This window comes from Gallinula chloropus (genome assembly GCF_964237585.1).
Source record: "Gallinula chloropus genome assembly, chromosome: 5".
NCBI lineage: Eukaryota > Metazoa > Chordata > Aves > Gruiformes > Rallidae > Gallinula > Gallinula chloropus.
In genome coordinates, this window is record NC_140090.1 from 29,951,797 (window position 1) to 30,094,889 (window position 143,093).

General features: G+C 40.7%; 6 protein-coding genes and 1 long non-coding RNA gene across 8 annotated transcripts in view; 4 read left to right on the plus strand and 3 right to left on the minus strand.

Moving 5' to 3' along the window:
- Positions 1-3,872: 3,872 nt before the first annotated feature.
- Positions 3,873-85,789, plus strand: AOX1 (aldehyde oxidase 1; the record flags this gene model as incomplete). Its single annotated transcript, XM_084264559.1, is given in 70 exon segments — positions 3,873-3,932; positions 5,027-5,084; positions 5,822-5,918; positions 7,026-7,134; positions 7,661-7,787; positions 8,677-8,738; positions 9,330-9,410; positions 10,223-10,303; positions 11,414-11,558; positions 11,734-11,826; positions 13,554-13,705; positions 13,948-14,041; positions 15,674-15,783; positions 16,644-16,828; positions 17,935-18,097; positions 18,647-18,739; positions 19,581-19,750; positions 21,124-21,250; positions 21,751-21,873; positions 22,993-23,089; positions 23,979-24,103; positions 25,458-25,591; positions 26,842-26,929; positions 28,547-28,633; positions 29,441-29,632; positions 31,121-31,216; positions 31,872-32,000; positions 32,456-32,530; positions 34,269-34,321; positions 35,755-35,869; positions 36,496-36,561; positions 37,149-37,337; positions 37,846-38,024; positions 39,061-39,108; positions 42,752-42,806; positions 44,336-44,393; positions 45,851-45,947; positions 46,782-46,890; positions 47,824-47,950; positions 48,902-48,963; positions 49,425-49,511; positions 51,535-51,615; positions 55,020-55,164; positions 56,362-56,454; positions 57,714-57,865; positions 58,530-58,623; positions 59,650-59,759; positions 61,726-61,910; positions 62,166-62,340; positions 62,344-62,376; positions 62,519-62,611; positions 64,016-64,185; positions 64,646-64,757; positions 65,654-65,797; positions 67,086-67,182; positions 69,760-69,884; positions 71,067-71,200; positions 71,763-71,850; positions 72,436-72,522; positions 73,067-73,258; positions 74,278-74,505; positions 76,473-76,568; positions 77,390-77,518; positions 78,759-78,833; positions 79,185-79,237; positions 79,773-79,887; positions 80,916-80,981; positions 82,278-82,466; positions 83,248-83,415; positions 85,690-85,789. Coding segments are annotated over 70 exon segments (7,881 nt in total). The 3' UTR covers positions 85,744-85,789.
- A 6,019-nt stretch (positions 85,790-91,808) lies between these two features.
- Positions 91,809-102,064, plus strand: BZW1 (basic leucine zipper and W2 domains 1). Its single transcript, XM_084265491.1, has 12 exons — positions 91,809-91,896; positions 92,449-92,522; positions 94,187-94,363; positions 96,326-96,420; positions 96,626-96,691; positions 97,960-98,095; positions 98,656-98,765; positions 98,873-99,043; positions 99,377-99,523; positions 99,911-100,049; positions 100,904-101,026; positions 101,711-102,064. Exons 2-12 carry the CDS (start codon positions 92,459-92,461, stop codon positions 101,740-101,742), a joined length of 1,260 nt encoding a protein of 419 aa, XP_084121617.1. The 5' UTR covers positions 91,809-91,896; positions 92,449-92,458; the 3' UTR covers positions 101,743-102,064.
- Positions 102,065-102,941: 877 nt separating this feature from the next.
- CLK1 (CDC like kinase 1) lies at positions 102,942-106,231 on the minus strand. The gene is made up of 9 exons (XM_084265492.1): positions 106,162-106,231; positions 105,149-105,265; positions 104,846-105,012; positions 104,674-104,768; positions 104,456-104,585; positions 104,243-104,325; positions 103,658-103,737; positions 103,350-103,440; positions 102,942-103,255 (listed from the first exon to the last, which is right to left on the minus strand). The coding sequence occupies exons 3-9, from the start codon at positions 104,997-104,999 to the stop codon at positions 103,049-103,051; spliced, it is 840 nt and encodes a 279-aa protein (XP_084121618.1). The 5' UTR covers positions 105,000-105,012; positions 105,149-105,265; positions 106,162-106,231; the 3' UTR covers positions 102,942-103,048.
- On the plus strand, positions 103,315-108,401 carry LOC311192872. The gene is made up of 3 exons (XR_014617359.1): positions 103,315-103,877; positions 106,693-106,803; positions 108,036-108,401. It is a non-coding gene; the product is annotated as an uncharacterized lncRNA (long non-coding RNA).
- A 4,642-nt stretch (positions 108,402-113,043) lies between these two features.
- Positions 113,044-117,383, minus strand: PPIL3 (peptidylprolyl isomerase like 3). Of its 2 annotated transcripts, XM_084264966.1 has the most exons (5): positions 117,235-117,383; positions 116,390-116,483; positions 115,667-115,734; positions 115,110-115,228; positions 113,044-113,439 (listed from the first exon to the last, which is right to left on the minus strand). In XM_084264966.1, the coding sequence occupies exons 2-5, from the start codon at positions 116,412-116,414 to the stop codon at positions 113,313-113,315; spliced, it is 339 nt and encodes a 112-aa protein (XP_084121092.1). In that variant the 5' UTR covers positions 116,415-116,483; positions 117,235-117,383; the 3' UTR covers positions 113,044-113,312. The 2 variants fall into 2 exon arrangements, with proteins under 2 accessions (XP_084121092.1, XP_084121093.1); XM_084264967.1 differs by lacking the exon at positions 117,235-117,383 and having other exon boundaries at positions 116,390-116,565.
- Positions 117,384-120,160: 2,777 nt separating this feature from the next.
- NIF3L1 (NGG1 interacting factor 3 like 1) lies at positions 120,161-125,588 on the plus strand. Its single transcript, XM_084264516.1, has 7 exons — positions 120,161-120,291; positions 120,527-120,970; positions 121,437-121,602; positions 122,281-122,407; positions 122,785-122,923; positions 124,221-124,304; positions 125,235-125,588. The coding sequence occupies exons 2-7, from the start codon at positions 120,535-120,537 to the stop codon at positions 125,417-125,419; spliced, it is 1,137 nt and encodes a 378-aa protein (XP_084120642.1). The 5' UTR covers positions 120,161-120,291; positions 120,527-120,534; the 3' UTR covers positions 125,420-125,588.
- Positions 125,589-128,406: 2,818 nt separating this feature from the next.
- The window catches only part of ORC2 (origin recognition complex subunit 2), a gene marked incomplete at its 5' end in the record, with an annotated part of 15,087 nt that continues 400 nt past the window's right edge, over positions 128,407-143,093 (minus strand). The window contains 15 exons of the mRNA XM_084264956.1: positions 128,407-128,762; positions 129,420-129,538; positions 130,264-130,325; positions 130,645-130,816; positions 131,412-131,558; positions 133,132-133,228; positions 133,632-133,764; positions 134,832-134,941; positions 136,535-136,633; positions 137,242-137,426; positions 138,290-138,347; positions 139,372-139,397; positions 140,708-140,797; positions 141,966-142,052; positions 142,327-142,470. Of these exons, the coding sequence (XP_084121082.1) occupies positions 128,676-128,762; positions 129,420-129,538; positions 130,264-130,325; positions 130,645-130,816; positions 131,412-131,558; positions 133,132-133,228; positions 133,632-133,764; positions 134,832-134,941; positions 136,535-136,633; positions 137,242-137,426; positions 138,290-138,347; positions 139,372-139,397; positions 140,708-140,797; positions 141,966-142,052; positions 142,327-142,470 (1,616 nt within the window). The 3' untranslated portion in view covers positions 128,407-128,675. The remainder of the gene's footprint in view (positions 128,763-129,419; positions 129,539-130,263; positions 130,326-130,644; positions 130,817-131,411; positions 131,559-133,131; positions 133,229-133,631; positions 133,765-134,831; positions 134,942-136,534; positions 136,634-137,241; positions 137,427-138,289; positions 138,348-139,371; positions 139,398-140,707; positions 140,798-141,965; positions 142,053-142,326; positions 142,471-143,093) is intronic.

Consider the following 143,093-nt stretch of genomic DNA (forward strand, 5'->3'; position numbering starts at 1 on the left):
TGACACCAAGGACAAATAGGAGCTAAAAGTACTGTAGGAAGTGTCTTTTCACTTTACCACTGGCTTTTCACAAGTAGTTATGCCAGGTAGTTTGTAAAAGAAATGCAAAGTGATTATATAGTTACATTTTTCTTCTACTAAATGAATTGGATGCTAAACAAGTGCAATATTAGGATATTGGCACATTCTCCTCTTTCACCAGTATTAGACAGTAACTAATAACAGGAAAAATGCAGATGTCACTCAAGATTTTAGATTACTGTCTCCTTTTTATATTTCATTTTTAACTATATGGTCCTGGGTAGATGCTGTTAAGTTTATGGTTTAAATATTTTTTTTAGTTAGTCTTACAGGAATGTTATGATAACTCACATGTTAATAAGACACAGGCCACATAAAACGGCTACTACTTTGAGCATTATCTTGGAAAGCAGCATTGATCTGTGCCTTGCTATGTCAGATATATTTATTTTACATAAATTTCTATAGTGTCAAGATTTCATTGAGGGAATTTACTGTTTGGAATTGTTATTTTAATTGCATAGTTAGTATAATTACAGTTACATAGGTGCTTGGTAATACTCACACATGATGTCTTTTATTTCTTGTGTTTACAGCAAATTAAGGCGTGGGGATCAGTTTACAGATACACAATTTCTGGATTCCCCAATCTATAAAGTAAAAAATAAAAGAAGCTTTAAAAGTAAATCAAAATTAATTTGAAGAAAACAAGAGAATTGCCTTTATGAACAATACTTCTAAAATGGGTACAATCTTTTGGGGGTTGTTGTTGTTTTTTTTTTTTAATAGTTACACGTTTAGCAGTATAGAGTGCTTATTGTTCTTTGATTAGTAAAGGTCTTCCAAAGTGGAATTTCCTGGAAAAAAACACCTGTATAAGTGACACAGAATTCTTTACTGAGGAAAGAAAATACAGGATAGGCTCCACTCATGTTTTACATTTCTTGTCAGTAATTTATAATCCATTGAGAGGGTTTGCAGCATTTCTTAATTTGTAAGAAAAGTGTACATTTTCATGAGAATTAAAAAGAAATCATCTTTAGGAATTTTAATGTGAGTTGTTCGTATTTGTTGTGAGTAGAATAATTTCTCAGTGCTGGTTGGAACAGACATAACATCTCAAATTTTAATAAATGTACTGAATTAGATGGAAACAATCTCTCTCTTCTTTTTTTTTTTTTTTTAATAGTTGACTTGGATTTGACAGAATTATCTTGAAATCTGAATGAGGAAGTCTCATTTTGAAGAATAGTATAGAGCAGTCTAGCATCCAGAGTATGTGTCAGAGGCACCCAGAAAGAGAGTAGTGCTGCAATATTGCAATAGAAAATCAATAGTAAATAGGATTCAGAGAAAGCAACACCTCATGTTTCCAGTTGAGGGAGTGCTAGTGTGACAAATAGTACAATTGCATCATATCACTCAACTATCAGGTCTTGGTAGTGCTTCCCCTATGGATTCTTATGAGTTACTGCTGCCCTTCTTAATGCACTGTCAGCTGACAAAGTTTTCTGGCATTATCTGAATCGTAGATGCTACTGGCTGCAGGCTATAGCTCACAGCCCATACATCTTATACAGATTATGCCGGATAAGGTTCAGGTTAATTTTTCAACTCATTGTTAATGGGATACAAATAAGTTAAATTATTTTGGTTATAGCAGGTAGTTCTTCACACAGCATGCTGTTATGCTCACATCAGAAGTAGATATTACTGGTTTACATAGGCTTAACATTTGATCTAATTAATGGAAGAAAAATCTATGAGGAAGTCCTAGAAACACCATTTCTGTCACAGGATGTCGCTGAATTGCAAACTGTTGAAGGCTGGAAGGATGTTCTGGAGAAGCCTTGTTATGAACTTGCCCAAATGGTATACTTTTTCCAAGGGCATTCATTATTGAAACCTTCAGAGACCAGTTCTTTGGTTAGCTGAACCTTTGGTCTGATAATGTTTTTAAGAGATGTAACTGATACTCTTAAATTTGTAATATATTCTTGAAAATACCCAACCAAACTGTTCTCTTTGTACTTCATTGTAGCTTCCATTGTAACTTACATCATAATCTGGAAAGGTGACAGAGAAAATAGTACTGGAAACTGTTTCCATGCATGTGTAAAGACAAGAAGGTGATTGGCAGTAGTCACCATTGATTTACAAAGGGGAAATCACGCTGACATACTTCTGCAGTGAGACAGCTGGCTTGGTGGTGGAAGGAAGAGCATTAGATGTTATCTCTGCTTTAGTACGCTTTTGACATTATCTCTGATAACATCCCACAGATAAGCTGTTATGTTTTAGTTAAGTGACAGTGAAATGGGTTGAAAACTGGCCAGGGGATTGTGATTATTGGCATATATTCCAGTGGGAGGCAGAGTATTAGAACTCCCTAGGGTTTCATACTGGGGCCAGTAATGTGTAACACCATCATCAATGACCTGTATAATGGGACAGAGTGCAGCCTGCACAAGTTTGCAGTTAATGCAAAACTGGGTGGAGTGGCTGATAAACTGGATGGTTATCTGCTGCTCAGAGGACCTCAACAGGCTGGAGAAATGGGCTCTTGAAGTTCAAGAAGGATAACGTACATCCTCATCCTGTGAGTTGACAGTGTCATCTGTGTTTTACTGACAGAAGAATGAGTCATACATATCAAGATGTATAGCTTGACAGGAGCTTTCAAATGTGCTCCTTCTACATGTAAGTAGACCGTAACTGGACTGCTACAGTGAAAAATGAAAGTATAAGGCCTAGGGCTTTATGCCTTAGTTTCTTACATTCCTTTTATTATAGATATCTTTCAAAGTACCAAAGGTTGAAGAAAACAATCTGAAGATGCACATAAATTACTTAAAGTAACTCCGAAATCATATTGTGGTTGTTGCCCTTCTTTTCTAGTTCGTTTCCATCCTTACTATTTTTGTTGTTCAAAATGATATTCTGTGCACTGAGAAAATTTACTTTGTTACTATCTAGGAATGCAGCTTCTGTTCTGCAAAATGATCATGGGTACCTCATAAAAAATGTAACACTTCCTTTTGAATCTTCACTAAATGTGCTCCTTTTACCAGAGCAGTTGATGCATTATTAGCTCTCGCCAGGAAAAAGATGTAAAAACCAGCTAATGGTATTTGAGAGAAAAATTAATTTGTAGCTGTCACAGGGATTAGAGGATTAGGTAATTTGAGTTTCTTTTTATAGCTTCAAAGTTGCTTTTTCTCACGTTGATTCAACTTTTAATATAAATTAAATATTTTAGTTTACCACTAACGAAGATTTTGGTTGGTTTTATATGTGTAGGAAATATAACACTATGTATTTAGATGAAACAGAGGAAAATATTTATGACTATAAACCCTTGCACAACTAGCCTTACAAATGCTTGTAATATCTAGAAGTTACTACAGTTATTTTTAAAGTGCAAATTCTTGCAGAGTTCCCATTGGGCTCATGATCACTGCATGGCTGGCTTTTATCACAGTTTAAATATACCACCGGAGATGTTATTGTTAGAACGTAACAAGGGTTCACATTTGCTAACGTTGCCATTTTGCTCTGCAGGAACATTTACATCCTTTGCGAAGCGTGAGGTATGCCTTAGCGTGTGAATATACCTTTACTGGATCCAGCAACTGAATTGTGGTGTTAGCTCTAAACAGTTAGGAACTTGTAACTTATGGGGGCGCCGCAGCTCAGCTTCTGAAGGCGGATGACCCGACGATCTCCCTGGTCTGCCCTCCCGCTGTGTCCGCCCGTCCGAGGCGGGGCCCCGCCCCTACCGGCCAAGGGTTCTCCAGCTCCTGCAGCTGCCTGGGGTTTCCTGCCGCTGCTGGTTCCCGGCCTGGGGCACGATGTCTTTGCAAGGGGCGGCGGGGGCTGAGGATCTCATTTTCTATGTGAATGGGAGGAAGGTAAGTGTTGCCCGGAAAGAGTGTGGAGACAGAGGGGCTGGTCTTCCAGAAGTAGTCCCAACGACTGTGGGCACAGATTTGTTTTCTCAGACTTCTCCCTCACGAGACAGGATTATCACACAAGCAGCATTCAGTCCCATCCTCTCCTTGCTGGATGAAAAGCAAATCAGCCTTCAAGTATTAATTACTTCAGCTAGCTAACACTTTTTTTTTGCGTACAGCAAGTGCTATTAGAAAGGAGAAGCAGCAGAGGAGGACAAACGTGATTACAGCATCCTGTTTTAGCTAGTTTGGCAGCGTTTGGGGGGCGAGTGGGCGGGGAATGTGTCAGTGAAATGGGCTTTCAGCTGGGTATCAAATTTGGTTGGTAAGCAAGCTAGTTTTTTACTTGTACGTGCCTGGTTTCATGTCTTTGATGGTATCAGAAGAGATGTTCAGGGGCACAACAGAAAGCAAGACTCAGGTGCAAAAATGCAGATTATTTGCCAACATAAAGCTAATACTGCAAGAGGAAAATTAAATTGGTTGGTGATTGAATGCAGCTGTGAGGAACTAGTGATTCTAAGTAACAGAATAAGAAATACTCAAGAACGTAGGCATTTCTGTTGCTCTCTGTTGGTAGTCTACTGAGGCAAGTGTAAGTTTATATAAATAAAGCTGGAAGAAAAGTGACTCCTGCTGATAGTCTTACAGATTTGCTCTACTGTTCATTCCAGTGGGTTAAAGTGCCAGGGAAACTAAAATCTGCAAATGAATTCTTTATGCTGTACTGCCTCTATTGTAGCAAAGTACTGCTGTGTTTTTATTTCTAGTGTCACTGAAAGTAAAGCCTCTCAGAATGACCTTTCACTGAGCAGCAGTTAGTTTTAGGAGTTGCAAGGTGCCCTGCCATTTTTTTTCCTGGAAAAATATCAGAGAAGAAATTTCCAGAGGGAGCCCAAACTCTCCTGAGGTCTTTGGCAATTAGTCTGGTTCTACCAGAGGGAACTGGAGAAAGATTCTTGTCTAGCGTTTTGGGAATGTAGTCTGTGTCCTGAATTCTTAAAAGTTTTTGTTTCTGATTTTTTTTTTTTGTTTTTCATTTCTTACTGCAGATAATAGAGAAAAATGCTGATCCTGAAGAAATGCTGTTGTCTTATCTGCGAAAGAGACGTATCCTTTTCTTGTCTGTTCCCTTTAGTCAGTCATTTGAAAGCTTTATTCAAGCAACATTCTCATAAATTAGCATTACCATTACTTACCAGGTTAAGGAAGTCGGGACTCCCTTAAGGTAAAATAAACATATTAAATGTCTTACTTAAGCCAAATGGTCTCCAGCCAACTGCTGTATTTTTAGATTAGTGTCCTAAACAGTGAGGCATGATGTTTATGTGTACCTCCCCTCTCCCCCAAACATTTCTAAAATCAACCCCCCAGGCCTAGTAGTAAGTAATGAAAGTATGAAAAAGGATGTCTCTAAAACAGGAAAAAAAATTAGATGACAGATATTGGGAGAGCCAGAGCTCTCACCCTGCCAGTTTTGTCTTTGCAAACAAGGCACTTTCCCCCACTTTGTTTTCAGTCTGCCATTCAGTGGCATTTTAGGTTGCTAAAACTGTGCAGCACTTGCTCTGATCTTTTCCTCTCTTTTCACCATTTCAGAAGCCTGACTGTGTGTCTGCTCTCAACTGTTGTTAGCAGTTTTCCAAAATCTGCTGCCCCACAAGCTTATTCCCACTGTTCTCTTTACAATATGAAATAATTGTCTGAGTGAGTGTTGCGAACTTCAGCATCTTCCCGTAACATTGTCATGCAAACCCAATACAGGTGGCCTCAAGCTTTTTGAGCAGAATAAAGATCAAAATGAAACCTTATTTATTTATTTATTTCCCTAACGACAGCATTTTCAGTCCATCTAACAGGAACTAAGTATGGCTGTGGAGGAGGTGGCTGTGGTGCCTGCACGGTGATGATATCAACTTACGAGCCAACTTCAAAGAAGATACAGTATCCTTAAAATTTTGAATACCACACAGAATTTTATGACTGTAGATACCATTTCCAGATATGAAACTGTAAAAACAAAGTTGTAAAATCTCTGCCTAATAGTAAAAGAATCCAAAGGAAGGGTCACTTTAATCCAAAAGAGAATGTTGTAAAAAATAACTGTTCGTTATGTAAATGTGCTGAAATACTATGCTCAAATGTTTATCTTGCTTATATATGCTGACACCTACTGTGAAGAGCTTTCTGTTTAGGAGGCATATATTTACCACTCTTTGTATAGACCACTGGAATGTGGCTTCTACCTGCAGCTCTGTCACATAACTGATGGGAAGATAGGGCAGGCAGGAGTTTGAGTCTTACCAGCTCCTTAATACTGAACTCCTGCCCTACACCCCACCCACAAAAAGGGCTTTGAAACTCAAATCCAGAGTTTCATGTGTCTGAAAACTGGAATAAATTAGTTTTTAAATTGAGAAAACTCTAGTCAAATTGTCAAATGGTCACATGTCTTTGTTAATTGAAAGTTGTTTTAGGTGGGGAAAAAGTCAAAATGTTCCAGGTGTTCCTTTTGACAATTACATTATGTTGGAATGCAATGCAAATTAAAATATTTTAAAGTTGTTATTTTAAGAATTAAAACAGAATGACACTTGAAACATTTGACCTATAATAAAGAAAAACATTCTATTGATAATGATAAAAGGTTTTGAAGAATTATATTTTACTTCAGAATTTTCTTTGGGTCTGAAATTTTATAACAAATTTGCAGCAGTAACTCTTTACTTCCATCACAGGACTACACTGATCTTCTCTTCCCCATCTTCTTCCTCTAAAACACACTTGCCAGGTTGCTTGTGGACAGGAGAGATAAGAGGCCAATTAGAAAAAACTGAAGTATTAAGGAAGATACAATTCTACAGAACTGTCCTCATAGATAACAGTTTTTATACTGGGGACAAGAGGCACAGATACTAAGTGATCCCTTCTATAAAGCTTATTGGCTTTTCATTCCAAATAATGATAGTGACTGCTTTGTAAGTATAAACTATGCCTATGACTGACTGCAAAATAACATTCATGTTCTTTATTCTCCTTTACGTTCCAAAGACATTATTCAGCAAATGCATGTTTGCTTCCCATTTGTTCCTTGTATGGTGCAGCAGTCACCACAGTGGAAGGTGTTGGAAGTACAAAGACCAGGGTTCATCCAGTGCAGGTAAGAGCATAGTATCACTGTGTAAGGGGATGACTGATTCCTTCCTTTGTGTGGGCTGGCCTGAGTGGTGGTGCTTTCAGGGCATGGGAATTTCATATGATGATTATTCGCCTTGCTAAAGGATAACAGCAGGCAGCACAAGTTTCTGGTGTCTGGATGATCAAGGCTTGTGAGATGGATTTAATGCTGACAGACTGATCAAAGAGGTGGTTTGTAAGAATTGTAGGGGTGGATCAGGCTGTGCTCTGTTTGGGCTAATGGCACATCTTGGACAATGCCCCTTTAGTTAATGTTTTAGTACGGATGCAAACAAACCAGAAGTCCAATGAAGATTAATTAGCTTCCTTATTAATATGTGCCTGGACATCAAATCTAAAATAATTATTTGAGATTGATTAAATTGTTTTACTTTAAAAGTCTGATTTACTAGGAAGACGGCATTTGGTATGGTGCCTCCTCTATTTAGGAGTTTCTTGGAATGGCGATACACACTGGAGGCAATGCTGTTTGTGGTGTTTAATTTCAGGAAAGGCTGGCCAAGTGCCATGGCTCTCAGTGTGGTTTCTGCACCCCTGGAATGGTGATGTCCATATACACTTTGCTAAGAAACCACCCAGAACCAACTTCAGAGCAGATGATGGCAGCTCTGGCTGGTAAATATTGATACTTTTTAATTTGTGAGTGTGTTCCTTGAACCATTTTCCTCAGATAATTTGTGTACGTGAGTGCATGTCTGTGTGAGTACACATGCGTGCATGTTCATCCTCTATACAAACTGTGCTTCCCAGCAGAGTTGCTGCTGGATACAGACCTTGTATTCGCTGTCATTCTTTTCTCCTGGAAAGTGAAGCACGGAGCTGTGGATTGCTTCAGGCATGGGTGTTCAAAACATGCACACACATACATATATGTGATATATATATATCTCTTTAGAAGTGCTTTAAATCATATGTGCAAAAATTATGTCATATTGGAGAAGTAGCTACATCTGAAGGTCTCTGAAACCGTATTACATCTGGAGTTGACATTGTCATAAGTCTCACAGGAGACCCCTTTGTGGTAGAAAAAACTAGGTAAGATAGAGAGATACAGACCATCTTCACTAAGGGAAAGTGTGAGCATTTATTGTAGCTAAAATAGCCTTCTGTTGTGCTCTAGAGTCCCAGTGGAGCCAGAGGCATTTCCTGTTACTATGGGATGAACTTGGAGGTGTAATGCTAACCTCCTTTGCTGCCAGAAGTAAGTCAGGGGAAGGAGAAAAACATTCTGAATGCGTGAAGAGTGTTGTACAATCCATTATTCTCCTGCATACTAAGTTGTAGTCAGCATTCCCTGTAGAGCAGCTCGCAAGTATTTCATACTGCCCTTGAAACAATAGCCTTTTTCCTCAGGAGCTACAGGGTCCTAAGTCTTGTGATGTGGACTTTTTTGTCTTTGGGAGAGCTAACACTTCTTATCTTCAAAACCATAAGATTATAAATCATAGAAAGACATTATGGTTTTGAGCCACATGCTTTAGAAGAAAGCTTTTTCTTTTTTCAGGGAACTTGTGCCGCTGTACTGGATATAGGCCAATTCTAGACGCATGTAAAACCTTCTGTAAGGTAAGTAGTGATGATAGGAATACTAGATTGTGCCCGTTAGCATGTATGTACATATGAACACAAACTATCACAATTTTTGTTAAGATCACTTCCTTCCTCTGTTAAGAGATGTAGGTCAAAGTAAGGAGTATAGTGACCTAACCCATTGCAAAAATTAACACAAATCAAGTTGGTGTCTAGCTTGGATTATGCAAAGTAATCTGAAGTAACTCCAGTGTTTTTCTGTTAGTCAGTATTGATACAAACACAAGCAGAATTTGGGTCAATGTTCTTAGCAATTATCATGTAATGCAACATGTCAAAAACCTACAGTGAAAGAAATGGGGGATTGAACAATGGGGAAAAAAAATAATACAGACCACCTATGTATAGTCTCACAAGGCCAACTGAATTTCACATAGTATGAATTATTTTGTATTACGGATTTGAACAATGATTTTATTTTGGTTTTGAATATCACTTCTTGAACACATAATCCTTCCAATTTAACTTATTACTAGACTTGAATAGATGCTTTCATCACCTTAAACAGGCTTTAATTCGCTGCCATTCCAGGCAATATTTCACTAATGGAATATATTCCTCCTTTAGGAATCTCTTTGTTGTCAAAGGAAAGCAAATGGAGTGTGTTGTTTGGATCAGGAAGATAATTTGTGTGACAAGGAAGAAAAGGTAGGTTTTTAAGTATTTTACCTGTCCTACTTTAATATAAAGCTTGTAGAAAGAATATTGCAAATTTATTTTCTTGTAATTAGAAAACAGTATACTGTTGGTATACTGCAGTATACTCTGCCATTTTCATCCTCCATTTATGTATGTTTGTATGATGAGGCAAAGATGGGGCTGATAGTTCAGATCTCCAGAGCTCAGATTTGAGCAGTTCTTTCAAGTTCAGGAATATTAATAGCCTCAGCTCTACTCATACAGTGATCATCATACAAGAAGTCAGGCATGTGAAGCTGTCTTAAATCAATGATCAGTGATGATTTGAATGTAACCACTGATGTCTTGGGAATCTAAGGTTTGAATCCAAAGAACTGATACACTCTTAAAAATCGGAGTTATGATTGTAATCTTATATGAAACCTCTTATCCATATGACGATTAGACTTCGTTCTCAATTTCTTTCAATAGCTGATGTTCTGCTTTCGCTTTTTGAGAACTGTAGGTTGGCATGAAACCAGGTACTTTCTTGTAGTAGGACTGCAGGAAGCCTTTATTTAGTCTTTCAGTTGCATGCCTCTGCATTGTCATTTGTGTTAGCAGTGAACTTTGAGAAACCATTATGAGCTCTTCCTTCACCTCAGCAATTTGGTGTGATGCGTGGTAATTTAGAATCATACCCAGATGATAACAGAATTACTAATATTTTCTACTGACTTCAGTGGGACCCTCATGGTTTGTTTTTTATTTTGCCTTTTTTTAAATGGAATTTATTATGAAAGAGAATTCTTGGTCTTCACTTATTTTCTTTTTTTATTAAGGTTTCCACCAGTCTATTTTCAACCGATGAATTCCAGCCCTTAGATCCTACCCAGGAGCTTATATTTCCTCCAGAACTAATGGTAATTTTTGCTGCTTATAGACTATTCTTTAGCCCTGTCTTATGCTCAGGAGTCCATAGTATAGAACTCATCCTGATGCCCCACTTTGCAGTGATTCATTAGAAGAAATTTCTTCACATTTAAATATAAATCCACAATTATATTACTTTTTTTTTCCCAGTGAGTTTTATCAAATATTCACATACCAAATAAAATTCTTATTGGGAAAATGAATTTGCAGGGTTATGTATTAGGTGAGACAACAAAGTAGTAACCTAAACATTGTTTTCAGTGCAGCACCTGAAGATAGAAATGCTTCTCAGCAAACTGGGTGCCACTCTTTAGTGCTGGCAATGCCCCATTTTGTGGCTTAATAATTTTGTCTTTTCTGTCAAAATGTCAGCCTCACATAGCCACCGAGACTGGGGAGTGTTTAGTCCCAGTGATTCAAGGGTGGCAAAGATACAAGCAGCTGGAGTAAGGGTACTGGAACAGAAGATGTCAAGCACCTTTTATTATTGATAGAAGTGTTTGCCCTACAAAAAACAAAAGCTCTTTGCTTTATGTTATTGTTGATCTATAGATTCAAAGCCAAATTCTCTGTAACTAGCTGGTTTCTTATGGAGAAAGGTTGATAATTGTGGGGCAGGGGTTCTTTAACATGTATTTGTACCACCAGTAGTTTACAAGCTGTTTCCCAGTGAACAGTGCTAGAACACAGAAAGACATCCGCATGCATGCTTAATCTAGAAAGGGATGCTGTAGACAGTGTCATCAGTGACCTCCTAACAAGCTAAGTGTGTGAACACCTTCCTAAGTATTTTTTTATTACTTTTCTAATAATTTCCAGCAATGGCAGGATCTATTCCTGCGTTCCTTGCTTGGGGGAAATTTATTATCAGTCTTGTTTATTAGTCCATTGGAATTAATTAACGAGGTTTCAATCATGAAGTCTAGAAATTCACCACTGTGCAGAGAGCCAGCATAACAGTCCTGTATCTGCCCAATTTTGAAAGATCAAGTAGAACTGCCATTGTTTAAGAATGTTTTTTGACTCTCAGTTTAGTGTCTGTCAGACCTTGCAACTGTCTGGATATCAAAATATTTAAATCTGCTATATTTCCATATCAGAGAATGGCTGAAAATCAACCAAAAAGAACTCTGGTTTTTCATGGAGAGCGAATGACATGGATTTCGCCAGCAAGCTTAGATGAATTACTGGATCTGAAAGCTGCCCACCCCAAAGCTCCTCTTGTGGTTGGGAACACCTGTGTTGGTATGTGTGCAATCAGAACAGTTCCTGTTGCTGTAGTGTCTGTGTGCATGGGAGAGGTGGGGCTATGTTTATCATTATTTCTGTATTTTTCATCCTTAAACTCACTCTTCACTATGTTGAAGTTTTTTTTTTTTATGGAAGATGTCTTTTATCTATGTCTATTCCTGTCTGGTAGGACCTGAGATGAAATTTAAAGGTGTGTTCCATCCAATTGTTATTGCTCCTGCAAAGATCCGGGATCTGAATGTGGTGAAATACGCAGATGACGGTCAGTATACTTTACTTTCCTCAGCATTAAGGGAAGCTCTTACATTCCATAGTGCTGAAGGTGTGAAGTGCTCTGTAACTCATTCCTGAGCATGCTTTGTTCTTCTCAGGTCAAGGTGGCTGTGGCCACCATCCCAGTGCATGATACAGAGTTTTGTCTTTGTGATGCAGTATTATCTTGGGCCCCATTAGTCACAGTAGTGCAAGGGTAGATAGTCCAGTAGTACTGGTTCTGGTGCTAAGTCATGCAGCATTGGCTTTGTGATCTCTGTACTGTGCTGTGCTGTATAGCGGAGAGACACCCATACAGAACCACAGAGCTAGCAACACTGCGTGCTTGTCTACATTGGAAAATTGTGATTAAGCTGGCATAGATAAAATGTGTTATATAATCTTCTTCTCAATCATTGCAGCATTAATTATTGTAGCTTATAAATTTTGTATCTCAATTTTTGTGTTTAAGGTAAGCATGGATAGTTTTTATTCAAAGTTAGAATAGGCTTTAGTTTTTAATTAAATGCTACTGAAGTTAGAAATAACAACTAGAAATAGATTTAAACTTACAATAATAGCCTAAATTAAATATAAATTACATTCTGCAAGTTTGCTGCCAAAGTCGCAAAGTTACAGGAAAATCAAACCCTTTATGTGATGAAAGTAATTTGTGCTGTGCCTGATGCACTTTTTTGAAGAGGTGAACTGGATTTGACAGTTCTGTCACTGCAATTAGAGTATTTTTTTATTTCAGATCAGGCATCCAGTTCTAGTCAATGACTAGTTTGTTCTTAGCTGAAAGGTGGTTGGGAATTGAAAATATTTACTGCTTCTTTTAATCTATAAATAAAATCTACCTAGGAGAAAGTGAGACTTACTAGTTCTCAGACAAGAGATAGGCAGTTGAGTTTGTCGGTCAGAAGTAGTATTTCCTCTCCTTAATCAGATTTAAATGCAAACACATGCTTTGATTTTAGTATTCCTGTACTTGATTAATAAAGTCATTTAATTTTTTTAATTTCTAATTTTATATGAAACTTTTTATATCTTTTATTGAATTCCACTGTTCATTCAAAATATTCATACATAAATAAAGCCTATGAATAAGTTTGAATAGAAAGGGATTATTTACCATTTTTTAATATTCAAATTATTATCAAGTATAATCTGTAAAAACGCCAAAACAAATGTGTAACTACTCAAATAAATGCATATAGTTATAGGTTGTCCTTATAGTGGGGGGAAAAATAACATATTCAGTATTAGGACTGTTTAGTTTTTTGTGAATACTACATACCCATACCTCAGGAGAATAACTAGAATATACATATACAAAGCAAGATCAAATTATGATGAAAGCAATATTTAAAGATTGGAAGAGACTGTTGAAAGCAATTTGAAGCTGACTGACCGTTGACTGAAACATCACTTAAACATTTACTCAGTACAAATTAGTGCAAGGGAAGCAGTTGGAATGGGCAGCTGGAAGCAGAGAAGGGATTTTTCCCTTTTAGTAGAGGTGGTGAGCTATTAGCTCAGTTTCAGCCCTTCATGAAATTTTAGCCTCAGTCTTATGAGATGAAAGGCCATGGTCCCTTTAATGTGCAAAGGCTCCTGTTGCTACGTATGCCCACATTCCATATGAGCGGTCTTAGGTCTACAGTCTGAACATAGTTTAAACCCCAGGCAATAAAGCAATGCTCATATTATACTTTCATCGTCTTTTGGTTACAGGATTAACTGTGGGAGCTGCCTGCAGCCTCTCTCTATTGAAAGACATCTTGACAAATGCAATCTCAGAGTTCCCTGAAGAGAAGACAAAGGTTTTCCGTGCTGTCTTGCAGCAATTGAGAACTCTGGGTGGAGAACAGATAAGAAATGTTGCTGTATGTTGTGCCTTACTTGCAATAACAGTTCTAAAAAATTGTAACAAATGTGAAATTGCTCCTGGCCATATGTAAAACTTGCATTTTAAATTCTGGTTTTAGCAGTGTATTTTCTATCGATACATCTGCTTTGAGTTTTCAATATGTATAAATTTATGTGTAGTCTGCATGTTATATTGTCACTTAACACAAAAATGCGAAGGTGATGGAGAAAGGTGACATAAATTTCTATTTTTTTCAAGTCATTAGGTGGAAACATCATAAGTAGAAAATCAACCTCTGACTTGAATCCTATTCTGGCAGCCAGCAACTGTATGCTCAGTCTGGCTTCAAGAGGTAAGCAGAGGTAGCCTGTCTCTATAGTAGTGCCAGAGGTGCAGGGTCTTACTGCGAGGGGAGAGGGGAAATAACAGTAGGTGAGCATTTGTTAAGGAACCCTTTCCCCAGTCTCATATATGATCACATCTGAAAGAGAAGCAATGTGCAAAGAAAGAACATGTCAAAGATTTTCATGTCAAGGGTAAGCATTCAGACCCACCAGATCACATGTATTTCTGTGGGCAGTGAATTGTAATTGCTTACAATTTGAGCAGCTGTATGCTACCTCATCTCCCTGATATTTTTTTTCTGTAATTGAATCTTTGCCCTGGTTTCAAAATTACCCTCTGGCCCTGAGAAGAACTATGACTTCTTGTTCCTCACAGGTTCCGATGCAGGAGCCACTAGCCCAGCAGCCTTTTTCATACCCATTTCCTTGGTTTCCTTCCATCACTGTATATGTACTCCCCCCTACCCTTTTTCTTGTACAGTGCCTTACCGTTGGCAGTAAACATGAGCTGTCTGATGGCCTGGGATCGTGTGCTCTCTGTTCTCCCTTCTATACAGCTTATGTCCTTTTTGCCCTTGATCCACACAGAGTGCATGTTGCTATTTCTGGCCATATGCTACTTTACTGAACATCCCAAAATACACTTTTTGTTTTTTTAAGGGATTGTTTCAGATTTCTTAGATTTCAGCATTTCTTGGAACAGAAAAAAAATCTTCTGGTGTGTGATTTCCATGATTTCTTCCTGCATAATTTGATAGTGAGAGGAAAATTACCTGTCAGAGTGCTAAGGATGTTTCTTAGGTAATAATAATAAAAAAATTTAAAAATGCATCGGACCTCTTATGTAGCATGTGCAAAATACAAAAGACAAGTCATCTAGGAGAAAAATACACTTTGACTTCATCTGTCAAACACGTGGTTGAATTCCACACTGCTGAATCACTGGATTTCCATCTGTGCAATGTTTATGCCTCTGTGTTCTTGCAGAACAACAATGCTACTTGACAGTGGTTTTACTGGTACACTTGCAGTCTGACCAACAAGATTTGGAGCTTGTTTAATCAATATAATCAATTATATGTGTTAAAATGTTGCATGTTAAGCTAGGCTTGCTTGCTTAACTGTGTAAGGATATTCGATTATAAACCAGATTATAGCAAAGATGAAGTTTAAGTCTTCATAGGGCTCTTATTTAGGTTCCTTGCAGAATTTTGTCCCCTTCCCTTTTGAAAATCCCATCTGTAATAATGTATGTCATAGAATGGCTTTTGCAGAAGTTCTCTCCTGTTCAGTTTTCTTCCTCGTTCTTTATGTTTTAGAAGGAAAGGTAGTGATGACTAGCTGCAGAGACTTGGAACAGACTGACAGGAATGAGGATGGGATCATTGTGGCAGTATTGGAAGGGAGGATCTTGGAATGGGGGTTGATCTCTGGGCACTTTTTGAGGACTCTGATGTTACGATATTATGGAAGATGGCACAGTCACTTGTGTTTAGAGAGCATACCACTGATATTTTATGTCAACTGCAGTTATTATTTACTCAGGAAAGCTACAGGTATTTATCGCCAATTAAAATATAGTGATGTATGTTAATTGCATAATTCTACATAAGTTTGTGGATTTTGGATTTTTTTTTTAGGAGGAAAGCGACAGATTCCTTTAAGTGATATTTTTGCAGATGGAGTTGGTAACAATACTGTTACACCAGAAGAGATCTTAGTCTCTGTCCATATTCCCCATTCTAGGAAGGTAAGTTAATGGTTTGTTTAGATTTGCTTTATGTAGAGTTGAAGAGCACTGAATAAAAGCAGGAGAGGGCACAATCCCTGTGTTTAAAGTAGAACTATTACAGCTGACTTTCTAAATACCTTATCATTTGATCCCATCAGTACCATACTATCCCCCAGTTTCAGCCAAAAACCACACCTGTGCTGGTAGTCGTGATATATAAGGAGTGATGTTCAGACAAAAGTGTACCCTAAAACAATGAGGGCAATAGCAGTTGTCTTCACCTGCAGAAAGGGGTCTTAGACAAACCGTCACATAGTCGTCGCCAAAAGAGACTGCTCACTTGTGATATGGTTAGCAGCAATCAGACAAAGATTGTCATCTCTTGAGGATTTCTCTTAAAATGTGGTAAGATTGGACGTGTTCGTGGTACTTCTGAAAGTGTTGCTGAACTGAGTAGTTAGTAGTCTTTAACTGGTATTGTGTTTCCAAGACTGGATATGGGATCATATAAAAGGATTGTGGGTCAGATTATCTGAGTACTGAAGTTTGGCAATACTTTGAAACCTCTAAGCTTTTGGTATTGTCATAAATGCAACTTTACTGCACAAGATTCTGGTCTTCCAGCTATCTACCATGAAAATGTCTAGGTCATCTGAACTGTGTAGATGATGGAGGATTGGGTATTGGCTGCTACAAAATCAAAAATGATAAAACTACTGAAAGGTCTGCAGAAGGAAGTGTATTGGTTTTGAAAGCTCAGGAAGTTGAATTTGTGCTCTTTGCTTTTTATTCTCTTGCTTCACATAGTGCAATAATAGGTTCTGCTTTCAGGTACTTACATGTCTGCAGGTTACCCACTTCTGTCTGATTTTGCTCAGGGGGAGTATGTCTCTGCATTTCGACAAGCACCAAGACGGGAAAATGCTCTCCCAATAACCAATGCTGGGATGAGAGTCCTTTTTGAAGAAGGCACAGACATAATAAAGGACTTAAGCATTTTCTATGGAGGTGCTGTCTTGACTACAACCAGTGCAAAACAAACCTGTTGGACACTTATCGGAAGGTACAATTTTTCTGCCTTCTCTGTATGTCTGAGGGCTTGGGTGTATTTCCTTGGAGCATGATAGTACAGAAAGATTTCACTTGCCTGGCTGATGCCACATATGTTCAAGTGAGTGATCTGGTCAAACTTTAATGATGACTTTTCAGGATTGTTACAGTTTGGAGTCCGCATGTGAGTGCTACTCTAGTGTGAAGTATGCATGTGAGATAGGTGAATGACATATACATAATAAATTATGTGCCTGAACTCAAGCATTGATAGATGATGATATATGTGTAGATTTGATAATCCCCTAGTATCAATGTTCTTGAGTTCTTCAGTTTAGCTCTCATACATAGAAAGTTTGAGAACTTAAGATGTACCCAATAAAATTAGGAGCACAAGTCAAGCCTTAACCTTTTCAATATCTCTTCATCTACAAGATTCTGATAATCTCTGAAGTTAATCCCTGACATTCCATCCCACTTGGTAGCATCTTTGCAAGGTGTGGAGGGAAAAAAATTACAAATAGTTGAAGCAGTATAAACCCATTTATCTAAATGGAATCCCATCGAACCATTTAAATGTAACTTTTACTAGTTGAAGTACTCGTTACTTTTTGCTGCTTTACATGATTGAATTTTTTCTAACAGATTAATATTTTGATATCAAAGGCTGTGTAACTATGGAGAATTAACTGTGTTGAGATACCTCAAGGAAACAGCCTTTTCAGAAAATGTAACAACTGTCCAGCACTAACCGGATCCCCTGAAAGGATCTACAGTTTGCATCAGTATCTGCTTTTATTTAAATATAGGACAGTATCTGCAGAACAGTGATCATGCAACTGTTAAACCTGCTGTAAGGCTGTAATAGGTTTTACTCATTAAGTTATTCCTTTTTAAAAGGCTGGCATAGCACTCAGTTCCATTGACTTACAGAACCTCATTTCTGTGAGCAACGTTGACCCATGCTGTTTTCAACATTGCAGACCTTCATTACCATCAATATTTTGGCTCCACTGGGAGCAGGACTATGCCTGTGGTCTGTGGTACAAATGTATTATGGCAATTTGTAGTTATTTTTTTGAGTCCTGGTCTAAGTGTATCTATTATTTTTCCTGACAGACACTGGAATGAACAAATGTTGGATGAAGCTTGCAGGCTAGTTCTTAAAGAAATTGCTCTTCAAGGCTCAGCCAGTGGTGAAAAAGTAGACTATAAGAAAACTTTGCTAGTCAGTTTCTTCTACAGATTTTTCCTGGAAGTATTGCAGTCATTGAAGAAAGCGGTAAATTTGTTCTCCATATCTGCTTTTGTTGGTTTTTCTTTTTTCTGTCTGTTAATGCTTGCAATTTGTACAGTGTGCTAAACATTGGGGTTTAGCTCTATAGAAAAACATAAGCACTTAACTCCCAAAGGGATTGATGGAGAGATGCCCAGTGAACTTCTAGGTGCTCAGGTATCTTTAACTTGGACATTAGGCTATAAAAAAAAATTGAGCGATATTACTGCAACAATATGTCAGTATTGAGCTCCCAAGCTCCCAGTAGGGCATACATGAGGTCTTTGTCTGTGGTTCAAAACATAGATAGAAGAGTTGGAAAGCAACTGAAGGTGTTAAACCAACCCTCCTTATAGGAGTTGTTGGCTGGGAGAGGAGGGCTCTAAAGCTTAACTTCGTAGTGCATTCTAGGTGTAATTTACTTATTTTTGTCTTAACTCTGGTCTTACGAGAAAAAAAGTATTCTTTTTACCTTTGAATTTGATCTTGTTTGTTAGCTTTTTTAATCAGATTGTTCAAAATACAAGTTTTAGTAGTAACTCTCTTTCTTTTCAGGATCCTTGCCACTATCCTGGCATACCTATGGAATATGGGAGTGTCCTACAAGATTTCCAGACCAAAATGCCCTGGAGTATCCAAATATTCCAGGCAAGTGATTTTATTCTAAAATTGTTTTGTACTCTGTAAGAGTGGTTAAAAAGTCCTGGTTCAAGCATGACCCTTGCTGTGAAGCTCAGGTACAGGGCAGCAGCCTCTTAGAGGTGGATTTTAACTGTATCTCAATCAGAAAAACCTTATTTGTAAAAATAGACTCATATAGGTATACTCACTGCTTCTAAACAGTTCTGAAAAGATAGATATGCTGAACAAACTCCATTGCCATACTGCTTAAATGTGGTATGTTGCAGTGTGTAACCCAACTGGAAAAAAATATAAGAAAATAAAAAAAAATTGAAAAGCTGAAGTCTATAGCTACCACTATAGTGTACTTGTCTCAAGGTAACACTTTTCTTAAGATTCGAGAGGGTTCCTAGCTCTTACCTTAGATTTAGAAATCAGGATGGAGTTTGTGATGGCTATCCAATCAAATTAACAACAGTGTTCAAAAAGTCAGTGGTAGAGGGAAGCAAAGAGCTGGGAATAATTCAGAAATTATCAGAGCTTCATGACACCAATCAGTAAGGGAGGAAACGCTCCTACTGAAAAAGCAGTACTGTTTGTATCACTTTGATGTAAATGATTAAGGAAAAAAAATTCAAGTAGACAAACATGTGCAAGGTTCTTGGAAAGCTTCTTTAGAGAAGTAATTAAAAAAATACCCAGGTGCAGCAAGTCAGGTCCTGCATCTGTGTCAGTTTTCAGTACCAAACCTAAGGATGGTAAATATTAACAGTTGTTCCTTCATCTGATTGTTCTGATCACTATAAGAATAATGTGACTATTCTTTTTTAACTGTTTGGGGGTGGGGGCTGTATTGTTGACTGTACAGGACATAGAACCAAATCAGTCTCCCCAGGATCCTGTAGGACGGCCCGTTATGCACCAGTCTGGAATTAAACATGCCACTGGTGAAGCAGTTTATGTCGATGACCTTCCTTCTCTGGATGGGGAGCTCTTCCTGGCTGTCGTCACTAGTTCCAGAGCTCATGCTAAGATTGTGTAAGTGTTCAAAGTGTATCTGAACAAATTGTTATTATGAATTGTTGTCTGAGATTTTGAGAGCAGAGTTATGTGTATATAGAACAGCATGCCTGATAACCACACTGGCTTAGGTGCTGGAAGCAATATTCTTGCTCCAGTAGAAGGTTCTGTTTGGATTTTAAGTATCTCATTCCATATTACTGTACTGTTACATTTGAACTGCTTCTGGTCTGTGAGCCAGCCTGGAGCTAGCTTAGATGCCTCAACTGAGTGCTGAGCTGTGCAGCACAAGTGGGCACCAAAACCCGGCTTTACCAGCATAGCTTTGAAATCTCAACTCCATTATGAAATAAGAAAATTGTTCAAAATGTAGGAAGTAGTTCAGCAACAAGATAGCAACACTCATATGAGGCCTTAGAGAAGAGGAAGATGGGAAGAGGATTTTATTTTTAAAGAAATCTGGTTTCACTTATCACAAAGTCACAGAATCACTAGGCTGGAAAGGACCTTTGAGATCATTGAGTCCAGCTGTACCCATCCTCTCCTAAACCATATCCCTGAGCACCTCATCTTGTGTTTTTATACTGCCAAGATACACCTATTTGTTTAACATTCAGGCACCAAAAGGCACATTTCCAAATTGTCTGCACAATATTCTGATGGCTTATGCAGGTGGCCTGGTCAAGATTAATTGTCATGACAGAGAGGACTGGAGCTACTAGCTATAGAATCCTGGTTACATTTCCCGGGTTATTCTTAAGTTGGTGATAGTGTGCTGGGTTTGGATGTGTTCTTTTTGGAACCATCAAGGAGCTGACATCACCTGCATACCTTGGTGTCCAGAAAAGATACCTGTAGATCTACTGGGATCTTGATGGCTTGTAAACTAGGTGCTGTCAAAACACGTCATTCTCGTAGACCTTGTGCAGTTCTTTCTGATTGTTCTAAACCCAGGTATTCCCATTCATTCTCCATTTATACTGGTCTCGCTGTTTCTATTACAATTCTCTACATGAACTTTCCATTTGTAGATGCTTATTTGTGTCAGTTTGATATCTGTGTAGGCTGTGAGGTCTTAGAAAGTTGCATTGCAACATTACAGTTATGAAGTGATATTTTTATCAGATAACTGCAGTTCATGCAATCTGATGGGTCAATAATTTCCCTGTTGCATCTAGAGCATTTCCTAGAAATGAAGCAGGTTAGTAGACTTTTAAATTGCCTTTGACCTGAATGCCTTCACGTGGCAAAGATAGAAGGAAAAGACATCTGAACCTATGAGCAGATCCTGGCAGTACAGGAAACATACCTCTGTATTCTGTTCTGTTCCTCTGCGCAATGCTCTGTAAAACTTATGAATTAACACTTCTCTCTTCCCATATCCCTCTCAGATCTATAGATGCTTCGGAGGCTCTAAAAGGACCAGGTGTGTTCGATATCATAACAGCTCAGGATGTACCAAATACAAATGAGTTTTACTACTCCAGTGATCCAGAGATTGTATTTGCAAGAAACAAGGTATGATTTAAACTGATTTTCTTAATTTTTACTATTTTTCTTTGGTTTTTTATAATGAAATTTTACTTTTCTTAAATTTCTGGATTTTATGTACATCAGGGAATCATTTTAGGTATATAACAAGGCAAATTCTTACAATTTTTTTCCTTGCTACCTTTTGAATAGCTGATGTGCATTATATTTTACCTAGAGAAAAAATAATATATAAATCAGAAGAACACAGATTAAACCCCACAAAATCATCTGAGTTGTCGGAAGAGTACATTTCCTTGCAAATTAGGGTCCAAAATCACTTATTTTTTCAAATACTTTATTTTCCTTGGTTCCTCAGTTATAATGATATTTCTAATAATGTGTTAGCTTCATGAATGATCTTCAAAAATACTAAGGTATCAAAACAATCAAAACAGAATTCTAAAAAGGTTACATGAAAGAATATTAGCAGCACATGGAGTCCTATTAAGTGATGTGAATTCTGTTAAGTGATGTGTATTTCACAGGTGATTTGTGTGGGTCAGATTGTCTGTGCTGTGGTTGCGGATTCAGATGTTCATGCCAAACAAGCAGCTGCAAAAGTGAAGATAGAGTATGAAATGCTGGAACCAGTGATCTTAACAATTGAGGTACTAATAATTTCTTGCTTTTTTGTTATTTTATCTAAACAATTAATAGAAGAAACAGTTCACATTCTTCACTTGCTTTTAAAACATGTTTTTCTAAGTAAACAAGGTGAATATGAACATCCAGTTAACCCGTGTCTCAGGCTCCCTATAAATAACTTTTGACCACTTGTGGTAGACAGACAAGTCTCAAATGTATTAAGGTCCCACGAGTTTCATGATAATAAACAGAAGACTAGAAAAAGAGCTCTCTTAATGTTCCCAGTGAGGAAAATGCAATGCGCATGCTGGTTGTTTATAATTCTCTTGATGGTTACTAGTTGGTACATCAACATATAAATATATATATATATTGGCTTAATGATTTGCTCCTGATTAACTGTAGCATTTTGTGTGTGTTGTCAGGGTAGTAAGCCAACAAAATTAGGCTGGAGACATAGGAAGCGTTGGGGGAGTGTGAGGGGAAAGATGTCAGGGATATAGAACGTTTTAGAAATGCAATATGGAAGTCATAGGGGAAATGAACTTACACTGGGTTATTGGGATGAGTGGAAGTAAGACACATTTGCAGGGAACCAGCATTAGTCCTAGTAATTACCTTGCACCTTGTTTCCATAATGCATGCAGGGTGTAACAGAACACACTCTTTGTATAAAAATAGAAATACTCCCTTTTTAAAGACTGAACATTTTTACTAATAATTCGTTACAGTTGAAACACCAACGAAGTCTTATTAAAGCAAATCATACATAATAAAGAGATTCTACTTTTACTTGGGTGTTTTGATCTCTTTCCCTCTTAATGGCATCACTCTTTGGATGATGTGATTGCATTCTTATTCTGTGCTAAATGTGTGGAGAGGAAGAGCAGGTTGAATAAACTGAATGCGTTTCCTTCAGAAACTGCTCTCATCAGTAACACAAAGAGTCTCTGGAACTGAGTACACAAACTTCAACAATCACAGTAAAGTGATGAAATACTTTGTGATGAAATTCATTGACTTTGATAGCTGATTGATTAAATCTCTGAAGAGAATGGTATTTCTTCTGAGACCAAAATGCCACAACAAGCCAAGAACCTTTAAAATACTTCAAAAACGAATTCTCTTTTTCTCCACTGCAGGAAGCTATAAAGCACAACTCATTCTTTGAGCCAAAAAGAAAATTAGAACAAGGAAATGTTGATCAAGCGTTTGAAACTGTTGATAATATAATTGAAGGTAAGCTGCAGAACACATTTGGTGAGCAGTTGTTAGCAGTATTTGGGGTTTTCTGTCTGTTTTTCCCAGTTGTACCATATAGCCATAGACCTGAGAAAGCTCTTGGTCACCTGGAAGAAAGTGTGGTTAAACCTAGTGATCTTGTAGCCCAGCTACTACATTCAAGCTTTCTGAATCCTCTGTCTTTGAAACAGAATCACAGAATAATTAGGTTGAAAGGGGGATCATCTAGTCCAACCTCCTGCTTAAAGCAGGTCCAGTTAAAGCAGGTTACTAAGGGCAATATCCAGTCGGATTTTTAATATCTCCAAAGACAGAGATTCCATGGCCTCTATAGGCGCCTCTTGCAATGCTTGACCACTTTCATGGTAACATTTGGTTCTCTTATATCAAGTCGGAATTTTGTGTGTTCATTACCTCTTATCCTTCTACTGCGCATTTCTGAGAACAGTCTGGCTCCCTTTTCTCTACATCCTCCCATTAGGCACTTGTAGACAGCAATAAAATTTCCCCCTAAGCCTTTCTACTTATGGATTGATAAATCCAGTTCTCTCAGTCTCTTTATCATACATCCTCTGTATAGACCTGACCATCGTGGTGACTGTCTTCCTGGCCTGGTCCAATATGTCCGTGCTATGTTTCATATTGTGATTGCTTATAGGCAGTATTGTTCCACTGTTAATCAAGTTCTGCTGGTCCCCCTGGAAGAAGACTAATTTAATCGTACAAGGAGTTTCATATATCTTTTTGTTTTAGATGTTGCTCCTTCATACAAGAAGCATTGGAAGATTTGACATCAATTAGCATAATTTATACAATGATCATGGTTCTTTCCTGGTTCATTTCTTCTGTCCTTTTCCCTCAGTAATACTTTTTCCCTTTGAATCAGGGGAGATTTGCATTGGAGGACAGGAACACTTTTACATGGAGACTCAGAGTGTCCTTGTTGTTCCGAAAGGAGAGGATAAAGAAATGGATGTGTATGTGTCAACGCAGCATCCAGCAATTATTCAGGTAATACATAGCATTCTGAGAGCAACTGATTGAACCTGTGACAACAAGCTTTTTAAGCTTGGTTTTCAATTTCCTCTCAACAGTTTAGAAGCAGTATGAACATGAAATTACACATCTGGATTATCCAACAACAGCTGCTTTGTAGTATTGCTGTGTCCTGATGAACACTGACACCTACACTGTGAGCATAAGGAGGAAGTAAAAGTCTTTTTTGCCCTTTGAAAAGTACCTCATGTCCCCAAGATTACAGGCGTGAAAAACTCCTTGTGGAGTGCTGAGGCTCCTCCATCCCCATATAGCTTTCCACTGTGGTAAGGAGCAGTAGGCACCCTGTGGATTCAGAGTCTCAAGAGTTTGATCAATTCTAATAGCCGTAGGTGAGACTGCTGCTCCACGCCGAAGTCATAATCATACAGTATTTGGGGTTTGAAGGAACCTTTAATGATCATCTAATCCACTCCCCTGCCATGGACAGGGTTATCTTTCACTAAATCAAGCTTCTCAAAGATGTGTTGAACCTGACTTTGGACACTTCCAGTGATGGGGGATGTCCACAACTCCTCTGGGCAATTTGTTGCAGTTCCTCACTACTCTCATTGTAAAAAATTTCTTCCTTAAGTCCAGTCTAAATCTACCCTCTTTCAGTTTAAAACTGTTCCCTCTTCCCCTGACAGTACAGGTCTTGGTAGAAAGCGGGGTTTTGTTTCTTATATGCCCCTTTGATATATCAAAAGGCCACAATAAGGTCTCCCCACAACCTTCTCCAGGCTGAATAACTCCAATTCTTTCAGCCTGTCCTTACAGTAGAGGTATTCCATCGCTCTGATCATTTTCATGATGGTAAATGGCAAAGCAAATGTTGACTTAGCATATGATCTACAAAGAAATAACTGTGGTGCATGAAACTGGTAGTATTTCTGACTCAACTATGGAATTTTGCTTTCAAAGCCCAGTTCAGCTCCTTTCATCAATTCCATTGCTATTATATTGCCAATAGCCAGGAAGCATAAAGAACTTTGTGTTTGAGAAAATGCTTTTAAGCAAGACTATTCCTGACACTAGAGAAACCTTAAAATCAAAGTTATGATCTTAGAAATAAAAATAATAAAAACTGTATTCCAATCCCTTTTTTTCTTATACTTGAAGCTTCTTACTGTTTCAACAGTGAAATCCAAGGGTGTTATTCTTCACTTCTGTCCATTCTGGCCACTTTACAGTCTCCATCATAGAGATTTGAAATGTGCACGCTGCTGAGAAACTTCTGCAGAACCTTTTCTAGAGAAGATTTTTATTTCAGAACCTTACTTTTAGGTTCAGTTTGAGTTGGCATAAAAGATTGAAACTGTTTTTACAGGAGATGGTAGCTGCAAGTTTAGGCGTTCCAGCCAACAGGATCATGTGCCATGTTAAACGAGTTGGTGGAGCTTTTGGTGGGAAAATCCTGAAAGCTGGCTTACTGGCATCAGTTGCTGCAGTGGCAGCAAACAAGTAAGTGAAGTGTGTGTGTATTGGGATATGAAGAGAAAATGGGGTGAACAAATTTTGCAATTTGGCTAAAATGATTTCTCCTTTCCCAAGGTTGCTAGCCAGAGAGACGTAAAATCCCAGTATTCACATTGTGTAAGACTGTTCAGTGTATTTCTTAGGGGTTTTTGTTAGATGATTTACGTTAAGTAGCTCTAGCCTCAACTGGATTAATGTCACTTGAAGAAATTTATATTAATATGTGAGAAATATTCTTCAAATGTTTGAGCATTTCAGAAGGCCCAGTCCTTAACTACTGAGGTTTTATATGTGTATTTAGAACATGACATTAACCATCCTGACGTGAACTTCACTGGCACAGCACAATGCAGAAGTTCATGAGTAGATCTGCTTTTAAGAATAAGTAGTTACACAGTTAAGTCCCAAACCCCTCTCAGTCAAAATTAGATTAAATCTATTAGGCATTATGCTTTTGCTAATGTTATAATTAGTTTGGAAACCTTAACACATATAGCTCTAGCCAAATTTGGCAGGAAAATATTGGCAATCAGCTGTCAGGGGATAGTACCTCTTTTATAAGCGTATTTGCTTATAAAATTTGCAGCAGAATGCACATCAGGCTACATCCTATCTTAGCCAAAGTAATCTTGTAGTCTGAGTGGTTAGCTCAGTACGTGTTTTCTTACTACTGTTGTAGCACACACTGCCCTTGATTATTTTTGTCATGTTGTCTGTGTTTTGGATTGACCAGGGCATGCTAAAACCATTATAGTTTCAATAATCTTTTTTTAATTATTAGAACCATATTTTACATCTTATGTTCATTTTTTCAAAAGTTACAATTTTAAATGGCATATGCATTTGTAGAATAATTTCTGTATTTTTATTATCAGTGTTTTGGTTTTATTCACGGCATTCTATTTCAGTACAGCTCTAGCTAAGAGGCGGCTACTGCTTGCCTAAGGTTGAAAGCTGACTGCTGTTAACTCACTGTTAACACTGAAATAACAATTTCTTCAGAAGAGATTTACACTGAGTTATCTTGTTGGCTTTCAAGAGATTAATATTCTGACATGACTGTAAATGGAAAAATATGTGAACTCTGGACATGGCTTATTGCATATATTTAGGCCTATTAAAGTTAAGTTTAATCTAAATGCATGTTTATATGCATGGCTAGATCTGGATACAAGATGAACAGCATCTTGTTAACAGCTCTTATTTTGACTGAAATTTGACTTTTGTTGATTTAGAACCAACAGAGCAGTCCGTCTTATTCTGAGCCGAGGGGATGATATGTTAATCACTGGTGGCCGACATCCTTTTGTTGGTAAATATAAAGTGAGTGTCACGAGTTCAGTGAAAAAACGCCTGCCTGTATTCTGTGAATAAGTATTTCAGTGTTACTGATTAATATTTGTTCTATTAATAAAAATGAGTATTATCAATTTGATTTTAAAACAAAACTATTAGCCAGGAAACCAAGAGATAAAAACCCTTTCTCTGCTTGTGCCTCTATTTCCTCAGGATTTGGTTTGGTTTTGTATTTCTAGTCTCTTGATGTCCATTTCCTTCTATAGCTCTTTCTGTCTGTTTTTCTGGGAATTGTAAGTATGTAAGCTCAGACTTCTTCTGCAGAGCTTTATTTTAAACAATCCATATGGTTAGGTTGCCACAAAGAGGAGCAGCTAGATTTTCACAGAAACAACATCACACAGGAAAACTTACCCTGTGGAGGAAATTAATCTCGTCCCTGCTCATGCACTTTCATCAGTCATAACTAGTCATTAGGACAGCTTCTGCCTTCTTTTCTGTGTCTACTAAACAGGTAAAGTAGCGATTCTGTGCAAAGCTGAAATCAGAACTCAGTAGTCTTGGTGACTATTAAGCAGATATTCTTTATTGCAATGCTGTGCACACAGGGATCACTCCTCCTAGTGTGTACCAAATAAGTTAGTTGCACAGCTTGTATCAGGTTATGGATACATATTTATGACCTTTCCGGGAAACAATTAACGTAATTACTTTTTCAGGAACTCATTATTATAAATTTCCACCCTTTCACACATGTGTACTATAGTCCTTAGGTGCTCTTCAAGGACCCTGGTGGTCATTTACTTTATCCACTCATGTTCATCACCATGTTTTTGCCATGAACTAGAGCCCTTATCTTTCCCTTTTGTTTACCAGAGCCGCATGACTGGTCTCAGGGCTCCTCGTAGCCTTGAGTTTTCTTGTTCCCGAAGATAGTCCCACTTGAAAGCTTACAATGTGCTAATGCACATGTTCCATGGTACCATTGCTGCAAAATAGGTTACTAATATTTACAAAAGTCTAGACATTACGTCTCCATTAGATTCATTGCTGCATAGTATGTTGTTGATATTTACAAAATCCTAGACAGTAAGTAAGTCTCTATTCGATTCAGCCTTCAGTAAGAGAGGTTTTATGCTTTCCTAAAGTAGGATATGAGCTGTAGCTCATATTGAAAATTTGGGAACTATTAGTGGCAACAGGTGAAGAGAGACATGAACTAAAGATAATATCGCTTTGTTAAGAAAAACAGATTTCATATTCCATCCGCCAGACACTATTCTTACAGTCAGAGTGGGAGCTGACTTTGTCTACAGTGAACATTCCTGATGACACACTTACCAGCCACCTCAGGCAATACACAGGAGACCACTGGGCTTCCCTACTTCTTCCATTCCCAGCAGGCTGTTGTTGCTTATTATATACTGTACCTACAGAGATCACTGATGCCAGGTGGGAAAGCCAATATCTTGGGAGTATGCTTTCTTTTTCTCTTGCCCTTCTATAGTTTCTGTGAATGCTGCTCAGAAATTAATAATTCAGTATGACCCTAGTTATGTGGGATACATTAATTTTCAAATATGCGAGCACTGAAGAAACAAACAAGTGCCAAAAATCTAAATAGGTTATTGTTGATCCTTCTAGGTTGGCTTCATGAATGATGGTAGAATCAGAGCTGTGGATACCAAGTATTACATTAATGGAGGATGCACCCCTGATGAATCTGTCTTGGTAAGGGTTTTATGAGGTGATGAATCTTATAACATGGAGGAATCATTAGCTGGAAAATGATGAAGGCCAAATTCCCTTGTGCATGTATTGTTAATCATACAGTCTTCTGATGTAGGGACTGTGGTTCAGTAAAGAACTATACTACTTTTTCATATTTTACTATGCATTCACTTAATAAACGGTTTCTCAGGCTTATTTTTCCATTATAAACATGTCAACTAACCATTTATTCCTTTTAAAATACACAGAACCTGCATTTGTGCCTGCCGAAAGCTTTATGTCTACAAGACTGCGAAGACCTTTCTTAGACTTCAGAAAATCCATAGTGATAGCTCTCCTGTTGCTATCTCAATTCATTTCTGTACTGTGTCTTCAATTTATTGTGCTGTATGCCTCAGGTCCTCATAGGGCTGCACTGTATGTAATCAACATGCTTTAATATCAGTCACTAGCTCTTCATGCTTGCATAGGCTATTCTAGCTGTAACTGGAATGTTTGTTGAGGTTACTACCCCTCATCTCCTTGTCATTTTCCCCCATGGATGTTTTCTGCACTCTGAAATCTGTCTGTGTAACTTCCCATGCTATTGCTGTCTAATCTGTTTCTGAAAAATACACTGCAGGAGAAACATGAATAACGTATGTATGTGTGCGTAAGAGTTTTCTTACTACCTGTGATGGACAGAAAAACAATTCTAAAGTTAATTGTCTCAAGTTAAGGTGTTTATGAGATGAGGAAGATTTAAATGAGAATTTGAAAGAAGCACTGCTCTGAAATTTAACTATACCTCTTTGTCCCCTACCCCAGGTAGCAGAAGTATCCTTGTTAAAAATGGACAATGCATACAAGATTCCCAACCTGAGATGCTGGGCTTGTGCTTGCAAAACAAACTTGCCATCAAATGTAGCATTCCGAGGGTTTGGCTTTCCCCAGTCAGGACTGGTGACAGAAACCTGGATAACAGGAGTTGCAGATAAAACTGGTTTATCACCGGAAAAGGTGACAATGTGAAGCTGTCTTCTCTCTTCAGCTGAGGTCAATGTATTTGGAAAGTTTAAACCCTTTAGATTAGCTCAACTGTTTGAACAAGTCTTTTCTAATTCAAACATAATTTGTGCTAAAAGTCATAATTTTTTTTACTGGTGTCTGTTTGAATGAATAACATGCTCTTAAAAACTGAACCAAGCTGTCAATTGTTAAAAAAATCATACAATGATCTTGTCTACTAGTGCCTCAAAATAGTCAGTCTTCCTTTAACAGGATTGTGTGATAGCTGTTCATTTTATTATTTCAGATTAGGGAAATAAATATGTATAAGGAGAACGATCAGACGCACTTCAAACAAAAGCTTGATCCACAAAACTTGATACAGTGTTGGAATGAATGTATGAAGAAATCTGCATACTACAGTAGGAAAACAGCTGTCAATGAATTTAACAAACAAAATTACTGGAAGAAAAGAGGGATTGCCATTGTACCAATGAAGTTTCCATTCGGACTAGGCACACGTTATCTTTCTCAGGTTGGTTTCTTTAAAGAGTGAGAGAGCTAAGCTTTTTTTTTTCTGTAGAAGATGACAGTTACTCTGCCTTAGGATACAGGGTTATGCCCTGAGGGCTGCAGTAGCTTCCAGCTCTCTTCTAGCTGAGATCAAAGTTGTTTGGTTTTGAGGACCCAGGCAACTTGGGCCCAGCATACTTGAAGGCCAGTCCCATCTCTTGTGGTGTGGTATTTTGAGTTGAAAACTTTTACGAAAAATTTTCAGAAGGCAAAGTGTTCACTGGATAAGTTATCCTTTCTAGAAATAGCTCTGAGCTTACTCTTTCTAACCAGGGGTTATATGAGATGCTATTCTTAAAGACTTAATGCTTTGATATCATCAAAAATTAAATATAAGGAAGACGAGGACAGCAGTAATTTGGGGGCTTATATTTTGTTTAATGTAGGTGTCCAGTACTTCTGGAATAGCATTTTATCAATTGAAAATTAATTAACTGGCTTATATCAAATGGGCTGTGTCTGTTTCACACTAAAGTCACAGGACCTTTGTAGTCTACGGTGGTACTTCCAACTGTGTCCAGGAGGAAAATCTCAGTCAAAATTTTCCTGCCCAACCCATGTGGTTGAAAAGCCCATGTCCAAAAGCTTTCAAACATTATTGAGAAAATGGAACTTGAAGCAATTTGCAGGTACCATCACTACTGACAGAGGTGTTCCATCTTATTTTGAGCTGTTGAGATAATGTTGCCAGTTGTAGTTTTATTTCAGCAACAGGAAGAACAGTTCTCTAAGAATTTGTATCTTTTCCTTTGAAGTTTATTGTAGAGAAAGAACAGGGACTAGCATTCTGAATTTTGCCTTCTATTCAGAAGCATTGAACAGATGAATTTAAGTACATTTCAAAGCTGTAATTTCTTTGATTCAGCAGTTCATCACTGTATATAACACATTTCTCACTAGTCTAATCTTGTGTGGTTTTTTTTTTAGGCTGCTGCTCTGGTTCATATTTATACTGATGGATCTGTGCTTCTGACACATGGTGGAATTGAAATGGGGCAGGGTATTCATACAAAAATGATCCAGGTAACAAATGATTCCGACAACACCTTGAGTTTTATCTGTCATGCAGATAAACAGCATGAAGGTTTTCTTCTTGGTTAGTTAGTGTACCAGCAGAACAGTTTATTTATCAGCATAGCCACTGCTTATTTGCACTGATAGAGTTAGAAAGCAGAGATCCTTTCATTAAGTTGTAAAGACAGCAGGAAGGAAAACCAGGTTTTATTCTTCCAGTTGTATGAGAAGAGACATAAGATTTTTGGGGGCTGATCCCATAAAATACATGGTAAAAAAAAAAAGACAGTATTCAGATTAATATATATTCCAGACAGTTTTGTTATGATCATAATTGAGAGACAGATATGTAAAGATATTTATCAAGTCAGTGAAAGCTTGGGATCTGGGCCTACCTAATTTGCTCAAGTCATGCAGGATATAACTGCAAGATCAGGAACCCAATGAGATGAGACTCAATCCAGAGTTTGAGTACAACTAAAGCATTGCCTTTCTCTGTCCCTTTGTACTGACAAACTGGGCAGAATTATTTAAGCTGGAGGTTGCAAGAGGACTTGCTAAAACTTCGTCTTTCCTGGTATCACTGACTTCTAGCACATACTGGGAGTGTTTAAAATGTTTCTAAAACAGAGAAGAATATGTTCATATGTTCTTACTGAAACAGGTTGCTAGTCGGGAATTGAACATCCCCATGTCATCTATTCACTTCTGTGAAACGAGCACAACAACTGTTCCTAATGCATGTGCCTCAGTAGGATCTGCAGGGACAGATGTCAATGGCATGGCTGTGAAGGTAAGAAGTAGTATTTAGTTTAACAAAACACCCTATCCCTCCTAGTACTTACTACTTGCCAATCTTTAAGCATTAGTGATCTCACAAGAATAAAGTTTGAGATTACTAATAATATTACTGCAGATTGCCAAGCAGAAACATGACTTGTTGATGGTTAAGAGTTTTCGGAATATTATCTGAGCTTTCTCCAAAAGGCTTTTATTTGATGAAATCCTAGTCCCATACAAATTTCGTTTCCTGTTCTAAATCTACTGATCCATGCACATTCCAGCCCTTATAACTTAACCCTTTATAAGGTTTGTACCTGTGCAGTTAAAATGACACCTGTTACCATACATTTTCAAACAAGGTGACAATAAAGCATGTACTAATTAAGTGCTAGCTAGAGCATATCTTGAATAATACCAAACACGTATGTGTTGTCTTTGTGTTATGTTCTCCTGACATGTCACCAGGATGCTTGCCAAACTCTTCTGAAACGCCTGCAGCCTATCATCGACAAGAACCCAAAAGGGACCTGGAATGATTGGGTAATACATGTAAATCCTAGTAAATGTGTCTGTGCGCTTGCAGAAACTGTAGTATATGCGTTGTAGTCTGTTACCTGTCTGCTCAGCCTAATAATACTACAGTTCAAAACTGCAGAAACAGGTTCTTTCAAGGTGGATTGTAGGTACTTGGTTTAGATATGTGGGAAACAACCCTCAGATCATATCTAGTTCAAAAGGAGGGGAAGCTGTCTGTGAAGTCACATTTGGAGGTGCAAGCATAGAATCAGCTTTATTACACACGCTCGTTACTGCTTAAACACCGTCCTCTAAAGGGAAGCTCCCCAATGACCACTTAGCATGGGTCTCTAAATTGCATTAAAAACACTTAATTAAGTGCTTCTCTTTTCCCAGGCTGGTGTTCAACAGTCTCCTCCAAGTTCCCATTCACTCCCAGGTTCATGCATATTTTGCTGTTCCAGATTCTCACTCTACACACACTCCCATGTTCTTTGTTTAACCATTGCTTCTTGGCACGTTGACTGGACCAGTCTTATCAAATACGCTTCCATTCTCTACAGGCACTGAAGTTTCTATATAGCAAAAAATACCAGTATGTGCAATAAATGACCCACCCCAGCTGTAGACAAGCTGTCTACAAAAGATTGTCTAGGTGTATGTGTACTGTGTCAGTTTTTCTCCATGTCAAGTCTTAATTTTTACCAAATCAATAAAAAGAAGCCTTCTCAACTTCTTTCTTCCATCTCTCACATATGCAGTATATTACAGAACTGCAAGAAAGATAGTGGGAATCCTTGCTCCCATGGCTCTAATATGTAATTAGTTATATTAGTTACATTTGCAGTGGAGTAGTACAGAAGTAGTGCTAAAGCCATTTATAGAAATGGCCCCTGGCTGATGCCCACTTGAAAATGGAATAGAATTTTAGGGCTAGAAACAAGGTTTGTTGGGGTTTATTTAATAGAAAATCTCTGCAATAATATCAACTATTTTATGAATATATCATTAAGAATCTGTCTTTATATATTTAGGTGTTAAAAGGAAACTTGTTATGTCTTCTTACACAGTATTGCTGATTATCTGTGGCTTAATGGAAAGGACAATCCCTGCCTTGGGGCATTTACAGATCCAGTACACATGGGTGTTTCTTCTCAAGTGATTAAATACTATAATAATTGTGAAAATGTAAACACTTCCTTGGCATTAGTAATGTTGGAATACATGTGGTAACTTGATAACTAACAGCCATGTATGCAAAGATAAAATCCAGTTCTGCTGTAGTAGGTGCCAGATAAATTTGATTAATTCAGACACACCCAAAATATTAACAGAAATGGCTGACCTAAGAACGTATGTTAATATATGCAGAGAAGTCATTTTATATCTTGCAGATTCATTAAATTACAATCATTAAAAACAAAATAAAACCCCTAAACCTTCTTGACTTGTAAACTGAGTAAAGCTAACATAAGAATCACTTAAAGGAAATAGATTTAGGACTTCATACTGTCATTTTTTACTGCTGGCAGAAGAACGCTGCACAGAGCATTTCTCTTGTCAGCTGTCATTTTTGTGCAAATAGGTCATACAGGTCTTTTATCTTAGTGACTTACCAACCAGATCTGTTCAGTTGACAGAGGGACCTGTTTCTATTGAACTATTGAATAAGTAAATGTATATAAATTAAGGAAATATATGTATGCTGTGTTCGTAACTGACTCGTCCTTTGGCTTACCACAAACGCTGCTCTATTTTACAGGTTAAAGAAGCTTTTGAACAGAGTGTGAGTCTTTCAGCTACTGGTTACTTTAGGTAATATAAACTAACTTGGGAATCAGATACTAAGTGAAAGCACTAAGTGAAATCTAGAAGGGTACTTGGTGCTTACGTGAGAACTGGGGTTGCTCACTGACCCTAGTTTTGGAGTCACTGTTTTGACCTCTTTGCTTCTGGATGCAGAAAATTCCCATCATATATACTTCTAGATATGGATTTATTTGCAACAGCATGCTATTATAGGGCTCAGTAAACACAATGCCCACTGCTCTCTCTTGTGGTCCTTTTTCTTTTAATTCTTCCATGGTATCTGTAAAGAACCAGAAAGTAAAAATTCCTGTGCTACAACATGGGTGGGATTACAAGCAAAGCTTCTTCCTTAGCCTGCTATGCCTTAGATCTTCTCTCCACCAGTATTTACCTACTTATGAGTAACAACTTTTCACGTACTCAGTCCAGAGTAAGTTGAAGAGGCACTTTGTAAACCCTTACTTAAAACACCCAGAAAAGGCCAGACAAAACCTCACTTCCTGCTGTTAATTCTGTTCAAGTATGTTTTCTGCTTATGCAGCCTTTTAGGAATGATCAACAAAGTAATGATCAACAGTCATACTTTGCTATTGATACTTAATGGAGCCCAAAACCATCTGCAAATCCCTGAACTGATCTAGTTCTTACACAGGTCATACTCTCCATGTCCAAGAATCTCAAAGCCATCTGAGGTAGATGGGTTGTTAGAATCTGAATATGTGGATTTTGTGTATCCCTTTTTTCAATGCACAGTTCAATGCCCTCAACTATACAATAATTCTTTTACAGCACATTATTTAAAATATGTTCAATAAAAACATTTCAGTCATACATGGTCAGAAAATACGCCTTGGTCACATAGCTCACACTGTTGGGAGATACTGGAGGATAGTGAAAAGCAGTGTCTGTTAACTTACTCCATCAATCCTGACTCTTACAGTCTCCTCATTTAGTCCCTCTCCCTTCTAAGTAATTACACTTCTATTTCAATATTTAGGGTTTTATTCCATTCATTCTGTAGCCAGTTTCTGTAATTCTAAGTCTTTCATTTATCTCTTGTAATTTACTCTTTCATGGGTCCCTAACGGTTTTTCTCCCTTTTTCTGAATTCCCTTATGTGCTATTGCCTCGGCAACCATTACCTTAAATTTGTATTCTTTACTTGATTATAATTTCTTTAGTAGTATTTTTATGGGATTATGCTGGTGTTACTCTCATGAACTGAAACAGATTGCGTGTCTGCTAAATTTCGTATAAATACCAGCTCCATCAAACCTAAATTGCTAGTGCCTTCAAGGATTTCATAGAACTTACCTGCTGAGGTTTAAACCTGTTAACATTTTACTTGAAATAGTTTCAAATTTTCATGTGCTCATCTGCTTTGCTACGATGTAAGCATTCATTAATTTTCTTATTGTGAACTTTGTTTCTTCTATCAGAGGTTACAATGAAAACATGGATTGGGAGAAAGGGGAAGGAAAGCCATTCAGCTATTTTCTTTATGGAGCTGCTTGTTCAGAGGTTGAAATTAACTGTCTAACAGGAGATCACAAGGTAATTACTGAGCATCACGGAAGTTTTGTAAATTATGTTAATGAGGTCTGTATCACTGGGTGCTCCAGTAACGATTCAAGTTTTGCATTAGTCACCTGTTTTCACCTGATAGTAAATATATCAATATCAAATTCAAGTCAGAGGCAAAGCAGAATGAAAGCTATGCAATGTTAACCAGCTCTCAGCACATCTGTATTAGTGCCATGTGGGTTCACCTTTTGGGTCATGGCAGACATCCACCGTGTTCTTTGCTTGTTCTCTCCCTGTTTGCCAGCAAACAACTTACAGCAAAGCTGAATAGTGTATTCCCAGGCTTTTGACCATCTAGACAGTTAAATGTCATAGACTCTGGATCATATGCCCTCCATCTGTATTTACTTATGTAGGGATTTCCTTGGACAATGGGAAAAATCTGTCAGGGCTGTCTCTGGCTAAAATTCTGTTAACTTACACGCCCATTTTGCTTGCAATGAGTAATGGGAAATTACTCTGAAATTGTGTACATGGAGGGGCGTCTACCTTAGTATGTATTATTCCACTGAATACCAACTCTAACCCACATTATATTCTAATGCTTCTGCTCAGTGAATCTTTCTCAGTAATTTACATTTGAATTTTATTGACAGAACCTCAGAACAGATATTGTTATGGACGTTGGATGCAGCATAAATCCAGCTGTGGATATAGGACAGGTGTGTACCAAGAATTTCCTGATGCCTTATTTCTATTACACTGACAGGCTTATCTGAAGTGAAGATTATCTCATTACTTCAGCAAAGGTTAATTTTGTACTAGATGGTGTTGTAAGTAATAGATCATATTAGAAGATCCTTTACTTGTAGATTTGCCCCATTTGAATCAGTGTCAGAGCTTTGTAGATAAAAGTGAAGCTTGAATTTTACACCAGTGTTAATCTGTAGCACTTCCTATATATATATGCCCACTGTCTGCTGGACTTAAATCCTGTTTGTGACCTACAGACTACAAATTCTCCAGTTGTTTGACCTGCCTTCTCCACTTGATAGCAGGGAGACACCTTTCCTCATTGAAGGCTAGTTCAAGATCCCTTCACTTCATCATGAAAGCATTCATCTGCCTTGTATAAGAAAGGAGTGTGAAAGCTTTTCACATCATGGTAGCCCAAAAATGTTGAAGAATCCCATTAGACAAAGAGGAAAGAAAATGATCTTCTAACAGCTAGTGATACAAATTGGTTCTCGCCAAAGTTTTACCCATTTCAACAAACATGAGTTCATAAATGCTATTTCTTTTCTTAAAGATTGAAGGTGCCTTTGTTCAAGGCATTGGTCTGTACACAATGGAGGAATTAAAATACTCTCCAGAAGGAGCCCTCTACACTCGGGGTCCAGATCAGTATAAGATCCCTGCTGTTTGTGACATTCCAGAAAAGTTCAGTGTTTCCCTGCTGTCATCCTCCCAAAATCCTTATGCCATCTATGCATCCAAGGTAAGCAAGACATCACAATCCAGATTAAAATGTTCAGTATCACAGCACTGTGTGAGGAGTATGGAATAAGGGTGGATTTGACCTCTTTGTGATAAGGAGCAAATGGGAATCTTACATCAGAACTAGTGAGAGGATGTCAAGCCTGCTGAGATATTTGTCCACAAGGAATTATAATGACTTCAGGATTTGTCTCATAGTAGTATCTCAGTTTTAATTTTGACTGGCAGTTATTCTAAATTTCAGTTTAGCAGTGAGCCAAAAATACTGTAAAATTAATAGCCAATATTTAAAGTCAGTGTTTTTAGCAAACTGGAAGCAGCTACATCAGAAGACTTTGTGTGATCTAAGCCTGCTTCCACTAAATCTAAGATAAACTTCCTTACCAAAGGAAAAACCACTTTTTGAGTCACTGACTTCTAAGATTTTTACTTGATATTTATATGGCATGTGTTCCTCTCATTTGCTCAAAACATACACCTATTTTAACTTTTTTTTTTTTTCCCCCCAGGGGTTAGGTGAGGCAGGACTGTTCTTAGGATGCTCTGTGTTCTTCGCTTTGAGAGATGCAATAACTAGTGTGAGGAGTGAAAGAGGACTGACAGAGACCTTTGCACTGAACAGCCCTCTGACTGCTGAACAAATACGGGCAGGCTGTGCAGATGACTTTACTAAGATGGTAATAAGAAGGTGGGGGAAGGGTCTCTTTGGGCATCTCTGGGTAGAAGTGCATACTGCTTTTGGCACCCTTGAATGGTGGGGTGCCTAATGATGTCTCCGGTTAGTTATGCCTTGTATACAGCAATATCCTATGTCTCCTTTCCTTGAAGGCTGCTTGTAACTGAAGTATCTGGTAACAGATCTCACTCACACAAGTTATTCCAGTAAATGGTATTCAAGCATCATGTTAGAATTTCCATGTTTCTGTATAATCCTTTCTTATCTGTTGAAATTTACATAACTTTTACAATCTCTTCCTTCTGTGAAGCCTCTTCCTTTCTTCATGTCAAGTCCTATAGAGGATTAAATAGCTCCTCTTACCAACATGCAGTGGGTTAGTAGATCAGCCTGCAAGTATCTGCAGTGTCCCTCCAGGTGTTTTCCCCCAGTGACTTGCACTGTGAAGCTGTCACCTCATTCTGGTACTCTTTGCTGTACCCACTGCTCTTTGGCAGATAAAATAACCAACTCTGAGTCAACGAAAGAAAAACAAACAAGGCAATACACTTCTTATACTGTCTATCCTTTATATTCCACATTTTATGTAACAGTACATTGTTGTCATGTTCCCACTGCTATTACAATTCTTTTCCTGTAAGTCTTTATTTAGTTTACAACATCTGTTAAGCAAGGTGCTTGCCAGGGTATAAGTCCATACTGTGTCCTGAGGCTCTGCCCTGTAAATTCTTGAGCTCTCACTCACAGATTGGTCCCACAGTATTTCTGCGGTCATGATGGGGCATCATTGGCCCGATCAATTGATCAATAGATTCATGGGCTTACAGTCATCACAGGAGCCTGCAGGAAGTGAAATCCACCAGTGCAGAGACCATGCTTCTCCATCCCTGTTTGGCCCTGACCCCAGTTATCACTGACCTTCCTTCCAGCCATCTTCCATAGAACACCCTGCTGAGTGATTTGCAGGCACTTGATATGGGCAGTATTGTGAGCTTGTCAGTCAAATAATATTAACAAGTAACTCTTTATTTCTTGCTTGTTCTCATAGGTACACAAATGATGAAACTGCTTCTTCTGCTCCTCGAGCCGCATCTGTGTGAGTGACAAAACAGAGTGCACAAGACCTGAACAGAATGGAACGAAATGAAAAACTGCTTTACTGCCCCAGTCAATACAAATCAACACACAGATAAATACTATTTTCTCATTTAAGAATAGAAGTGGCTATGAAAAATAAGTATGTTACATCTATCCTTATCTTCATTCTCTATCCAGTATATTCATTACAGTGCTTCACTTAAATTACTGCAATTCACGGCTAGAAACACATTTCCTGCATTTGAAGCATACACATTCAACAAGAAAAATGTGCTGAACAGCTCAGCTCAAATGGTTCAGGAGAAGAAAGTTAGGATGAAGTATAAAGGTATGTTAGATACCTTACAGCCACGTATTGCTTAACAACATAGGATAAATGATTTTTAATGCCTTCAGCTGATTTTCTAATTTATGTTTGAGCCTTATGGTGGGGTTTGAGTGCAGAGATCTTTTTCTGTTGAAGAATGGGAACCTTGTTTGTTGGATTCAGTCCCTTTTTGATCAGAAGTGATGCTCTGATTTGTAGTAAAGCTGTTTTAGATTATTTTGGCAGAGGTATCTCTGTGTTAAAAACATGTAAGAAACAAGTTACAATTTTCTTTTGCTATGCCAGGCAAATTGCAATGGCTGGCTTTACATGTACAGATTAATTCTATCCCAAAAGTTGGAAGACTCACTTAGTTGTAATTTCCCTCAGAAGCTTTCTTTTTCTCATGGAGCAAGCCAAAAGCCTCTGAACTTAATGGGAAAACTCACATGGAGTTCACTGTGCTTTGAATAGGAGACTGGATGCACCTGTCTCTGGCAAGGTTTCTTAGGCAGTGCTTGATCCTGTGCTCAGGACTGTATTGAGTCAGGAAAGTACAGTTAAGAGCTTTTATCCACTCTTGAGCACTCCTGTGATAAAGAAGATGGAAGAAACATAATGAGATCAAAGGATGATCTACAAAGATCAGCCATCTGATGCTGCTTAGGATGCAGTGGGATTTCACCACTCCAAAATGGTAACTGCTAGAGAAAACAGGAAAATATAAAGCAGCACTGGTAGCAGGAATTCTGGTGTTAACAAATTTGAAGTATGTAAATATTTGTAGAAATTACATAGAATATATCAAAGTTAATATATTATGAAAGCTTCAGCCACAATATTCAGATTTCAGCATCAGAATCCATGATATTGAACTGGCTGAGAACTTTAGATTTTCCTGATCTGGAAGTGCAAAGCTGAGATTTCAGTTCTGAATATACACACACACAGATACACAAATCTCCATGGTACTTGATTTTGGGGCTTTGATCTGGGACACATCCTAATACAGAAAATACACTTCTTATTGACTGAGTCAACAGAAGTTATCTGAGGTAGCACCTGAAAATTGCAGCAGGTTCTTTGATAAGTAAGTAGTACTGGGAAAATAGGTAGTTTGAGCGTTCAGTGTGTGGTTTCAGTGAACCTCTGAATCAGTTATTCCTTGGTGAGGGTGGTGATTGCTATTCCAGCTACTCATAGGTCGGATTGCTCTAGAGACACGAAGACTGCCATTTGTAATTAAAATAAATGGCTCTAATTTGTTTGACATGTCAGCCTGAAGGCTCTTGATATTTCACTGCCTCTCAGTTTTCCTCAGGCTATTTTCTCTTCTTGCTTTCCATCCCTTTTATGAGTTGATACTGTATCTGTAATAGAAATCAGGTGAGTAGTTTAAACTAGTTTTGCGTTCACTATTAAGATGGGTGATCTTTACTGTTTCAATTTGTTTGTCTCTAAATACTATGAGTAGGTGAAATTCAGCTGTTAAAAACATAGCTGTTTAGGCTATTTTAAGAGGTCATAAGATAGCAGATACATAGGAGATCATAGGGCTGGAAGATACGACATAGCAGCTGGAGGCCAGGCAGGTTGTAGCACATCAGCTAGAAGTATAGTTTAGGCAGCTGAAGCCACAATGGTTTTTACTTCTTTCTCTTCACTTTCTTTGTATTACTTTGGCTTTTATATATTGTACAAAAGTCAATAAAGAAAGTTAAATGTGAATGCTGCTTCCATAATTATTCTCATTTGAAACATCTTAGTTTCACTGCATGGTCTTGTTAATGACAGCTCACAATTCCCTGTGTCCATAACAGCCCTGAAACATGGGAAGATTCTGGGATATGCTGAAGCAGGCAGCATATGGTTGTGTTGAACTGGTGAAAGGTGCATTATCTGTTGTTCTCTTATGTACCTATGCATCAGCACAGGTGCTGGTTAGTTCCAGACAAGTCCAATCTTGTAAAAATCGCTACCCAGCCCTTGCAGGCAATGACATCTCCCCACCTACAATGCTGAGGTAGTTGTACTCCAGGGATTCATCATGTGCTACACCCTCACTTTGCTAGATAAGCAGAAATGTTAGGGCTTTAAGGAGCTGGCACGTTGGATGGTTATTGGCATATTACTGTGTCAATAACTGATAGATACAGTCAATACATGATAGATACTGGACTGCCAAAATCTACTATCAGGTCAGGTTCTCTGTCTTCTTAGGCCATTGAACCTGTGTCATTGTACCTACAACACATGTGGAATCTTGCAGCATTGCTGCAGTTGGCAGGACATAGTAACTGACATGACTTCAGAGCTTGCATTGTTGTAGCTCTCAGGCATACATCAGGAGCTAAAATACAGAAGCAGCAGCATGTCTCTGCTGAGAATCATTTTCTTTCCTTCTAGAGGGGAGTGGTAGAAGACCTGACTAATTTGTGTTGCCAGCCTCACTGACTCTCAAATGAAATACAGCAGCCTTTACTGTAAAATGTAAAAGTAGTAAATGAAGCAAAAGACATGTATGTACACAAATGGAGACTCTTGAAAGACATATATATACAGTCTGCTTTGGGGGAGTTGGGGGGAAAGGCCAGCTGTAATAAAGCATTTAAAGATTACTGACCTTGTTTCTTAGATGCACAACCACAGAAATGCATAAGAATCTAGAAAGCCAAATCAGGATTTGGGATTTCTCTCTCTAGTACCATTGTACATATAGAGTATGGTCATCTTATAACAGCACCCACAGCAGTCAGGGTATAAAGCTGGCATGGCACAGAGATACTGAGAAGGAAATTTTTAAGGCAGTCTTTATTTTGTTAAGAAATGTCACTCTGCAGGAAAAAAAAAAACAGGTCAGTGACAAACTAAAATGAGAAGCATAGCTCCACAGGTTGGCATTTGATGTCCACAGAAGTGGGTAATGTTGCATGCCCTGGATTTTAACTTCAGGCATTTCTACGTATCCTGAATTCATCAGTTACTGGATAATATAAAAAAGTCCAGGCCTGGGAGTTGTACCTCAAACCCAGAAGTCTCTCGCTCACTGTTAAATTCTTTATCCCTTAAATTAAAGGGTTAGAATTAGAGGGGCTGAAGTTCTTTCCAGATTGTTTCAGATCACCAGAGAAGAGTTAAAAGTTTCAAGCAGTAGCATCTGAAGACGCTAGTTGCTGAGAAATGGCATACATTACAGTGGCCCCTCCCCATCTACTTAATTTGATGCTCAGTCTGAAAATAAATTCTGCGGGACAAAGCAAACTCAGGAGCATATAGCATTTTACTAACATCTCTTGATGTGAAAAGCTTTATTTTTCAGACTTTAATGCAACAGTATGGCTTGTCCCCAGCAATCAGATGAGCTTGTCTTTTTTGTGAATGGCAGGAAGGTAAGATTTTGATGCCTTTATTTTTTCTTTTTTTGAACAGCAGTGCTTTAATGTCTACAGTTCCTATCCAGGAAAGCTGTTATTCTGGAGCAGCAGTTTGCTCATTAATAATCATCTCTTGTCTTTGATCTTCCTGATATCATCCTGCTTTCTACCATAGTTTTTATATAGTCTGAATGATTTTGTATCACCCCTCATATCACAGAATTTTTAGAATTATAATTAGATAGCAGTTTACTTAAAACCGTATACTAATATTGTCCTAAAGTGGATGTAGATGGAGTAAGTACATCACTAATAAAAGAATATGCTGCTTACTAACACAGTTTCAATCATTATCAGGAAATAAGTAGGGGTTTTTTTCTGTTCCTGATGCCAAAAATGCACATCTCATTTTCTGAGACATTTTGTCACTTTTTCTTACTTTGTAGATCAACGGAATAAGAACTTCTTCTAACAAACACATTATAAAATGAAATGAACAAGTTTATTTCTTAGTTAAAAAGCAAACAAGCATACCAGCCTTGCTGTGAATTCTTCTAGAGATAATTTTCAGTCCTTTGGAGAATATTTCTATACTCTAGAGAGAGGTTATTGACTTTTTTTTAACCACGTGAATTAAGGAAAAGTAATTATTTTTATTTTCTTTTATTATCTGTCCTTACATGCCAACTGTGCTTACACACATACTCTGAGACCTTACTTCACTCCGCGGTTCCAAATAAATTCCTGAACTAATCATAGAATTGTAGGGGTTGGAAGGGACCTCAAGAGATCATCGGGTCCAACCCCCCTGCCAAAGCAGCTCCCTAGGATCTAGTTCATGTTGTCTTGCACCCGGGAAACTGGAACACGCTGCTGGCATAGCAGAACTGGTGAGGGAAGCCTGAGGCTCAGTCTCTCCTCATTCTGCAGCAATGGGTCCCAAAAAAATGTTTTCAACGTTCGTATTACCTTGTCTCCAACAAGCTGAAGCATGTGGATGATACAGCAACGTTTGTGAGATAAGGCTAAAGCAAGGCCTGCATAAGCCCTACTTGTACACATTAAATTTCATTGCACTGAAAATATACTTAGTTGTGTATCGTCCCTGGTCATCTTATACTAAGATTTTCCTCTGCTTTTATGCTGAGGAGTCCCTGTAAATGAAAGGGTAAAAATACATAAAATTTTCACACTCACAAGTCAATGTCTTTAAAATTAAGGGATTTCTGTTTCATGCTGAGAAGAATCAACGAAGGTTCTAGTTCAAAACCACTTTTGTCTCTACTCTCATCCTTCTAGTGCTTACTCAGACTCTCTTTCCTTTCAGTTGTCTCTTCCTATAAAAAGTTGTGTTTAACCAGTACTGCCTGACCCATTCATTTATTTATCTGCAGATTATGATCAAGTGACAGGATTCTATTTCTGAACAAACACACCACATTAATTAATCCACAATCCCTGTATTTCAACATCATAGTTAATCCTTGTGAGACAATTATGTAAGATCCCTCTGTAACACATGATCTCTTTATTTCATAATGCAGGTAATAGAGAGGCAGGCAGATCCTGAAGAATTGCTGTTGTATTATCTAAGAAAAAAACATATCCTTTTTTTCAACTTTGAGTTCCATAATTTTGGAAATTACTGCAATTGGGGATTAAGATTTTCATTTGGGAACCAATGTAAAGAGAACAATAAGTAGAAACAACATAAGTCACCTTGTATTTGTAGATTTGCAGAGCAATCCAGTGCAGTATGTGCATTATGTGTGTTAGTTACATGAGTATAACATTCTAAAATTTGAGTGTAACTGTTCTAAATATGGCCCAAATCTTCTTTGCAGCTGTCCAAAGTACAGAAAAACTTTCAGTACATTTGTGATGACAATATTAACTAATGAACTACTTTTACTTTTTTTACTTACTAGTAAATTCTTTATTTAAGACACAGTCCTTCAAAGACTTTTGCATAAGCTTATTTCATTATGTTATCTTTATTTTCTGTCATTTGAGACTTTTCAGGTTGTTAACTGCTGTCAGGCCTCTACTGACTTCAGTGGCAGTTATCCCAGCTAAGAAACTGCCATGCAGGTTATAGAGTTAAGCAAGTGTGTTTAGCTTTGCTGTCAAAAGCCGCCTATTCTGGAAGAAAACCAATGTTAATTTAAGGATTATCTGGAGAAGGGCACTAACGGAAAGTAATTCATTAGCTGCAGCTGCAGCTTTTTTATTAGCTTGCATTGTGCCTTGTCCAAGCATTCAGTAGACTAGTTAGCTTCTCTTTAGCAGTCAAGTAGTGTTATATGATTAGTCATGTATTGATTACCAGTGAGAATGAAATGGCACTGGGTTTAAAGAAATGTAGAAACATGGTGAAATCAGATGGAAGACATCATCTAGTACCTAAGCAAAATGGATGCAAATGCACACACCCAGTGGGAAGAGTAAGAGGAGTACATATCATTCTGAAAAGGAGCTAAAATGAAAGGGAATTGCACTGCAGGGCATTGCAACACCAGGAGGAGAAGATCATTATTTGGAGGGGGAACCAGTATATGGTCCCATATAGGTGGTTCCGGTATAGGAGGCACATAACTTAGTGAGTTACAGAATTTAGGTGTGTGTGCTAGGGTATTGTGCTCTGTTTTAAGTTACTATACTCCTTGGATGTTCAGCAAACAGCACTGGAAACATACTGAGATCTGCTGGTACTGTTTTGCAAATAGAAGATATAGATAATGATGGGTCAGGATTAGCAAAGTGTTATAGGTAAGACTAATAAGAGGACTTATTGTGTATTTATTCAACCCATCCTACTTTCAGTCTTTTGGGAATTTACTGAGTATTGATGACTATAGGGACTGAAAAACTCTGCCTCACACTTACTTTTCTCTCTCTGTCCTTACCCTTCTCATCTCTCTCTGTGCTTTATTTTCATCTATCTTGTACACATTTTCCTGTCTCTGGAGCTAGCTGGTCAGAATATCCCTCCAGTTCTGCACATAAAGCAATAACTTGTGAAACTTGTCATTTTTTTTCTTTAACTGTCTCCTTTGCAGTCCGTCTCTCAGGTACAAAATATGGCTGTGGGATAGGAGGCTGTGGTGCCTGTACTGTGATGATATCCACATATGATCCAGTTGCCAAGCGGATACAGTATCCTCACATTGATACTTGGAAATAGTAATTTAGTGTTTTGAGACAACTGGCCTGTACTGGGAAATACTTGATTTCGTTCTATTTCTACAGATGGGTGTTGAGGAGTTCTGGTACATATTTAAAAGCCTTACCTATAACCTTCTACAAAGGTGATTACAGGGTTAGACTTGCTATCATGCAGTAACAGAGATTTAGATGCTCTCTCTTCAGTCTTTTGAGAAAAAAATAATAATAAAAAAATAAAAACCCAACATAAACCTCCCCCAGTTTTCTGGGGAAATGATGCTTTTAAATTGTGTTCTTTATGATTTGAGACTTCAACAGCCCTTTTGTCATCTGCCTCTCCTGACATGATTATTTGAGGATATGTCACTGATTAACAAGTCTTCACTAGATGTTTCATGTAATCATTGATAAAATCTCCAAGGACTTTGGCAATAGACACACTATGTTGTAATTGTACAGTTTTGCCCATAGCAATGTTAGGAGTTCTACTTGAAACTTTGTTTCATTAGAAATGCTGAGCCTGACTTCCTCACTTCTGGCTCTAGACTTTGGATTTCAACAAAAGATATAGGGATGCTTTTTACCCTTTTTTTTTCTTTAGCTTCTTTAATGAGAAAATCACTTAATGCCTAAGTCCCAGCTGTAGGAACAGGATGCATACTCTCAGAGTGAAAGTACAGAATTTTGTAGGCTTCCATATCCTTCTTCCCATGTCTTTCTGCTCAATCTGAGTATTTCTAGATTGACTATATATCCTTTGTTTCTTCCTCCATGGACTATATGACAAAGCTATTTAGCACAACAGTTCTCCTTCACACTTCAAAGACACCATCCTGCCAACTCCTGCCTTCTCCCTATATGCTCACTGCATGGTGCTGCTGTCACTACTGTGGAAGGAGTTGGAAGCATTAAAACCAGAATTCATCCAATTCAGGTGAGCGTGAACTGGACTGTGTTGGGCTTCAAGAGATTATCCTACACTATGTAATGAAGCTGGGATCTGTGAGAAGGTGCTTTGTGTCTATGCAATGTGGAGTCTCTGAAGGGATTCCAGAACCTCTGAAGTTTGGTTATTCTGTTTAGATGAACAGGTATTTTTAGGAATTAATACAGCAGTTGCTGGGTTGGGATTGGGCCTGTATGTAACGTGGAAGGAGCTCCTAATGTGCTAGCATGCAGGGAGCACACCACAATCTCTACACTACAGGGCTATCCAGCTCTATGCCATGCGGGATGCCAGTTTTTAGAAGGGGATAGGCAAGAGCAAAGGCTATCAGTTAGTTTAATTTATTCATGAGCTCGGCACCTGGCCATCTCATTGAGAAACAACATGTTTCATATGTTGTAGTAAGGCATGAGTGACTCCAGGTTGGAACCAGATTGACAGGTATTAAATTAGACACAATCTCCCTGTGAGCCAGCAGTTTCCCTTGGATTAGGTAGCTCTTTACTTCCACCACTTTGGCTTGTCCCTGAAAAGCACTGTCTGATCACACAGATTTACCAGTGTTTTCTAAAAATCCTTTTTTCTCAACATGGTTTTCCAAGGGTCTTGACTCTGGGACTGGTCTGTGCTGAAGCTCTGATTGAGGAGTTGTTCTGTGTTCTGGCCTTCACGGTTAGAAATATTTAACGTATGATTCATGTCTAAACTGAAAGTCTTGGGCCCTGTCCTCATATCAAGGAATTTGGATTATGGGGATATAAACAGGAGTGACTATCATCCTTCAACATTTTCCTCAAGAATGGTCATAGTTGAGTAGTCAAAATGCTGCTACTGGCCTATAGATGACATACCTGAAGATGGCTATTCAGAAAGCCAGTGAAACCATATCCTGGATTCAGGGCCTGTTGTATTTTGTTCCAGGAAAGGCTGGCCAAGTGCCATGGCTCCCAGTGTGGCTTCTGCACCCCTGGAATGGTGATGTCCATATATGCCTTACTGAGAAACCACACGGAACCTTCTGTGGAGCAGATAATTTCTGCTCTGGATGGTAGGTTTCAGACAATAAATTGTAAGAAGTATAATAAAGAGATAAATATTTGATTTCCAAACTCATAAGTATGATTTGACTCAAAGAGCAGCAGATGATGTTCCAAAAGTAGTATTTGACATAGCCATGGTGGTTTAAGGACATACCAAAATCATAAAAAGATGGTTCACGCTGCAGAATTCAAATGGGATACACAGTGGCATTTAGCACTGGCTGGATATTTCTGGACACCCCTACATTTAGAAGAGGGTGGCTTTACAGCCTTCCTACACCAGCAGCCTTAATATAGTGTGATACGAGTACAGTGTTACAATGGATACAGTGAAGAAGGAGGTTGTATTTTCTCTGCAGTGTAAGTACTGACCCCAGTGATGTGAATTCTTTAACAGATTTCCGCAGCTACAGAGGAGATACACGACATGACATGTTAGCCCGCTGAAACCTTTACTGTCCTTCAAGCAATATTTACTGCAATAAGTGAAGCAACTTAATTCACTTTCTAGTCCCAAACTTTCTAACACTCCTATAGCTCCCAAAATAAGTGGCCCCTCCCACTTCACTGCTGCTGTTAATTGTATATGAAAATGGTGATAGTGACGGAGTGACGGATGGCAGTAGATTTTTGATTGGAATATAAAACCCGACTGTAGTGGCCGTAACACTCCTACTATTTACTTTTGGATGCTTTTCATAATTCTATTTTAAGAAAATAGTGAAATTAATTATTATTATACATTACCTTTAGAATAATTAATTTTAATTGTAAGTAATAATCTCTATTAAAATAATATTTCTTATTTTTGCAGATGTGATTTGGCCCATTGGAGAGTAGGGACATAAATTTCAGCATTTTTTATCAACAAGTTTGACTCCATACCATTCCAAATTACATCAGTACTCCTAAATGTTGTTCTGGTTTCTTATGATTGATTATCATATGGTTTATTTCAGGTAATTTGTGCCGTTGCACAGGATACAGGCCCATTATAGACAGCTGCACATCTTTTGCTGGGGTAGGTCAATATTTTCAAATGTATTTCTCATTCTGGCACAGTTGGTGGTATCTGACATCGCTGAGTCTCCTTGAAGTACCTACCTGGAATCTAGCTTCATCTGGAAATCCTTTTTGGTTGAGCCTTTGGAAAATCTGGCACTTTTAGTTTTTAAATATGCTGGCACTTAGGGCTGCTGCTGACTTTAGGTTTACATGTACCCTTGAAAGGCGCTTAAGAATCCTTTGCATCAGTTCCAATAACTTGTTCCAGGTACCACTGGAGTAATACTGATTTTTTTTCCATTTACTTTATGGATACTTGGGTGGGCAGCTCACTCCTAGGGGCCCTATGGTTTAAGAAGTCTCCTGGAGCAAGTTCAAGTGACCAAACAAATCTGCTTTGGAACAGAAGGAATCAAAACATTAATTTAAAAGTAAATCACAAAGCTGCCTCATTGCTTTTGTATATAATTTCTTTAGGAGCCAGCATGCTGCCAACTCAGAGGAACTGGACAGTGTTGCTTGGATCAGGAAGAAAATGTGTATTCATCTTCTACAGGAGGTCAAGTAAGTTACATCACATTTTTTGTCATTATCTCTTGTTTGAATTATAAAATTTGTAGAAAAGGCCATCTTGAACTATGGCAGCAGCTGCTTTTCTGTCCTTGGGCATTTAGCCAATGCTCTGTGTTCTCAGTACTGCAGAAAGGTAGCACAAGCATGTCTACATTGTGGGTAGTCAGAATGCAGACAGGCTTGACCTATGTAATGATGTTTTCCAGTGAGAGTGTAGATCTTGATATTAAACATTTAAGTCTACTTTGTTTTCTGAGGAAGAAAACTGTTGATCAGAGATACCTTCCTTAAAAAAGCTTGTCTTGATATATAGTTGAACCCCTTTACAAAAATTCTGCAGCCATCAGTGTGGCTTGTTTCTGTGTGCTTGAGACACCAGCTCTGAATTCCTAAAGGTGAAGCAAAGCTATTGTTGTGCAATGTCAGTTTGTTCTAGTAAAGCCTTTCATAAGTGTTAATGTTTGTTAGTGACTCCAGGATCTTCAGGAAAGCATCTTATTCTTCTGCATTCTATAGTAATTGATGTATTGGTGTTACTTCAAAACACACATTGTCACTGTACATATGCACGTTGTGAAACCCTAGGCTACCTTATTTGTGTTTCTTCTGGCAAAGGTTCCACAGTTACTATGTACACATGAGAACTCCAGTACATGTAAGGCTTTCAGAAAGGTCCTCTGTTCCCTGTGTGCATCTCAGAACTTGTCTTCATCCACCTACAAGAAGCAGCCACAGTGCCCTAATATCACTCCATCTTGCTTCATGATGAGGAATTTAACTCCTTGGGTAAACTTCCTCTGTCTGAAAAGGTTAAGGACCCCCTAAAGTAAAATGTCTTTGCTGATCAGAGGAGAACTTGTTTTAACTTTGAAAAACCTTAGTGCCCAAGGAGTGCCCAACTGGATTTGTGTGTATATTTGTGCATGTGTGTATCATTTCTGCCCCTTTAAGAACCGAAAATTGTTGGCTGGCTGCTGCCAAGGTTGTCTGAAGCATGAAGCTGGCAGTGCAGCAGTTGTCAGTTACAAAACAGCATTTACTTTGGGTGTTGTCTTAGTTTGCTTTCACTGATTTCCACTCCTCTTAGTTGCATTCATCCAAGCTAAATAGCTGGGGCCTAATTATTGTGAAGATCAAAGGAGAGACAAAATTTTTTGCCATTTCATCAATGGAGTCATTCAGTAGACTAGGTCATCCAGAGCCAGTTCTTAGAGTTACCATGGCTACAATCTGCACAGAGTGCCCAGAGATAATGACTGGGAAGAGATAAGAGACTTCAGACCTGGATACGTCAATTATTTTTGCCTATTCAGTACGCTTGAGAACTGTTGCTATCTGCTCTGATAAGATTTTTGATTCTGCCTCACTGATGTATTTTCAGAAAAAAATAACCAGTACTGGTAGCACAGCATATCCAGAGTCTCCTTTCATGTAAGCTTCTGCATGCTCACAAGATGCATAGCCTCAACAAGGGGCATCAACAGAAAAAAAGACATCTGTAGAGAAGTAGGAAAAGCTAATTTCTATGGTGTGCTGCTGGCATTCAGTTCTTGCAGTGCTTATGGAAGGGTGGAGAGGCTCTCCTTAAGCGGAAACCTTTCTGATCAGATGGGCTGTTACATTATTTATTGTCATCTCAAACTTTGTCAGAAAGCTCTGTAACAGACATGAATTATGACAAGAACATACCTCTACTATCCACCACTATATTTTCCCACAGTGGACATCTTACCCTATGTGTCTGATGCACATTTGCAATGGCCATTGTCAGGAAATATTGCAGGAACTTTCTTGAAGCTTGATATATTTCTAGAAAAGGCTTGGGAGTAATTAGTACAATAGTCTCCTGTCTTTACTGTAGTTTGTAAATAGGTATAACAGAACTAAACATTAAAAGTCAGTTTGAATGCAACTCAAGTGTCAAAACTCAGTATCACCTTGGGAAAGAATCTCATCTGTTGCAACCTACTCTGAAAATAGGTATTTTCCCTTTTTGCCCTCCAATTCTTTGCAGATTTATTCAGGTCTTTGCAATCCTGAAGAATTCCAACCCATGGATCCAACACAGGAATTCATATTTCCTCCTGAACTAATGGTAAGCATTACTGACATTTGTTATCATACTAGCACGACTGAGCTCCTGCAGATCTTGAAAAGGTTAGGTTTCTGATAAGTTGAAAGATCTATCCTCAGATAAACAAAAGGAATCAGTTTTAGTCAAACATAGAATCATAGAATCATAGGAGTTGGAAGGGACCTCGAGAGATCATTGGGTCCAACCCCCCTGCCAAAGCAGCTCCCTAGCTCATATTGCACAGGTCGGTGTCCAGACGGGTCTTGAATATCTCCGGAGAAGGAGACTCCACCACCTCCCTGGGCAGCCTGTCCCAGGGCTCTGTCACCCTCACTGTGTAAAAGTTCTTCCACGTGTTGTTGCAGAACTTCCTGTGCTCCAATTTGCAGCCATTGCCCCTTGTCCTGTCTCCACAGAGCACTGACAAGGGGCTGGCCATTTCCCCCTGCATCCCATACTTAAGATATTTATAAACATTAATAAGGTCCCCCCTTAAGTCTTATTTTCTCAAGTCTGAACAGTCCCAGATCACTCAGCCTTTCCTCATAGGGGAGATGTTCCAGGACCCTAATCATCTTCGTAGCCCTTCTCTGGACTCTCTCCGGGAAATCCCTGGCTTTTTTATACCAGGGAGCCCAGAACTGGACACAACACTCCAGGTGGGGCCTGACAAGGGCAAAGTAGAGGGGGAGGATCACCTCCTTCGACCTGCTGGCCACACTGCTCTTGATGCACCCCAGAATCCCATTGGCTCTCTTAGACACCAGTGCACACTGCTGGCTCATGGCCAACCTGTCATCAACCAGGACTCCCAGGTCCTCTCCACAGAGCTCCTCTCCAGCAGGTCATCCCCCAGCCTGTACTGATACAAGCAGTTATTCCTTCCCAGGTGCAAGACTCTATACTTGCTTTTGTTGAATTTCATTTGGTTTCTTCCTGCCCACCTTTCCAGCCTGTCCAGGTCTCACTGAATGGCACTGCATGGCTGAATGGCATAATGAGGCATTTCAATGTGGATAATCTACATGTTGCCATTATTACAAATAGCTCCTACTTTCACAAAGCCTGTTTCCAGACTTTTCCCAAAAGAACTCCTTACTCAGAACCATTGAATTTTGGACCACCTAGTCTTTTTTTGTGGAATATGCTATTTCCTTTGAAGGTTCCTAGAAGAGCTTCTCCATCTTTTCAGTCTTGGAATCATTGGATTCAAGTGACCATAGGACTCATTGTTTCCTTCCCGCTGGTACATAGCCCACCCTGGCAACCTGAGGCTGAACTTACACATGGGAAATGCTGCAGGTCCACAGGAAAGGCAAAGAACTTGAAATAAGAAGAGGGATCATTGCAGTAGTTGTTGGAAAGTCACAGAAGGACGGGTGGCAGCTTGAAAGAAGCTGTGTCAAGTGTCTGTGATGTGCAGAGAGAGGCAAGAGACCTGTGAAAATGGTAGTGCAGGACTTACCCAGACCAGACTGAGTAGAATCCAAGCGGGTGGGTCCAGGCTGTTTTTTAAATCCTCACTCATGTTTCAACATCTTGTTGTGAAATTCCTTGTTTGCACGCCTTTTGCAAATATTCATTGGCACTTCTTGCTGCTATTACACAGCCACATCAGAGAGACAAAAGTGCATTTGAGTTCTGGGAAAGCATGGCACAATTGCTTGGTTTGTTACTGCATTATAGAATGCCATTTGCTGCAAGGCAGTTAGTTGACTTTGTAACAGTTTATCGTAGAGTAAAACTTCCTTGTTTAATGATTGCCTTTTAGTGCAGAACATGCATAGTAAGGCATAAGTGCCTTTATGAAACCATGATGTGGAAGGCAGATTTGCCTTTCTGCTATTTGACCTGCCTTTGAGAGAATCATGCTTTAAGAATGCAAGTATTAAATGGACACTTTGCAGCTCTGATGCTTGGAATACAGATCTTGGCTAAACTGTTGCTGGCTCATACAGCTGGTTCAACCAGATAGGTGCTCTTGTGAGCTGTTCTACATGTTCAGACTGAGTTGCCAGGAGGAGTGAACTGCTCCTCCAAGCTGCACAAGGTCTTGAACATTACATTGATTATGCTGAGCTTGGTTGAATCCCATTGGAGTCTGTTTGAAGCTCTCAATAGCTTTAAACAGGTTGAGCATTAAGCTCAGTGCTTAGAAATTAAACCTGCTTGGTGAATATGCTTTAGATGTCTGTAGTACTGGAAAAAGCTTGTGAAAGTGGAGCTGTGATGGTATCTAGGCAGTAGTACTTAGTGACAGACTCTCCTATGGCAGGAGGGATGCCCACACCACTAGGATTGTGAATGATTCCACAGACACATAGCTCCTTTTTTGTTTCAGGCATGTCTCTTACCTTGAAGGGTAGTTCATAGTTGCAGCAGTTCTGTTTCATGTCTTCTGGCCTGTTTGTTCATTGTGTTGACTGCAAAGACGTGTTTTCTTAGTGGTTGCTTTTGCATATTTTGAAACCATGATCCTACTTGGCACTTATCAAATATGAAAAGAATATATGGTAATCTCAGAGGGAAAAAGGGATATATTTAGTCTTGTAAGACAGGAAGTGCCTGAAAACCACTTTGATTAAACAAAAATGTAAATAGTGATCAACCATCCCAAGGATGCAATATTTCTGGGGAAAAAAAATAGTCCTTACAGACAAATGGGAAAGTTGACATTTTAATTTTTAAAAATATTTTACATACTGTAGAAACTAGTCTGGGTCTAGTACAGTAGAAACAAGACACTCAACAAATGGGGATGCAGTGATCCTCCCTGATTAAGAGAATACACTTGTATTATGTCACATATGCAGTGAGATTTTGTCATCCTGATTTCCCACAAATCCAATCGCATTGCTTTATTGTTTACATCAGATGCAAAGGGTGTCCTTCAGAAATGTGAGAACAGCAGAAAAGAAAACATAAGGCACAGGAAGTTCCACACCAACATGCAGAAGGACTTTTTCACAGTGAGGGTGATAGAGCCTTGGGACAGGCTGCCCAGGGCGGGTGTGGAGTCTCCTTCTCTGGAGATATTCAAGACCCATCTGGGTGCCTACCTGTGCAACCTGTCCTAGGGAACCTGCCTTGGCAGTGGGGGTGTACCTGATGATCTCTGGAGGTCCCTTCCAACCCCTGTGATTCTGTGATTCTGTGATTCTGTGATCTTCTCGTGCACTCATTTAATAATCTTCTACCACTCATTTAGTGTGGCTTTTACCAAGTCATTTAGTTGGTTCTCATCTCAGCTTCTTGAGCATTAATATAGTTAATGATAAAAGCTCAGCATTGTACAGCACTTCAGGAACCTCAGATTAAAAGTCCCATTAATATCTCACTATCATAACACAGTGTCCTAGTTATCAATATGGTGTTTTATATTAACATTAGTCAAAATTACCAAATTTTTGTAATTTCCACTGCAGAGAATGGCTCAGGAGCAGCAAAGAACAACTCTGGTCTTCTGTGGCAAGAGAACAATGTGGATTTCTCCTACTAGCCTGCATGAGCTTCTGGAGCTGAAAGCCAAGTATCCAAAGGCACCCCTGGTTGTGGGCAACACCAGTGTAGGTATGGAAGGGCAAAAGATTTTGTGAGATGGGGATTACATTATGCAGTGGGCACACAGTCTTGCAATCTTCTGGGGATCCTAACTGCATTCTCTCATCACAATGATTGTGCTTTGATATTTAGGCAAATGTAATTTCCTCTGATTTTTTGCAGCATGTCAATAACTAGATTAGGACTAGTATCACCATCACCTGAGCCCAGGATTTCTCATGCCAAATTTTTCTCAGTACCTTCAGAAAGACAGTTTATGTGAATAAGGAGGAACTCACTCATGCTGATGACAGCCAAATACTTCACATCCACATTAGCTTCAGCATCACAAAGTAAATAATGTCCATGAAAAGGTACAATAACCCCATATAGGCACAGGCTAGTTTCTGCATATTATGGATGTTGGTTTTTTTACGCTTTTATAACTTCTTAGTAAACTTTTTTTTGAGAGACTGAGCAGGCAGGAGGAATTTAGTAAGAATATCTCCTTCACTGTTGGGATAGTAAAAGCACAGATTGAAAGAGAACCTTTGGGTTACTTGTACGTTGCCCAGTAAAGGGCATGACATTTGTTGAGTAACATACTCCCGTGATGCAATACTTGGTAAAATGCCAAATCTTGTCTTAAAAACTTCAAGTCTCTTCCCATCAAGGAAAAGCTCTCTGGTGTAATCAGATCAGGCTCTAAACCAGTTACTGCACAACAAAGAGGACTACCACAGAAAGTCTGAGGTTTACAATAGAGACATGTCATAAGATGATCTAGTTTCTACCTGTATAAACAAGTTTGGGAATTTAGAAGAGAACAATAGAATTATGTAGATCATATAGAAAAGTGGACCAAATAGCTATCAATGTGATGAAACAGGTGTGGAGTTGTATATAGCTCTAAGGTGGGAGTTGAAATTTGAATGTGATATAGGAAAGGACCAGAAACCAGTCCAGAGGAACCAGGAGCAAGAGTCAGGAAACAGAATATTGGACTTTAGGTTTCAGATTAGCCTTTGAGCTGCAGAGAGAAGCAGATGAAGTGGACCTGGTAAAAGCAGTAAAATGTGATATTCAAGGTGCTGCACAAAAAAAAAAAAGTCACTGAGACTTTGAAACTACTTGGTTACAAAGGTTTTGAACTTTTAAGTCTGTGTTAAAGAATGTGGTCTGTTCTTTAAAGATATCTCCACTCAAGTTCTGGATTTTGTCTTTCAGGACTCAAAAAAAATCGCAATGATGCCTATGATCCAGTCATTCTCCATCCTGTTAGGATTCCAGAAATGCATGTTGTGAGTAGCACAAATGATGGTAAGCCTCCAAGTTACCTCTAGTGATGGTACAAACAGCAGCAACTGAATTAATCTGGCTTTTGTAATGTGAAACAAGAACCACCAGCTCTAATTGGTGCAGAGTATTTTGGGTTTTTTCTCTCTGTAGCAGTCATTTCATTAAGCCTTTTAACCAGTATGTCAGCTCCACTATGGTCTGCAGATGATTGATGGCAACAGACAACTTATGAAACTGTTCCGTGAAAAAAATGTTTGTTCAAATCTCAAATTTCCACAGACAGCAAACACAGGAGAAGGCCCTAAGCCAACATTATTTTTTTTATGTTTTCACCAGTCATGAGCCTTTCTATCACCACAATAAAGTCTGCAGAATATTGATTAGGCTAGGGCTAGATTTTCAACACAATATTCAGCCATAAATTTCCAATCCAAAATATCACAAGATTTTCTTTGGAATGGCTGGGCTTGATTCTCAGCTAATAGAAACTGTCACACATATACTGACTTCTAAAGGGTTATGCTAATGTAAGTCAGTCACAAATCAAGTCTAGTGGGCATATCACCTCCATGAGCAGAGGCATTGCACCTGTAGCAAAGGAATTAAATGATACATATTCCCTATGAGAAATCAAGCTATTAAAAAAATAGAGAATTTCATACTTTGTTACAGTTGCCTATTTATCTCCTTATGTTCTTGTAGCACCACGAGTTACTGAATATTAAATATTTTCAAATTATTATGCTAATATCAGTCCAACTCTGCACTTAAGAAGATCCATCAATAAAAAAATTACTTCAGAACACAACCCCTTTGTTCAGAAAAAAAGCTGCACAACACTTGAAGACTTCTCTGCAGGTTTATTGCAGTGTTCACTAAAGCCCATGGTAGTGTTTTCTCTGATACTACTGGAATTGTGATCGAGTGTTTGCATCTTGGTCTTGGAAGATTCCAGTAGTTTGGTCATCTGTTATCCTAATGAGTCAACTGTTTATGTCTTTGGGGATACGCAGCATAAATATGGGATATGCATTGGTGTGTGTGAATATGCAATGTGTGTTTGTCAGGTGTGTGTGTATGCTGGGAACCATCGCTGAATAAGCAAATAGCATCTGCAATTACTGCATGTAATGTGAAAAGCGTCTTACTATCACTTCTCTTTGTCTTCCTGCTGACAAGACCTGTGTACAAAGGCAAATCTCTAGAGGCCTTATCAGCTATATATTGTATTTATATTGTGACTGTATCTGATTTCACTGTTTAAACTCATTTGATCTCAGGGTTAGTAATAGGAGCTGCCTGCTGCTTGGCCCAGCTCAGAGACATCTTGATGGAGGCAGTCCGAAACCTTCCACGGGAGAAAACAAAGATCTATCAAGCTCTCTTGCAACACCTGAGAACTCTTGCTGGAGAACAGATCAGGAGTATGGCAGTATGTGTTCAGCAGTGAACAGTAAATATGCTAGCCCTATAGACATATCTGTGTGAATGTCACCTACAAATGTGTGGGGGAAAGCTGGGTAAGGCTGGGATCATGCCTTGTAATGCACGTAAGTTGTATGAAATAGCTGGAAGTCCTATGCTAGTTAGCAGAGGCAAATTTCCAGAAAACTGTAACCAGAGAAACTCCTGGTATCCCTGCTCACTGGCTGAGCAGAGAACTGAAAGAAACTGAGCAAAGAATAAAAGTGGGGTTGTCTGGTAAGAACCGCATACCCTACAGCAAATCATACTTTTGACTATCAATGCATAGCTGTTTATCCATCATGTATAAGGCATCTCTGATCTTATCCCCACTTTTCCCTTACCTCAATACCTTGTATTTCATCCTTTAGTTGAGTGGCCATCTCTTAGGATGCCAGGGGGTGAAAAGTAAACCTGGTCTCTCACAGCAGAGATGATATGAGACAAAACAAAGGAAACAATAGATCACATTAAAAAGTACAGATGTAGAACTTCAGTTAAGATTGAAGAAAGCAAGATGGAAAAAAGTTCTTCCAATGAGCCTTTTAAGTGTATAAAATGAGGTTATGATACAGATCTCTGTTCCGCTGTAAGAAGAGAAAACCTAAAAATAACTTCCTTGTTTGTTAAAGTCTTTAGGTGGACACATTGTAAGCAGGGGATCAGCCTGGGACTTGAACCCAGTCTTATCAGTTGGCAAATCTGTCCTCAACTTGGCATCAGAAGGTAAGCTTTGAACTCCCTGCCAAATATCTTTGCTGGATGGACAGAACACTGAAACTGAGAATGTGGCTACAGCTGACTGTTTTCACATGAAACAATACTGTGCATCTCCTAGATGAATTAGAATGGTACATGTTGCTGAATGGAGAACACCATTATCTTGGTATTTGCCTGTCAGTTTAACTGGTAAAAGGTCTTTGCCAGTGGAAAACTTCACAAGGCAAAATGAAACATCATTAAGCGATCTCCTAAAAGCAAGGTGGGCAGGCCTAACAGGTAGAAAAGTCTGCTTTCTCCACTGCCTTTGGCTATATTGCTCCATTTATCAGAAAGCTTAGCTTTGTCTTGTAATTCCACCACTGTTTGGTTTTATTGATTGTGTCTGTCTCATTTTAAGGAAAACTTGTGTTCACTGTCCAGGGCCATGCACTTAGAAACTTCTCTTGAAGTCACTGGTACTGTTGTGCATTTGTGTGTGTGTGTGTATACATGTTCATCATGTTTAAGTAACACTTGAAGTAAACCCAATCAAGCCCCACCCTTGTCACACAGCATCTGTGGATACTTTGGAGAATCTTGTTAACAATTTCTACTGTCTTTGAACTAAAGATGTACAGGGCTGATTGTCCATCTCATTGTAACGTTTGATAATTTCCTTAAAGCTTACTGTGCTTTAATGATTTAATGGTCTAAGAGATTTTTTTCAGAAACAGAATAGCCACATTCAAACAAAGCATTCTGAATATTGGCATTTGTAGACATGTATTTTCTACAAAGTATAAAATACTAGTGTTTTATGTATCATGGGGGGACTATAGTATTCAATAGGGAAATATGTTGCATTTAACATGTATTATAAAGACTGGACTTTTGTGGTCTAAGACTAGATCCTGAATGGAGCTGACTACTAAGACTACATTGGCCATAATACATTCTTTTGCACAGATTCAATGAAAATTGAATATGCAATGCAGAAATATTTCCCTCTTGCTCCACATAACAATAACAGACTATGGTTTCCTCTAACAGATGGTAAACGACAGATTCTTTTAAATGATCAGTTTCTTGCTGGCTGTGAGCATGCAGACATAAAGCCCAAGGAGGTCATTGTTTCTGTTCTCATCCCATATTCTGTGAAGGTAAGACCCCAGTGTTTCACAGGTTTCATTTAGGTGCCAGAGCAGCTGTGAGGGATATTTCCATTATCTTCAGCACGCGTGTATGTAGGTTACTGCTGCTTTGGAAGTAGCTAAGAGAAAACTCCAGCATCCCTCTGTCAGCTCTCTCACTTCTTCCAGATGACCATAATCTTCTACTTCTTTGGGCCTCTTAGTGTACAGGACAAGAAGACCCAACTACAAGCTAATATATTGTGACTGAAGTCAATGATAGAGTGATCACAGGAGTGTCTGCCAACCTTGGCACCAGAGGGTCAATCCCTAGAGAAGCTGCCCACTTGTCCTGGTTTCAGTCAGGATGGAGTTAACTTCTTTTGTAGCAGCAGATGGAATGCTGTGTTTGAGAGTTAAAATGCAAGCAGTGCTGATAACACCCTGATGTTTTTAGTTGCTGTCAGACAGTCAAGGACTTTCTCAGTTCTTCATATTTCTCTATTCATGAAAAAGGAGGGGCGAAGCCAGGACACCACTGCAGCATATCATACTAAACATATGTGGCCTCACGCTGAAGGAGTACTTCTGCACATGAGAGGCAGGTTTCCTGTGAAAAACGAGACCCCTATGACGTTAAACTCTGCAAAAGCATAATGTATTGGCAGCAGCAACAGAGCTTCTACTGCCCAGAAACTTTAAGCCTTAGTAGTAATTTGAGAGAGAAACAGCTTGAAAGATAAAATTAGGGAGGAATTCCTTAGTTCCCTCCACAAAGTAAAAGGGAAAAAATCCCAACTTGCTTTGTCCCATGCCAAGTTGTGAGGGTAATTCAGAGTCTTGCCTTCAGAGAAAGAGAGTTGCCTTTAATAAAAGCAGAGGTGGAGAAAGGAAAATGAACAAAAGACAACAGCACTTCTGGCAGACTCAAAAGGTCACTTCAAAGAGCAGGAAAATTATCTGTCAGCCATCACATCAATAATATGTGAGATTAAACAGCCTCACCACAGGAAATTAACACCATGCTGAATTAACAATTTCAAGATTAATTACCTTTTTTCTTAACTCTGCTAACACAACTAAAAGGCACACATTTTTGGTAAGACTTGTCAATACAAAGTGTAGATGGAAATCTGGCTGTTGGTTCTCCGTCTTGTTCCTGTCAGCTGATGGCTTTTGGTTTTGGGTAGCCTGCTGTGAATGTTGCCTCAGTGAAGCAATGTAAATCCTGTTGAGATTATTTTCCACCTCTGACAAGACTCATTGTTCAACATGTAATCCTGAGTTTTGCATTTGTCATGAGGGTATCACATACTCATAGTGATAGATCCAACCTGCCAATCCCAACTTTAAAAATTCAGTTGCTGTCCGAATCTGGGGCTGCAGAAAGGGCATTTTATACCCTTTCTTCAAAGGACTCATCTGTGTCTGATCACAAACAAAATTGGTATTACATTTTCTTTTAAAATATGTGGATTTGTTTCCAGAACAAATATTTCTGACAATACAAAACCCAGCTATTTCTAGTGCTTTCCTCTATCACTGCCATTACTGTAGCATAAAATGTAGAATCTCTAAATGTAAAATCTTCACAGGATCAGGTTCTTTAGCACAGTGCAGCCTCCCTGTCCTGAGGAAGAAACAACAATTTTCTAAGCTGTAATTCAATTTAAAGAACATACCAACCGTACATCAAGTGGCTTATACCTGGTCTGCTTTTCCAGCACTCTGAAGTCATTAAACCACTGATAAAATTTAAGATTTGTCATGTTTTCTTAGGTATAGATAACCTCAAATAATGGTCCCCTCTTAATACATTTGTCTGTGATTAGCTTTGTACTTCAAGAAAAATAAAAGTTTAACTGAAATAGTAATTCTAGTAAATGTTCTTTTAAAACAATGGTAATACCTAAAATACAAGGAAGAGTATATTTGTTTTCTTCCAATCAATTTCTGCCATTGATGGAATTTTTCTTCTCTTTTTGTTTCCCATTAGGATGACTTTATTTCAGCCTTCAGACAGGCTGCAAGTCAGAAAAATGCTTTTTCCATAGTGAATTCTGGAATGCGAGTCCTCTTCAGACCAGGCACGGACACCATTGTAGATCTGAATATTTTATATGGAGGCATTGGCTCAACGACACTCAGTGCAAGAAGGTCCTGTGATAAACTCATAGGAAGGTACTGAATATCTTAATGTACTTAAGCCAAATGCTGGCATCATAGTATAATGCATTGGGTCTGCTTGATTCTGCCAGTTCAGATCCCATCATCAGCCCCTTGCAATCTGTATTTGACCTGTCCTCCCCAGCAAGAGGTTATTTCTTGATATAACTTATGCTGATTCACTTAGTACTTCCCACATGCTTCGCATTAGCTTTAGCTGCCTGATTTTTTATAAAGAAGTGTGTGTTCATGTTTCTGTTTTTCTGCCAGGCAATGGAATGATCAGATGCTGAATGAAGCTTGCAGACTGGTGCTGGAGGAAATTCTTCTCCCCCCATCAGCTGCGGGTGGAAAAGTAGAATATAGAAGAACTCTGCTTGTCAGCTTTCTTTTCAGATTTTACCTGGAAGTGTTGTATGGTTTACATCAGATGGTAAGGACTGGATAAGAATTGCATACCCACATGAGCATACAGGCTGCAGGAAGACTGCTTTTTTAAAGATTTGGGAATTTGAGAGGAATGGGTAAAGGTGCTAGGCTTTACCTCAAAATATATGAGAGGAAAGGTTTTGGGTTAGAAATAAGGGTCTGACAATATTGCTCTGACATCACTATCCTTTTAGTATCCCTTCAGGTATGCTGAGCTGTCATCGCAGAAGATGAGTGCTTTGGGAATGCTACAAAGTGGTATTCCCCATGGTGTCCAAGTCTATCAGGTGAGGTGCATTTGTAGCTAGAACTACCACAGACCCACTATTTTAATGAGTATTTCACCATTCTAACTTTTCATTCCTAACTGTATTGTGAAGCTGCTGAAACAGTTGACTCAGTGGGAAATTTATTATTGTTTTATACATTTCCTGGTGTCTCAGGGTGCAGACACACTCACTCCTTGCCTTCAAAGTGTTGTGCAACATCAGGCTATTGTGACACAGCTGAAACAGAGGCACAGCTTTCAGCTATGCAGAACTCAGCACAATTAAAGTATCCAGTGGGCCGCAGTACAAATAAAGGACATAAAATAGTGCAGCATCTCTGTGACTGTTCAAACCTTAAAGATTTATCTGCAAAGATAAAGATTAAGAGGGAGGTAGCTGCCATATGAAGAAGTTCGTTCAGTAGATTTAAATTTTTTAAATATTGAAGTTGAATCAATATTTTTTGCGTTGTTGCAAAATTTTAAAACATTTAAAATCAGACTTTTGCTGTTTATCAGTTTTCCATCAAAACTTTCAGCATCAGCCAAGAATTTGTTTTAGTCTTCTTTAAGAGACAAAGATCTGTTTTACAGAGAACTCTTTACTCAGTAAAAGCCCAAGTAAAACATAAATAATGGAAGATTTTCACTGTCCCTGGTAATAGTTTCAGTTAATGTGAATTAGCAGCAGTTCAATAGCAAAGAACACCAAAGCTGTATTTTCGTTATTTCTGAAATGCTTTCAATTGCAGACTGTCTCTGAACTAATAGAGTAATAGAGGTGATTGTCGATGGGAATTTAATTAGCAAAAACCCGGATGAAACCATTTCTTAGTCTAGTCATCACGGACCAGAGTAGTAATTTACCTATCTTATTAGGAAGATGGGAAGAAGGAATTAAAAAATTTCAGATGTGTTTTCTCTGCAGTAAACAATATGAAATATGATTGTTTGAAGCAGTGGTGATGCTGAAGTCTATAAAAGTGTCTTGCACAAAGATGCTGTCAGAAGCAACATGAACCCAATAGACAGGCTAGCTATAGCATCCAGAAGGCTTTAGCTCTCCTTTGTCTACTATGGTTCCACTGTCTCATTTTGTCCCTTTTACTTCTCCCTTTCTTCATTTTTTTTCCTATTTATTTAATGCAATTTTTCTGCAGAAGAGTCTGCCATTTACTAGAGGTGTGAATGGTGTCTAACATAGTACATTTCTCAGACCTCTGTCAGGGCAACTTGGTGCCAATATAGCACAAATTCTAAAAGAGGAATTAGCCCTTTATAAGGTGTCCCATAAATACTGTCATAAAATCTAAATGGTTTCCACGTAGATTTAATGATTATAAAATACCTCAGAAAACGTTTTTAAGTAAAGCTTTCTATAATTACTCTTCTGGCTTGAAGATAACATGTTCCTATTTTGCAGGATGTTGACCCAGGACAGTCTTCACAAGATCCTGTGGGCCGTCCCATCATGCACCAGTCTGGTATTAAGCATGCCACTGGTGAAGCAGTTTACATTGATGACATCCGTCCAGTGGATGGAGAACTTTCACTGGCTGTGGTCACCAGTGTTAAAGCCCATGCAAAGATTATGTAAGTAAGAAAAATGATATGCACATAAGTATGTTAGTGGGTATTTCCTATTCTTACTGTCTGATTTGGCCTTATTATCAGGTATGCATTACAAATGAGGTAAGAATTTGTTTACTGTGTTCTTTAAGTAGTGTCAGGTATGGACAGAAGAGTCCATATTAATGCTTGCACCCCTTTTAGTACAAAAAATATAGAAAGAAAATGTATTCATAGATTTTGTATGTACTGGAACTAGAATTTAAAGAGCTGTTCATTGTGATGCACACATAGATGCTCATGCTGTCCCTGTATTTTTTTTTGTCTCATTATAATAATCAACATTTTTTGCCTTTTTTCTCTATGTGGGTGTCTGTGGTGTGGTTAGCAAGTGCATTATGTTTCTGTCCTGAAGTTCACTAAATTATTTGTACAAGAAATATTTGTACCATGTACTCATTTATGTGCATGCTTTACTTTCCAGATCAATTGATGCATCAGAAGCCCTTCAGGTGCCGGGAGTGGTTGATGTAGTGACAGCAAGAGATGTTCCAGGGAAAAATGGCAAGGATGAACAAGCATACGCAGAAGATAAGGTATTTGTTGCTTCTGGAGGACTGTCTGGACTTTTAGTTTCAGTTATTAAAAGAAAAGGAAGATGAGTTTGCAAGTATCATCTTGCTGCAATGAAGTTAAAATAAGTGCAAGAGCTGTTAATGCAGTGCCATGCAGGCTGGGCTGAACAGAAGTACCATTTCCCAGTGTGAGAGAAAGGAAAAGCTCATTTAAATTGTGGGATTTAAATGCATCAGCCATGTCTCTTAAGGCCTGATAAAGATTTGATTGTCATGGATTCTGAGAAAGGATGAAACAGCCATGGGATTTGAGATATTTGAAGATGAGACAATGTAAGAATTACCCAGTTGGAACTGATATGAATTAATTGCCAGATTATATACTAGGCTGACAATTGGATACAACATTGTTTCTTTTGTTGAGCATCAACAGAGCTAAGAATTTTATAGGATCCATGTAGCCAGCATGACCACACAGAATGTCCCCAGCCTCAGGCTGTCTCAGTCACAATTGACACTGTTGTGTGGTATTTGCAATGGAGCAGAAATAATTCTTAATGTGTTGCTTTTACTTCTCTGTTCCTTCATGGCTGATTTTCCTTCCTTTCTGAGCACACACAAGGAAAGCAGTCTGTGCCAGATTGGATTTTACTTGGCACAGCAGCTGGTCACCTCAGGATGAACATGGGGAAAATGCTCATGATGACTGATGTCAGCAGCATTTCTAATGCCAGAAACGTTGCAGCAGATGAAAGAAGCTAGTAGACTTACCATCTAATGAAGATAAGTCTGCACTGGGAGAGTATTCTTAGAGAAACAATATACAAATAGCATTTTAGCAGAATTTATTTCCACAAAATGCTCTCTGTACAGGAATTTAACCACTTTTTTCTTCGGTTATGTATGTTGTGTTACAGGTGATTTGTGTTGGTCAGATAATCTGTGCTGTGGTTGCAGAGTCACTGACTCAGGCAAAGTGTGGGGCTGAAAAAGTGAAGATAGTGTACGAAGATCTGGAGCCAGTTCTGACCATTGAGGTAACAATCTGTTTTTTCTTTCTTGTCTGACAGAGCTCTTACATCAACCCACTCACTATTTACCTCCTTGTTTAAAGCTTAGCCATGGTTTGAAATTTTTTTTTTTTTTTGGTATGAGATCTGATGATGAAGTGTAAAAAGCTTTTAAATGGCTTCCAAAATTTTGCTTTTAGAAACAGGAAAAAAAAATCTTATTAGGTACCTGTTCACACAGCATGTAGTATGTCAGAGATAGATATTGTAGATCTAGGACAAAATTGCTAAAGAATAATCAGAAAGTTTAAGTGAGCAATTCCATGCCTCCAGGAGCCAAATTCCTCACAGGGTTAGGTGAGTACAGAATTAAATTTGAGAGCTTAGTGTTCATGTTCTGAAAATTTTCAAGTCTGGCAGGTTTTCAGTAGCAAGAAATCTGTTTCTGAAATATTTTCAACAGCTCTGAATGCCATAAACAGATTATTAGTGTTTCTGATCTAGGGGAAGAAGAGAACAATATGAACTACAAAAAATGAAAAAAAAAAAAAGAAAAAGCTGCTCTCTGTGGTGGAAGGGGAATGACTATCCATGACTACCCTGGTCTTTCTAACACTTAGCTACAACCATCTCTATCTGTGCTGGCTTTGACTGGGGTATAATTATTTTCTTCACAGTACCTGGTATGGAGCAACATTTTAGATTTGTGCTGAAAACAGTGTTGATAATAACACAGAGATGTTTTTGTTACTGCTGAGGAGCGCTTACACAGAGACAAAGGCCATTTCTGCTTCTCCCACCACCCCACCAGCAAGTGAGCTGGGAGTGCACAAGGAGTTGGGAGGGCACACAGCTGAGATGGTCGACCCCAATTGACCAAAGGGATATCCCATACCATATGGCATCATGCCTAGCAATAAAGCTGTGGGAGAAAGAAGGAAGGAAGGAGGGGACATTCAAAGTTTTGGTGTTTGTCTTTCCAGGTAACCATTGCAGGTGATGGAGCCCTGCTTTCCCAGAGATGGCTGAACACCTGCCCCCTGATGGGAGGCAGTGAATTAATTCCTTGGTTTGCTTTGCTTGCATGTGTGCAGCTTCTGTTTTACTTAACCTGTCTTTATCTCAACCCACAAGTTTGTTCATTTTTACTCTTCTGATTCTCTCCCCCATCCCACCAGGGAAGAGTTAGTGAGTGGCTGCACGGTACTTAGCTGCTGGTTGGGGCTAAACCATGACACCATCTGAAGAAGGATCATATGGATGATGAAAGATTTTACTCTATGAAAATTATCTGCTTTTCTGAATTACAATTAACATGTTTATTTTGTTCTTGCTGCAGGATGCAATAAAGCATCATTCATACATTACTGAAGAAAGGAAAATAGAAAAAGGAGACATTGAGAAAGGATTCAAGTCTGCTGATGAAATCGTAGAAGGTAGTTCATACATGCAGTACATCAGGCAAAGAAGGAGAGTTATGCTAATCCAGAATCTATTTTTACCCTAATTTAGCTGAATTAAAATTTCTATTCTCTTCTCAAAAACTCCTACTCTGTTACTGATTTTTAACCTGTCATTAGGAATGGAGATGAAATAGTCATGTTTAAATGAAGCTTAGCTAATATCTGCTAACTCATGTTGACTAAACGCTACCATTTCCTTGTTTGATAACTCAGCTATCTAAAATGAAGTACCCTAATTCTAGGACAAAAATACAGTTAAATAAGGCTTTCTTTATGGGTTCTAGCTGGCTTCACTTCCTCCATTTTAAGTTGAACTGCTTGACTAATTCCAGAAACAAAATCAGAGTAAACTGATCTGGAATACTGCTCCTGCAGTCACCAAATTCACTCTCTTCAGATAGTAAGCATGATCCAGTAGTCCCAGAGCATATTCTGTGAGTAAGTATCAGACCTGCGTTTGAGAAATATCAGTAAAAAATATTGCAGAAGCTCCTATTACAGTTTAGTTTAAACTAAACTAGGGGTTAGTCGTTCTTAAAAATAGAATGCTTTCTTTTTCTAATACCCAATCTAAGTCTCCCTTCCTGCAAACTTTAAAGGTTCACCCTCTAAACAGAATCCTCTCATCTTTTCTCCATAAATCATGTCTGCTAACCTTTAGCATTGTCACTGGTCACTTCTCCATTATCTCCAATTTTACTACATCCAACTGCACTGTGCTAATATTTCAGATTTAGTTTCACCAATGCCAAATGAAGTCTCAAAAAAATTCTATATAACACAAGTATCACAGAATGCAATTTGGGTCATTGTGGTGGTGTCAGTTGTTGATACCCAGTCAAGTTATGCTGCTCTGAATCCCTGCTTAGAACTTATTCAGTAGCATTATCAAAAGCACTTACCCATACTGAACTTCATGCTGTTCACTTTAGACCATTTCTCCAACGTAGAAAACTCATTTTCAATTCTGAACCTGTCCTTGCAGCCCTTTATAGTTTGATCTAATTTGTAGTTTGCGCATTAGTTATATAGAAGAGTCTTCTCTGGGGCTAACGTTACCCCATGATTGCTTTAGTAACTAATGCATCCACTCTGCAGCTTCACAGTCAATCCTGTGAACTTCTTTGAGTGCAGTTTTCAAGCAGCGGTATCCCTGATTTTATCTGGATTGTGCATCTCAACTTGCTTGTAAAAGTAATTTGTGGGAGAGTGTAAAAAGGCTTGTTAAAATTAAGGTACCAAGATATGCTTTCAACACTGGCTTGGCCAGTTTTAATACTTTCCCTAATTCCGTGTGTCTGACACTTGAATGTGGCTCTAAAACTTCTTAGTTAGCACCTTATAGACGCTTGGACAACTCATGTCCTGCTCATGTGCCTTTCTGATTGTCCTCTCACATCATACATCATCACACTTACCTTCTGCTGTTATCACTCCCACATTTGTGCAGCTTGAGTCTTTCTCCTCACTGAACATTAACTAACATGAATTAACACCAGCTTGATCACAGGAGGGAATGTAGCAGGCCATCAGCCCCTTTTCCTTTTTCCACCATCAATTCTATCAGTATCATGTTTTAAAGAATGGGTTAATTTATCTAAGTTTTTCTTGGAGACCTCCAAGCATGAAGACTGCATTTTCCCCAGGCAATTTTTTCCCAATGCTTCACTGCTCCTATAATTAGAAGGATTATCCACAATTTCCTGCAATTAAAGTACTACTGTGCTTCTTGTTCTCTCTAATATGAGCACATAGCACAGACTATTCTCTTCCTCTTTGCAGCAGCCTTCTATAGATGTAAAGATCCGTGTCTGTCTTCACTTTCCTGGGCTGAGCCCGCTCATTCTGTCAATCTGCTCCATGTATGTTCATGACATCTGATGATTATTTTTCTGCTCTCCTTTGTACTTTTTCCAACTGTTTCCTGTGAAATGTCATGTCACCCTCTAGTGGCTTCCATTCTGATTCCTGCTACTTCTGCATGAACATGTGTTTCAGGAATAACAGCTAAGAAGTATTGTCAGACTCAAGGATGGTATAAAGTTAAGGTTACATAGAGAATTTACAGAATTAGCTTATATATTGTGCTGAGAGACTTCCCTCTCTGTAAGAAAAATGGTACAAAAGTAAGGTGTTGAGTAGAAATGGACAGAAAAAGTGTAATTGGAGAAGGACATACTGATGGAAAGGAGGTAAGAAAGGAAGAGGAAAAGGAAAGCAGTATTTGCCCTCACAGGATGATTCAGAAGAAGACATTATAATCCTGTTATAGCAGAAGAACTGTAACCTCCTAAAGAAGATACTAAACTGGTACTAATCTTATCCTGGAAAGGAGAGGGAAAAAAAAAACAACTATACAAGGATTAGGTGATTGAATAATTTCCTCTTAATAAACACAGGTCCCAAAAGGTGTAAACTTGAAAGAAATAAATAATAAACAAAGAACTAAAAAAACCCTTTCCCCCTGTCACATATATATAGGCAATATAAATTTCCTTGCAGTTCATTTGAAACCTAGCTTAGATTTTCCTATAATTATATACATAACAGGTGAATTGCACATGGGAGGACAGGAACATTTTTACTTGGAAACAAATAGTGTGCTTGTTATTCCAAGAGTGGAGGATAAAGAAATGGATGTGTATGTGTCAACTCAGCATGCAACAGATGTACAGGTAAAGCAAAGTATGAGTGATACTTGTTTCTTGCCTTAAAGAACCTTAAAGCTGACCTTGAAGCTGAATTACATGGCCAGGAGTTGCTTTCAGTTTTCTGTGCTTCCCTTGAAACTCCCTAATGGTGTTCCTAACTCAGATTAATTGATACTAATGTTTTTATGAAAATAAGTGGCCTGACTGCTAATGATGAAGCTGAATGTAACACTAGGTCTTGTGCTATTTGTATTACCCAACAAGATGCAGAAACAAACAGCCATATTACTATCGGATGAACAAAGGGTATCTTGGATAGATAATGTGGCTGTAATCTTGTTGAGAAAAGACTAACTCTGTTTTAGATATATTGGCCAAACACTCCTAAAATCAGCGAGTGTCCTCAGTACAATCCTGGCCAACCACTTTTTGCAGCCATGAGTGTCCTCAGCTTTAGAAAGCGTATTGAGACAAGTTGCATTGATCATATGAGTAGTTACACTGATGATGATGGGGTTACAATCTTGTGGAAATAATGATAAATGAATATGTAAATTACAACAACACACAAATCATGAGAAATTATGTGAAAAAAAAAAAGGTTAACGGGTCCTATCTAACATCAAAATTGGATAGTGGGCCTATAGAAAATGACACTTTCAAAGAATAGATGTTAATTTCTACATGTTTAGGATTAGCTTTTGCAGTTCATCACTAGCTTGCTTTTTTTTAAGCTTTCCCTGTCAGCGTAGAAGTTAAATTCTACTTGCATCCCTGGAAGCACTGTCAGAGGAGATATTTTCAGAATGCAATGATTTTTCAGTATTTTGGCTTACAGTCTAGTGTGCTGTAAACAATCTCTCTGTTCCATTCACTTTGATATTTTAGAGGATGCTTTATCTCCAGCCGCAGGTGAAACTTGCAATTCTATATAAAGATTATCATATCTGGCATCAGATAATCAAACTAGTTTATGGAGCTACTTTTACAGTTCCACTATTCTTTAAAAACTAGATTGTTCTTTCATTAACGTCTTTACTTGTTTGAAATCTTTTTTTGTTTGTTTCCATAGCAACTCTAGTTTTTCTGCTCAGGATTCTTAAACCTGTTAGCTTTTAATATATGGTTAGCCATGAAAAATAGGCATTTTTAATGTACTTTGGTGGGTAAATTTCTCAGTAAAATCCTGGATGTTCACTTTTGCAGGAATTAGTCGCTTCAGCTTTAAATCTCCAGTCCAATAAAATTATGTGCCATGTGAAACGTGTTGGTGGAGCATTTGGTGGGAAGATTACTAAACCTTCACTCTTTGCTGTAATTGCAGCAGTGGCAGCCAACAAGTAAGTTGATTTGACTGAGTTCATCATCCAGGCACTTCTTTAGTGCAGCCAAGCTCGGTGCTGTGACCACTTCCCTGGGGAGCCTGTTCCAGTGCCTGACCACCCTCTCAGTAAAGAACCTCTTCCTAAATATCCCCTGGCTCATCTTCGTACAGTTCCCTCAGGTTCTATCAGTGGTCTCTAAAGAGATGAGATTGGGGCCTGCCCCTTTGTTTCCCCTTGTCAGGAAGCCACAGAGCACAATGAGGTCTCCCCTTAGTTCCTTGAAGAATAACTCATCTGAAGCATGTCCTGTGAATGCTTCACAGAACTTGCATCTCCCATCTGTGGCTGAGAAGCTAAAGAGAAAAAGCTGAAAAGCTCATTTCCTCTACTTTGTTTCTGGAGAAAAAAAAAGAAAAAAGAATTACTGAATCAGTCTAAACTCAGGCATGGTATATTAACTAAAATATAGAATGGACTGATTTGTTGCAACCACTAGGAGTTTGGCCATGTAAATGTCATTTGCAATCTGCATGAATATGCCATAGTAAAGTGGATTTTTTTTTTATGTTCACTTTAGGACTGGGCGCCCAGTTCGCTTTACCCTCGAAAGAAATACAGATATGTTAATCACTGGTGGACGGCACCCTTTCTTTGGAAAATATAAAGTAAGAAGATATTTTGCAGCAAGAAATCAAACTCCTCTGCTGAAATCTTAACCTGGCACCATCCTAGGATTTACATTGCAGATATAAGTAAAGATATGGAAAAGAAGGAATGGAAAGTGATTCTTGCTGCATCATCTATGAACTTAAAAATTCTTATGAGCCTTGCGTTTAGAAAAGGAAAAGGCTTATATTTAGTTTACATGCAGCTACTTATTAACTGGATATCACCAACAGTAGTGTTAGGGTTAAAGTGAAGAAAACAACCCAAGATGTTTGTTTTCTCCCTGAAGTATTCCACAGGCACCTGGGAAGGGTGAAAAGAATGAAGGAAAGTCTCCTTCTTAATTTTGCTGAAGACACTGGCAATGTTTTCAGGCACTATTAGCATTACAGTCAAGTTTAGAAAAAGATATTCCTGATGTTTACTTTTGTTGGAAGAATAAAGGGCCACAGAATTTCTAAGGCCAAGGTTAGGATCAGAGTTTGAATAAAAAGTATTATTTCATGGTATGTTTATTTTGGTTTATTTGAAGTTTGAAATACATGACAGAAAAGACCAGTAATGCCTCCGTTGCTGTATTACAGGTTGGATTCATGAATGATGGTAGAATTGTAGCTGCAGATTTTCAGTGCTATATAAATGGTGGCTGTACAAAAGATGAATCTGAGTTGGTAAGCCCTTCTACACTGATACTGCTTACACAGACTGAACTGGTCACCAAAAGAAAATAACAGCTCTCTCACAATTTATTTTTAAGAATATATATGTTCTTGCTAAGTACAAGTCTCACCTGCCTAAAGTAAAAATGTATCTGTGACCCGATGTTGATTACAGAATATCATTAAGGAGGCAAAATATTTCTTGTCAGGTGACATTGGACATAGAAAATGCAGATTTAAAAGTTCAGTGAAGACAGAGACATGAAGTTTTAATAGGTGGTGTATTATCTTAAAGTTATTCCTTCATTCCCAAAACTGAAGCTCTCATTTTTCCCTCAGTAATGCTTCTTTATGCTATTGTAATTCCTTTGAGTTAAATGCCATTTCTGTGATTTAAATGCAGTTTTAAGAGCAGCAAAACACCAGGCCTCCTGCATATAGTTCTACTCCTCCTTAAAACAGTTACATCTCATTGATCTTGAGTGTCTTTCCCAAGTTTCACTACCCTTTTTAAAGGGAATGGAGCCATTTGAACAACTATAATCTCTTCTTACAGGTGATTGAGTACCTTGTGTTGAAAGTGGACAATGCATATAATATCCCCAATCTCCGAGTCAGGGGCCATGCCTGCAAGACTCACTTGCCTTCTAATACTGCCTTCCGAGGGTTTGGGTTTCCCCAAGCAGGTCTGTTTATGGAGACCTGTATTGTGGCTGTGGCGACCCGAACTGGCCTACCGCATGAGAAGGTAAGATAACTAAGGCTGGGATCACAGAAAACATGGGATAACAGAATTCTAGGACCTAGATTCTCAGAAGCATCTTATGCTTAAGCCAGTTCTTGTAGAATCAAATCTAGCAACTTTATCTGTGCTGAATGGTTCTTTATTCAGCACCTATGCTTCCATAGAATAATTCTTGAAATAATACAAATAATAGTGGAGAAAACTGGCCCAGGACCTGTTGCAAAATGTTTGATGACTGACATGACCAGCTACAGTCAAAACAACATAATCTCTTGTACTGTGGGACAGGTTTATATCACTTTCTGTATGCTCAGCTGTCACCTGCATCTCAGCCTCTTAGAACCAGTCTTCCTGACTTTTCTATCCATCCATCTATCAACAGTTTAGTTAGCTGGCTCCTGTCATTCCAGTTACCAGCTTGACACTTTTAGCTTCTCTCCAGTCTTCAGAGACAGTGTGCCAGCCATTTCCTCTCCAGTCTTCAAGATCTGTTCTTTCCTTACACACTGCTTAGCCCACTGTATGCTTTTCCTCTTTTGTATGTGCCCACCTCTCACATATTCACACTGTGGTTTATGAATAACTTTACTTTCCTATGATGTCAACTGCGTCTTTTCCCCATTTCTTTGAATCTCCTCCCTCTCCCATTTACCTGCTGTCTTTTACCCCATTTCAGGAAGACTTTCAACCCATATCTAAAGGGCAAACATTTCCTTAGCTTTAACTTCTGTTACCTATCTAATTTACAATTTGAGTTTACCATCCTTCTTTGCATTGAGTAGTCCTTGTGAAGAATCCCACTGACACCACTTAAATTCACAGGCATTTGATGTGAGAAAAAAAATCAGGTCATTCCAGCAGTGATTGTCTTAGGAAAAAAAGATATGACATTATGTTTAATGTCAATGAGTATTACTTATATTTGCATACTATTATATGGCATGTCGTATTTTTTATATTATGTCAATGTATTATAAGGTGACGTTTGTTTTCAGCACTGTGTAGATTTGCTTTCTGTTTAGGTTAGGGAAATAAACATGTACAAAGGAGTTAACCTAACAACCTTCAAAGAAGAGTTTGATGCAGAGAATCTGTGGAAATGTTGGAAAGAATGTTTGGACAAGTCTGACTACTACAGCCGAAAAGTAATGGTGGAAGATTTTAACATGAAAAATTATTGGAAGAAGAAAGGCATTGCCATCATTCCCATGAAATTTTCTGTTGGATTTAATGCAACTTACTTTCATCAGGTAACCTCTTCAAAATAGTGCTTTTATAATCTTCAAAACAGTGCTTTTATGATCTAAGACCTCTACTTTTCTCTCCAAAAATAAAATACATTCTCTACAGACAGGAAAGAAAGAGAAAAGAATTCCAACATGCTGGACTAGCATGAAGTATCATCCACTGAGATACATTTTGTCTCAGAAAGTGTATCACTCTCTTTGACTGATCTCTTTGAGATTTGACTGATCTCTTTGCTTACTCAGTATGAGGGGGGCTTTGAGCAAGCTGATCTGGTGAAAGATGAATCTTGCCAAGGCAGAGGGCTTGAACTAAATGGTCTTCCCTTGGGTTGAAGGTCTCTTCCAACCCAAACCGTTCTATGATTATTCACTTCACAGAAATGTGAATTTCTAATTCCCAACATGCTACCTTTATCCAGCAAAAGGCTAAGACCCTTCCATAATATGATCCATTGTAAGAAAAAATTTCACCCCTATAGTTCAGGTAATACCACTTACATGTGAGGTTAAGCTCTGCTGCTGAATTTTTTTTATGGCTCAGGATATTTCTGGGGAAAATTTCCAGTTCTGATTTATTTTACTTAATTCACACCTTTAATCACATTTTTAAATTAGTTTCAGGGTAAGTCAGCTGGCTTTGTTATTTGTTTACAAGAGTACAATGCATGAAAAAGAAAATCCAGAGAGTTCATATGTTAGTTGTTTATTCCATCACAATTGTTTCTGCACAACTTTGTAAATAAGAGATTAATCTTTTTCATCCCAAAATGTTCCCATAGTAAAGAAACATTGAATCTAGGGATCACAATTCATCTGATACAAAAGGTCAAAACAAGGCATGAATTTCACCAAAACCTTCAGAATAAAGCTCAGGCATTACACTGAATTTCCAGAAATCTAGATCTAAGTCTTAGAGAATAGATTTATTGTTTAATCAGCTAACTGACAGCAAAATGTACCCTGGTTGTAAATGTCACAAGTTGACACTGAAGAGATCAAATGAGCATAATTTCGCAGTGTAGAATTAATAACAAATAAAAAGATATCCCAGAGGTGCTGTATTTCACCTCTCAGGCTCTACTGTTTGCTCTCTAAGTGCTAGTAGCTGATTGCATACTACAATGATACATGTCTACAGAATTTCTAGTCCTCTTTCTTGTCCACTTGTTCCTTCATGGGAGTGGATGTCTTGTACTGAATTGATTTCTTTCATCACCATTCCTTGGGAAGCTATTTGTTCCTGATTTTACTATGAATGAAAGTTCATTACTCCCATTCCAAACGGCTTCTTGTATGTCCTGGGTTAAGATAGATATGTGTTGGCACAAGGCTGCACCAAAATACGAATAGAAAGTGAATCAGGTTCTAAGACATTGTCTTGACAGCCTATGAGAGAGAATGGGAGAGCAGTTGCATCATTGCTCCATCAGAATTATATACCATGAACATCATTTTTTTATTATCCTGTATGGATACATGTAAACAAAAAAGGCCAGGACTAATCCCTCAGTTTCAGAAAAATAAAAGTACAACTCAGGTATTGTTCCTTCTAAAATAAAAGTTCTATAGTTATTCATAGTAAGAAATACTCTGCCATCTGTCCAAAATGACACCTGATTCCCTTTTATTGGGGATGAGGAGGGAATAGTATCTGGGGCTGCACATACATTATAGGTAGAGCCAGCATGTTCCTAATTCACCCAGGCTCACAAGAAGAAAACCACACTTTTCTATTATTCAAACTAATGACTATGATCCCCGCAGAACTCCCTTGAATAACTTACTAACTCATGTAGAGTCTACCCTGTTTTAGAGCAGTGAAATTTGTTATTGTCAAACTGCTAGAGAATTTCCATGGCCTTTTTAATTTACTGAATCTTGAAAAATAAATCCACCTTTGCCTCATTCTTTTTCTTCACCTTCCTTCAATCAAGTAAGAAAATTACCAAGTTTCTATGGCTTTTCTTTAGGCTGGAGCTCTCGTCCACATCTATATAGATGGGTCTGTGCTAGTCACTCATGGTGGAATTGAACTGGGCCAGGGAATTCACACTAAGATGCTACAGGTGAGTTAGCATCTGAGGGTAAACAAAATACAAGACACATAACTGCATCAAAGGGGTGAACAGCACTAAGAAGTGTAATAGGCAAATTCTGCTGACGTAACAAGCTAAGTTCTATATCGGCTTGTTATTGAAGACAAAAATTAGGAAAGCTATAATAAAAGCAATCTTTCAAGACCTGGAAAGGAGGTGAACATCTTTGTGGTAATATTAATGTTACCAGAGTAGCTAAGGCATACAAAGCACATGAAAAATGACCCAATGTTTGGGGTGTTTTTGCAGATGGGTTAAAGTGCTGAAAATTTAACTTCGTAGTGTATCTAAAACCAGTGATAGTAGTTAATGTGTTTTTCTGGTGTAAACAGTGCTAAAAAATTCATGTGCCAAATAGGTAATTTTGGAGCTAAAATGAAACCACTCCTTCAAAATTAGCTGAACGAACATCTGAATGTTAGAACATTGTAAAAAACAATACAGTGGAAACACAAATTAACCAAGCCATGGCAAATGAGATAGAAAGTATATAAATATGAGATTTGAAGCTAAATAAGAGAGAAAGTTAAATTGTTTTATAAAAAATTGACTTTTTCATATGTAACCAAAACCTGATTAGAGAGAGCAGTAATTAGTTGCTCAATTAATAATCTTTTATTACTTGAATGACTTGAATTTATTAGCATTTTCCTAACCATAATATTGCTGTTTAATTAGACCATTTCTCTGTGTATGTGTATATAGAGGGAGATGAATGGCATGATGAATTCCTGACTTGAGATTGCATCTTCAAGTGGGACTGGATATCTTTTTGTTTGCTTTCATTACAGATTGCCAGTCGTGAACTGAAGATACCGTTGTCATATATACACTTCTGTGAAACGAGCACAACAACTGTACCTAATGGGAAATACACAGCAGGATCAGTTGGAACAGAAATCAATGCAAGAGCAGTCCAGGTAAGAGTTATTCCCATTTTTTTTTCGACATAATTAGTGGTTCTGTTGTCCCAGAAGCGGGGTAGTTACCCGGTGTGCAGTACGCCAATATACACACAGAGCAGAGGTATTCCCTGTCTGCACAGAGATGGGTGCTAGGTGGTAATTCCACCACACACAGAATTTACAACATATTTATCTTGTCACAGTATTAGAAAAACCCGCCTAAATTTACACTAATTGGTTAGAAATTACAGCATCATCTACTATTGGTCAAGCATATTCAAATTAGCAGGCATGCTCCTTGAAGGTGGGGGGCAGGTCATTTACATAGTTCTTTAACTGGCTGTGTGGTTGCCATCTCCCCCTGCCACCTTTACCTTTCCCCCAGTTTTTGTTGACTTCAGGCCTCTCTGGCAATGCCCCAGTTCTTGCACCTCCTGGGACAGGATGGTTCCTCTTTATCAGCCTTTCACCTCCTATCCAAGGATACTTTTTAGCAAAACATGCTTCTTGTCAGATCTTCAGCCCTTCTTCAAAAGTAGAGTTGTTAATGAAGCAAGTTAGTACATTTAATCCTAAATTACACACTAGCAAAGCACTAACCCAAACACATTTTTGTCCCTGTGAAAATTCTACTTTATAGATATCAGTTCTGTTGAATACTGAATGTCCCTCTGAGGATTCATAACTTAGTTATGGGTTTGAGCAGCTTGCAGTTCTTTTTTCTGAAAATCTATTCTCCTAGTTTATTTGACATGTATAGTTTAAAGCAAGGCAAGTTACAGAACACTGTTGGACCTTCTGCTTTACTGTATGAGATTTACAAATGTGGAGATTTTTTACCACTAGATAAATTTATGGATCTTCACTTTATTCTGTATTTAAACACATTTTAAAGGAAAATTTAGAATAAGGTATATTACAAGTACTTTTTTTAATAATCAGACTGAAACACCCCTATCCACTTAAATGTTTTGGAACTAGCTCTGGTTTTCTATCCAGTAAATCAACATAGGAGGAGAGCTAGGTCCTTTATCTTGTTTTGTTGATGGTTTCAATGATGGCCTGGTATTCATATACTTCAGTTACATTAGAGCAGATGTCAATGCCACTCTTGACAAAGTGCTGCTTTCTACCTGGCAGTTACAGCTCTCAATTAATTTAACAGACTTCACCAGGAGCTTGTACTGCTTTGAAAACTGCAGATAGATTTGGGTTTGTGACTTAGTCAATGACACCCAGCCTTCTCCCTTGCTAGGATGCTTGTCAGATCCTTTGGAAGCGTCTGGACCCTATACGAAAAGACAATCCTAATGGCAAATGGGAAGAATGGGTAAATATCTCTCTTTCTTTCTTACTATTAAATTATGATAAACCCAAAGTCAGAGCTCCCATTGTTGCAGAGGGAGGAAGGGACCTTGCTCTTTGAAGTGAACTTGAAGCAAGGAAAAGAATAAACAGTCTAAAAGCAAGTACTGCAAAAATGTCCTGGTGAATCCGGCCAACTTTAGAGATTTTGCAGTGTCCCTCTTCTTAAAGATATGTCATGTGCACAAGGGTTTGTAAAGCTTTCACTTAGGGCTCTTTTTTCTTTAAAATGTTTTTTAAAGACTCACCTTTTCTTGAAATATTAGGTAAAGAATTTTTAATTTTCTCTCTTTAATAATGAGTATACCTTTTGCAGATCAGTGAAGCTCACAAGCAAAGCATCAGTCTTTCAGCTACTGGCTATTTCAAGTAAGGAGAGACATTAATCTTTTTTAATTTGTTGTCATCAGAGGTGCTACCTTGTCAAGAAATTGCAGGAAGGATAAAACTGTCCCCATTCAATGTTCTCAAGGTTGTATCAGATGCAGCACACAAACCAATAAGTTGGTGGACCAGAGACTGCAGTGTTTAACAAGAAGAACTCTTCAACCTACTTGATTTCAGAAGCACTTTATATCCTTCATTAGCTAGTTTGACAGTTGATGCACTGAGTCTTCTGCAAGGCCAACTACAGTAAGATACACGACTCACATGGAATTTTGTGCCATGACCATCATGGTTTGCAGCCCTCTTATTGTCCCAAATCATCCCACGCAACATATATTTATCAGTGGTGCTACACTCTAGATTGACTACAGAGATCCTATGAAAACAGTTAGCTTACAGTTTATAATATATCACATTATATTATAAACTACTGGTCTCAACAGTGAGGACAAGGGTGGGGGTGGGGGGAATCTTCATCAAATACATGTCATCTGATGGATGTTCTTGCTTCCTCCAGAGGTTATGTTACAAACATGAACTGGGACACAAAGAAAGGCCATGCGTTCCCATATTTTCTCTTTGGAGTTGCATGTTCTGAAGTAGAAATTGACTGTTTGACAGGAGCCCACAAGGTAATGTCTAAAAATACAATGAACTTGTAGTAGAGTTGGGTGAATTTCCCACCATCCTTACATTCGTATGGCTTCTTTTTTCTTTTGCTTTATTTGACTAAGAATAGAGATATAGTCTGTTGGATGTATTCAACAAAATCCAGCAGAAGAATAAATGGCTATAGTGCCTGTTGCAATACAATTTGGTTATAGAAGTATGATGTTAACCAGAAGAACACTATGAGAACAGCAGGAAATAAAGAAGGTTTAATGTTTCTACCATATATGATGACTTTGAAATTCAATTAGACCTTCTGAACATCTCCCTGCAGGTCAGGTCTTTGACAACCCCACCATACCCTCAGTGACAGTCGCCTTTTTATCAATTACATTCAAAACAGTTGGAGCCAGTCACATAATATCACCTATTTCAAAGGGAATTTAGTGCAGAGACAGCTCTCAGTGGTGTTGTATGGAGACAAATCCAGTGTCTTCTGGCTCCTGGGAAAGCAAATTTGGCTGCAATGACTGCCAGACATCTGGTAGCTACATCATGTGTAGCTACACTCCAGAATCGCTAGAGTCTGTGAACCTCCTTAAAATAAAGGAGATTGGGATTTAGGAGGAGGAACCACTGGACCTTGTATAAGAACAGCCCAGAAGACATTATTCCCTGTCCCTTCTGCATAAGGAACTTCTGTTCTAATAACTGTGCTTCCACACTCACAACAAAGCATAAGAAGTTCCTAAACATAATTTCAGGCAATTCAGTTTCCACAGAACAATCAACAAAGCTGTTCTTGAATTCATGATCGTCCTGTTATTTATGGGATGTGCATGACATTCCAAGTTTCAGACGACCACAAAAGCACATTTTCTAGATGAACTTTCCATCAACACAGCATGTCTCAAGTAGCTTTCATGTTTCAGAAGAAATTTGTAATACTTCTGATAATATGTCTTTCACAGATGACTATATATTGTTTAACATCCCTTTGTTGTTGTGTATTTTCACTACAACTTTATAATACCTTTTATTTGTTTAACAGAACATCAGAACAGACATTGTCATGGATGCCTGTTACAGCATCAATCCAGCTATTGATATAGGACAGGTATGAACTTCCATAGTTTTGCTCTACATTACTAATTTTTTTTTACCTAAATGATTGCTGATACCGGTCAATTTAATAGCTACCAAAGCCTATGTGACGCTATCCATTAACACTCAAGGATGCTGTACTGACAGATGTAGCAGTATGTGGTTTTATTTGCAGCTATAAGTAATAATAGGATAAATTTTCTACTTGTTCATCTGAGAAGTGACGAGAAAAGCAGATCCAATCCTTTGGAGATATCCAAAGGATTAGCATCTTGAATCTCCTTATGACTTTTTCCTGATCAATTTATCCCAGAATTACTGACTGAGGGCTAAATGTTAACTGGCTTCACAGCACTGACTTCAGCTGTGGTATAATGAAAAAAGCTATTGAGATGGAACACACCTTTCTTTAATGATCTGTTGTATCTATAGCTTTGTATTACTGTAGACAATGTGCATACCTACAGACAAATTGAATAGTGACACAAGTGGTGTCAACATTTCTAGTTTGTAAATAAGAAAGTAGTGGTGAACTCAGAGTGTAGAAAATATTTGTAATTTCTTTGCAGAATCAAAGGAAATCCTCCTAAAAATATGACCTACATTTAAAAGTCTTTCTTATTCTGTTTATTTATCCTATTACAGGCTCATCCTCATGTATTTGCCCTTTGCATAAAAAATTATATTAATTTTGCAGGTTGAAGGACTGCCAAATTTAACAAATCATTCTTTCTTAGCAGCTTGGTTCTACGTTCACCTCGCACCAATGTTTACATCACTCCTGTCATAGTCCCAATGTCTATTCAGCAGTTGTTCCTTCCTACTCTGGGAAGGCCTGCTGTTTTCTCTTCATATCTTGTTATTTTCTCTTCATATCCAACCTATCATCTATTTGTGTTTGAGATGTTTTTCTCTAGAAGAAATTTCATTAGCTCTCTGCGAATCTTTTTTAGCAAATACGAGAGTGAGCAGACTATTTATGTCATAGTCTCTGGACAAATATCTTCTCACTGGAATTTCTGTGGATTTCACTCAGTTCTCTTTGGCAATTTTGCCAAAGCAAATCAAAGGTAGCTGTACTAGTTATGGTGAGTTTAGCCAGGAATAAGGAAAAGTAGAACTTGAGCCATTGAAAATATTTGTGTAAGTCAGAGAAGGACAGCTTGGTCCTGTCTTAGTCTGTGTTGGCTGATTTCTACTTCTGGAAGGAAATATGTCAGTTCATGTGTAATCTTAAAAAATCAAATTGTATTTGTGCTTTTATCTGACCGAATGAGATGTAAAAGTATACCTTTTTTTCTTTGCTCAGATTGAAGGAGCCTTCATTCAGGGTGTTGGTCTTTATACATTAGAAGAAATCTACTTTTCCCCAGAAGGAGAGCAGCTCAGTCTTGGCCCAGATACATACAAGATCCCTGCCATCTGTGACATTCCTGAGCAGTTCTGTGTCTATTTACTGCCAAATTCATGCAACTCAATTGCTATCTATTCTTCCAAGGTAAACACACCAATCTTACTTAAAATTTTCAAGCACCCCAGGTGTGACAAAGTGTGTGGTTTAACCCCAGGAGGTACCTCAGCCCCACAGAACTGCTCGCCCACTTGCCCTCTGTGGGATGGGGGAGAGAATCAGAAGAGTAAGCAAACTTGTGAGTTGAGATAAAGACAGTTTAAGTAAAGCAGAAGCTGCAGACACACAAGGAAAGCAAATAAAAGTACCAAGCCAAACCCAATACACAAAGGCACAGGAATTTCCAGATATCCACTCCCTATTCTTACAGCCTTGCATGGCGTAAATAAGTAAATGAACTCATTCACATGAAGAAAATACAGGCAAAGGGCACATTTCTTATCAAAATTGGAAAAAAACAGGGGCTAGGGGACCAGTGGGGGTGAGTGTTTTTCTTCCTCTGTTTCATCATGTATAAATAAGTCCACTTGGATATAGAAAAAGGTCATTTATGTGGGAAGTCCTGAGTTATTTCATGCCTTTATAACATGAGCATTGAAGTCCCAGCAGGAAGCTTATTTGACAGTGTAGCTGTATTGTCAATTTTAAAATTAACCCCATCAGCCAGATCCTGGTCTGTGTTTTTTTCTGACTCAAAAGTTCTCAGAGATCCAAGGTATTTGCTGTATCCAAATATGCTAGACAGGACCAAATACTGAGCTGGTCGGATTCAGTATATTTCAGATAACTACAATGAAGATGTGTTGATTTAACTCTCTGCTGTCAGTTTCTAAAGCCAGTGTCTGCAACTGCCTCTCTCCTCTGCCAGGGCGTGGGTGAAGCTGGATTCTTCCTTGGCAGCTCAGTGTTCTTTGCCATAAGAGAGGCGGTGGCTGCTGCACGGAAAGAAAGAGGACTGCCCCTGGACTTCACGCTGAACAGCCCCTTGACTGTCGAGCGGATTCGCATGGCCTGTGGTGATGTCTTTACTGAGATGGTAAGGTTATTTCTGTTCCTTTTGTGAACTAGCAAACTCCTCAATTCACTTTAATCTGAATGGATTGAGCAAATAGACTAAGTGAGCCACATCTTTTCTTCAACATGCCAATTAGGAGAGCTTTGCACTTAATTTTATCAGTGGCACTTTGCTCCACTATGTTGATAGAGAAACCTGAACTAAGGGTCCAGAACGGAGGAGCCTGTGCTGTTTCCTCAGGTGTAATGTTTCCAATTTCTGTATCTCCTTTTATCTAAAAGCCCTTGAAAGTACTTTTCAATGTATTCTTCGTCTTTAGGGTCACTTTACTTGCATCACTATTAGGAGCTATGACTATGTCTAGATACAGAGTAGGTGTGCTCTATCACTCGTCCTCTGCTCCTGGTTCTAGACTTGATTGCACTTTGAACCAAGTATCCCAGTGTCCTCTTTTTCTTCCTTGAAAACAGGGTCAATGTGAATCCAAGTCTTGTCACAACATAGAGTTAGAACATAGGCTGGGTGTACAAGAGCACTCCCAAATAAAACATTTTAGATTTACGTTACCATACAAGCATCACCATTGGCAGTGGCAATCACAGAATCTAAAGGTGTAAATTTAAGATATTTATTGTGAAGACCGAAACTGTCTAGGTCCCAGTTACTTCATATAAGCTCATTTTCTGTGAGAAGTATTCCTAGAGATGATTGAGTGAACACATCTTTGATTTTTATAAAAAAAGCAGAGACTAGCAATGATTATTCCCATTGTACAATCCATTTGCAGCTGGGTTTATGAGAGCCTTCCACCCTGACCTTCAGGTCATGCTAGCTCTTCTTTGTTTTCTGGAACAAAGAGATGTTCAGTAGACACTGAAATGATGGGGCCTAAAGACAATGGATTTTAGACACCCCAGCCTTCTTCCTTGCAGGTTGTGGTGTGGGATTGTTGGTTGAGTTTGACAGATACGCAAGATGCCAATTTTCTTCCTATCTCAGACACAGTAGTTACTTTGTAGATTTGATGTATTGTGCTTTGCCTTTGCTTCCTTCAAAATGAAAATGACAGGAAAAAGTACCTTCATCCTTGCAGTTCTGTCTTTCCAGAGTGGTGCCTTCAATCTCATTGTCTTGTATCTTGCACTTTCCTTGCTAGAAGGGGTTGGCCTGACAGACCAGTAGCCTGGTGGAGAGTACTCATTTTTGTAAGACACCAAGACCTGAGCCAAATCCCCTCCCCCTGTCTGTCCTAGCCAACAATGTTCTTGCAAGATTTTCTTCAGAAGGGAGGGCAAGATGGGACTTATATTCTGACTCTCATCCTTTTGGCACTGTAAAAGTAGATACATCTGGAGTTGCTTAATACATTGTCACTTGCCCAACATGTCTGTTTATTTATAAGTTGAAGGGGAGGAAAAAAAAAGAGTAAAACATAAAAGCAACTATCAAACATAAACTGCAAGAGTTTAGCAGCCATTCTCTGCTCAGTCCACATCCAGTCAGGAAGAAAACTAAACAAACATTTTGGGGGCCTGGAAAATAGGATACACAAGACCAAACTGTGACAGTATGCATTAATTAAAGCTTTCAACTTAACAAGCTCCATGGATCTGAGTTTGAGCAAATGTGTTGTATCCTAGGCTGAAAATGTCTCTACAAAAAGGGATGCACTGTAAGTCAGGTAAACCTGCAGGCCCCTATCTTTTCAACTAGCAACCCCACAGCTTCAAGCTATGTGGAGGCTGGAGCTGTGAAATCCATCCATTTCTTCTTCCTTCTGTGCAGAATATCCAACAGCCAAGTCTTTCACAGTGATAGAACATCTCATTTTAATAGAAATCATTACCAAGATCAAGAACCTTTGTGGTCTAAGTGTTATGCAAAAACTTGGTAACAACTTAGAATTTAAGTAAAGCTCCAGTCTGCTGGAGCTGATGTTTTATCCTCAGAAATGTAGAATTTCCTGGAAAACATCATGGTCTCCATAATTTAACGTAGACTCATTAAACTGTGTTGCATAATGGAAACTCATATGTCAGTTCCTCTAGTCTGAACCTTTTGAGCTGTGAATTCACCTGTGGTATGGAGATACATGCTTAATTACCTGTTCAGTTACAATGGTGCCATTGTTGACTTGAAGTATTTTAGTTGATTTCACAACCTTTTATAACACAAGACACTGTGGATCTATGCATGCAATGACATTTAAATGGCTGCTAAGCAACACACATTTCTGAATTACAGTGTTTTCTTTCCTTTAGCAAAATGATGTGTTTTCTTTATATTTTCTTTCAGATTCCGAAAGATAAACCAGGAACCTATAGGCCATGGGCCATTGATATAGATTAATACTGCTTTCCTAAGTATCAACCAACCAGGTGACCTCTTTAGCCACTTACTGACTGGAAGCATTCCTGCAAGTAGATCTCCAATACTTACACATACAGACATACCCATCTTTGTAGAACAAGTTATAAGCACCTGTTCTGTTGTCCTGACAAGTAAGAAACATCTCTTTTTGAAATATACACTTATTTCTAAACCAAACTGTGTCCCCTGCTACACTGTTGCAGTTCTGGAGTTACCCCATGAATTTCAAAGAATTTGCATGCCATATTGAAAATATCTGCAACAAAAAGCAGATCACAAATAGTACCATTTTGCCACTTCTACTTACAGTTTGAAATTCACAACTGTTATCATAGAATCATAGAATGGTCTGGGTTGGAAGGGACCCTGAGGATCACAGAGCTCCAAACCCCTGCCACAGGCAGGGCCACCAACCTCCAGGCCTGGATCTACACAAGGTTGCCCCATGCAATCTGGCCTTGAACACCTCCAGGGATGGGCATCCACCACCATTCTGAGCAGCCTGTTCCATCACCTTACTACTCTCTCTGTAAAAAACTTTCCCCTAATATCTAATCTAAACCTTCCTTCCTTTAGCTTTAATCCATTCCCCCTTGTCTTGCCATTGTCTATCCTTTTAAAAAGTTGATTCCCCTCCTGTTTGTATGGTTCCTTCAGGTACTGGAAGGCTGCAATGAGATCCCCTGGCAGCCTTCTCTTCTCTAGGCTGAACAAGCCCAGCTCCCTCAGCCTCAGTTAATATCTGCTCTTTCTGTTGTTCTAGTACATGAAAATCCCAAAGATCAGAATTAGACACTGTACAAACTAGTGATGGGAAATGCATCAATATTACAGTAGAGCAGAGATTCAAACAGTATGTACTGCCAAATGTTTTCTAGGCCCTGATAGATTATCACTACCCCAGTGACATTCTAGTATAGTGTTACCCCAGTAACACTCTGCTTCTTGGCAGCCCATCTTAGGCCTGCTCCACACCGTTACATCTCTGAACCACTATTGACTTTGACCTCTCTCAGAGCTGGAATACAGTCACTGCTATTCACTATATTGCCAGCACTCGTTCTTCCTCTCCATTGCCTTACCCAGTTTTGCTCCTTCTTTCCAGCAAAATGGCAAAGTTAGGACATAGTTGATACATTCATCTGTAGGTAAGGAGAAGGCACAAGGTGGGGGAGGTAGGAGGGGTTAAATAGCAGGACGATTCCCAGTACCAACTTTGAGTGAAGTTTGTAACAGAGATTAGTGAGCAAAGATACATGGAGACAGACTACCACATCTGTAAAACTCAAGGTTGTCTTATCTAAAATACTAATTTTGAAATGGGGGGGGCCCATTGCAACCATCAGCCCTTACACATAACAGGTACACAGCAAGTGACCGAGGTGAAAAGGTGGAGGGGAGCAGGGCTGAAACAGTAGAAGTTCCTCCTTAAAAATAGGTGTGTCAGCTCACAGTTTAGCTCAGCTGTGCCATGACTGGCATTCTGACAGACACTGTTTCAGAAAGGAGATTTTAAAGTGATGCAGTGGCAGTTGTATGAACCTTGATGGAGCATTTTCCCATGAGGACAAGTGACTGAAAAGCAAGTGCAAAGGTGTTTGAGAGGGAGAAAAGGAAATGGTTGAGCTAAGGCAATATAGGTATACGTACAAATTGGTATTTGACTTTCATGTTTCATAGTTCAAAGTAATAAACAGTAAGAACACACTTAACATCATCGTTGTGTGCCCAGAAGACTAGCATAAGGAATATCTCTGGAGACACTCAACAAGTATTGCTTTAGTTCAGATCCTGAATGCATTTACATAAACATAAACCTAGACTTTTATTTTAAGGGTGAGAATGCAGGCTTAAATTAGCACAGTATAGAACAAAGCACACATCCTCAACGAAATCATACTTAATCTATATCTGTAAAGGTACAACAAGATCTTATTCCTTCACAAATAGAATAATATTACAAGTAATAAGGGATTGCTAACTTATGTTGGTGAAGTTTTCCTGTTCATTTCTCTTGGTAAATTGTGAGAGACTACAGCTAATGAGAAAAGCCCAACTGGCAATATGCTTTGCAATTTTATGATAGCAAGAACTTCAAGGAGCTGGCAGTGGGAACTATCATGTCTTTGTGTTCCTTTCCTTAAAATGCAATTTTCCTAATCTGTGACTTGTACTCTTGGCTTTTCATTTAATTGTGACTCAGAAAAATGCTGTCATTTTAGAATTGGTACCAAAGCAATCAGTGCCTTGAACAAGTATTTGCAGGACATCCAGCGGTCAATTGAACATCCTCCCTCTGAATGTGATCTCCCTTGGGGTATTTTTGAATGTAGTACTTTGGGAATTCCATTGGGCTGTTAACTGGAATTTGCTTCAATCTGTCTTCAATAAAAGCAAACTTTGTGACACTGTGATGTATAACCAATACTGTTTCTGGGAAAAAATAGTAGCACAAATGTTGTGAGATGAAATCTGGGGAGATCTGGAACTGGATAGATTGTCTGAGGCCAGTTACCTGAGGGGTTCTTAGTGTGTATACATATAGTCTGTACATCTGTATGTGCATATCCCACTAATGGATCTCCATGCTAATCAGTCAGAGGAAGGAAAGGACAAGGCCACTGGTGCTGTTTGTGGGAGCGCAGTGTGTCTCTGTCTGTGTGGCTGGCTGTATTTATATGTGTATATACACGTGTGTTTGCATGTTTTCTTCTTGAGAATACACACTTGGCCTTGCTACTGGTTGGACTTTGGGGAATGGAGCTACATCAGCCTCACCTCTATTGGGCTGATGCAGCCCCCAGCATATTCATCTAAAGAAACTGTATTTACTGTAATTGAGGCTCCCATAGGCATGGAAGAGCCACCTTGTACAACTGAGATAAACTCCATTGTATTCCCAGGTGTGAGTACAAGCACTCTAGCTCCAGAAAGGATGGTGGTTTCATTGCCCATTCATGTGTCCATACATGGCAAGCATATGCTTACTTTTCCCTCGTTTTTAAAGCTTTCTGGTTTTTTATATACCCAGTTTATTTACCCATTCTTGCAGAATGAACAAAACACTGATTATACTACTTCCAGCTTTTACTCTAGTTTTATCCTGTAAGGGTAGTGTAACTAAATGAACGCTGGGTTGGGTGATTGTGCAACACTTGTAGTCCAGGCAAGGACAGCGAAAGGTAAGCAGCCTCACTGGAGAGATGTCCTTACCAGTTGCATAAGACAGCAGGATCAAACACAAGCTAGCCAGTTCTGCTTGGATAAAAGAACTTCATAGGTAAAAGCTAAGATTCTTCTTTTCCAGGCTTTAAGTGTAATCTCCCATTGTAAGGATAGATAAGGAATGCTTATTTGCTTTCCTAAATAGATATATTCAGGGATAAAGTGAAAAAAATTACCAGAATTGTTGTGTTGCCTAGATTGTGAGTGGCTGATGCAAATCACTTAGCACACTGTGTTAAGAACACCAAAGGATAATACTTCCCCTTGCATTCTTCTGAAAAAATTACAGTGTGGCTGAGAAGTGTGACAACCTCTCTGCTAGCTCAGACAAGACAGAAAGATTCACAGCCAAGGAAGCTGTTTCTTGGAATTAAAAAAAGAAATAGGGCTGGGAATGACCTTAATTAAAAGGTTATGGCTGTGGAGGTGACCCCTTTCACCTCCTGAAGCACAGTGACTTGCTCTGCTAATGTACTTGGTCATTTCAAGAGCTCTAGTCAAAGGAGCATTATACTTCACACCTGGTGGAAATTTGGCAGCTGTGTAAGGTCTGGAGGGAAGCCTGTGATCTCTGCTGCAGTCCAGCAGCTCGCCCATTTGGGGAGTGAAGAGCTGAGCAGCAGTTGCATCTTCTGTATCATGGAAGGTATGTTGCATGTTATAGTCAGTCTGGTACACGTTGCTAGTTATGTGTTGGTGTGTGAGTTTGGTAGTGTATGTTTTTTAAACAGGATTTAAAGGGCCTACCCTAGCATACTGATTTTGTTCATGCTGTCTGCTAACAGACAGGCTGCTCTACAGCCTGAAGATAGGATGAGACCTGTTGTTACAATTGCTAGTGAAAGAAGCTGTGTTTTAACTGCAGTGGAGTTGGCCTGTGCTTCTGGAACCAGGGAACTTTGCTCTATGTCAGATGTGAATATATGAAGTCTTTGTAAGGTGATGTTACCAGCAGGATCTGAGGAAAGAATATATTACAACTGTAGTAATAGATCAAGGACCTAATAACACATCAGGCATAGCATTAACAACAGCATGAGATTAGAATTGCAAATTCTCATGAGCTTTTATAACTTACCTATGTGAAAAAGAGACCTAGTAAACATGTAGAAGGTGTGATAGTTACTGAAAAACGGGTTTACTTAGAGGAAAGCACAAATGAAAGAATGGCCAAATAGAGTGTGCTTTATACATGTATTGCAAATATATTTATACAGCAGCTAACGTGAATGCTGATTGAGATGCTAATAAAGAACAGGCATTCTGGGTATGAATTTAACACAGTAATTGTTTCTGATCCCTCTGATACACATACTGAGTAAACTATGAAGCAGCCTGTCAAATCTGAAGCTGGAATATCTAATCCAGTTGAAAGTGTGAATATGGTCTGGGCTAGCAGATTTTCTGCCACTTTATATTTAAATGAACAAGAAAAAGAGCTTGATACAAGCTTTGTGTAAAGCTGTTCTGTGAATCTGATTTTTCTAAGCTTAACCGATGATCAGCCTCTCTAAAACAGTTTACTTTGGCAGGAAGCTTTACCACTCTTGGTAAACAACCAGATGAACGGGGAAGAATGTAATACATTGATAATTCACTCTTCAAAAGCCACGCTGGTGCTGAACAAATTATTCTAAGAATAGAAGTGAAATAATAAACTACTGTAAACTCATGTTGATGGGGCCTGGTTTCCACAGGCTACTTCTGAGGCCATCTTCCTCAGCATCTGAATTAACACTGGTAACACGCTATTAGTTGTCCTGGTTGCTGCTGTTTGCCCGATCACACGGGCTTCCTGGTTTTACACATCCAGTCAGTATGCTGCTGTGAATATTTAACGGCTGCCTTGGAAAAGACACAACTAAATTGCATTAACTAAAATGTGTTTGACTAGTTTGGGAAACGGATTTTGTGTATTTCATAAATTTGACAGCAATAACAACTGGCACAATGCTGGCTTGCATCTGCTTTTGCACGTTTTGCCAGCAAATAAACAGGGTTTTGGCTAGAAATTGGCTTGCTCTCATTGCTGCTTCTATGATGGCTGATGTGGGGAGCGCCCGTTGCTCAGACAGCTGCTTCCCTCTCCGCTGGGCAAACGGCTCCAGCGGGTGATGCTGGTCTGGCGGCCTGGTTTGACTTTCACAGAACGTCCGCACTCTTCCAGAGCAGCCTCTGCTCCGTTGCCTCGTTTGCCCCCATGTGCTGTCGGGCAGTTCCCAGGAAGGGCTGAACCTGGGGGAGATGCGGTAGAGCACAGCGAGGGGTGAGGCTCAGAGCCCGAAAGCGCCTTTCGCAGGGCAGCGGGCCCTGCCTGCTGGAGATCCCGCTCTGCCGCGGCCAGGCCGCGGCTCCCCCTCGCACGCTGCGGGCTGCCCGAACTTCACGCCTGGCTCAGCTCGGCGGGCTGCTCTTCCGGGAGCGCACACCAGCCCTAGGCCACCCGAGCGCCTTCAACCCGCGGCGTCCGCGCCGGGCACCGTCGGCGGTACCCTCCCTCCCCCGGGGGGCTGCGGCGGGGCCGCGCTGCGGGGCGGTGCGTTGACTCGGTGGGGCCGATCCACGCGCGCGGGGGGCACCAGGCAGCTACTCGCGCGTGCCGGCGAAGCCACGAGGGCGACCTGCCGGGCTTTCCCGCTCGCGGGGAAGCGGCGCGCCGGGCAGAGGAGCGTGAGGCGCCGGCGGGGCCGCAGCGCGGGGCGCCGGGCACGGCCAGGCCCTTCTCCCCCCGTTCTCCCCGGCAGAGCGGGATGGTCCGGCCCGGGCGGGGCGTGAGCGCGGCCCTCCCCTCGTCCTCTCGCGTTGGTTGCGCTCGGAGAGGTTTCGTCGCCGCTGTTGCTCGTTGCTGCTGCTCGCGCCCGTCCCCGCTCCGGGCCGCTCGGGTGTTTTCTCTCTGCCTTAAAGTCGGTGAGGAGACGGGTCCGGGCTTGGGGCGGCTGCTGGGGGCGCGCTGCGGCCGGATGGGGCTGGCTGACGCCAGGCGAGGCCGGGCCGTAACGGCCGCGCCGCACTCGGCCGGAGGCGGGGGCGCCTCGTTCTCCATCTTGCCCCGCGCGGGCGTCGGAGCGCGGCAGCGGCAGCGGAGCCGCCACCTCCGCGCAGGGGGACGGGGGCGAGGGGGACGGGGGTGAGGGGGCGCCGCCGCCGCAGCGGACTCCGAGCCCGCCTCGCCAACGCCCTGCCGCCGCCTCCGCTCGGGGAGGCCCGGTGCGTGCCGGGTAGCCGGGGCGGGGGCCGCTGCCTCTCTGCCAGCCGCCCTGCGCCGCGGGGAAAATGGAGGCCGGGGAAGGGAAGGGATAGCGGCGTGGGCCGGGCTGGAGCCGCGGGAGGGGGAGGCCGGGCCGGGAGCTGGCGGGGCGCCCTCTGCCAGCGGGGCGTGCGGCGCGGCCGCCGAGCTGCCGGGGCCCACGGGCCTGCGCCGTCCTCAGCGGCCTGAGGTGTGCTTCTGCTTCCTTGCAGGGTGTCTTTTATGAATAATCAAAAGCCGCAGAAGCCGACGCTATCGGGCCAGCGTTTTAAAACTAGGAAAAGAGGTAAGGCAGCCGCAGCGCGGGCCGTCGGGCCCGGGAGAAAGTCGGTTTCCCTCAGGGAAAAGCTTAACGCCTTTATGCTCTTAGAACGGATTTAAAGGAGAGCACGCCGAATACAAAGCCGTGAGGCGAACTGCGTGCCAGAATGTTCTCTGCACCAGCAAAGGCCATCTGGCAGTAAGGATTGTTGCAGAATTCAGTATGATAACCTTAGCTTAAGAAACGGTCGGTCTGGAGGTGTACTGAGTGTGCTCAGCCCAAAAGCAGAGGTATTTAGCACCCTTGAGTTACAGGGAAACTCCAGCACAGGCTTGTTGTGGGTTAATATGGATGTCCAAGGAGCACCTAATCTGGGAGGGATGTCTGTGTTAGCCACTGTATGAAAGTGACACTGGTGCCCTAATGCTGTAGGACTATCTGGGTTCAATTTAAAAACCTAACCAGAAAAAAAAAAAAAAAAAAAGAAAAAAAATCCCAAGTGTGGGATGTGCAAGTGGTCATCTCTGTATGGCCACAGTTAGTCCCATAAGAAGAGTTAATGACCAAAGATGATGTATGATTAGTTTAACGTTTTAGTGGTGTGGGTTTTTAAACTTAAATAAGTGGGCACAGCTCCTAGATTTTAATATCTAGTGCTGGTTTTCTAATATACTACTAGTGTTCCAGCTCAAACTGGATACTGTACATACTGAACTAGCAATTAAGCTGTACAGAAGTACATGTTGACTTACATAACTTATTTTAAAGTTAAAGCACCTTGAGAAACTGTTAAAAGGAGAGAGTTAGTCTGTCCAGCAGATAAAAAATTACCAAAACCCCCGGATGTTTGCATTTCAAGCATTTAAGTGTAGGTTGGCTTCCAAGCAGCTCTGTGGTAACAGTGAGTGTCATGGATCTGTCCTGGAAAATAACTGATCCAGCATTTCCAGGCTTTTACCCAACTGTCGCCAACATGTTGATACTTGCATTGGACGTAAGGACAGTGGTATGGCCCTTACTGAGAGGTTGCTCGTGGACTCTTAACAAAACTGGCTAAGCTGATTTGCAGCAGTCTTGTTTACTTCAAAGCTTTCATCATATGGTCTGTATAATCTAAGGACAGATAGAGATAGGAGTGAAGTTGAATACCTCTTCCATGTACGATTTGTTAGTTTCATGGGTGGATTTCTGTTAGTTTCATGGGTGGTTAGTTTCATGTGTATTAACTGTGCTCTGCTTACAGTGAAAAACAAGGCTCTGATCAACTGTTGTAGCTCAAATATAAAGAAATGTGTTCTGCTTTAACAGCGAGGCCCGAAGGGCTGAAATGGAACACGAGTAATGGAGACAAGTGTACAAATTGTAGGGGTGCATAGTAAGAATTGCCTTCCAGCATGTGGCTAAGCCTCTTTTTGGAGTGAAAGATCAATCTGTAATAAAGCTTGTCACAAACAACTGTTCATAGTGAAAGTACTGTAAGAGTTCAGTAAGAGGTAACGAAGGAATGTTTTAGCTTTTGATAGCCTTATCCCCCAGCCTTTACTAAATAGGGGAGTGAAAGCAGTAAAATTTCTTACTGCTGTATTGGCCACTGAAGATCATTTTAGGCTGCCAGTTTGTTTGTGGGTTTCTTTTGAAATAAGATTAAAACAAAGTGGCTACTTCATTTCAACGCTTTGTCTTTACAGATGAAAAAGAGAGGTTTGACCCTACTCAGTTCCAGGACTGTATTATTCAAGGTTTAACTGAAACTGGTACTGACTTGGAGGCAGTAGCAAAGTTTCTTGATGCTTCTGGTGCAAAACTTGACTATCGCCGCTATGCAGAAACACTTTTTGACATCCTGGTGGCTGGTGGAATGCTGGGTAAGTCCCTTTGAGGAGGCTGCTTCAGTCTTTATTCATTTGACTCTAGAAAAGCTCCCTGCTTTCTTCCAGGGCAAAACCTCTGCTAAAGAGCCCACTGAGTGTATAGAACAGGGTTTGTTATCTGTGTAAACTACCTGACCGCCTTAGCCAATCGGGTTACTGTAGAAATACTCTGTACACCTGACTGCAGTTTTGCTTGAGTCAGTTTGCATTCTCCAAAGCGTAGGCTGTGCAGACTTGGCTTAGAGGAAAACCTGTTGGATTTAATACTTGTTTTACTGGGATCTGATCTTGACTCTGTAGTCACATCTGCTGATGTGAGATGGATGACTGCCTGTTTCAGGTGTGTGGTCTATGGTCGCAAGGCTGATGGAGTTGCCCTGGAAGATTCTGACATCATCCTGTCCTTTGTGCACACTGTCCTGTTATTTTGGAAAGTAATACTGTTTACAGAAGAATCTGATGTGATTAGTCTTGGAAATGCTGTTACAGATCGTTTTGTGGTTGGCAGTAGTGAGGCCATGGGCTCTAGCACGTGTCAGTGGTGGTCAGGTCAGCAGGAAGCACAGGGAACTGAGGAAGCGAAGTGAGATGACGAAAGGTCTTGTGAGCTCATGTGCGCACCGCGTGTAAAGAGCAAAGAGCAGAACCAATGCTCGCCGACCACGTAAGGAGATGAAGCTACATGAGGTTCAAAAGTAATTGAAAAGGTGACGCTTCCCAATGTAGACTTTCCACTTCCTACCTGGCTAAGTACTGCTTAGCGGGAAGGGGTTCCGATGGCAGAGACCACTGAAAATACAGGCTGTGAAGAGGACCCTTTAACTTACCTGCCTAGATCGGAACAGGTCTGTCTAGATGTCAGCATTTGTTATGCAGTAGGTGGGGGAGGACTTGAATGAGAAATTTGGCATTTGCAGGAGGCTTTCCGTAACCTAACAGAAATAGAATTGAAATGACCTAAATGCACAGGGGGAGGAGGGGCAATACCTGATTCTGGGCCACAGTCAGACTGTGGATGTCACTTCTGTGTTGGCGGGGCCTGACTTCAGAGGGTGCATCTTTTGTGTGCTCAGGTGAGGTAGATACATGCAAGAGCTTAACTAGTGGATACTGTGTTAGGAAGTGTTCCTTCCAGGAGCGAGGCTGAGGGGGAGAGGGAAAACTCATTGCTGCATTAAGGGTGTTATAGGGATCCTTTACTCAACGCCCTCTGTGTAACAAGTATCTAAGTAGACTAGCTTTGATCTTACCTCACAGAAGGCCAAAACAAAAACTGGCATCCTGTTGCCTTACCACCTTTTAATATTGTTACCACAAATGTTTGTTTTCCATCTTTAGCTCATTTTCTAACGAATGCATAACAAAATGAGGTCCCACCTATGTAGGAGGGCGTAGATGTTGGTATTCTGGCACTGCAGTTGATGACTTAAATGCACCCTGGTTAGTGAAGCAGACTTGCTACCATTCATATGCCTGTATTAGACTGAAGGGGGAGGGTGAAGAGTGTCTTCTAATTACCAGCTAAAAAGCTGAAGGGTGTTTTGAGGCTGAAGCTCACCTCTGGTGTGCTGAATTTTGAATGTGCATCTGTATGTGTTTTATCTCTTTGTTTACAAGACACTTAGAAAGCAGCACTATAGCAGCAGACATTAGAAAGACACTTGCTAGGATCAAGCAGCTTCAGTGGCTTCCTTGAAGGGAAGAGGAGCTCATGGTCAAGTTACCTTGTCCATGTATAAACAAGATGTGTTGCCAATCCAGTTAGCTGTAGGGGTCAGAACATTTCAGTGTTGTTATCTAAGCTACTGATTGTAAAGCTCCACTACAGCAGTGGGGCACATGGGAATGTAGGGCTGTCTTCAGTGATACAGTGCCCGCCACGAAAGGACGATGTGTTAAATGTACTCAGTACTTCCACTGCAGAGTAATACTTCTAATGCTGAAACCCTTCTTCAGCCCCAGGTGGTACCCTGGCAGATGACATGACACGCACAAACGTCTGCGTATTTGCAGCACAGGAAGACCTTGAAACCATGCAAGCATTTGCTCAGGTTAGTTCTGAAACGAGTACAATTTAACTTGAACTGCTCAAAAATGAAGTGTTTGTGTGGTTGAAAGTTTAGGTAAAAATAATGCATGGGTTTAGGATGCTTACTAGAAGAGATAGAGCAGCACTGTTCTAAGCTAACAGCGCTCTAAAGAGTTCAGACCAACTTTACTGAACTTGGGGCTTTTTAATTCTAATTATCTTTTTAGGTTTTTAACAAGCTAATCAGGCGTTACAAGTACCTGGAGAAAGGCTTTGAAGATGAAGTCAAAAAGGTATGTAGTAGTTCCTTATCAAATAAACCTTCAAATTCTTCTAGTTTCTTACTCTGTAGAGAAGAGGTTTATCATGCAGTGGGTTATTAAAATAGAACACTTAAGTTCATGGAATCATAGAGTACAATGGGAAGGTATTCTGGTCCAACCTCTCTTGACAAAAGCTCTCTCTAGACAAGATGGCCCAGCAGCCTATCCAGACGAATCTTAAAAGTGTCCAGCGTTGGGCAATCCACTGCTTCCCTGGGAAGATTATTCTGGTGGCTGATTGTTCTCGTTGTGAAGCATTTTCCTCTTGTGTCCAGTCAGAATCTTCCCAGGAGTAACTTGTACCCATCATCCCTCTTTTCCATGTGACCCCTTGTAAAAAGGGAGTCTCCATCTCTGTAGCCACCCTGTAAGTAATAGAACATGGTGATGAGGTCTCCCCCAGGATGCCACTTCTCAAGGCTTTCCTCATGTGTCAGGCTTCCCAGCCTTTCTCTGAAACCACTCCAGCCTGGCCGTGTCTTTTCTTTTTTTTATTGGTTGGTTTTGCATAGTGGGGCCCGGAGCAGAACAGGGTGTTGTAGGTGTGGCCTGACAGATGCTGAGCAGAATGGAGTAATGGCGGTTTCATCTCTGCTGGTGATGCCCTTGTTGATGTAACCTGGTGTCCTGTTGGCTTGCTTTGCCGCAGCAGCACACTGTTTGCTCATATCAAGCTTGTCCACCAGCACTCCCAGGTCCTTCTCCACGGAGTTGCTCTCCAGCCAGGTGGATCCCAGTCTGTGCTGCACTCCTGGATTATGTTTTTCTAGGTGCAAGACCTTAGTATTTGTCCCTGCCGAATTTTAGAAGGTTCTTGTTAGTCTACTCTTCCAGTCTGTCCAGGTCTTCCAGCAGGGCAGCTCTCTCTTCTGAAGTGTCCACTTCCCTACTCAGTTTGGTATCATCCCCAAATTTCACCAGGGCACACTTGACCCCATCATGCGAGATCACTTAAGTAGGTATTAAACAGCGTTGGGATCCATGTCCCTCACTGGGGAACCCCACTTGTGACAGGCTGCAGGATCAAAAAAGAGCTATTTACTACCACCCACGGTCAGCCAGCTCCCCACTCACCACTGGCTTGGCCAAGGTGTTAGAACAGCCAGCTTGCACGGGTGGTAGAGATGACCTTCCATCAAGGGTGGCTTGATTGAAACAAAAGCGTCTGCTGTGAAGGCAGTAGCCAAACTTCAATGAGATGTCATAGTTTTAATGGCAACTCTTCTTACTCTTTGCAGTTGCTGCTGTTCCTGAAAGGGTTCTCAGAGTCTGAGCGGAACAAACTGGCCATGTTGACGGGTATTTTGCTCGCCAATGGGACACTTAATGCATCAATTCTCAACAGTCTTTACAATGAGAACTTGGTTAAAGAAGGTAAGTGTTGCCCAGCTCCATAATGGAAGAATGATGGGTGACAGAACCATGACATGTAGGTGGAAATTCTGACAGCAGTACACCCTTGGAGCTCACTAGTTTTATCTGGTGATAGATTTACTATGGGATTAGCAAAGGTTAGCACACTGCCTCACAACATGGACAGTCTTGATAAGAGCTCAGACAAATAGGCTTTTTGGGAAATCTGTGTGTAGGACTTCCCTGTGTGATGCTGGGGAGCATGGTGCTACCCAGCAAGGTATGTGGGAGACAGACCTTTCAGGCTGTAGGAGGTGTGTCATATCTTTAGGTTCCGTTCTGAATTGCAGTAAGGAGTGTTGAGGTGAGTACAGGGAAGCCTTCATGATGCTGAGAGGTGAGAAAAGTGCCAGAGGCAGCAGTATCCTCCAGTGGAGGAACTGCTGACTGTGCTGATACCTCTGGGGACAACTGCTGCAGCTTTGAGTAGTGGTCTGGCCCACCAGGTGTCCTGGGCTCTCGGCCCTCACGAATCCCTCGTTTTGAATTCCAGTACTAAAACTGCTGCTGTTGTTGCACAGGTGTTTCTGCAGCTTTTGCAGTCAAGCTGTTCAAGTCATGGATAAATGAGAAGGACATTAATGCGGTGGCTGTCAGTCTTCGTAAAGTAAACATGGATAACAGGCTGATGGTGAGTACCACAGGACGGACTGGTTTGCTGCTTGAGCCAGTTTAGTATAAACCAGTGAAGTCCTTTACACACACTGCTTTTGTGACAGTTGTAAACTTTGTTTTCAGGAACTCTTCCCAGCCAACAAACAAAGTGTTGAACACTTCTCCAAGTACTTCACTGAAGCAGGACTGAAAGAACTGTCCGAGTATGTTCGGAACCAGCAAACCATAGGAGCTCGGAAAGAGCTGCAGAAGGAACTTCAGGAGCAGATGTCACGGGGAGATCCATTCAAGGATGTAAGTCTTTGTAGGAAAGGTGTAGGAGCCTTTTTTTCATTTTTGAATTTAGCTGAAATTACCTGCAGTACAATAGCATCTAAGACTAATCTGAAGATACATGCCTAATTAAATACTGAACTTAAACACCTAGCTCTCACTGAGAATTAAAATTAGGAGCAGAGTGTTTCAGTATTAACTTCACAGCCTTTCTTTAATGTCCCGAATCCTGCTGTATGATCAAGGGGGGTTGTTTGTGATTCTGAGAGCATCTAGGTTGCCTTTCGAACAGAAGTTTTAATTGAGCTTAGTGTGGTATCTGGCCTGTGTGTTGACTTTCATTGTAACTGGCAGATAATCTTGTACGTGAAGGAGGAGATGAAGAAAAACAACATCTCAGAACAGACCGTGGTAGCCATAATCTGGTCAAGTGTAATGAGCACGGTGGAGTGGAACAAAAAGGAGGAGCTGGTAGCAGAGCAAGCCATTAAGCACTTGAAGGTAAAGTATGGGCTGTTGGGCCCCTTGGGTAGAGCTGGGGTTTCCATTTTCTGTCCTACTGAACCTGCTTTGGCAGGGGGGTTGGACTCAATGATCTCTTGAGGTCCCTTCCAACCCCTAAAATTCTGTGTATCTGTGATTTTCTCCAGCCGCCTTTTAAATGAGTTAAAACCTACTACAACCCCCTAAAGAGAGGCAGCATTACACAGGGAATTCTTCCCCTTGTAACCAGTATTACAGTCCATGTTCCTGAGACAAGAGCAGTAATACCTCTGCAGAAGCACTAGGGTGAGGTGGGGTGGGGGTTGGCCATTTCCCAGGAGTGGCTGGTGGACCTGTGCGAGGCTGTGCAGTGCTGTGTGTGCCAACCTGTCGTTCCTCTTACAGCAATACAGCCCTCTACTTGCTGCCTTTACTACCCAAGGTCAGTCAGAGCTGACTCTTCTGTTGAAGATTCAAGAGTATTGTTATGACAACATTCACTTCATGAAGGCCTTCCAGAAAATAGTGGTGCTCTTCTATAAAGGTAACTGCTGTGGGGTTGTAGCCTTGGGGTTTGGGGCGGTGCTGTGCAGGTTGGTTGGGTGTTTTAAAGCCTGAATTTGCAGAATGCTTGGATCCTGGTAAGACCCTTAGGGAAGATTAGGGCCACAATGTTGCACATGTGAGCTAGATGATGTTTCTGCTTTCTGTTTGCAAAGATGGTGCAGTAAAATGCGAAGGTGGAGGCTGCTGTCCTTGTCACATGACGAAGTGCTCCTCTAGACAGGGATCCTGCCTGCTTTTTCTAGTTTGAGCTGTAGGTAGATTAAAGCTAAATTCAGATGGACCAAAGAGCCTTAGAATCTAAGTTAGGGAAAGGTAGGTACTAGTGTGCTGTTGGTTTTCTGTCTGAACACTGAACAGCCAGAGACACAGACCATCAGTGTCTTCCGAGATGCTCTCGGCTGTCAGAAGGTGTTACTGAAAACCTGCTTGTGCACCTGTGGAAACACTGCAAGAATGAGACAGCTGCTTGTTATACTGAAGGTTATATTGTACTTGTAAAATTTAAAGGAAGAATTAAACAATTCCTGTGGTGTACTGGGAGCTTTAAAGGATTTACCTCTGTTCTTAGCTGCTGACTGAAGCTGTCCTGAGTGTGGCACCTTGGACAACTGTGAAATACTAAGAGCCTAAGCGCAGCTCCTAGATGTAGTGCTCAGGAAAAGCCTGTGCAGCTGCTCCAGCTGTAAAAACAGGAGGCATTCCTCACACCCAGCCTTAGCCAGGGAAGGAGTTCGGTGTTGCTTGCAGGGGAGGAAGCGAGGGCTGCTGGGAGCCCCTGCCTGCCATCCGGTATGGTGTGCTGTGTTAACACTACTCTTGCACACCTTGCAGCTGAAGTTCTGAGTGAAGAACCCATCCTAAAGTGGTATAAAGATGCGCATCTTGCAAAGGGAAAGAGCGTCTTTCTGGAGCAGATGAAAAAGTTTGTTGAATGGCTCAAGAATGCTGAAGAAGGTAAGCAGCAGCCTTGTTTGTTTTGGGAACCTGACTGTAGTAATGCTTTTTTTTGGGGGGGGTTGGAGGGGGGTGGGGGGATGGATGAGGATGGGTGTCTGTGTGTGTGTTAATTGCCCCCTTGCCGGACCCGAAGTTTGCGGACTCAACTCAGCTCAATGTTGAGTTCCTTTATTTAAACGCACACGGAGCTTATATAGGTTTCTGTATCAGTACACAAGTTACCTTACATTGCTATTGGTCATATGCTCTGTTCACCGGCCTTACATGAGTCTCACTATTGCTAACAGTTGGTTAAAGCTATTGCAGTCACGTTAGTCCTTGCAAGGCAGCTGATAACATTCTTGCAGTTTCCTATCTCATTCTCACAAGCTCCTGTTTGCCTGTTACTGCATTCTGCTCATTCCCCAACATGTCTTTGCTTGACCCCCAGGCCTGCTCCCATGGGAGTCAAGCCACGTGGCAGTAAATCTGGGTGGGTCACAAACCCACTCCTCTCAGGATACATTGCTACACCCCCTGAGACAGTTTCTGTCCTGTCTTCTGTGTGTGTGTGTGTGTGTCTGGAGGTGTGTCTGTGTGTCCCCATACTGGCTAGAGAAGCTAGCCAGCAAAATCTGCGTGGCTCTAGGGCAGAGCGTGGGGTTGGTGGGCCAGCCCAGTGACAAGGTCTCTCTGTTCCAGAGTCGGAGTCTGAAGCTGAAGAGGGTGACTGACCTGTGAAACTCTGTCCTCAGTAAAGCAAACAGGAGCTGTAGATAAGTGTCATGTCTCATGTGTCCTGATTCTTACATCCTACCTCCCTGTATCAAGCATGATATAAGGGCTCTCATGGCAATTTATTTTAACTGTTTTCTATAGTACTGGGTTTAGTTTTTAAAACCATGTTTTAAGTAGCTTACAGGAGCTATTCTAGATTTGACTTTAACCTGCATTTGTCTTTTCAGTTATATTCTACCTCCTGTATTTTCTACTGTAATAATGTAATTTAAGGCCTTCCACAATGAAATCCATTTTACCCCCTGGGTTTTCTATCTATATTTGAGTAGACATGATAATGGTGAATGAGATTGATGGCAGTTCTGTTTGCAAATTAAAGTGTAAAAAGCCTCCGAACCGAATAGGCTACACCTTGTTAGGTAACTTGGTGTGACACTTCTATCTGTACCACTTTGCTCCAGCTAACCCCAGTTGTCGGTGGTTGTCCATCTCTTCCTTTCTCATCTCTTTCCATGCTGTACTTCCAGCATAAAGCAATCCTCTCCCAGCTGTTCTGGTGACAGTCACCATGGTGGGGGGTGCAGCAGTGTCTCTGAGGAGCCTGGGGGCTGTCTCTTAGCCAGGACTTGTGGAGGAGAGAATGCTGCGGGTACAGGTGCCCCATGGCCTCCTGGGGCAGGGCTGGCTCAGCTCTGCACCCAGGCGCCTGCTGGAAGGTAAGGTGGGCTAAGCTCCACTTACTGCCTCCCACAGCCTTTAGTTTCTGCTGGCCATTGACATACTAAACCAAACAGCTTACCTTCTCCCAAAACCTTGGGCTCCCTCAGGGGAATCCTCAACATAGCTTGTAATTTAGGAAAGATTTGGTAAGAGAATGATATCTGTACTGTTAACACTGGTACCCAGAGTACAGCTACTAAGATTAAGAAAAAAAAAAAGTTCACGATTTGGTGATCCTGGTGAGGTCTGTTCAGTATTAAATCATCTTCCTTTGTACCTTTTTCTGAAATAAAGGCCATCTGTACCCTTACTGTCTCTTCTCTTACCAAAGCAGGCAGCAGTTAAAAGAAACAGTGTGTTACTTTCTTGCTGGTAGGAGACCTGTCTTCCCCAGAGGAGGGTGCTCTAGTGCACTGCAGAAGTGCACCTGGCCTGAGATGATGCTTTGCTGAGGAAGCACAACCCCCTTTGTCAGTGTATTTTCATTAAATAAGTTTTATGCCAGCAGCTGAATTAAACTTCAGTATCCAAAAACATAGTAACAAAATAGACATTTACAAAGTAACTGTAAACAATAAATATTTAAAACTTATATTTTTTCATGGAGACACCTGCTCCATCCTGCTCAGCAGTGGCAGACTGGGCCCTCTTATGTGGTTTCAGTGGGAAGAAGAAAGGATGCTGCAGGGCTTCTTGCAGGGTGATGCGCTTGGCAGGGTCATACTCCAGCATCTTTTGTAAGAGGTCAAAGAAGGTCTTGTGCTCAGAGTCGTGGCAGGTCATGAATTCCTTCATGCGGAAAAAAACACCACACAGGTTTTTTGGTGGACACTTGCACTTAAAGCTCTTCTCCCCAAAGGCTTTTTCCTTCCTGTCATCTCACCTTCAGTGGCTTACAGCGCCTTGAGACGTATCTGCCAGCAGCACTCTCTTCATCCCAATCCAGATGGTCATGATGGAAATATTTGCGTTTCCTCAAAAAGACCACAGTTTGTTAGTTGAAGACTTTGTTTTGTCTCTTCTCTAGAGGTTTATCAGTATGCTTGCTCACAGTATTCCACAGGGGTGGGCCAGCTTGTTAAATAGATTCATCCTTTTGCTCTGAGTTTATTAAATTTAAATTTGCTATTAAACCAAATCGGGAAATAAACTAAACTACAACAGTCCAAGTATGGGAAAAGTGGCATTTACCAGGTTTTCTTCACCATGTGGTTTGGCAAAGGCCCCAGTATTCTCTCCATCATTGCCAGGTGTTCTTTGCTGTTGTGAGTCTGGAAAGAAATCAAGACAGGCAGTTTTAATCATTGTTAGAGGAAGTTACCAAGAACCACACGCCATTTCTCACTGAATCCTGCAACGAACAACCTTTCAGATTAGGAAAAAGGAGGCTGCAGGTATCCCATTTCCTGAAGTAAGTTACAGGGTGCTGACCCTGCTTTTTTTCTTGTTCTTCCTTCCAAATTCCAGCATTACTGCTGAAGGGACAGAACCTGGCTATTTGAGTAGTATTTGCTGATGGTGATAAATGAAGCTACATCTCTTGGCAGCATGGCTCATAAATGCAAATGTAACAGGGTGAGCCTTCATACCAAGCTGCTGCCCAGGGGTTTACTCAAAGCAACTTGAAGAAAGCTGCTGCACCTGGCCCTTTGTGCTCACATCTTCTCCAACCTGGCATTAGGGAGAAGCGCAGGTCCTCTCCTGCACAGACTGTTCCTCTTAGTCCAGCTCCCTGCAGCTTACTTACACCAAGCAGTACAGCTCATAGTTACCTACCGGAAATATTGTGAATCCCAGGTAGTATTCTATGAGAATACATCCTATGCTCCAAACATCGCATGGCTGTGCCCATCCCAGTGCTGTGGAAACATTCAGAGGGTTCATGTTTATAGCACATCTCGAACAGGTGATGAGATGCTTCTGCAGCGCGCATCGATGGCATACAAGACTAGGTAATGTGAAAGGCCAGCCCCACGGGCTTCTACTGACCTAGGATAACTTCTGGAGCTCTGTAGTGTCTGGTAGACACCAGAGTGCTATGATACTCATCATCATATGTTGCACTCCCAAAGTCCACAACTTTGATGTCTGGATTTTTTAGTCGGCGTTCATCACGTTTCTGAAATGAAACACAAGGGGTGCAAGTGACCAAACTAACCCAGATGATGGCTGGGGGGAAAGGGGAGGGGAAGAGGGCAGCAACTTACCAGTTTGGGGTTGTACTCTTGTATGTAGTCAGATGTCACAAGTAAAATGTTCTCTGGTTTCAGATCTGTATGTGTCAACTTGTTCAAATGCAAAACTTAAAGATTACAAACAATCAGAGTTAGTAATGTCTGTAAAGAACATTTAACAAAGTGACAAAAGAAACATACGTACAGTTCACGGATTTGCAGATCTGATACGCCATCTGTCTAATGTGGTCCAGCCTAAACGGCAGAAAGCCATTCTCTTTAATAAAGTCATAGGTGCTGAGCCCCAGCAGCTCAAAAACAATGCAGACGTGTCCGTGGTACTCAAACCATTCTAACATCTGGACACAGCGACTACAAAAGCAGGAAAATACAAGAACTGCAACAGCAAGTAGTGTAATGCTGACACACACACACCCCCCCCATACGTTACAGACAGCAGTGTCACAGAAAGCGTGAAGCCACCACACAGCCAGCTCTGTATACTTACTAGGTGCTGCTGGGATCCGCTGCGTTTAAATGTTCCAGCACTTTTATTTCTGCACGAGCTGCTTCTGAGTATCTACCAACATTTTTTACTATTTTCACAGCTACGTGTCTGTCTCCCCTGTAAAGACAGGAACAATGAGTAGTCTGAGCGACAGCTACTCAGTAATTCTCAACATATATGTTGTTTATGCCACTCGGAGCCTTACCAGAAAAGTACAACCCAACTTAAAACAACTGAGGCTCATCTGTGCAAACACAACTGAGTTTTACCATAAAATTTTGAAACCATACACCTTATACACCAGTGCTACTGAATGCGAAGAGCCCCATTTACCACCCCTTCGTATTTACATATGCTGGGCTAATAATGGAGACTTTCACATCTCACAGCTTAACATGACTGTCAGTCAAAAAGGACATGCCCCCTCGAGCCATCTTAGTAGAAACGTAACAAAGATGGCAAACAGAGACCAGAAAGACAGTCTAGTTTGGTGCTATCTTGCACACAGCAAAACTGCCACCAAGCACAAAATACACTGGATTATAATACGCTCACTGCTAGAATCCAAACAGCATTGCATTCTAACAGACAATACTTTAATGTAAGCTACATGATGTCAGAGACCTTGCTCATTATATAGACCCCCCAGTCAGTAGAGGCTGCAGGACCGCCCAGTGCAGGGGATGCTGCTTCACCCCACATTCTCTGGGCCACTGCACCACTCCCCCCCCGCCCCTCGCGCCTGCCTCCCCCCCCACCCCTGCACCCCCCCCCCAGCCCTCGACCTCTACCATGCTAGGATGTGCCTGCAGAGCTGCACCCATAACCTCACACCCAGCCCTGCACAACCCTCGCAGGCATTAATGTCACACCCTAACACAAATGTACGTTTGGGACCCAAGCAGTGTATGAGGGAGGCAGGAAAGGTGAAACCCAATACAGTCAGACAGCAGGACCCACACTGCGACAGCATCAGCGCAAACAGTTGCACCTATTTGATCACGGAGACTTACGCTTTGTAATCAATGCATTCCACAACTTTTCCAAAGGCACCTTCACCCAAAGTAGCGACAATCTCATCTACAAAGAAGAGAACACTCTGTCACAGAAGTTACAGTTATTCGGCTAATAAAAAAACCAACCAACTAAACAAAAGCAAAGCAAACAAAAGACTAAGTACTATCACTGGAGATTATTCTAGACTGTGCTGCTTTAAACTGTAAATAACTAGTTTGAGAGCTGTTACTGGACAACTCTCTTCAAGGCACATTTACAGAGATCTCTTTCTAGCAGGCTCGTTAACTTCATTTACTATTTGGGGGCGAGGGGGGGGAGAAAAAGGAATAAGAAAAGAAATATATTTAAGTTCTACAGAAAAAAAAAAAAGCAAACAATCCCCACCCCCGAACAAAACAAGACAGAAAGAAAAGACTTCCAAAGCCCCCTCACATCTTATGCTAAAAGAACTTATTCTATCTGAAAAGTTAATAAATTTTGAAAAATATTCTATACATCTTGCACTTAGTACGTCTCCACTCTGACAGATCAGGTGACCCTCCTCATCATCCTCTACACTCCTGGATCTTTTCCTTCGATGACTCTTCTGGAACGGCACCAAGATCATCCAGCCAATCAATAAACCCGAGCGAATTCAGGTCAGAATACGAAATTCATTCAGCAGGGAGATATTCAGGCATTCAGATACACGCCAGGCCACAAACGGTTGGCAGGAGCAATTTCAATTTCAGTCCCCGGAAATTCACAGGGCACATAGTTTATGTTACAGGAGAAAAACATGGCAAGGAACAGATTTTCAGATGAGATACTCAAAGTGGCAAGGCAACAAAAAAATGACAATGCAATTGTTTCCTTTTTTTAAAAAGACCGGTTCACTGAATGTTACTACTGAATTTTACTGTTGCTTTATTTACTGGTTCAATTAATTTTACTTTTGCTTTAAAGCAAAAATTTCTAATAACTATCTTACATATATGTGTGTATATATATATTTATATATATATTAAAAAATAGCCTTGAGGCTAAATGAAAATACCCTCTTAATCCTTATTACTTATATCACTGAGTATTTTTTTTTCCTAAATCATAAACAGCATATACATTTACTTCAGGCTGTTTCAGCTGAAGATCTTGAATTCTAAATCCTACCTACAGCTTTTTAAAGAGTTAAATATGTAACAAAGAACAGAAACACTGCTCTGCTAGCAGGCAGACATCATACTTCGTTCAGCAATACTTAAAACATCTTACTAAATTTAAGAAGTAAAAATCTGACATTATCTCCTTGCTATTTTGATGATACTAAGTCAAAAATTTTAAAGCTTGTGCTTGGATTTTTGAATACGGCTGAAATCAGTGCTTGTTGCAACAAAAATTCTGAAGGCATGAAAGCGATGCCTGCATTTCACATATTCCAATTGATGGCAGTTACTCATTTGTCTGCTCAAATACATCTAATGACAAACAGCAAGACTGTACTGCGGTATCACAGGCATACCTATGAACTACACATTTTCACTGATGGAAATAAAATCCTAGCAAAAAGAATAATCTACTAGTATTAGCTAAAGGACTGAAGCATTAATATTACTAGCCCAATTCCCCAAACCCCCATTCTCAATTACTACTGCCCAGATGATAATCTATCTTTTTAAATTAAAAAAATCCTAAATTGGAATTGGTCGCACCACCTGTGACTGATGATATTGATGATCAAAGGTAGTATAAGGTGTCTTGTATTTCCTTTTGTAACCACCCGTCCCACTATGACCCGAAGATTTGCTACTGTGATGCCCAGTATCATATCCTTGATTGTACTTATGCCTGTATTCTTCAACGTAACATCGTTCATGCTGGTCGCTTTCGACAGGTTTCGCTTCTGAACAGGTACTATGAAAAGAAGATCAAACAAACAAGTGTAATTAAATACCCCTGCCAAGACATCTCCCCTGCAAGACATGTCCCTTGAAGTACCTCCAACTCAGAAAAGAATACCTCATGAGGAGAATGAAACCTTAGAACGTATGCTGTCTGGTATCAGAAGCCAAAAAGTTGTTTACCTGCCCGGAAGCTCAGAAAGCTCACGTCTGCAGTGCTTGTTCTCCGGTGCACCAGTCAATGATTTCCTCTTTCTCTTATTTGCTTTACGGCTTTTTCTGTGACCCAGACTTTCTTTATCCCTGTTATGACAACTGGTTTGCCTGGAATGCCCCGCCTATAACAAAGATATTTTGCTCTTTGAAATACACCCCACAGACAAACAACTCATTTGCAAAGTAACAAAAACACGTATTTCCTCAGCTCCCCAATTTTCTTTCTTTTTCCCTCTGTTCTTTCTTCCACCTGGTTTGTTTTAATCCAAGAGCTTCCAAATTAACCATTTTTGATAGGGCCACACAAACCAGTGACCTACTTCTTACATGGAACACACAGTCTGTGTGCAACACAGCTCAGTGCTGTGTTGCGTTGTGCTGTGTGCAGCGTGCGTTGTGCCTGCAACGCTGCTCAGGCACCCAGTGGCGCAGGAGCCAGGAAGGAAAAGGGAAGGCTGCCCTGCGCTTTAGGAGGCCAAATGTTGCCCAGCGCGTTTTTAAGGCCTCAAGGCACACGTAACAGTCTTTACCATGCTGCCTTTCAGAGATTCCCGGGGATCCCCGAGCACCGAAGTCAAAACGACAACGGAGCTTCGGTTATCTCCGCGTTACTGAGCTCGGACAGAGAAGTAACTCCCCACACGTCCCACCCGCCGATCAGTTCCAGCTCAGACAAGCCGCGTCTGAGGGCGCGTCCGGGCTTCGCAGCCACAGTGACGTCAGAACATGGAACGCGGTCGCCCCCAGCGACGAGACACGGCGGTGCGAGCCCTTTACCGGGCCGATGGAAGGGGAAGAAGCGCCCGGCGCCCCCAGTGCCAAAACGCGATACGCCGGGTCGGGCCCAGCCGAATCCGGCCCAGCCGAATCCCTGCACCGGCCAAGAGGTTCCGTTCTCGACCCCGAGAGCGACCCCCGGCCTGCCCCGCCAGAGCCACCGAAGCCATTTTCTCTCCGCAGTAACAAGGCGCGGGCAGAGAACATGGCGGCCGAAAGAGGCGGGAGCGCTGGGGCGCCCCGGCCGCCCGACCCCACCCGCCCGCTCCGGCACCGGCCGCTCCCCCCACCCCGACGCATGAGCCAACCTCCTTTCCTCCCCCGCGCCACAGCGACGCCCTTCCCTCCGCCCCGCCCTCCCCTGGGCGGCGGCCCGGACCGGAGCCCGACGCTGCCCTCCAGCGCTCTCCCGCCGGCACAGGGCCAAGGCGGGGCCGCGGCCCCGCTCCGCATCGCGCCCACCTTGGCGGCGCGGGACCCTCGCGGCTCGGGAACCTTGCCGCCGTCCTCCTCTCCCGACATGGCGAAGCTTTGTGCCCCACCTCCCGACCCGCAGTCCGCTACGAGACCGGCGTTGCTAGGTACTTTCTGTGTAACGCACTGCACCCGTGGCGTCACAGGGCGGGCGGGGCCCTGAGGCAGCGGGGCTGCGCGGAAGCGGACGCAGACCGCAGAGCGCCCGGCGGGGAGGCGGACCTGGAAGTCGGTCCTGGAGGCCGGTGTGCCTTCCCGAGAGCGGCGGAGGAGCCGGGCCCTCCCCTCCGGCTGCCCGGCGCACCGCCGCCCGCCCTCGGCGGGCCTGGGTGCTGAGGAGACGGGCCTGCCCCTCACTTCACTACGTGACGTGCAGTGGTTTAGGGTCAGCCCCTGCGCCCCACCAGCCAATTCAGCTAAAGCAGCTTTACGTGAGCACAGCAGCCGTGCAAAACCTTAAGCCCTGTTCCTGCCGAGAACCGTGGAAGGCACGGAACGTGAGACTGGGGAAAAACATTCTTAAACGGAGGTTGAAGGAAGACGGTTGTTGCCCCTTCCCCCCAGACACTAAATCATTTCTGCCCCTTGGTGATGTGCACAGCCCCAAATTGTTAGAGGGTCTCAAAGGAGGTAGCCAGACAACTGTAAATCAACAAAAGGTTTAAAGGGCCAAAATTAAGAGCAGCTTTATACATCTGTGGCATTAAAACTACTTCCAAGTAGTTAAATTTATTTTCCTTCTTTTTTTTGTCCTTTAGTCATGTTTTCCAGCCTGGACAGAATACACCCACTGCAACACAAACTGAATGCAACTCCTGATGTGTAACAGATACGTCTTCTATACCCACAGACCCAAAACCCTCCCGCAAAACTACCCCTTGCTTCCTCCACTGCTCACTACTGCCCACATGGCAGTTCAAGGCACAGCCACCCCCCTTGCAGCAGCCCTTCAGCCACCACCTCCCTGCGCAGGAGCCTCCGAGCCTGCCAGCGGTCACCGCAGCAGAGCTAACCAGGCATTACACCTGAAATCTGGTTCTCCAAAGCCCCGAATAAGTAATCAAACATCTCATATGCATCTCATATGTGGAAAAAGAGCCCCTAAGGACAAAACAGTTCTGACACACTACAGCAGCCTATACACGGCCAGTTTCCTACAACTCAATGCTTTTTGTGTTCTGAGAAAACCAAACACTTCCAACCCTATAAATGACCCTCCTGCCTCTTTGTATATTTATTTTCCCAAATGAGTGGCAATCAACATACAGCATGTACATTACATATGCAAGTTTGTCACTGTAGATAATGCAACATGATTTTCTTTTTGTCCATTGCTCTCCAGCTTAGACCAAGTACTGTTGTGCACCTCTTAACAACAAAATGCCAGTCAAGGCCAGGGACAATCTAGAATATACTGTTGAGACCCTCCAACACAGACATAATACAAGACTGTTGCATTACTGTACATCTTTTTCTTTGCAAGGCTAGATTTATTTACACAGCGCTCACATTGTGGCTGGAGCGTTTGTGATAAAGGACCAGACATAGGAGTTTATAAAGCACAAGTCAAGAACAGTAAGAACAGTGTACTGCCTGCAACAGTTCTGCTCTTCAAAGGATTATACACGTCACAAAAACCAAAACAGCTGGTGACACAACAGCCATGTGCAAGAACTAAATTGCATGTATGCTGTACTCAGCAACAGCCCACAAGAGCAGCACACTTCCACCACAGCTGGGCTACTTCCTACACTCTGTCTTGCTTTCTCTTCAACAAGTGCATGGGACCAGCCCCACCATTATTTTTCCTGTTGTATTCCAGGTTCTCAGGGAGAACCAGGGAGAGCTTGAGAGCCTCAAACAGGAAAGCAGACATAATTTTAAAAAATCTGGATGTAATCCTGTCCTATAGGATGACCCTCTCTTCAATGCACAGCTTTATACAAAAAATGATTTAAATTTAATGTACCCTCCACAGAGAAAATTCCTTCATGTGCTTGTATTTCTCATTCTATAAAACAAACCTCATTTTTGTGCATGTGTGTGTGGGTGGGGAGAAAGATTGCTAGATGTCAGCTTTTTAATTTGTCCCTTTGTACTGTAGGGAAGTTTCCAGTATGTCCCTCCTTCTGCACAGCAGCAGCATCAGTGTGGCAAACGTGCCGTTGCGTGCTTGTCTACTCACTATTACCGCTGGTTATATGGAAGAGACAGAAAAAGCACAGAGCCACAGCAAATCCTTTACCTGGCTGACCAAAGTACTGGGCTCAAATGTATTAAGTGTGGAGCAAGGACTACGAGGTTTAAGCAACTCTGTACAGAATATAGAAACTTTGTCCCAGAGAGTGCGTACTGATTAACTCTGCTCGTTAACGCCTCAGTAATCTGCACCTGGTGTGCCTTTGCCATTCTCCTGCACATAAGATCTCCTCTTTGTTTTAAGATGCAAAGACTCAAAATGGGAAATAGTGTTCTGAAGCAGACTGCAAGTCAGCTGGATTCCCAAGGACCACACAGCATATATATATATATATGCACACACACACACACACGCACACGTGAGACTGGAATATGGTAGGAATGGGATGCAGGAACTGGGGGGACTGGAACTGGAAATACACCTCTCGCCTTGTCAGAAAGTCAAATTCCGCATGAGTTGATTTTTTCCTACTTCATGACAACAAACTGATGCCAACATGCATTTTTTAAACCTACATGGAAAAGTAGAACATTCTCCTCCTCACTGTAGGCCCAAAGAGAACGGCTATTTTGATGTGTACGAATCACTTTTCCCTCCATAGTTTGGCTTATTTTACACTTACTATACTAAGTGACTTCAGCATAGGATCAGCAATATATATACACATATGTGCATTATATAAAATACAAATGTATTTCATTTTTCCTTTTGACCAGTCAATACTTAGATACCTTCTCTACCTTCTTACAGACTTTCTCATTTGAGCTCAACAGCATTTGGTCTCAAATAAGAACAAAACCCATCACTTTCATTTGTTCAATATCATCTTGGCCACAGTATCTTTCATTATTTTGTCCATATGAGGATATTCTTAGTAAGAAGTCTGACCAGCATCTCTTTTTCACTGCCCTTTTTTGTGTTTACCCCCTATTCTTTGTGCAATAAAGTGATGAAAACCAAGTTACAGTATACCCATGATTACCTAGTTCCAACCAACAGCTATATAAAGAGACAAACACTTACTCTTTCATACCAAAAGCGTTGTGCCAGAGGCAGAAGCAATTGTTTCCACTCACAGCAGTACAAGAGCAAGCACTCTTCTAACCATGGTCTTTGATCCTCTAGGAGAGAAAGGTTTTACCTATGTATGACACTGCTTTCACCTAAGGGAAAAAAATTGCATATCTTAGTTTATTAAAAACCAGCAAAGTAAAAAAGGTTAGAGCTTCCATGGGAAAGTTTCAGAAATCTGGTAGTATGAAATTTTAACGAAGGATGTTATTTCAACACAGTATCATTTACAAAGATAAGGCAGAAAACAAAGGTTTGCAAAATATATATATTTAAAGTATTTTCTTATTTTACAAGTATAAAAAGCAATATCCAAAAACCAAAATCCTGGAAAATACTCTGGAAAAACTGGCTTCTACAGCACGTGACTCCTGTGACAACTCCCAAACAATGTCACAACTCCTGAACATCCTGCATTCGACACGGAAAGGTATGATCCAGCTCAAGTAACCCTTTTTAATGACACTTTACACCCCATAATCCAGCAGTCGATCTGACCAGTCTCTAAAGAATGTGTTGAGTCACTCTGTGGCTACACAGCAAAAGGGTTGGCATGAATTGTAATGTCTTTAATGCGAACATCATTAAGAGGTCGGTAGGTTTTCTCATTCACAGGCAGCTTCTCCAGCTCATCCAGGGTTTCCAAGCCATCAATAACTCTGGAAGAAAAGCAGAAGTGCTAGGAATCTTCCTCTAACAATGATCTAAGTTTCCCAACTGAGATATCTCAAAGCCCTTTACAGTTAAGCATCACAGGGCAAGGACTTTGCAAGCAAATAATATCAAAAAGGCAGCCAAAACATTGTATATGACATGCAACATATTTTGAAAATATTAAGTATCGATAACAGATTCTGATAAAAGCACAAATGATTCCCACTGACCTGACAGTACTGTATTTTATACCAACCACAGCTGTATAAAGATACCAGCTGCACTTCCTAGTAGAGATTTAAGTAGCAGCAGCAAGATACTGCTGTACCAAAATGTCACCGAAATTACTGAAATCCTAAGGCTGGAAAATCAATTCCCAAATGTGAGACTACAGTTTCTAACCTTCTCACTTTCTACCTCAAAGACAAGGTCGGACAGAATCATTAATAACTGTGTGTGTGTGCATCTAATGGCACAAGTAAGTTTAGATGTTCAAATTTCCTGTTCAGGCTGAAGAAGTGGCAAGAGAGTAAGAGGTTTATTAGAACAGTCTCTTTTTGTTTAAATAACTAGCTGTGGTATATCCTGGCCACTTAACCACCAGTAAAGGACTTGGCAGAAAACACGTGGTGCTGTTTACAGTTCAATTTGGTCATGTTCATCAACTCTTTGAATGCGGGGTGCGGGACTGTGGGAATGCGTACGCTGCTGGGCTGATTCTGCAGCCAGGGCAGGGACGTCTTGAACTGCCACAGGAAATCTGGCAGGGTTCATCCGTCAGAGCCTCCACTCTGTTCTAAGAAAGATGTCAAATCCCCCCACCTACTTTCAGTCACAATTCTAACACACTCAGACATGAACACCTATATTTAGCTGCCTATACACAATGCAAGCGTAGAAACACTTGTGCTGCAGAAAATGGTATTTGCACATTTGAATAGTTTCCATTGAATATTTAACATCTATTAAAGGAAGGTAACTTTTCCTCAGCAGATTCATTGGTACTCTAGAGACTTCTCGCCAATAAGCGAAAGAAAAGACATTGTGATTCTGAGACAGAAAAAGCAGTACTTGAAAAACTTAAAAATTAAACATTTGCTTTAAGAATGATACATCATCAGTAGCATCTATTAGCATAAGAATGTTTTAAAATAATGATGCCTCTTGAACTACCTCGTCTGACTCTATAAACTGTCAGTTCCATGAGTTTTGTCTGACCAACAGGAAGTTCCACCTAAACAGAAGCATGACCACATCAGTACCATGCCCACCCCCACATCCAGTCCCAAATCAGACTAATGGTTCTCAGTAAACCCAACAACTATGTATACAGTTGCTTTGGAGGTTGCATCCATTTGGGCAAGGTGAACTCTTAACTTGGTGGCAGAGGGGCGGGGGACGGGCTGCAGGGGAAAGGGAAGGAAAGAAAAAGGCTCCATTCTTGAGGTAATCTTTGATGTGCCTATTTCCACTGAACTCTCTACCGCTAAGAAAAATGGAGCAGCAATTTGGAGTAACTATTTCTGGTGACAGTGCAAGAGCATAGGTTTACATACAGGCATCCATTACCACAGCATGTCAGAATCAGAAGCTTCTAGATTCGCATTGCATATGCCCTGAAATATTCATATCCTTCACACTCTCTGGTAAGGAGGCATGCAGCTGGGCCACTTACTTTCCAAACACAGTGTACTTCATGTCTAGGTGCGGTTGCTTGCCGTAAGTGATGAAGAACTGTGACCCATTGGTGTTCGGCCCGTTGTTTGCCATTGAAACCACTCCACGGACACTGTGCTGGAAGAGGGTAAAAAGTCAGGATAAATACACATCTGTGAAAGCAGGACTTTCACCATACAGAGTGCTCTTGACTTAGTACTCTGCTCCAACACCATTATTAAGAACAAATCTTGGTTGCTAATGTATTCCATCACAGTCCATAATTAGCTCCTTAAATTGCTTTTACAATGGAAAATTAGGTCTCTGCCTTCAATGCATGAACAATACTTTGCAACAAATTCTTTCTACTTCTGTTATCAGCAATGAAACCCCTCAAACCTAACTTGCAGAGTACAGAAATGCCTGTTTCTATTTTAGTAAGAAACTTTCTATCCTACTTTGCTTCACAATCACGAAAAAGGTATTTAATACAGTACAATACAAAGCTGACCGTTCTCCAACCTGTAAAGAAAATTCACAGGCAAACATAACTCCATATTGAAAGCACCAACATACCTTCAGGTATTCACTGAATTCGTCTTCAAATTTCTTGCCCCAGATGCTGTTACCTCCTTTCCCAGTGCCTGACAAAGAAGCACCATAATGGATGACTGGATTTTCAGACTGAAAACTGCAGAAATGATGCACCGTTATGACACCTTACAACAAAGACCCCAGATAAGGCTGTAGTTTGTTTGAAGCATAGATCAGAGTCCATGTCTTGACAATGAGCAGAGACCTAACTCTATATAAGGAACACCTATTAGGTGGCAGAACAACACACTGACAGATGGTCAACTTAAATTCAGTATAAGTACAAACAGACACATGGCTGAATTGGATATTCTCACAAATGCCTGGGACATTTTCCTCAAATGTTTCAGAGGCACTGCAGCCTTTCAGGCAGAAACCAGAGAAACCACAGAAGCAACCAGTTGTTGATCAGGTAGCAGCAAGTCAGCAAACCCATCACATTTAATGGGAACAGCTGGAAAAAATTAAGGTTTGTAGAATGCTTTGCTACCACAAGATTATTTAGGACTAGGGTAACAGCTGCTCTTCTGTAAGCTCACCACAGAAAATTAAGCTCATCATAAAAACTTCTACCAATGACATAATAATTACTTTCATTTTACTTATATTTGTTTTAATATTCAAAATTATAATGTCTTTATATTTCTTTACGTTTATATTTTAATGTACATTTTTCTACATAGACACCCCAGCAGATCAATTTACCTAATGGATCCCCTGTCTGAACCATGAAGCCCTTTATATTCCGGTGAAATATGCAGCCATTGTAGTAGTTACTAGCACAGAGAGCCAGGAAATTCTAAGGAAATGAAACAAACAGTATTAACAAACAATTCAGAAATAGTATCCTCTCTTATTAAAATGACAGCATTGGCTGTTAGACCAAGACTAACCCTTTTGCCTCTGCTTTGCATTGTGACCATGTGAATTCCAGAGTATTGCCACAGATTAGTCATGAGTAAATTATAGTTAGTATGCTTGTCTGACACTGTCACAGATACACAGGATTTTAAACAAAGCTTTCAGCACAAGGTTGCCTGATGTGAGGAACAAACAAGAAGCCTGAGACATAATCAGAAGCATCACTTCCACTCAACACTTTTATTTTGTAAGCATAATTTTGTAATCAATAACTCCATGCCTCACCTTTGTTAGTTAAAAAGTAAATTACTCCAATTTAAGCTTAAGTTTATTGCAGAAAAAGAAACCCTAGGGCACCTGACAAACTGGGAGCGATTCTCACTCTTTTGAATTAAAAATCACGTATTCGTGAGTGGGACCAAACCCAGGGAAATTTGGGACTCTGGAGTCATGTGCATATTTCCCCTTAAGGGCACAGGATGCTTTGGGAGATGCTATAACTTGGAGAGGAGCCCTTAGCTAAAACTTGTCACGTGAGAAACAGGCAGCAAAGCTCCAGGCACTGTGGCACAATGCACAAACTCCATGGCTGGAACAGGCGCTGTACCAGCTTAAAATCATTACGTGCTTCCCTATTCCTATTGGTTTGTTTCATCATTGGGCAATCCCACTCCAGTTACCTGACTTACCTCACAAGTCTTTGGTGTACGCTCACAGAACAGTTCAATTTTAATATCTCCTACATCAGTATGCAGCGTGACAGCCTGAGCAAGAAGCAGAAAACAGTCCTTAAATCAGCAATGGAAAAACTCAGTTCTATTTCCTAATCCCATCAAGAACTTGCAAGTTGCCAGTTCTTATAAATGATGTTTTAATATTTGGTCATAGCCAAAGCTACTGTCACAAACCTTCCACATTTTCAGTGAAATCACAATATAGCATGTGGTTTCATTTACTTTCAGAACAAATCAAGTTCACTATGTTGATGCAGCAGTTCTGGTTTATGCTGCTACACTCCAGATACACTATTAACCAGAAAACTGGACCTGCTCACTCACTTAATTGCAAAGTTGAAGAATCAAGGTTGTATCTATTTCAGGTGATGGTGTGGTGCAAGTACATGTTTTACAGCCAGAGGAAGAACTGGTATGTGCTACTTGCCTAAGGCTTTTAGAGTGGTAAGTTCCGAATGGCCCCGTGTATCACAGAATCGTAAGGGGCTGGAAGGAAACTCGAGAGATCATTGGGCCCAACCCCCTGCCAAAGCAGCTCCCTAGGACATATCACTCAGATAGGCATCCAGATGGGTCTTGAATTCATCTCCAGAGAAGGAGACTCCACCACCTCTCAGGGCAGCCTATTCCAGTGCTCTGTCACCCTCACTGGGTAAAAGTTCTTCCAAGTGTTGGTGCAGAACTTCCTGTGCTCCAATTTGCAGCCATTGCCCCTTGTCCTGTCCCCACAGAGCACTGACAAGGGACTGGCCATTTCCCCCTGCATCCCCTACTTAAGATATTGATAAACATTAATTAGGTCCCCCCTTAGTCTTCTTTTCTCCAGGCTGAACAGTCCCAGCTCACTCAGCCTTTCCTCATAGGGGAGATGTTCCAGGCCCTTAATCATCTTCGTAGCCCTTCTCTGGACTCTCTCAAGGTCCCATCTGCCTTCACAAACAAGCAAATACACAAAAGTACGCACATCTAAGAATTTATATATAACCTTTATATCATTGAAAATGGTGGTTACACGGCCACCTAAGCAAATACATCTCTATAGTCCAAATATATCACAGTGCTCCCACGGAAGGTGTTAAACTATGCAAAAACAATTACTGTGGAGCTACATGGAGGAAGCATACAGGAAAAGTTCACAAAAGTCAGCATCACATTGATAATGGCATGCTGTTCCAGAAGAATACAAGTGAATAGAAGACAGTTGCCTGAAATGCCCACAAAGACGCTATAGAAGGCGTATGCACAATTTAAGACAGACAGTCCTATCTCTATTTCTTGATTTGCCAATTTTTTTAAAGCTTTCAAGTGTAGAAGGATAAGTATCCTAAAGGAGAGCTAGGTGCTTGCAACTCAGTGCTTCTGTGGTAAAAGAAGCCAAACTAGATTACCAAATAGCCATCAAAGTAGGATTAAAATTTAGGATCTTAGAATTGAAATCCCAACTGTATTTTAGAGTAATGCAAATTGACCTGTTTTCCTTTTCACAATATCTTGTTAGAGGTCTGGAATGAAAACCTAAACTTTTTATTACAAATTCTTCACAGCATCAGAGTAGAATGTGCAATCCTTTGAGATGCAGAGCCACTATTCCCTTTCCAAGAGATGAAATTTTAAGAAAGAATGAAAACACGTTAGAAGTGCTACTGTTCTCACCATGTCTGCTGAGGTAGATTTCTATACAGCAACTCCCTGCAAAGAGAACATATGAAACTTGTTAGGTCTTTTCCACCAATCCCCAACTCCTTTTAATTCTGAAATATTTGTCTGGTTATATGCTTTTACACCACACTGTTTTACAGTGCCATTCAAGCGACTGTGGATGTTTTACTTGCATCGTGCAACTACACAGCACGCAAACAACTGGAACGGAGCATAACAAAATAGCCCAGAGAAAGGAGATGGGTGCAAGAAAACAACGTTTCCTAACATGAAAGTTTATACTAAGCAACCCCAGCCTCTCCAAGAATTGCTGTTTTACGTGACAGAAAATAACCGATGAATACCACATGCCGGTACCCGGCCAGAAGTGCGATTTGGAGCCACCTTCTGGCAGCTGCCAGTGCCTGCCACAAACAGGCACCTGCACACGACCACGTAATAGTACCAAGATTAATGTCTGATTTTCAAATAAAACATTTATAATTGCGATTAAAACAATCGCAGTTGCGCGGCAGTCACCAGTTTTACCTGCTAACTCTTTCTCTACACGCTGCCCTCCCTGGTGAGGGCAAGGCCTCTCACAAAGGCCGGGGCACCCGGCAGCGAGCCGGTCCCGCCTGGGCCCGGGCTGCAGCCTGAGGCCTGCCCTGGGCGGCGGGGCACCAGGACGGGCAACCGGCACCGCTCACGCCCCGGTTAAGCATCCGAAGGGCCGACCGCGCTCACTGCAACCCACCTGCCTTCGGCTACCGCCTGGCCAGCGACAGCGTGGAGACATCGCTCTTTTTCTGCCTGCCTGAGTTACTGCCACCGAAAACCCGCACGCAGGACGCGTGAGCTCCCCTCATCCCATCGCTGCACAGCACAGCGCGGCGCGGCTCCTCCACCAGCGAGCGAGTCTGGGAGGCGGCACCTCCCCGCCCCGGGCACCCACCAGCCCCGCGGCCGCCAGCTCAACCTCCCCGCGCCGCCCCAGCCCGTTCACCCTCGCCCGGCCCCACGCAAACCTCACACAAACCTGCCGAGGCTGGATCCAAGCCCAGCGCCTGTCGCCGGGAAGCGGCTCCCCTCAGACGGGCAGGAAGCGGCTACCGCACACCCCCGGCAGGCCGGGGTATCGCGAGAGGCCGCCCGCAGCCCCGCTAGCGCGGCGGAAGCGGCGGGGCCCGGCGCAGGCTCCACCCTGCAGCCTCGGCCCTGCTGCGGTGTGCGGTGAGTGGCGGGCCCGGCGGCGGCGGGCGCTGCCCGGCGGCCTGGGCAGAAGGTGCTGGCGGTGCCCGAGGCCGCCTGCACCACTCCCGCTTGCTTCCCCGTGCCCTAGGCGGCAAACGCTTCTCCGGTTGAATTCCGCGGGTGGGTTTTAGCGCGGGAAGATGGATGAAGCTTAAGTTCCCTTGCACGACTCCGCAGGGTCGTTCATGGGGTTTCAGCCCCGTTGCAGGCCGGCGCGCCTCGGAGTGTGGCGGCTGCTGGGGGCAGGCTGGGCTCCCCTGTCACGGAGCGGCTGTGGCAGCCTGGGCATCAGCTCTGCCGTTTCGGCCAGTCAGTTACCTAGGCTTATTCCTCTTTTTTTCTACTCCCTCTGCAGATAGCTGCATGCTGCTCCCCGGAACACAGCTGGTGGGACGGACTCTCCGCTGCATCCGTGCTGTGGGTCGACAGCCCTCGCGCTCCATCATGAATCTTAGGGAACTCGTTGCTGCTCTGAATGACTTTGCACCCCTCTCTCTGGCTGAAAGCTGGGACAACGTGGGATTGCTGGTGGAACCAAGCCCTCCACACACTGTGAACACCCTTTTTCTCACCAATGATCTCACTGAGGAGGTGATGGAAGAGGCAGTGGAGAAGAAGGCAGACCTTATTCTTTCTTATCACCCTCCCATATTTACACCACTCAAGCGAGTAACATGGAAGACCTGGAAGGAACGGCTAGTGGTCCGAGCTCTGGAGCACAGAATTGGGATTTACTCTCCGCATACAGCGTACGATGCCATACCTCATGGAACCAACCACTGGCTGACGAAGGGACTCGGTGAGATTCTGTTAAAAACAGGGAAACAAAACCGGTTTAAATTATTCATCAGTATATGCTGTTTTATGTGGGGACCTTCCCTCAAATTTTCTTTCTTCCAGCTTTTACAGGTATGATTTGAAGACTTTCTCCTTTTTGAGGACTCAGTATAATGAGTATTTTGGCTCAAAAACGAAAACAGCATTGTCTTTTTGCAGCCTGATTTAAAAAACAGTATTTTGGTTGCATGTAATTCCTAGGATAAAATGGATGACATTAAGAATGAGAAATAATATATATCTGTCACTTAAAATAGATTGTGGTTAATGGAAACAACAGGGCAAGAACTGCACAGTTCTGGTCAGGGAAAATGTATTCAAGTGCAAAATTTGCATGTTTTTGTTGCATCCTTTTAGGTTATGTGCTAAATCAGAATTAGGATACTTACCCAGCTTTATAAAACAGTAGTGCTGCACTGTTTTCTTAGGTGCCTGTACTTCTGTCCCACTGCATCCATCAACTGCACCAAGCTATCCAGCTGAGGGCACTCACCGAGTAGAATTCTGTGCAGGCAACACTGAGCATCTGGACGCAGTACTGTCTAAAATCAAAGAGATCCCAGAGATCTTCTGTCTCACAACTCTCACTGCTAGGTATCTGCTTCACACTCTACTGTGTTTTTCCTGTTGTTTGAAACAATAAGTTGCTGGAGTTGTGTATTACTATTGTAGTTGCTTTGTTCCTCTGTGCATTTGAAAGTGGCCTCAAGTTGTTCTAGGGTAGGTTTAGATTGGACATTAGGGAAAATTTCTTCACCAAAAGGTTTGTCAATCACTGAAACAAGCTGCCTGGGGAAATAGCTGAGTCGCCATTGCTGGAAGTATTTAAAAGGCATGTCAACACGGTGGCATGGGTTAGTGGTGGATTGGGCAATGCTAGGGTAACGGCTGGACTTGATGACCATCAACATCTTTTCCAACCTAAACAATTCTGTGATTCTATTTTTTTCAGCAACAGATACAGAAATGTGAAGAATATTATCACTTTCTGATCAGTCTATGTTATACTATATAGTAACTGCAACTCACAAGTAGCAGCACATATTGGGGGTAAAGAAGGAAATTTGATGAGGACAGTCGAGTTAAATTTCTGTGTATGTTTCTTCCAATAGAGTAGACTACACTAGACTAGGTTAGGCTATGACAATGCCTTCTTTTTTTCCTTTTTCTGTGGTAGAACAGCCACTAGGATAGAATAGCTTTGTATTATCTTAATATGACACTGAAATTTTATCTAGTTTCTTAGCAAGAACTAAGCATATCTTTTCTCAGGTTTGAAGGTGAGGAGCAAACACGAGTCTGTTTGAACTGCTCTCAGAAAGCACTGTTGGATGTGGTGGCATTATTGTCCCAGAACAGCCATCTTTATTGCAAGACTGAGATTCTCTTATTACAAAAGGTAACGTAATCACATTATTACTTCCAGTAAATGTATTACTTGTGTGAGCTGAGCACCCTAAACACTGAAATCCAGTAGTCAGCAGCATCACAGGTTTCCTATGTTACCCTGCCAGTGCACTGAAATACTTGCTTGTGGGGATTTGAAGCCACATACGTTTGCCAAAACAATGAAGACAGCTGTGTGGCCTGTGCTAACACATGACTTGGTGCCAATAGCTAGTGTAGTTAGTATGTTACATTCAAGAGCATCACATACATATATTTTTGGTAAAGTTCAGAGGCACTCCTGAATGCCCAATATACTCATCTTTGTACTGTATGGAAAGCAAACTTTTGGAATCAGCTTTCTCACAGTAATTTTTCCTTTCTTTTCAGCCTCTTCTTCCCCATACTGGGATGGGACGTCTGTGCACACTGAGCGAGCCAGTATCCTTGTCACACATAATTGAGCGTATCAAGAGCCACCTAAAATTACCCCACGTCCGCTTAGCCATGGGAACGGGCAAGACGTTAGGTAAACAGGCCTGCAAGTAAGACTGTCCCTGAGAACTAGTATTCCAGGGAAGACGAGGAGCATGACTGTGTGACATACTGCTGCCTTGGATACGTTTACTTCCAAGTAGTATGAAGTGCAGTTGAAGACCAGGAACAGCACTTTAGAATTTGTGTGATACAGTCACGCCAAAACAATCTCATCTGTCTCTTTAATTTGAAGTTCTATATTATGCTGGTGAAGAAGGTGCAACACAAGTTGAATATGAGACATAATTTTTCATAGTTTGTATAATGACCAAGATTTTTCTCCCCCAAGTACCATTTCCATTGTACACTCCCTTTTGTGACTGAGTCTTAAATTTCAAAACACCTTAAAATGGCAAGATGCTTCATGGTACCTTGATGAACATGTAACCCTCTGTGTTTTGATGAGAGAGTGACAAAGAAGGTGAATTATCCTAGCTCAAACAGTGGGTCACAAGTAAAACATGGAGCAAGCTCTTATCCCAGTTACTTATCCTAATCTCTGAGAAGCACAGCTATTAGAATTTGTGAGAGCAGATTTATTAAGTCTGTAACTTAGGAGAAGGAAGCCTTACTAGAAGACTTTGAAAGTGCACTAAAAAAACCCAAACTATTCTGAAGCCTCTCTAATGGTGTGGGATCGTAGTGGCATGACTCCCCTTAAATCAACAGTAATTACCTGGCAACATACTGTGAAAGCATGATAGAATTCAAAACCTCTGTGTTTTGTGTTCCCTTCTCTCTAGTGCATATAATATAGGGGAATGACATTTCCCATTACTGCCACATACATAATAGCTTGGAAGCAGCAATCACAGCAAACTGGCCCATTTTTAATGGCATGGAGCTGCTCTCAGCTTGCATTGCAGCTGGCCTTCTGAGAGCTAAAAGCTATGAACCAGCATATTTCAGAGGCAAAACACCTGTCCTGGTGGTACCATTAGTTGGAAAACTAATGATGGTGGAATACAAGAGTCCTGAAAATAGTAGCAGACTATTAAAGGGTTCAGAAACCTAAGTAACACCTCACTAGGACAGAATCTCACCATCAGTCGGTCCCCATGCTGTAAGTTTTCTGCAAACTTTCCTACCACTTGAACAAGAAAATGAACACAGGACCTTCCTGTACTATGAGATGTTATATGGCTATGACTTTCAAACTGACCCATGTCTCTTCCTCCCACAAATTTATGTTGACCCTACAATCAAGGTCATAGATACTGTGATACAATGCTGATGTAAGGGCTGAACACAGGGAAAGGAGCTTAACTGTGGCACCTTGTATCCTGCAGAATCATCAGTGAAGAAAGTTGCTGTCTGTGCTGGTTCTGGGAGCAGCATCCTGAAAGGAATGGAGGCTGACCTCTATCTCACAGGTAAAAGATTATGTTGCTGTTTTGTTACCTGTATAAAAATAGCCACTAGAAAAAAAAGAAGGGAAAAAAGAAAGGCATTGACCAGCTGTTGAAAGTTTTGGCCAGAAAGAATTACCTGCTGTAATTGGAAAACAATTGAAATGATAGAATAACATTAGAGATGCTGTGGATCAAATGGCTGTGTGGGCCTGTGAAGATCATTTCAATGAAAATGTTGCTATTAATTCAACACACAATCAGCGTTGATGGCAATCTGTTGCAACCTTCAGCATGTTTCTCCTTTTGCAAGATACAAGTTATTTGCTCAGTTCTCTACAGAATTCCCTAATGGAAAATTATATATAACATAGTCTACAGAATCTTCCAAAGGAACCCCATAGTGTATCTCACCAAAAAGAGACTTAATCCATTATCCTCCTTTCCTGCAGCGGGACAGCTACTCCGTACAGGTTGCACAACAATGTGAAGGCTGCCTTGCATTCTCTAGTACTTAATTTGAGCAAGTTCTTTGGCACGGCATGCCCCATCTACCCTTATATACAGCCTTGCAGAGATGACCTGCAGACAACTTCACAAGGCTTCCCAGTGCTGTCCTCCATCACAACCCACAACATCCAGACAGTCCATTTCTAAACCTCTCTGCGCACTCGTATTTCCTGCCCAAAGTGTCAGAACCCGCCACTATTCAAAGAGGACAAGGAATTTCTGTGGATTTGTCTCAATTGTATATGGTGGGTATCACCTGAAAGTCCTTTGAGGGACACTAGAGTAGGAGTATTCTTACACTAAGCAGACAGTGTTGCATTCCTCCTTAGGGGCTGTATCCCCTGTTATCTCCTCCTAGCTAAGATTCTGCACACATTGCAAAGAATGAGTTACTGAAGCTTTACTGTTAGTGATATATGTGGCATTTCTTTTTCAAAATGGCAGGAGAGATGTCCCACCATGACGTTCTGGATGCAGTTGCCAACGGGATAAGTGTTATTCTGTGTGAGCACAGTAACACTGAGCGAGGCTTCTTGTCAGAGCTGCGTGACATGCTGGCTGTCCATCTACAGAACAAAATCAACATCATTGTGTCTGAGAAAGATAGAGATCCCCTTCAGGTGGCATAGAAAGAAAGGGAAAATTCAGTCAGGAGTTTCATGGTACCTTGCAAAGACCCATCCAACTGCAAGCCTAAGATGCTCTGAATTTGTTTGGCCCAGAAATGATTGTATTATACGTTACCTCAAAATTTGGGATGTATTTTGTCATCTGTCAAATAAATGCTTCTTTGGGATACTGAAGGCTGATTTACTCAATTACTGGGCTGTACTTGAATAAGTGTACTGTTACTGTATATTCTTATTAGATATATTTGGTAACTGTGATACTCAAGCATTGGTTTGGGTAAAATATAAAAACCTGACTTATCTCCAGTTTTAAGCTTATACAGGAGTCGTACCCATCTGCAGTTACATCTAATCATATCCATACATGTCACTGACACCTCACCTAATAAATCTAGTAAGAGTTAATGAAAGGGTGCAAATTACACATTTGCATCAACAGTTGCATTAAGACACCACTCATGCAATTATAGAACAGGTACTAGTTTTGCTTAGTATTCCATTGCATAGTCTATCATTAATGCAGCTTTAGGGACTCTCAAAAACAAAGCTTTGGAAAGTTATAATGCAATTCCTTAACATCAGTAAGTGAATTTAATGTACTTTTATTACTTCCTTTAAAAACAGTTTTGGTAACTATGGCTCTTAATTACATGATTACTAAAACTGAACAAGTAGCATTCTCACCACTGATAATGCTTGGGTTTTATTTTTCAGGTTAGGTGTTTTGTTTTGTTGCATATCTTACCATCTCTGGATTATGTGCACATCAGAAGAATATTTAAACCAAATGAAAATATTTCTATTGCAAATTTGTAAAGATCTTGGCACCATCCTTTTAAGTTAATAAAACTGGCTCATCAAGCAATGTCTTTACCATATAATTACACGTCTTGTTCCACTTTTAAATGAAAAGAGATGTCTATACTATATAATATGAGGCTACTGAGGCTATCTAACTGCCATCATTCTTACCATGAAGACCTCTCAGTAAACTGAAGAACAGTATATGGGGAAAAAAAAATCTTCCTTTCCAAGTAGAAGTGATCCCTCCAAATACAACAGTTCACTATTGCTATAAAAGACACAATACTACTACTTTAGTACATACACAGAATTCAAGAGATGGATAATTAATGTATTGAGGGGATAGTTCTCCAGAAACAGCATGAAATCGGGATGAAGTTTTAACACAAAATGTACAGGCATTAATTCACAGTAGTTTTCTTTAGTTTGCATGCTTGCACCACGGAATTGGCAGCAGCCAAAAATGTGATTTAAACTTACCTCCTTTTGGCTGATGGACCATATCTCCTGCAGCCCCCCTCTTGGCCTATTTAGACACCTGGTAGTCTACCAAAACTGTTAGCAGGTAACTAAGATCAGGATGATTGTAGCATTTCACTAAAGTACATTTCACATCTACATGTCTAGAAAACCAGATGTAATTGCACTGAATATGCACTTTCACTATCTGTAAATGCATTAGGTGGTATCTTCCATAGGTACTCAGCATATCAATTAAATCTTGAGTTTTGTAAGAACTGTGGAGAGTCAAAGGACTGCAAAATAGGATGTGGTTGCTGCTTAGCTACAACATTTTTTTAAAGGTTTTTAACACATCTCTTCAACTGGCGGAGTTCTTATTCTACATCTGCCTCACAGAACCTGGCTGGGTTGATCCCAGTTTTAGTGGCTCTCCCAGGAGCCTGATGCACTTTGCAGCTTTGGAATTGCAGCCTGTAACATGCAGATGCAAATGCCACCAAGAGACTGTTTCTTGGAAAATGATGCGGGGGAGGAAGCTGGAGAGTACTGTTGGCATGTACCAGGTTTCCCTATCAGTCCCTCCAGCAAAGCTAATTAGGGCCTATATTTGGGGAATCGAGTTGTTGTCCTTTCAATACAAAAAGTCAGGATATAAACCTCTGTGTTGCTTCTGTCAGTCAGGGGTAGACCAGGTAACACTATTATTCCATGTGATGTTTTATTTCTCTTTAAAAGCTATTGAATGTTATTAAAAGGAAGCCAAATTATTTTTGATACCCTATAAGAAACTGTATTTTTACTAATCAGTTTAAAAACCACACATTGGATGAGGATTTGCACAGATAATTGACATGATAATGAAAATGAGGCTTTCACACAATTGCCAGGATTTCTATCTTCATATAATAAAGATGATGGAAGACAAGACAGGCTAATGAAAACTAATAAAGTACTTTTTTATTTGCACTATTACAACATTGAGCTGTAACACAGCTACCAAATATTAGACATACAGTGTCCCTGAAGTCTGGCTGGCAGACTACAGTTGATGGAACTACAGGGTTTACTCCCACATACCTGAGAAAAAAGTGAAGAAAAGCCATCAAACTTCAGCAGTCTCCCAAATATTGAAAGGCTTAAAAAGGGGAGAGCTTATAACTGGCATTTAAGGCCTCCCCCAGGATCAGTGGGCACTCCTGAAGTAAAAAATATATATAAACAATCAAGCTTTTAAAAATAAACAGGAAAAACTTTGCAGCCTCTTCATATTACTGGACTGAAATTTCAAAAACAGATGGAAGAAGCTGGATCCTCTCACCTTCACCAACAGGTAACAACTTGAGTCCAGCACAATTTTCTTTATATAAATCTTCATATAAAAGGATTTGGTTTTGGGGCGATTCCTTCAGTTCTATTGCCAGAATTTAATAAGTTACCCACAATGTCCCAAAACCACTAGCATTCTCCTCTCCTCATGCAGTCAAGGCAGATCTCTTAGAAGTAGAAATCTTGACTTCTTCATACACCAGAAACTAGTTTTGTGTAAATGGTAAAGGTGTACTGGAATGGTCTCAGTTGAGAAAAGTTACATCACTAGTACAAACTAAAGCTCTGACCATCTAGTAATTTGCACTTCCCAAGTAAACTGCTCCAATCAAACCCTCATGTCCGGTGAGATAGAAAGCAGAAGGCACAATCTTACCAAGTTTGTTTTTCTGGCTGTAAGGTTGGCTGCATAGATATGAAGAAGGCATCATCTGAGCTAAGAGACAAAGCAGACAAATCTAAATACAGAGCAACAGATCCCTTCCTTACAGAAGTCATCATTCCAAACTACATGAAGTAGTTGAACAAGCATTGTTCATAGCAATTGTTACTTTTCAGTAGGTAGTCCAGCACCTTTGGGGTCACCAGGAGAGAGATCTGAGTATAGACCCCACTCCAACAGCCCGAGAGCAATTGCCATAGATGCTTTGAGAAAAGGGAGCCATCATACATCTTCATCCTCTTTTTCTAAGAAGTTGGTCAAGGTACTGTCATCTACAGGAATTAGTAAGTATTCCACACCATCAGCTCCCTGAGAACAGACACACATACACATTGTTAAGGCCAGTGCACAGTGCAATGCAAGCCACTAGACAGCACTACAATGCTAACGTTTATTTGCAGTCTGGGTGAGAGCTGGTCAGCATTCAGCAGGACTACATTGCTAAAAACCAGGGATAATTCACTAGAGTGATACTGGAAAAGCATAAAACCTGAGAAAAGTCAGTATGTGAGAAATCTTCTGGTAGGCTGTGCTAGTCTGACACTACACAGCTCCTCAGTACCCTGTTCCCGTATCTTGTACTGCTATACTGCCTCAGTATTAGGACTACCCCGCATTCCTCCCTCCTGCAAATGCAGGTAACTACTGGGAGCAGACTGGCAGGCACTGGGGGTCCATTACTGCTCAAGGTATTCACGAAGAGGAGACTCATGTTGCCAACTAACCAAAGCATGCTGCATTTTTACAGCCCCCTCCCTATCCATGTAAAGGGTGTTTACAAATTGGAGGCACAGAAGGGGCTGCAATTACAGAATTTCAGCCCTTTTCTAGTTCCTAGATGCCTTAAACAACAAAGCCTCAACAGTGAGCTGCAGAGTGGTGTCTTAGGGATCCTTAGTAGCAAGCAAGCATCTTTTTTCTTTAAGGTGGCTGAATACCCAGAATGATCTTCATGCCCCAGCTCACCCGCTTGGTCCGGATGAGCTTGTGATCCCTGAATTCTGTCAGCTGTGCCCTGAGTGTCAGGTCAGTGTTCACAAGGAAAGCCTCCCGACACTGCTGGTAGAAGTCTTGGAAAGACAGCCCTGGAGATAGAAAAAGGCTAAGATTAACAGATTTTTCCAGGTCTACCACATATTATCTCCACCTACAAATCTTGCTTTGGCTTAGAACACAGTGGCTACAGTAACATCATCTTTCAAGTATACAGCCAAACTAATAGTTCAGTAATTAACAGAAAACAGCTGAATTAATGTTCCACTCACCCTGTTTGCCTGACAGAATTTTAAAAACATTTCAAATACACTTCCCAACATGGTTAATCACTTAATTTCCAACTCCTCTATTTTACTTCCAACTTTCTTTACCACTACCCTGCAGCACAGTTAGACAGTGACAGAGTATTCCACATGTATCCTAGAAAGCAGGGGTGTAACAGAAGTTACTCAGATAGGAGCAGCGTGAGAACAGGATCTCCTGTTTTTCTCCAGACCTTGAAGTGCTAGTTATGCAAATTCATATTCTTCCTTTATAGTATTTTTTAACTCTACAGCCCCCCATGGATGGTCTCAGTCCTGTCTAAACATCAAAGCTGACCACAGAAAAAGGAGGCCCTTCAGAACCATCCAGTCTATTGATTTCCTGTCACACAGTACCACTAGGAAGACAGTCTATGCCACTGCATCTCACTGAGCTAACAGTTACAGTACTTCTGTAGCTAGTGCTGTAATCTGCATACCAAAAGCCAGTGTCACCGTGACTGAGCTGGCAGTAGCAGCACCCCAACCAATGAGAAAAGGGGGGTACACACCTGGATAAGATGAGTTGTCCTTGTTATCCAGTTGGTACTGAGCAAGCAGTCTGAATATCCCCCTAAGTGAAAGAAGAGGGGAAAATAAAAAAAACCCACAACCCACACAACAAACCGCAAACCACTCACCATCATAAAATATTAACTCATATTTCCCTCATGGCAAGGACTTTGTGCTTGAATCTGGTCACTAGACAAGGCTGACTATCCACACACTCTTCATTTAAAGTAACCTATAATGTGGAAAACAGGTCCTTCCATCTTCATCTTGAACACTGTTGTCAGGAAACAGGGACTGCCTCCTGCTAGTAATAGACCAGTCTCACCTAGTAAGGACTGGATCTTCAGCAACTGCTACTATGAAGTGTAACAGCGTCTTACCTGGCATTGGGAGTGAGACTGTGCAGGACGTGTGTTAGGGAGCTCAAAGCCAAAGATCCAGATTGCTGTACTAGAAGTGAGTTCTCATACGACGTTTCTTCCACGTAAGGGCTAAATGTGGTGGTTTCATACCAAAGCCAGTTGTAGAGGCTTAGTTTTGCCTGATCCCACACTAGATAGAGAAAAGAAAGAGCAGACAGAATTGGGAGATTTAGCTTTTCCGTGGTGTTAAATAAGCAATATGAAAATGTACTTGATTTACTGTAGGATTTGAGGAAACAATGTATGCTTGTGAAATTCACAGGATGTACACCCAGATATTTGCAGTTCAAACAAGACAAATTCTCTGCCACAAATCAATTGCACACAACCCTTTTTCATACCAGCTTTATGGATATGCTGTAAATCCTTTCAGAGTCAACAGTGTGCAAGAAATTTCTGGCTATCAACAAAATGGTTTGGATGCAGTGACAGGCATAGCAACCAATCTCATTTCTGTAAGTCCCTAAATCAAAGGGTGCCAGAAGCTTGGAGTCTATTTGTCTATCATCAGGGATTAGTAGTTCTCAGTATATTTATACAGTTTTGGTTCAACACAGCCACAGACCCAGCTGGGGCTTCTAGCTGCTACTGCCATACATACATCACCAGGTCTATTTTGCATATCAACAGTAATACAAGCTGTTGTACGACACGAAACACACTCAGCACCCCCAAAGTGGAACTCAGATTATTTTCTCTGCTACATCAGACCCAAGGAGACTCACTGAGAGGAGCATTGATATGATCGATAGACGCAATGAGGTAAACAGTAGGTAGAGAGGATAACTGTGCAAGGATCTGCTGACTTCTTTCTCCTCTCAACATCTGGCTGTCCAGGTTATGAATGAGGACATACAGCTCTAAAGATGAATCTGCAAGGTCAGAAAAAACAGCAGAGAACCAATGAAAGAAACTGCACATAAAGTGGTCTCCCATTCCCCAATGCAGCCCAGAACAAATCTATTCCATCAGGCTCCATATCCATCACTCCAATATCACCACTTTCCTTGTACAGCATACGTTGATCTCTCACACATGGTGTTTCTAAGCACCTAACAGGCTTTTTCTCAATTCACTCACAATTGCAGTTCTCATCACAGCTATGATTCTTTTTGCAGTTTAGGCTTTTATCTTATGATGAACCTTCCACTTCTTCATGGCCCTTTCACTTATGACTTTTAGTCGTTTCAAGGTCATTCAAATGTGTTTTAGTATGGAAGTCTAAAAGCAGTTTGTTCAGCCACTTCTGAGTTACATCACTAGGATCTTTAAGCTCTCCCTCACACAATGAAAATACATCTTCTACTTAATTGGAATCTTTCCTGCTGTGTCCTCAAAGGAAGTCACAAAAGCTTGGCCTGGATAATGCAAATGTTAAATGTTAAAATTTTCAGCGAACTTGTTGCTGCTGCACTTACCCCTGGGAATAGCTATTTCCTGAATCCAGGAACAATTCTGGAATGGTAGCCAGTTTTTGTGCAAATGAATACATACTTGGCTGCCAAAGGAAACCAAAGATTCCTCAGATTCTCAGTCAGATCAGCTGTAGTGTACTACACAAGACTGATTTATGTAGATTCAGGCAGGCATCACTATTAATCAGTCTTTCTCAACCCATACAGATAATGATGGAAAACACAAAAACACTTAAACCCAATTAAGATTCCATGGCAATTTGCATATGTATACACAAGCAGTAAAATGGATATTCAAAAAGAAATCAGCAAGCATTCAGTGTGGCAATACCCTAATTTTGCTTTTGAATCTAATTATAACCTACTTATTTGACAGTTGTCCTTTATTTCATCTTAGGGTCAGTATTTGCATACATTAAATTTAAATGACCATTCCATTAAACCATATACATTTAAGCCTTGATCCAGCCTACACTAAAATTTATGGAAAGACCCTCTGGCCATGATTTTCCAGATGAGCTCAGAGACTGTCAGCAACTGTAATTCCAAACTGTTTGCAAGTTCTTTGTTCTGTTGATTTCTGGGAGGTTTCTATCAGGTCCTCAAGCAGCCACTAAGAACCTCTTCCCTCATGTAGCTGGAGTTTAGCTATTCTGTCTTCTTCCACCAGGAAACAGGTGGTTACAGAAACACCTTGCAAATAAAGTACAAAGGCACTGGGCAAGATGAGCATTTCAGCTTGCCAAAGGGTTGAGCAGCCTCTATCTTGTTACACCACTCATGTCTTCCTCCTTACCTTTCTAGAGAACTTAAGTGTGCAAAACAGTGACTGAGGTAACGGCTTGAGATCACATACACACATATTCCTGGTACTTATGTTTTCATATACGTGGCATAAATGACAAGCAATAAAGTATACTAGCTACAATACACTAAGAAACTGTAACTGCATATGAAAGCTACAAGGAAAGAAAATGTCCAAGTTCTTCATGGTCAGTGGATGTTTTTTGTACAAGGTTTGTCAATTTACCTTCTTTAAACGTTTTAATGATGAATTCAAGTTGGTCAAGGGGGCTGCGGAAAGTCCCTATGTGGTCCAGTACCTCCTCTGTGATGGAGTTGAGAATCTGCAAAAGAAAACAGCAGTCCTTTCTGAGAGGCTCTGGCACTGAAGGAAGGAAAAATCTGAAACTAAGTCCTTAAATGTCATGAGGGAGGCAACCTGATTTTTGCCATCAAACCCCCAAAACAGTCAACATAAACAAAAAATTTCCACCCCTTCTCAAAATAGTGATATAAATTAAAGCTTCAGATTGATGAGTATCTATTAATGATGAGAATTACTGCAATTCCTTGAAAAACACATGGGCTAATTTCTTTAAACTCTTAGAAGAAAGACAGGAACTGCTCTTCATTCAAAAGCCTGCTGCTTTAGGATGAAGCAGATCTCCTTTACATTTTACACTGAAAGACTTGAGAGGTATCTGCAACACAAGATGAGATAAACCCATAAGCTTTGCCCACACTTACAGATTTCACAGTGATGCTGGGGAAATACCCATTAACCACAAGGTGAACAGTGTCCTGGAGCACAGAGGTACGAAACGTCTCTAACAAGTCATGCTTTGAGCCCAGTCCATAAAGCACAATATTGAAACCTAAGCTGCAAAAAAGTAAGTAAATACTCTAAATCAAAAAAGTACAAGTCCGTTTTCAGGTTCATACGTTCATTAAGCAAAATGATCCACTGCAATCTTGTCTCTAAAATTTTTATGTTTTATCAGCTCCAGGCTTGCCTTCAGCTCACAGCTGACAAATAAGGTTAGCTGCAAGAAATCTGAAATCTGGCAATGTGCATCCTACTAAAGAAATGTTTTATCAGCCTGGAGGTCCACAAATTTAACAAAACATCTATGGAAGAATATTATATGGTCCAAAAATGAGAGTAGATCTGCAACTTCAGATAACAAAGAGTAGCCAACTCTTCAATTTTCAAAGCAAAAGTCTATTTCATGTTACTCTCCATGGATCACAATTTTCTTTACACTACATTCCCTTACAAAGATTCCGGGGGGTTTTCTCCTCACCAACATCTGCTCCTGCCTCAACACTTAACTGCAGCGCTGGTAGCCTGCCTTCTCTGTGGTGCTTCAGAATCTCACAGCTCTCTATAGTTCCCCACGTGCTTTCCTCAATGCTTACTCTTTTCTCCTTCCCATGAAGATACACACAAACCCAGATAAAATTTATACTGTTAACATTTCCAACAGCATCAAGGTTTCTTCATGCATACGTCATTAGGTAGCGTAAGCAAAGTTAACTGCTAATCACTGGGGACAGCCACACACTGAAGAAATCAGTGGTGAGATCCTTGCTACCAACTATGCTGTTGTAAGCAAAACTGATTGTTCACAAAGGATACTCTTCTCATCAGTCATATGCCCTACTTTCTCATTATTCATGTTCCCTGTTTGTGAATGCCCTCTAGCTTGGTTTAAAGGCACAGAAAAACTAGCAATCTCATTTCACTTCAGGCATTCCGTTCACAGAGTTATGTCAGATATCATTTAGTCTATAGGAAACATTGTACTAAATTAATGTAACCTGATTTTAAATTTAAGCAATGAAAGAAAGAACATCAGTCCTTAACTCATACACCAGATGTTGCTGACATTAGGCTACAATTTACTGGCCATGCTTGTTTGCTAGTGATTCTGATTGGATACTTACTGCATTTGCAGCATCCACTTGTAAAACAGGGATTCATGTTGCTGGTTTAGCTCTTTAATTTCATCAGCAAAGGCAACAGGAGCTTTTTTCAAAAGGTCATGAAGTGCTTGCTGTTTTCAGAGAGAGGTAAGAGGACAGTCATTCAATGCTAAGAAAAAACAGATGTATGATTGGAGCCCTTACAAATACCCCTCCGGTATGCTCTCTAGCTAGAGAGCAGAGTAGTTTTCACCAATGGTACACTCAATTCATGTGTTGGTTTCTTTCATGAAGACCCCTCTAAGCACAGTTTTGCTACCAGAGAAACAAAAGCAGAGATTAAGTAACGTTATTATGGGAAACGGCAGCAGACTAGGACTAGAATTGATAGCGCAGAGTGTTTTTATCTCTTCCTGCCGAGTATGGGCAAACCACTCCTGAAATAATGGACACACTCAGAGCTTACACAGCACCCCAAGCACTGTACCAGGAAGATACCAACACATCACAGCCTTGCTCACAGGAGCAAGGGCTCCAATTGACAAGCTTAGTAACTGTTGAGGTGTTTGCTACTACAAGAAAATGCTCACAATCATCACCTAAAAGAAGAAATACAGCAGAAAGGAAATAATATGCAGCTGACAGTTAAACGTAGAAAAAAGTATTATTTCAAAAACATCAAGAATCAAAGGATTAATTCAGCTTTAAAGATGTGCTGGTATGTTGATGTTTAAACAGCACAGTAGTGTGATACATGTCATCAAATCTACAGTGGCTTCCCTTTCTTTTAGATTTTAACAGCTTTGATTTCCACTGCCTTGGAAAACAGTTTACTCTGGAAAGAACACAAAGACAGCTGCAATGTATCACACAAACATAAGGCACTGAGAGACAGAACTGCTAAGGCTTCAATGTCTTTGGAGCCAGCACCAGTGAAAGCCTTGATTTCCTTCCAGAGCTGTTCTGAAAGAATCTGTTAAGAATCCAGATGTTTCTCTGGAAAACAGTTCCAGACCACAGCAGGCATCGGGCAATCTGCATATATACCATATTTTAGAACACAGATGGGTCCAAAAAGCAATCATAGACACAAGACCTCCAACAATGTTACGTTTCCTTGGCACTGTGCTTGTGTACCTGATTCTCCAGGGTGCAACTGCTTGAACTGTCTTGTAGAAGTGGCGTATGGAAAAAAATAGTCATTCAGTTGCAACAATTAAGACTGTTCCTGTCTCTTAGGAGGTGGAATAGGACACAAAGGGCATTTCACAGACCAGCTGTCCCAGTCAGGCGTGTGCTTGACCCAGAAATGCTCAGATAAGAAGAGCTCTCTCCATGTTCTCTAAACACGGTCAACAAAGCTTGCAATTCCCCTAAGCAGTTCACTGACAAAAATGCTTGTTTGGTGATAATTTTTAGAGCAGGTCTCTACAACTCTGCTTCTCTCTCTTCTCCTCCCTCAAAAGCAAATTTTAACCTGTTCTGGTAACTGCAACTTTCAACTATCTGCTCACCTAGCATCCAAGGCTCCACAACTGGGCACTGTCCCTGCTCAGAGCAGCAGTAGGAGACATAATGTGCAAACTGCTTCCTAAGTCAGCATTACTACTGAGAATGCGAGCAGCAGAAATAAAGTGAAAACAGCAACATCAGGAAATTCTGATGAGGGAAATCTTCAAAGAAATTAAAAGCTCTGAGACTTGTTAATTCACTGCAAAATGTACCTGATTCAATCTTCTTTTCTGAAACTTCTTCAGCGTTCGGTCTGAAGTGAGCACTTTGGAACTGCTGTGAGCTTCAAAGTATTCTTCCACAAGGTTGCTCTAAACAAGGACAGTAAAATCAGACACAGTCCTCCTGCTACCAAGTTCCCCTCTCCCTTTGCACCCACAAAAATTAGCCAATATGCGACAAAAAGCAAGGATAAATAGAAAGCCAGAAGATAGCTGCAAAAATGCTTTCTACAGTAGCATTCTACTAAAGCTATCCTAGTCAGATGGCTCTTTCCTGAAGACAGAAAAGCAATTCTGAAAGAGCAGGACAAATAAGGGAGCGCAGGGATCCCTGGTACTGGAATGGAAATCAGACAACAAAGCTGAACACCAAGCCAGAAAGTAGGATGTGTTTCTTTTGGTGCTACAGAAGACAATTTCTTCATACTTTCGTGGTATAAAGTCGCCAGTTTCATAGACATCTTAGAACTTCCCCTTCTGGAGCTGCTGAAGATATAGACTGGATAAGCCCACAGCCTCCATGATACCTGTCCAACAGGGATTGATCAAAGTACAGCAAAAGCCAACCTGTCTGGTTTGATTTGAAATAGGTCTAGCAGTTCTTCCCGGTAGTTAGATGTGGTCACCAGCAGCTTACTGACTAGACTAAACACACTGTCATGCTTGTTAGCTCAAAAGCGCATTTTCTGCTCACTCACCATCTTGTCCTCCTTAATTTTTTTGCCTCGGTTGTTTTTGGGAGGAGGTGTAGATGCAGCCTTAGTTTTTGTTGGGGGTTTTTGTTTTGATAAAACAGTGCTGACTTCTTTCTGGCCTTCCTCATTCTCCTCCTCTGAGCAGGAAGCAGAATATTCACTCTCGCTTTCTAAATAAGGATTTGGAGCTAAAGGATAAATTTTAAGGTTAAAAAGCCAGCCATGACTTCTCACACACGACACATTTTGCACCGCCTCACTCTCTCACGTACATTATCTAGGTGCCTTTCATGCAAATGATTCCTAAACATATTTAACAGGAAATTAAAAATCAATGCATAAGAGGACTGCAAACACACATTGCCACGTCTTTCCCACTTCCAGCCTCACAAATTAGTTTTTTAGTAAAGCATGCCCTTTGCCACCAGCTAAGAAACATAATCCCACCATAAAAAATGACTAAAAATGGACAATGGAACTCCCTACTTCTCTTAACATCTCTATGTCAGTTTTCCCAAATGCCAATCACACAAACTGAGTGTATTCTGGGTCACACTCTGCAAAAAAGGTTTTGTAAAAGAACTCTGTCAGCAATGTTGACTGAAGACCACAGACAGAATCTGGCAGAGTCTTAGTCTTGCAACACAAAAGATGAAATAGAACATGCCACGCACTAAAGTCTCCTCTGCATTCATTCTGAGCACATATAGCCAACCAGTTAACTGGAAATACTTTACCATGAATGGCCCAGCCATCATCAAAAAGTTTTATGACTTGGTTCAAGTAATTGTGCCAGACATTAAGTGTCAGCACAGGTTAGACTACTGAGAGCTTTGTCTCTTTTGATCATGTTACTGAACTTTAGCAACTTGGTGCTTCTAACCGTTCTAACCCCTTTCCTAAGTAGCAATCTGTTGTGTGGAAAAGGTCTGCAGAGGCTTCTTTCAGGATATTTCTATACTTTCTGCAGGATGAATCGGATCACTTTAGTCAGACTGCTACGACAGGTAGCAGCCCACCAGAAAAACACAGGACAAAGGTTGATCTTTACCTGCTAGTCTCTTTCTGAGCCTGTAAGGTGTAGTGGACACAAATTCTTTCTTTTTCCTCTCCTACAGCAAAGAAACAACATGCATTAGGAAAAGAAGCCTACACCTTTACAAAACAGTCTTCTGCCAGGCAAACAGAATCAGGTTACGTTTCCAAGCTATTTAAGCCCATAGGAAAGTGGGAAACCACAGGTCACAAGTATGGAGAGTTCTTGATTTGGCATTCAGAGGTGGGCAAGGGGTAAAGGATCAGGTTCCTAAAGGGGCTTAATTATTTCAAATGAGGTTCCAAAACGGAGGGTAGAAAACTCTGAAATCTCCAATAAAGATGCCGATCTTGGCCCCTCAGGAGGAGTCAAATGGAAGCAATGACTAAGTGGAAATGCTTCAACTCCCCAGAGCAGTCATCTTTCACATCACACTGTCTACTCAAAGTCATTTGAAAGTCTACTATTAAAACAACTACCAGAATGACAGAAGACTGCTCAGAATACTGAGCCTAGAAATGCACCAAAGGGAACCCAAGCATCTGGGCTCATCAAGTTGCAGTGGCACATCTTCCTTACACAGGCATAAAGCACACACCTAACTCGGACACTGGACCAAGTCTGCAAATACTTAGGAAGCATTTCTGTTAATCCTGTCCAAGTGGATGTGAAATCATCAAGGTGTGAAAACAGCATCCCAAAACAGCATCTCTTCTGGGCATAGCTCATCCTGGAACCTTTTTACAGGAAAAGCTGGGCACATGTTCCTAGTATAAGGCTACACCACTGTAGCCTTATGTACTTGTGTGATGCAAGGAAATAGCATCTACCCACACTAATTAGGCAGTCAAACCCATTATTTGCCCACTATTTGAGTCTAAATACCATAGTCCTGCTTAATGGTACCTCTGGTTCCCACCTGAATTACTCTTGCCCAGTTGGATTAGTAGAGTTTATCTGTGCTGTGAATGAGGCTTTTCAAGGTTCTTTCTTTCCAGAACTGTAGTAATCAGCCAGTTCAAGTTTTAAAAGGGGAAAAAAAAAAAACAAACCACCAACCAACCAAAAAAACCAAGCAGTGTATAGTCATCACTCACCCTCTGTTGCACTCTGTTTGAATGTTCTGCAAAGCAAGGAACAACATTATTCTGAGTACTGCATACAACAGCAGTACAAGATGATCCATTAGAAACATGGGCATTCACTATTCAAAGCTACACTGCACCAAAATATTGGCTATCTGGGTGGTTAATCCTATAAGGGAAGCCTCTAGTTGCTCACAGTAGGCAAAGAGAGAACAAAGACAGTCAATTTTACTACCACAACTAAAAGAAGGCAGCTTTTAATCCTGAACGCAGCTTTCAGAGGCCATCAGCAGAAAGGAAGAGGCTGAAAAATGAGCTAATGTCCTCTCCCTGCAGACACCAGTCTCCATTTCTGAGCATGAAGTAACATACACTCACCAGTGGTGACCTGCTCTGACTTTTCCCACCTGTATTTCTCCCTACAGCATTGGGTGCTTAAATTAGACATAACACCCACACAACCTTATTGTCCCAGCTTCAACAGTGGATTTTCTTCCCAGCAGCTGGTAGAGTGCCATGTTTTGGATTCAGGATGAGAATATTATTGATAACACGCTGATATTTCAGTTGTTCCCAAGTAGTCAGGGACGTTTCCGCTTCTCCTACTGCCCTGTCAGTGAGAAGGCTGGGGATGCCCACAAAGCTGGGAGGGGACACAGCCAGGGCAGCTGATCCAAACTGGCCAAAGGCATATTCCGTACCGTATGATGTCATGCTCAGTATATAACTGGGGGGCTGGTCAGGAGGTGGCACGGCTCGGGAATGAGCTGAGCATCAGCTTTCAGTGGTGACCAGTTGTGCTGTGCTATCACTTGTTTTATATATTCTTTTATCATTATTATCATCTTTTGTTTTCTGTCCTATTAAACTGTCTTTATATCAACCCACAAGTTTTACCTTTTTTCCCTTTTTGATTGTCTCCCCCATTTCACCAGTGGGGGAAGAGTGAGTGAACAACTGTGTGGTTGTTTTAACTGCTGGCTGGGTTAAACCATGACACCTACCCATTTGGTGCTCAACAAACCAGCCCAGCTCATAATTCCCTCAAGTGCAAGCATTTCTGTTAAACACAGAGGAAAACATTAGGTGTTGAAGCAACAGATGAGAGAAAAGTTCCTGTTTTCTCTACTACAGCAGGGCAGGATAAAAGATCTGACACCTAGGTGAACCAGAGGCCATACATACTAGTTCAGTCTAGAATGCTATGCTGACTAGATTACTCAAGCATGACAGAAGCTCAAACTCAAGCTGTGCATGACAATGCACTCAAGCATCCACTCCATCACCCCAATAGAAACATGACCCCCATTCACTCAGCTTCAGTTCCCCAAAGCCTCACAGGACTTACTGCTGCTTTGAGGGGTTTTGGCTGTCTTCTCAGGGCACTTAGAGTGATTCGATGCAACACTCTGTCCTGGTGTCTGGGCTAATTCAGAGGCTGTAGGAAACAGGGGGAAGGGAAGAAATTTCAGATGTCAGGTACAGAACTCCCAGCTCTGGCTAGTCAGCCACTGAACCATACACCTAAAACTCTCAATGCACTAATTTTCTAGCACACTTGGCTCCCTGGGAGATCACATATCTTTGAATCAGAGCAATGTTTTGTAACGCTAACTTAGTCCTTTAAAACTGCTCAACTGGACACAGTAGAGCAGTAGATACAGGAAACAAATGCATCAGCTCCCCAGGAGGTGGATTCTTGTATCCTATTTACCTCTTTCTACTACTTATCATCACAAGCTGAAGTTGAATCACTGATCTGAGCAGGATATGAAGGGCTTCCATGTTAACAGCCCCTCAAGAAAACCAGCCTTCCACTGTATGACTTGCTTCAGTTTTCAAACAGAGTCACGGCTCCAGGAGAAAGCAACAGTGAAACCTACCCTGCTGCAGAAGGAGGTGTAAGAAACAGACAACTTCTCAACACAGCAGAAGCTCAGAGAAGTAGTAAAGAGGTATGGAAACCAATTTCTGTATAGTGATATGGAAGGATGACTGACCCCTCTCCTTTGGGCCATCCTATGTACCTGTCACAGATAAACACTAATGGAGTTCAGAGACAGTGCTGGCACACAAAGACTCTTCAAGTGAGAAGAAACATCGTGGCAGCAGGGCTTAGACATCTTATTTGAATCAAAACAACCCACCCTCTCCAGAAATGCCATTTTCCCCTTGTTTGTCCTAAGTCCACAGTTGGCCTAGCAAGCACAATCAGACACTGAGTACAAGAAATCCTGATGTGCAAAGCCAATACTGCCATTTTTTACTCTTTGCTACATAATGAGTTATTCTCATACCCTTATAAATTACACAAACAGCCCCCCTGCCATCCATTAGCACTTAAACACAAACTTTGTCCCAGCATTAGGAAACTTCTATATTTCCTTATGTATTTATTATCTATGTCTTATCCTCACCACACCTTTGCTTTGTCCTAGCCCTGTGCTTCTGTCTCTGAGGAAGACTGACTCAGAGCCAGATAAAAGCTACTGAAATACTGCAAACATATCTTTGAATAGACAGAAGTGACAAATCACATTTAACATAGTACTTAAAAAAAAGGCCATAGCCAGAGCAAGAATGAAAGAAAAAAGAGGAAAATATACCCAGCTCTGCCATTTTGCTGGAGCGTTTAGGAGTCTGGAATGTGTAAACTTCACCACCGCTTATATTTGAGCCATTTCCTATTGGATCTGTGAAAAGAAATATTACTGTAGATATTTAAAAAGCACCAGCATACTCCCAACCCAAGGAAAATGGAATGTTTCCTATTACACTTTGTATCTAAGGACTCTTTACATTGCAGGTGTTTTGAAACAATTATCACAATACAATCCTCAGAAAAATCCTCCCCTCCACCTGTTACCACAAGCACAATCAGAGCTGGTCAGCCCTCAAAAACAATTTCATCAACATTATATAATTTTGACACTGCAAGAGCTTCCTCAGGTTTTTCCCCTCTAATACCTTCAGCACATATTCCAAGAACAGCAACATATTTATTCTCTTCCAGGATCTCCTGAGTTTCATCATCTGAAATATCCTCAAGCTTCTTCACAAATCTCTTCACACTGGCCACCAGCTGATTCTTGTCCTTCTGTACTTTAACACCTGAGATTACAATAAAAGCTTTAACCTCCCGTTACTTCATTATTTCTTTGCAGTAGTATGCAACTACCTTACTGAGAGACCACGTTTCTGTTGAGCAAGTCACTAAACAAATACTGAAAAGGTGTTCTGCTAAAAAAATCGCTGGTCCGGGCCCTGGTGGTCAGCTGACCCTTCAGCCATTGGTCCCTCCTTTACCACAAGAGCTTTTTACTTCTTTAGAGCTTTACCTCTGCAGCCCATGGGAACAAGATTCCCATTTCAGCACACACCGGCTTCCACAATTTGGGATAAATGAGAGTAACTCACACGTAGGAGCATCAAATTGCACCCAAAAAGGCATTTAGCATCCCCTAGGTTTCCTAGCAGAGGGAAGCAAGTGGAAAAGACCTGGCCTACAGGCTATCAGCGCTCACATGAGAATTTAGGCCGAGACACCTCCCGAGGCCGCCTATCTGGCCTTCTGCTCAAAGTAGGAGTAACAGCAAAGCCAGATCAGGGTGCTCTGTGCCTTGTACAGGCAAGTTTTTTTAAGCACCTCCACAGAGGTTCCAAACCCCCCAAAAATAGCCAAAACAACAGAGAAGATCTCCTGTAGGCAGCCGCCTCGAATCTCCTTCCGATCC

Coding starts and splice junctions, on each gene's coding strand:
- BZW1 (XM_084265491.1), top strand. CDS start 92,459: ATGAATAATCAAAAGCCGCAGAAGCCGACGCTATCGGGCCAGCGTTTT. Junction 96,421..96,625: donor CCATGCAAGCATTTGCTCAG/GTTAGTTCTGAA, acceptor TTATCTTTTTAG/GTTTTTAACAAGCTAATCAG. Junction 98,096..98,655: donor TGAGAACTTGGTTAAAGAAG/GTAAGTGTTGCC, acceptor GTTGTTGCACAG/GTGTTTCTGCAGCTTTTGCA.
- CLK1 (XM_084265492.1), bottom strand. CDS start 104,999: ATGTTAGAATGGTTTGAGTACCACGGACACGTCTGCATTGTTTTTGAG. Junction 104,326..104,455: donor AGCTCCAGAAGTTATCCTAG/GTCAGTAGAAGC, acceptor ATGTTTCCACAG/CACTGGGATGGGCACAGCCA. Junction 103,441..103,657: donor CACATGGTGAAGAAAACCTG/GTAAATGCCACT, acceptor GGTCTTTTTGAG/GAAACGCAAATATTTCCATC.
- PPIL3 (XM_084264966.1), bottom strand. CDS start 116,414: ATGGTTCAGACAGGGGATCCATTAG. Junction 115,229..115,666: donor AATTCAGTGAATACCTGAAG/GTATGTTGGTGC, acceptor ACCCTCTTCCAG/CACAGTGTCCGTGGAGTGGT. Junction 113,440..115,109: donor AAGTACACTGTGTTTGGAAA/GTAAGTGGCCCA, acceptor CTTTTCTTCCAG/AGTTATTGATGGCTTGGAAA.
- NIF3L1 (XM_084264516.1), top strand. CDS start 120,535: ATGCTGCTCCCCGGAACACAGCTGGTGGGACGGACTCTCCGCTGCATC. Junction 120,971..121,436: donor CTGGCTGACGAAGGGACTCG/GTGAGATTCTGT, acceptor CTGTTTTCTTAG/GTGCCTGTACTTCTGTCCCA. Junction 122,924..124,220: donor GGGAACGGGCAAGACGTTAG/GTAAACAGGCCT, acceptor TGTATCCTGCAG/AATCATCAGTGAAGAAAGTT.